The sequence below is a fragment of the Coregonus lavaretus genome (genome assembly GCF_964263955.1).
Source record: "Coregonus lavaretus genome assembly, chromosome: 17".
Lineage (NCBI taxonomy): Eukaryota > Metazoa > Chordata > Actinopteri > Salmoniformes > Salmonidae > Coregonus > Coregonus lavaretus.
The window spans coordinates 31,853,070-31,997,248 of NC_140004.1; the positions used below are offsets into that span (position 1 = coordinate 31,853,070).

Genomic DNA, 144,179 nt, shown 5'->3' on the forward strand with positions numbered 1-144,179 from the left:
CAAACCGGTCATGCTGGAGGATGTTGCAGGCAGCAGAACGTTCTCCACGGCGTCTCCAGACTCTGTCACGTCTGTCACATGTGCTCAGTGTGAACCTGCTTTCATCTGTGAAGAGCACAGGGCGCCAGTGGCGAATTTGCCAATCTTGGTGTTCTCTGGCAAATGCCAAACGTCCTGCACGGTGTTGGGCTGTAAGCACAACCCCCACCTGTGGACGTCGGGCCCTCATACCACCCTCATGGAGTCTGTTTTTGACCGTTTGAGCAGACACATGCACATTTGTGGCCTGCTGGTGGTCATTTTGCAGGGCTCTGGCAGTGCTCCTCCTGCTCCTCCTTGCACAAAGGCGGAGGTACCAGTCCTGCTGCTGGGTTGTTGCCCTCCTACGGCCTCCTCCACGTCTCCTGATGTACTGGCCTGTCTCCTGGTAACGCCTCCATGCTCTGGACACTACGCTGACAGACACAGCAAACCTTCTTGCCACAGCTCGCATTGATGTGCCATCCTGGATGAGCTGCACTACCTGAGCCACTTGTGTGGGTTGTAGACTCCGTCTCATGCTACCACTAGAGTGAAAGCACCGCCAGCATTCAAAAGTGACCAAAACATCAGCCAGGAAGCATAGGAACTGAGAAGTGGTCTGTGGTCACCACCTGCAAAACCAGTCCTTTATTGGGGGTGTCTTGCTAATTGCCTATAATTTCCACCTGTTGTCTATTCTATTTGCACAACAGTATGTGAAATGTATTGTCAATCAGTGTTGCTTCCTAAGTGGACAGTTTGATTTCACAGAAGTGTGATTGACTTGGAGTTACATTGTGTTGTTTAAGTGTTCCCTTTATTTTTTTGAGCAGTGTATGTATATATATATACACTACCAGTCAAAAGTTTGGACACACCTACTCATTCAAGGGTTCTCCTATTTTTTACATTGTAGAATAATAGTGAAGACATCAAAACTATGAAATAACACATATGGAATCATGTAGTAACCAAAAAAGTGTTAAACAAATCATAATATATTTTATTTTTGAGATTCTTCAAATAGCCACCCTTTGCCTTGATGACAGCTTTGCACACTCTTGGCATTCTCTCAGCCAGCTTCACCTGGAATGCGTTTCCAACAGTCTTGAAGGAGTTCCCACATATGCTGAGCACTTGTTGGCTGCTTTTCCGTCACTCTGCCGTCCGACTCATCCCAAACCATCTCAATTGGTCTGAGGTCGGGGGATTGTGGAGGCCAGGTCATCTGATGCAGCACTCCATCACTCTCCTTCTTGGTAAAATAACCCTTACACAGCCTGGAGGTGTGTTGGGTCATTGTCCTGTTGAAAAACAAATGATAGTCCCACTAAGCCCAAACCAGATGGGATGGCGTATCGCTGCAGAATGCTGTGGTAGCCATGCTGGTTAAGTGTGTCTTGAATTCTAAATAAATCACAGACAGTGTCAACAGAAAAGCACCCCCACACCATAACACCTCCTCCTCCATGCTTTACGGTGGGAACTACACATGCAGAGATCATCAAATATAAAAAGAAAGAAAAACCCTTGAAAGAGTAGGTGTGTCCAAACGTTTGACTGGTAGTGTATATACTGAACAAAAATGTCAACTTAACCTGTAAAGTGTTGGGTCCATTTTTCATAAGCTGATAAAAAAGATCCCAGAAATTGTCCATACGCACACAAAAAATTGGTGCACAAATTTCTTTACATCCCTGTTAGTGAGCATTTCTCCTTTGCCAAGATAATCCATCCACCTGACAGTTTTGGCATATCAAGAAGCTGATTAAACAGCATAATCATTACACAGGTGCACCTTGTGCTGGGGACAATAAAAGGCCACTCTAAAATGTGCAGTTTTGTCACACAACACAATGCCACAGATGTCTCAAGTTTTGAGGGCGCGTGCAATTGCCATGCTGACTGCAGGAATCTCCAACAGAGCTGTTGCCAGAGATTTGAATGTTCATTTCTCTACCATAAGTCGTTTTAGAGAATTTGGCAGTACATACAACCGGCCTCACAACCGCAGGCCACGTGTAACCACACCAGCCCAGGACCTCCACATCCGGCTTCTTCACTTACGGGATCATCTGAGGAAGGGGAGGCGGGGTGCTGAGGAGTATTTTTGTCTGTAATAAAGCCCTTTTGTGGGGAAAAACTCATTCTGATTGGCTGGACCTGGCTCCCCAGTGGGTGGGCCTTGCTCCCAAGTGGGTGGCGCTATGCCCAGTCATGTGAAATCCATTGATTAGGGCCTAATTTATTTATTTAAATTGACTGATGACCTTCTATGATCTGTAACTCAGTAAAATCGTAGAAATTGTTGCATGTTGCGTTTTTGTTCAGTATACATGCGAGTTGACTATATTTTCAGATTTCTGAACCACTATGAGATAACACATTTATTCGGGTTGGTGTTCCCATCTTAAAAGGTATGGGGGTAGGAGCAGTGGGAATAATAATATGTGAAATAAGCTAATTAAGTATGCAGGATAATGAGTGTGTTGCTTCACAAGCACACTAATAATAAAAAGAAAATGAAGCATGCCAAATAACATAACAACCACACTAATGACCCTATGACATTGCTGTTTATGCTGTGTACATTGTGAGATATAGACTTGATATTAATTGATAGATATTTATGATGTTTAGAATGTGTAATATCATGTATAATGAGATGTAAAGAATGACTAGTCAGGATCGAGGGAAAGATGAAAGATAAACGGAGCAAAGTACAGAAAGCTCCATGATGAAAACCTGCTCCAGAGTGCTCAGGACCTCAGACTGGGGCGAAGGTTCACCTTCCAACAGGACAACGACCCTAAGCACACAGCCAAGACAACACAGGACTGGCTTCGGGACAAGTCTCTGAATGTCCTTGAGTGGCCCAGCCAGAGCCCGGACTTGTACCCGATCTAACATCTCTGGAGAGACCTGAAAATAGCTGTGCAGCAACGCTCCCCATCCAACCTGACAGAGCTTGAGAGGATCTGCTGAGAAGAATGAGAGAAACTCCCCAAATACAGATGTGCCAATCTTGTAGCGTCATACCCAAGAAGACGCGAGGCTGTAATCGCTGCCAAAGGTGCTTCAAAAAAGTACTGAGTAAAGGGTCTGAATACTTATGTAAATGTGACAATTCAGTTGTTTATTTGTAATAAATTTGCAAACATTTCTAAAAACCTGTTTTTGCTTTGTAATTATGGGGTATTGTGTTTAGATTGATGAAGAAAAACAACAATTTAATCAATTTTAGAATAAGGCTGTAACATAACAAAATGTGGAAAAAGTCAAGGGGTCAGAATACTTTCCGCATGCACTGTATATTATCATATATTTTACAATGTATGGCATGTTTATATATGGGTTTTAAATATATTATCATATATTTTTTAATATATGTCACGTTCTTCGATATGTACGGCCATATATGGCCATATATTACTTTTCTATATGGGGGGCTAAGGTGTGAATGCGCCTGACAGTGAGTGACCTGAAGTTTCAGCTAGAGCACTGAGAAGTCCCCCTCAGTCTGGCCCCATGTCAGGGTAGGTTCGCGTCCCAAGGCATTTGGACTTTTTTCCCGGCGTTTTGGGGGGCAGGCCTCTGAGGTGGAAACACAAAAAGGCAACATTTCTGGGCCAAACACTGCAGTTAAGTCTGATAGTGGAAATTCATGAGAGGATAAAGTGCTGTGAGTTGGTGCTTGCAGGCTTTATGCATTTCACCTGGGCAGATACCCATCACCATATGCCTCTGCCCATCAGCGCACAGATAATGATCTCTGTAGGTGTCCTATTATCCATCTAGAATTTCAGAGGAACGGGCTCACTCATATTTCACAATGACCATAATGACATAACGTAATAATGTATTCTGTCATGTTGCATTCTTCTGATACATTTTTAAGCTTATTCAATTAGTCTCAGGTTTTCCTTCATAGTCATTTCTTTAGTCAGTTTCCAGCCATGGCAACAGCATCTCTCTTCTTCTATGTGGTTCTCTCCAAGCCCAACAGTTCGTTTTCTTTTCAATAAGTTGTTTCTTGTTTTTTTCAGTCTTAGTAATGCTTTTTGAGTGGTCTTGTTATTTCAACAGGGGCTTTCAGCATATGACGATAGATATCACCTTTAGACAATGGTGTGTCTCAGACAGTGTCAACTACTGCTAATAGAATAGGAGAATCGGAACGCTCTATTCCATCACATAATACAATAGAACAGAAAACAAAGTCAGAACATTGGGATCTAACTCCAAACCGCAGCATAGCAGCTATTGTCCAGAAGAAATGCCACATCAACAGCCACTGTTGTCACATCAGAGCAATGCAAACCTACTGGCTGAAGTATGCCTATCTCTTTGTCAGTACCTACGCAGTGGTCAGGCAGTGTGCTGGCCGTTCTGCCAATTCTCATCCTCATTGTTTCTCTCTATCCATCTTAAACGTTTCCTCCTACAGTGTATGACTAATTGTCTGTGTCTGACATGGCACCAGACCATATACAGTATAGTGCACTTTTGACCAGAGCCCTATGGTAGTGCACTAGGGAGTGCCATGTCAGACGCGGCCCTTGTCAATATTGTGTTCCTTCCTGTCTTGGAAGCAGCAAACACACACAGTACCACATTAAATCATTATTAAATTTACAGAAGCAAAACCATTGTAAAAGGCCATCGATACTGATTATCCCTGTTCATATTGGTCACAATTCAGACAAAGCACTCTTTCAATAAAATGTGACTTTTTATATGAGCTAAAGGGAGTGTAGAAAAGGTCAGCAAATATGTAAAGGTTTTACCTTTGTATTTGCACATCAATTGACTCCATTTCTCTTTTCCTTCTACCTATGAAGCGTTGCTCATGCAACTCAGAAATAACAGCAATCGGTTTGGCGTAGACCTCTGTGGTTCCTGTATTGAGCACACAGATGTACCAGTAAACATGAATGCAAATAGATGTCACATTGTCACGTTCAGGTTTTGGATGAATCCTCTCCTCAGTATTCTGGTTGTATTCCCTGTCTACTGCTCAGCACAGGAGAGACTAAAGGTAGCAGCAGGATAAACTAGGTAATCCGTGACGCAGGTATTAAAGGATTCACTATTTATAACCCAAAGTTTAAAGCCAAGTGCAGTTGGACAGAGTGTGAAATGTTTAGCACAGGAAGAGATACCTTTGAATTTAATTTGTATACCATATATTTATAGTGTCATACATACACAGTAGCCTATTCCTCAGTCATGAGGTGACTTTTACTCTGATAATCTTAAATAGAGCTAACACTGAGACTCACATCAGTGTCAGGCCGGAAAGGGGTTATGTCATTCATTTAATGATCAGCGATCCACTCACCTATCTCCATTTGGATTGGGTCCTTGCTATCCAGGATTCTTGGGACATCCCAACTCTGATTTACCCCATTGAGGTTGAGGTGTGTAAGGGTTAAGATTAGGATTATGGTTATGATTATGGTTTAGTTCAAATTACATTTTACTTAAGTGCTTCATTGCAAAACACATGTATTTCATGCTCTGTTTTAACACACAAATGTTTTTTGTGGACCCTATTAAAGATGTAGATAAAGGAACGCACTCTAGTCCAGGTCATATTGAAAGTATGAACAATTTTTCTGATGTGGTAAACTGTAGCTTCTTTTTATTTTATTTTATATTTTTCTTTACATTTTATAGCACTCATGACCTCTAGTGGCTAACATTATAAGTACCGTTTTCGTCCACGAGCAATTGCTCATTTACGTTCCTGAACTATTTTGATACGACAAGGGGCTTAATAGCAAACACGTGACACTTTGCATAATTAAGTGGAGTGATAGTGAAAAACAACAAACCTCTGGTAAATCCAGCGACGATTTGGTTAGCTACACAGGTGTGCGCGGGATTAAATTAATTAATGATACACATGGTAATCTATCTTAAAAGTGCCTCATTGTAATGTAAATGGTTTGTGTTATCTACTGTAAAATATCGGATATGACCACACATGTAAAATACATCGCCATGAAAAGCTTTGAAGTTAGTGCTGCGGTGATGAGGGTCCCTGAGCGTGAGTTGATGGGTAACATTTTGGTGCGTGAAACAGGTGAGCCCTTGCTCCCAAGTCACTCCAACATAGCTAAATTCAAACGAGGGAACGATGGCCTTTATGTTCACACAGAGGACTGGAATGAAATTGTGAAAAGAAGACAATTGGTAAACGCCAAGGAACGAATGAGAGTAAGTGTAGCTGTAGGCACAGGCGCCATATCAACAAAAAACTGGCAAAAGGTCTGACATGGAAATTGACCCAAAATACTTCAGCTCTGTCACGTGGAAGTAGGCCTATAGTACAAAAAAATCATCACTTTGATTTGTTCAATTTGTATGTGCTCTGACTTGTGTAATTTGCTTTATTAGATCAAAAACATGAACAGCATGTTCTCCCGTTTGAAGCGCATGGTGCCACTGATGCGTCGTGACCGCAAACCCAGTAAAGTGGATACGCTGAAGGCTGCCACAGAATACATCAAGCTACTGGTGGCTGTACTGCAGGACTCTGACAGTGTAAGTGTAAAACAATAGGTTTAATATAATGGTGTTGTTGTTCAGACTAGCGGTACATGCCTCATACCAGCAATACTAGGAATAGGCCTATTTCTTCCACCAAACATTCGCCACAACATTTCAGGCCTAATTGCATTGCTCTAGTGACTCAATATATTAACATGTAATTTTTATGTTTGGTAGAATAATGGGAGCAAGACAGATTTCTTGAAGAATGCAATCAACTATGCAACTTCTGATGGGATGTGTGGTGATCTGTGGAGGGTGGATGAGGTAATTACTTTGTGCATTCATAGCTGCTTGTGTTTACATGTGAAGAGCTATTGTATTAGTGTACAGTTTGCCCCCTATGGGGTTTTAAAACAATCCATCAACAACCACTATGCTAACCTCACAACCGTCCGGAAGTCTCGCAAGTTTACATTCTGTTTTGCTGCACAGCGGTAATCAGTTTGGTAATACGAGGCTTGCTACCAAATGCAGGTCAGTGGTCACAATTCATGGCCTTGTAGACCACCTGAGTGTGCAGGTTTTTGTTCCAGTCCAGCACTACCCACCTGTTTCCACTTATCACGGTCTTGGTCAGATTAGTTGAATCAGGTATGGTAGATCTATTAGTTGGCACAAAACCCTACACAGTGACCACCACCACTACTTTAGAATTAGATGAAAAAGTTACAGTAGTTATTGAACTTCTCTGTATCTCACCCTCTCTTCTCCCACAGCTGCTGGACAGTGTGTCAGGAGTGTCCGGTAGTGAGTTGTCCGACGGGGTGACTATGACTGTTCCCTTGGTGACCACAGGGTTTGGAGCAGGAGATGGAGACATGAGTGGGCTGGTGCTGCACCACTGTGTGATGCCCACCTACCAGTACATCATCCAGGTGGCACCAGATCAGACTATGGTACTGAATGCGACACACCAAGACGGCGTCCCAAATGGCACCCGTATTTTGTGTTTATACCACTACTTTAACCTTAGTGAGCTCTATGGGCCCTGGTCAAAAGTAGTTAACTGAAAAGGGTGCCATTTGGAATGCAGACAATGTCTTTGACTAACTGTGAAGAGTTGTCCATCACAAGGCCTAAAATAATATCTGACAATGAATTTATTGAAAACGAATTTAATTGTAAAACTATGCAGAGTAGGTAAAACCATAACAGGAGGCTACCACAGTAGCCAACAAACACACAATAAAAAATGGAACTGGATGCTTATCAAGGCAACTATACTGAACAAAAATATAAACGCAACATGCAACAATTTCAACGATTTTACTGAGTTACAGTTCATATAAGGAAATCAGTCCCCCCCCCCACAAAAGGGCTTTATTACAGACATAAATAGTCCTCAGTTTCAACAGCTGGTAAAGAAGCCGGATGTGGGGGTCGTGGGCTGGCGTGGTTACACGAGGTCTGCGGTTGTGAGGCCGGTTGGACGTACTGGCAAATTCTCTAAAACGACGTTGGAAGCAGCTTATGTTAGAGAAATGAACATTCAATTCTCTGGCAACAGCTCTGGTGGACATTCCTGCAGTCAGCATGCCAATTGCACGCTCCCTCAACCTGAGACATCTCTGGCATTGTGTTGTGTGACAAAACTCTACATTTTAGAGTGGCCTTTTATTGTCCCCAGCACAAGTTGCACCTGTGTAATGATCATGCCGTTTAATCAGCTTCTTGATATGCCACACCTGTCAGGTGGATGGATGATCTTGGCAAAGGAGAAATGCTCACTAACAGGGATGTAAACAAATTTGTGCAAAAAAATGGAGAGAAATAAGCTTTTGTGCATATGGAAAATTTCTGGGATCTTTTATTTCAGCTCATAAAACCTGGGACCAACACTTTACATGTTGCGTTTATATTTTTGTTCAGTATAGATGCTAAGGTGTACAATTACCAATTTGCAAATCGGTGCAGACAATAGATTTGCTGAATGGAAATGGGAAGTGGGATACAAAGACACTTGCACAATACATTCCCATGCTCATCTCCACTGAACACATTCTCTGAATCTCTTGTCAAGGTGAAGGGGTCATCGCGTTCTTTGTATTTCTCTGTTCCTTGCTCTCCCTTTATCTCAGTTTCAGTAATCTATGTAGCTAACTCTAGCTCTCCTGTTCAATACTCAGTATTCTACCCACCAGGCTTTAACCTCATGTAACCTGTGATATTCTCTCAGGTCTCGACTGTGCTAGCAGGTAGCCCTGTATATAACCGGGGATATCGATCGTGTAGTCCCCTGCTCAGACGTTGCATGCATCAACCGATGGTTGCGTGCCACGTTATAGTCTGTGCCGTCGGGCACCAGGTTGCTATAGCATATGTGGTTAGCTGATAGGTAAAATACATATACAGGCATTGTAAGATCTGGCATGCATCAGCAACATCTGAGCAAAGGAACACGACCATACTCTCCGGTCTAGACTATGCTAGCAGGCAGCCCCATATAGACTGAGTATACAAAACATTAAGAACACCTGCTCTTTCCATGAGACTTACCAGGTGAATACAGGTGAAAGCTATGATCCCTTATTGATGTCACTTGTTAAATCCACTTCAATCTGTGTAGATGAAGGGGAGGAGACAGGTTAAATGTTTTTTTGTTTTTTTTGCCTTGAGACGCAGATTGTGTATGTGTGCCGTTCAGAGGGCAAGACAAAATATTTAAGTTCCTTTGAACGGGATATGGTAGTAGGTGCCAGGCGCACCGTTTTGTGTCAAGAACTGCAACGCTGCTGGGTTTTTCACGCTCAACAGTTTCCCGTGTGTATCAAGAATGATCCACCACCCAAAGGACATTCAGCCAACTTGACACAACTGTGGGAAGAATTGGAGTCAACATGGGCCAGCATCCCTGTGGAACGCTTTTGTGCAACTCAATATTAGGAACGTGTTCCTAATGTTTGGTATACTCGGTGTATAACCTGTGATATTCTCTCGGGTCTAGACTGCTAGCAGGCAGCCCTGTATGAACTGTTTCCTCTCTATAGATGTTCCAGCCCAGCTGAGAGGAATGGCAGAGAGACCAAGCCTGGACTCAACACACCTTCCAGGTAGGTTTACAAGAGTAATGTGAGCATCCTAAATGGCACCCTATTCCCTATATAGGGATTATGCTGCCATTTGGGACGGAGTCATAATTTGCTTGTTGTACACAAAGGTATTTTCACACTTTGATACAGAAGTTTGTTCAAAAATAATGTTTTTTTGTTTGTTTTTTAGGGGCTATGCTGCAGATGGGAGGACGTTCTCCTTCCGAGAACAGACGGAAGGATGTATTTGTTAAGTGATATTTTATGAATTTGGTTGGTACATATGAACATTTTTTGTTTAACTTTATTTATTTTTACAATATTCGGCAGCCCCTTATAATAAAATGGTAAGCATGGAGTGGTTTGTATGTTTTTATTTCTCACGAGATATACAGTGGGCTATTAGTAGCTTAGTGCCTTCAGAAAGTATTGACTTTTTCCACATTTTGTTGTTACAGCCTGAATTTAAAATGGATTGAATTTAGATTTTATTTTGTCACTGGCCTACACACAATGCCCCATAATGTCAAAGTTATGGCAAGCCTATATAAGTTCAGGAGTAAATTAGCTTAACAAGTCACACAATACTGTATGTTACATGGACTCACTCTGTATGCAATAATAGTGTTTAACGTGATTTTTGAATGACTACCTCATCTCTGTACCCCACACATACAATTATCTGTAAGGTCGACCAGTGAATTTCAAACACCGATTCAACCACAAAGACCAGGGAGGTTTTCAAATGCCTCGCAAAGAAGGGCACCTATTGGTAGATTGGTAAAAATAAATAAAAAAGCAGACATTGAATATCCCTTTGAGCATGGTGAAGTTATGAAATGCACATTGGACGGTGTATCAATACACCCAGTCACTACAAAGATACAGGTGTCCTTCCTAACTCAGTTGCCGAAGAGGAAGGAAACCGCTCAGGGATTTGACCATGAGGCCAATGGTGACTTTAAAAACAATTAGTTTAATGGCTGTGATAGAACTGAGGATGGATCAACAACATTGTAGTTACTCCACAATACTAACCTAATTGACAAAGTGAAAAGAAGGATGCCTGTACAGAATAAATATATTCCAAAACATGCATCCTGTTTGCAATAAGGCACTAAATTAATAAATTAATAATTGGCAAAGCAATTAACTTTTTGTCCTGAATACAAAGTGTTATGTTTGGGGCAAATCCAACACATTACTGAGTACCACTTTCCACATTTTCGAGCATCGTGGTGGCTGAATCATGTTATGGGTATGCTTGTAATTGTTAAGGACTGGGAAGTTTTTCAGGTAAAAAAAATAAACAGAATGGCGCTAAGCACAAGCAAAATCCTAGAGGAAAACCTGGTTCAGTGTGCTTTCCACCAGACACTGGGAGATGAATTCACCTTTCATCAGGACAATAACCTACCAAGAAGACAGTGAATGTGGCTGAATTACAGTTTTGACTTAAATTTGCTTAAATCCATGGCAAGAACTGAAAATGGTTGTCTAGTAAACATCAACAACCAATTTGAGAGCTTGAAGAATTTTGAAAATCAATCCAGGTGTGCAAAGCTCTTGGAGACTTACCCCGAAAGACTCACAGCTGTAATCGCTAACAAAGGTGCTTCTACAACGTATTGACTCTGGTGTGAATATTTATGTAAATTAATATATTTCTGTATTTCATTTTCAATACATTTGCTAAAATTTCTAAAAACATGTTTTCACTTTGTCATTATAGGGTATTGTGTGTAGATGGGTGAGAACAAAATCAATTTAATCCATTTTGAATTCAGGCTGTAACAAAAAAAATCTGGACTAAGTTTAGGGGAATGAATACCTGAATGCACTGTAGGTCAATGCAAAACATTACATGTCTTTTTTTACATTTTAGTCATTTAGCAGACGCCCTTATCCAGAGCGACTTACAGTTAGTGAGTGCATAAATTTTCGTACTGGCCCCCCGTGGGAATCGAACCCACAACCCTGGCGTTGCAAGCGCCATGCTCTACCAACTGAGCTACATGGGACATGTATACCATTACCTACCTAACAAACCCTCCAACAATGTTAAATAAATGCACGTTTAAATGTAATTTGACTAACATTTAATCATACTTTAATATTGCCATGCCTGTGAAGGGTAATGTGGCTTTGTTTGTTGTGCATTTTGTTTCCTTAGTCCTTATTCTGAGCACAAGGTGGCGCCAGTTTGATGTTATTCGTGGTCACAGCTTCAATGTTTTTGCAATATTACAATTCCAGGCTGCCATAGGAGAAAAATAAAAACACCATGCTGGTCTGCACCACATTTGCATTACATTCCAAGGTGAAAATTAAATTTAAAAAAAACAATGTGCCTAAGTGCTATTCAATCTTATAGAAAAATTTATTGCTGTAGAATTTTGGGAGTGCATGCGGTGTCGGAATCGTGCAGAAGACCCATACAGAGGTCAGGGTGTTGGAGTGTGGGCAGGCAGGCGTGGCAATGGGCTGGTCCAGGCGCGCTCAACGATGAAAAACAGCGGGGATTTACAGCAGGCGGCCGCGGTATAGGCAGACATAACGGAATAACCTAGGGCTATAAACATTAGCGTTGCATTTTAATTATAGCAGATTGTGTTGTTTGGGATTTAACTCCTAAGGCAGAGGGTGTGACGCGCATCCACAAAGGAAAAGCCGCGGAGAATGCACTGAGGTAAGAACAGAACATAACCCGCTACCTGAAGTTTTTTTTACTTTGATGTAAATTCGTTTTTTGTAATTTAACCTATCTACATATTCGTGACCATCCATTGGGCGATACACCATTGAAATGGAGTCCATTGATATTTTGCTAGTAGTGCCATAACAATGACCAGTATCAGATAAATAGAAAATAAAATAGTCTCCAACCGAAAATTTATAACATTTATAATTCCCTATAATAAACTAATTCTAAGAGTTAGCTGCTTCATCGTTTCCTCACAACTTTGCAGCCTGTGGTCTATACATTTTTATTGGTTTGTTAATCATCACCAGCAATCTGTTCTGCAGCAACAAACATGGAGGCAGCCTTATGGTTTATAGGCATTAGTCATCAGAATTCTATCATATGTATGTATTTCGATGGAAGAAATACGTTTCCCTTGGCACTATACGAATTACATGGTTATGTTTGCATTTGCTGATCAGCGCGGCACGGTGCTCTTATTTTCAAACGTAAAATCGCATAACGGGAATTAGATTATGTCACGAGGAGGACCGTTTTGCATGGATGCATTCTTTATTTTTTATCTTTGGTGATTGGTCACTCGCTTTTTATTATGCAGATTGGGGTTTGTGTAGGCAGGCTATAATGGATTCGTGATGAACATAAGTGGCACCGTCCGCCTCACAGGCACCGTCTGTGTACCACCATAACAGGCTCCTGCTCTATATCTCGGCATATTGCGTGTGCATGGCCATTAGTTTAGATCTGCCTGCCAGGCTAGGTCGAAACTGTACAGGTTAAGACAACGTCGACCGTCACAAATCTGGGACCAGCGCTGTTGCTAACTAGCATAGCTGGTCACATTGTTGTAAAGAGTTATCGGATATTAGAATACCGTTGTCTTAATCTTTGTCATCTTCAACCAAGCTGCCAGGCAGGGCTGAAAAATCAGTCGCGCAGTAGGTGCTGCCTTGGTGCTGATGTTGCAGCGCTGCTCGTCTGGTTGCTAGGCAGCCATTCAGGGGCCATGGGGCGGCGGCACCATGAGGGATGCTGTCATGAAGGAACGGGACAAAATAGGAAGGCTAGGCCTATTTTTTTCAGGAGATATTTGAATCGTAATTTACCATCCCAACAGCATTGTTTTGATTGGATGATAAGTCGTGTTGAATAGAAGCTTTAGTCATCCTAACAAAGTGGCTTCATGCATGTTTATGTTCATCAAGCATATCTTATAATTAGCTATTACTTGAATCAGCTATTATCGTCACATCATCGTTAGGGTAACTTGGGAGAAAACGCCACCTTTAAGGGAAATGTCTATTTACTGACAGAAAAAAGCCAAGTTTGGTAAGATATAGATATGTGCATACTGGCTATCATTGGGCAAACACATTTTGAAGGAAAATATATTTTTTGTTATTCAATAATAATTGAAACTTTAGAAAGAGGGCGTTTAGCAACTAGATGGAATCTGTTCAATTGTACAGGCACATACAGAGAAACTACACGCAAGGTAAGTGTCACGATCGTTACATGAAGCGGACCAAGGCGCAGCGTGATAAGCGTACATCTTTTATTGAAGTACACCACACGAACAAAACAACAAACGAAACGTGAAGTCCTAGGTTAACACAAACCTTCCGGAACAAGATCCCACAAAATAACCGTGCCAAACAGGCTGCCTAAGTATGGTCCCCAATCAGAGACAACAAGCTACAGCTGCCTCTGATTGGGAACCACCCTGGCCAACATAGATATACATGAACTAGAACACAAACCTAGAAAACTAAACAATAGAAAATCCACACCCTGGCTCAACATTTAATAGTCCCCAGAGCCAGGGCGTGACAGTAAGATGTGGAATATATTTTATGTTCCAGATACTGATATTTATCATAAACATTATCTGTATGAAGTTAGTCATAAAATCAATAATGTATAGAGACCTAATGGTTGAAGAGGAAGTGAGAGGGATGCTGGAGAGGAGGAGAGGGGAGACATTGCTGTCTGGAGAGTTGCACTATCTCCATTGACCAAATCCAGGAAAGTGCTTAAGGCAGACACACTGGCCGGCCCTGTCCTTGGTTCAACTCCAGCTTTATTTGTGTCTTCATGTCTTTTTAAACTGTATTTTATCTAGGCTCCTTGTTCTCTTTGAAAATGTCATGATGAAAATGCATTCTCAAGATCACAGTTTCTCAGTGGAACTTTCAAGCTGCTTATCTATTTCTCATAAATGTTTCTATTGTTGTGAAGATTGCAATTTCGTATTTCATTCCAGTTAACTTCCTTCATACAATGTGTTGTTCTCACCTAGATAATGCATGACAGCCAGTGGATCAGAAGTCTGCCCACTCATTTATTGTGTTCAGTTTATTGACGTCATTGTCGATAACTATAAATGAAAACCATAGCATCCTTTCAGAATAGCCTTTCTCCAATCCTGGGCCATGTTTCGCGTGTCTAGATGGTGATGGTTGGACAGATTCTATCCAATGAAAGGTTATTGAATGCAGCTTATACAGCAGAACATGAAACCATTTCACCCTGGTCACGATCATGTTACATAATATATTATCAGTCCGATCACAAATTAATGTGTCCCTTTGTCCCTCCTGTGCACCTGTTCCTTTACAACACACACAGGCTATTAAATGATCTGAATTAATCATGAGGACCAGAGCACAGAAGATGAGACTACTGAAATTATACAAGGGTTCATATAAAATGTTAACTGCCCTCCCATTACTGCCCAAGAGGGACTTTGATATAAAAAAATCTGTTCATGCAATTTGGCCTATTCATTTATTAAAGATTATCTCATTATTATTATGTCCATAAATATGCAAGAAGATATTAAGACTGAGTTTTCTGTTATTTTTAGAATTTGAGATGAGACGGTGGTTAGATCTAAAGTTCCAATGACGAAGATAATCTTCACCCAGATATCTTATTTTAAATTAGTTAGGTAGTGACAACTGGCTGAGTTAAAAGCGGGTTAGCATGGGTAAACAAGACAGAATCAATGCTGACTTTTTCCAAAATAGTTACATAATTAGTTTGTATCCATTAACTGCACTTTCCCTCATTAACCTAATGAAAGCCTGGCCAGAGAAATCAATTTGGGATTTCTTATGAAATTATACTCCTATTCAACCCCTATTTCCTCTAACTACATCTCCAGCTCTCAGTCAGGAGAAAGACCCGGCTGCCACATTTATAAAGGAGGATAAATGCATGTAATGCACATGGACATTTAATGTGGTTTCCACATGTCCAGCTCCTAATTTGGACTGGCAGAGAGGCTCATCATAAACAGCAGCAATGGGAAGTGAGTGAACTGAGGGCATAGGGTTTGCCTGTCAGAGCTCCCCTCTCTTTCCTCTGGGTTTTCCTGGAGCTCAGGTGAAGAGGCTTGCCCAGCTCTAATAGCAGTATCGAACTAGTGGATACTCTCACTGCTCTCAGGGCAGGTCTGCCGGTTTTGACTATCAGAAGATGCTTTTCGTAGCAGGTTAGAAAAACTTACGCAGCAGGTTAGGAAAATTAATGTGGCAGGTTAGGATAATTAACATGGCAGGTTAGATGAATTAGGTTAGGGTTAGCTAAAATGCTAAAATTGTTCACGACGCGACTTGAACATATCTAGCTACAACCTGCCCTGAGAACAGTCTTGGTTTCTACTAATGCGATGCTGTGCTCTAATAGTGGGGAGGAGGAAGTTGTAGTGGTGGAGAAGGAGGAGGAGGTAGAAATGGGTATAGACTACTAGAGCCCGACCTCTGTGACGTCACATTCATTATAGCCCTCCCTGGAGAGAGAGAGAGCTGCTCTCTGTCTGCTACTCTCCTCTCAGCAGCTGTGCCCCCTCGCAGTGACTCTCACACAAAGAACCAGACAGTTTTGACACACTCACAGTGTGAGTCCCAAATGTCACCCTTTTCCCTATATAGTATAGCCTTATGGGCCCTGGTCAAGTGTAGTGCACTATATAGGGAATATGGTGCCATTTGGTTTGCAGACACTCCAAACCACATCATCGCATGAACTGGGACCTGCCAGGGCAGGGGCAGCAGAAAGGAGACTGTTTATATCAAGACAGAAATAGGAATGGATGTAAAGCTTAGGCAAGTAAATAAGTAGCCTACATGTCTATTTGTGGAAAATCATCTCCCAAATATCACTATTTCTAAAACAAGCCATAGAAAATTGGTTGCAATTTCAATGTAATCCTCCAGAAACGACAGAACAAATAATGCAACAAATATTGTGGTTAAACTCAAATATACTAATTGATAAAAAAAACATTATTAAAAATAAAAATAAAAGTTTAAAAAAGGTATCATCTTCGTAAATGATATCATAGGTAGGACTGGTGGAGTTATGTCGCACATGCAGTTAACAAAAACATATGAAAATGTCTGCTCTACCCAAAATTACAACCAAATAATTGCAGCATTACCGCAAAAATGGAAGAGGAAAGTGGATGGGGGAAAAGTAAGGAACTTGTCTGTCGGCCCTGCATTAAAGAAAATAATTGGTTAAAGAAAATTGTGATAAATAAAAAAGTATACCAGTTTAATTTAAGGACCAAAGGATTGACAGCCGTCCCATATACAGTTGAAGTCGGAAGTTTACATACACTTAGGTCGGAGTCATTAAAACTCGTTTTTCAACCTCTCCACAAATGTCTTGTTAACAAACTATAGTTTTGGCAAGTTGGTTAGGACATCTACTTTGTGCATGACACAAGTAATTTTTCCAACAATTATTAACAGACAGATTATTTCACTTATAATTCACTGTATCACAATTCCAGTGGGTCAGAAGTTTACATACACTAGGTTGACTGTGCCTTTAAACAGCTTGGAAAATTCCAGAAAATGATGTCATGGCTTTAGAATCTTCTGATAGGCTAATTGACATAATTTGAGTCAATTGGAGGTGTACCTGTGGATGTATTTCAAGGCCTACCTTCAAACTCAGTGCCTCTTTGCTTGACATCATGGGAAAATCAAAAGAAATCAGCCAAGACCTCAGAAAAAAATTATAGACCTATATATATAGTCTGGTTCATCCTTGGGAGCAATTTCCAAACGCCTGAAGGTACAACGTTCATCTGTACAAACAATAATACGCAAGTATAAACACCATGGGACCACGCAGCCGTCATACCGCTCAGGAAGGAGACAATAATACGCAAGTATAAACACCATGGGACCACGCAGCCGTCATACCGCTCAGGAAGATGAACGTACTTTGATGCGAAAAGTGCAAATCAATCCCAGAACAACAGCAAAGGACCTTGTGAACATGCTGGAGGAAACAGGTACAAAAGTATCTATATCCCAAGTAAAACGAGTCCTATATTGACATAACCTGAAAGGCCGCTCAGCAAGGAAGAAGCCACTGCTCCAAAACGCCATAAAAAAGCCAGACTACGGTTTGCAACTGCACATGGGGACAAAGATCTTACTTTTTGGAGAAATGTCCGATGTCTGATGAAACAGAAATCGAACTGTTTGGCCATAATGACCATCGTTATGTTTGGAGGAAAAAGGGGAAGGCTTCCAAGCCGAAGAACACCATCCCAACCATGAAGCACGGGGGTGGCAGCATCATGCTGTGGGGGTGCTTTGCTGCAGGAGGGACTGGTGCACTTCACAAAATAGATGGCATCATGAGGAAGGAAAATTATGTGGATATATTGAAGCAACATCTCAAGACATCAGTCAGGAAGTTAAAGCTTGGTCACAAATGGGTCTTCCAAATGGACAATGACCCCAAGCATACTTCCAAAGTTGTGGCAAAATGGCTTACGGACAACAAAGTCAAGGTATTGGAGTGGCCATCACAAAGCCCTGACCTCAATCCTATAGAAAATCTGTTTGCAGAACTGAAAAAGCATGTGCGAGCAAGGAGGCCTACAAACATGACTCAGTTTACACCAGCTCTGTCAGGAGGAATGGGTCAAAATTCACCCAACTTATTGTGGGAAGCTTGTGGAAGGCTACCCGAAACGTCTGACCCAAGTTAAACTATTTAAAGGCAATGCTACCAAATACTAATTGAGTGCATGTAAACTTCTGACCCACTGGGAATGTGATGAAATAAATAAAAGCTGAACTAAATCATTCTCTCTACTATTATTCTGACATTTCACATTCTTAAAATAAAGTTGTGAGCCTAACTGACCTAAGACAGGGAGTTTTTACTAGGAATAAATGTCAGGAATTGTGAAAAACTGAGTTTAAATGTATTTGGCTAAGGTGTATGTAAACTTCCAACTTCAACTGTAGATTGCAAAATAGTTCTGAAGAGATTTTTGACGTACCGATTCCATGTCAAAAGGTTTATGAACTGATACACAAAACGACGCCGGATTCAAAACGTAGAATTTTTCCATTTAAATAATTATACAAAATTCTTGCTACCAAGAGAATGTTATTTATATGGAGGATACAATCTTCCCAGCTCTGCAGATGTTGCAGAATCATTAGATCATTTGTTTTGGTACTGTCCATTTGTAGCTTGTTTTTGGTCACAGGTCCAGGAATGACTGAAGGATTGCAATTTTTACCTGGAGCTAACCCTGCAGATAGGACTACTGGGTGATCTGAAAAGTCATAGTCAATGGATCAACAATATAATAATACTTTTAGCAAAAAAAAATATTTTCAATTTACAATCTGTAGAAACAATGAGAATAGAAGGGTTCAGAACTTTTGTGAAACATCACAGTACAGTTGAAAAAAATATGGCAAATAGAAATCCAATATGGATGGTGTTAAGAGATAGTTGGGAGGGGTTGAATGGAGCTGAAGGTTGGGACTAATAACAACAAGATAATTAATGTAAAACATACTGTGTCCACAATAAGTATATAGATTATAGGTTGAGAACTTTTGTGAAAGAGCACAGTTAGAAAGATATGGCATATAGAAGCAAACCGGATGGACATCATGAAAATGATCTGAGAGGTTGAGGGTAGAGGAAGTTCGGGAGTAAAAACAAACAAAATAGAGCTATTGTAAAATTCACTGTGTCCATAAAATGTATATAGTATGTATAAGCTGGAAGTAGAGGCCTAAGCGTTGTTGTTCACTAGTTTATTCCAAAAAGGGGAGGAGTGGTGGGGTTGGAAAGTAGTAAAGGATTATTTTTTTTTTTAATGGATATGTACTGTATATATATACACTACCGTTCAAAAGTTTGGGGTCACTTAGAAATGTCCTTGTTTTCCATGAAAACATACATGAAATTAGTTTGAATAGGAAATATAGCAAAATGCATAGGAAATGTAGTCATATAAATAATGATTTTTAATAGAAATAATAGTGTCCTTCAAACTTTGCTTTCGTCAAAGAATCCTACATTTGGAGCAATTACAGCCTTGCAGACCTTTGGCATTCTAGTTGTCAATTTTTTTAGGTAATCTGAAGAGATTTCACCTCATGCTTCCTGAAGCACCTCCCACAAGTTGGATTGGCTTGATGGGCACTTCTTACGTACCATACGGTCAAGCTGCTCCCACAACAGCTCAATAGGGTTGAGATCCGGTGACTGTGCTGGCCACTCCATTATAGACAGAATACCAGTTGACTGCTTCTTCCCTAAATAGTTATTGCATAGTTTGGAGCTGTGCTTTGGGTCATTGTCCTGTTGTAGGAGGAAATTGGCTCCAATCAAGCGCCATCCACAGGGTATGCCATGACGTTGCAAAATGGAGTGATAGCCTTCCTTCTTCAAGATCCCTTTTACCCTGTACAAACTCCCACATTACCACCCCCAAAGCACCCACAGACCATCATATTGCCTCCACCATGCTTGACAGATGGCATCAAGCACTCCTCCAGCATCTTTTCATTTGGCCTGCGTCTCACAAATGTTCTTCTTTGTGATCCGACCACCTCAAACTTCGATTCGTCTGTCCATAACACTTTTTTCCAATCTTCCTCTGTCCAGTGTCTGTGTTATTTTGCCCATCTTAATCTTTTATTTTTATTGGCCAGTCTGAGATATGGCTTTTTCTTTGCAACTCTGCCTAGAAGGTAAGCATCCCAGAGTCGTCTTTTCACTGTTGACATTGAGACTGGAGTTTTGCGGGTAATTTTTAATGAAGCTGCCAGTTGAGAACCTGTGAGGCGTCTGTTTCTCAAACTAGACACTCTAATGTATTTGTCCTCTTGCTCAGTTGTGCACCGGTGCCTCCCACTCCTCTTTCTATTCAGGTTAGAGCCAGTTTGCGCTGTTCTGTGAAGGGAGTAATACACAGCGTTGTACGAGATCTTCAGTTTCTTGGCAATTTCTCACATGGAATAGCCTTTATTTCTCAGAACAAGAATAGACTGACGGGTTTCAGAAGAAAGTTCTTTATTTCTGGCCATTTTGATCCTGTAATCGAACCCACAATTGCTGATGCTCCAGATACTCAACTAGTCTCAAGAAGGCCAGTTTTATTGCTTCTTTAATCAGCACAACAGTTTTCAGCTGTGCTAACATAATTGCAGAAGGGTTTTCTAATGATCAATTAGCCTTTTAAGATGATAAACTTGGATTAGCAAACACAACGTGCCATTGGCACACAGGACTGATGGTTGCTGATAATGGGCCTCTGTACGCCTATGTAGATATTCCATTAAAAACCAGCCGTTTCCAGCTACAATAGCCATTTACAACATTAACAATGTCTACACTGTATTTCTGATCAATTTGATGTTATTTTAATGGACAACAAAATTGATTTTCTTTCGAAAACAAGGACATTTCTAAGTGACCCCAAACATTTGAACTGTAGTGTATATACAGCTCTGGAAAAAATTAAGAGACCACTGTAAATTGTTCTTAAATCAGCATCTCTACATGTATGACAGCCATTCCATTCCATTGTCTGTTGAATTCCAACACAGGCACACCTTATTCTACTGAATTAGGTACTGATTAGGTGATCACCTGAACCAAATCTTATTTAACAAGGAAAAGTATAAAAACCACTGCTGTGGTCATCACTATCATTTTGCAATAGGACCAGCTGGATGGCAAAAACAGTGCTAATAGTACCTCAAAAGTAATATTAATCAAAAAATAACTATTGACCATGCCAAAAGAGTTGAAAAGGAATGTTTTGAGTGAGGAAAAGAAGGGTTCAATTCTGGCTTTACTGGCAGAGGGATACAGTGACGTCAGGTTGCTTCCATCCTTAAAATTTCAAAGACGGTGGTTCATAAGAACAAGGTCAAGCAGCAGACATTGGAGACAACAAAGCTACAGACCGGCAGAGGGCGAAAACGACTCTCTACTGACCGGATGACCGCCAACTCATTCGAATGTCACTCAACAACCGTAGGATGACATCAAGTGACCTACAAAAAGAATGGCAAATGGCAGCTGGGGTGAAGTGCACGGCGAGGACGGTTCGAAACAGGCTCCTAGGGGCAGGGCTGAAGTCGTGCAAAGCTAGAAAAAAGCACTTCATCAATGAGAAGCAAAGAAAAGCCAGGCTGAGGTTTGCAAAAGACCATAAGGATTGGACCGTAGAGGACTGGAGTAAGGTACTCTTCTCTGATGAGTCCAATTTTCAGCTTTGCCCAACACCTGGTCGTCTAATGGTTAGACGGAGACCTGGAGAGGCCTACAAGCCACAGTGTCTCGCACCCACTGTGAAATTTGGTGGAGGATCGGTGATGATCTGGGGGTGCTTCAGCAAGACTGGAATCGGGCAGATTTGTCTTTGTGAAGGACGCATGAATCAAGCCACGTACAAGGTTGTCCTGGAAAAAAAACTTGCTTCCTTTTGCTCTGACATTGTTCCCCAACTCTGAGGATTGATTTTTCCAGCAGGTCAATGCACCATGCCACACAGCCATGTCAATCAAGGTATACAGAAGATAGCCCTATTTGGTAAAAGACCAAGTCCATATTATGGCAAGACCAGCTCAAATAAGCAACAAGAAACAACAGCCCATCATTACTTTAAGACATGAAGGTCAGTCAATACGTAACATTTCAAGAACTTTGAACGTTTCTTCAAGTACAGCCGAAAACACCATCAAGCGCTATGATGAAACTGGCTCTCATGAGGACCGCCACAGGAATGGAAGACCCAGAGTTACCTCTTCTGCAGAGGATAAGTTCATTAGAGTTACCAGCCTCAGAAATTGCAGCCCAAATAAATGCTTCACAGAGTTCAAGTAACAGACACATCTCAACATCAACTGTTCAGAGGGGACTGTGTGAATCAGGCCTTCATGGTCGAATTGCTGGAAAGAACCCACTACTAAAGAGAAGAACCCACTACCAATAAGAAGAAGAGACTTGCTTGGGCCAAGAAACACGAGCAATGGACATTAGACCGGTGTAAATTTGTCCTTTGGTCTGGAGTCCAAATTGGAGATTTTTGGTTCCAACTGCGGTGTCTTTGTGAGACACGGTGTGGGTGAACGGATGATCTCCGCATGTGTAGTTCCCACCGTAAAGCATGGAGGGGGAGGTGTTATGGTGTGAGGGTGCTTTGCTGGTGACACTGTCTGTGATTTATTTACAATTTAAGGCACACTTAACCAGCATGGTTACCACAGCATTCTGCAGCGATACGACATCCCATCTGGTTTGGGCTTAGTGGGACTATCATTTGTTTTTCAACAGGACAATGACCCAACACACCTCCAGGCTGTGTAAGGGCTATTTTACCAAGAAGGAACATGCTGCATCAGATGATCTGGCCTCCACAATACCCCGACCTCAACCCAATTGGGATGGTTTGGGATGAGTCGGACCACAGAGTGAAGGAAAAGCAGCCAACAAGTGCTCAGCATATGTGGGAACTCCTTCAAGACTGTTGGAAAAGCATTCCAGGTGAAGCTGGTTGAGATAATGGCAAGAGTGTGCAAAGTTGTCATCAAGGCAAAGGGTGGCTACTTGAAGAATCTCAAATATAAAATAAATGTTGATTTGTTTACTACATGATTCCATGTGTGTTATTTCATAGTTTTGATGTCTTCACTATTATTCTACAATGTAGAAAATAGTAAAAATAAAGAAAAACCCTTGAATGAGTAGGTGTGTCCAAACTTCTGACTGGTACTGTATATATTTGCGAAACAAATGTATGGGGGATTGGAAGTGATGCAGACAATTACATTGATGGATGTTACAATCTATCTGCAATAATGAAGCTGATCTACCCCCTAAAAAAACAAAACAAAAAGATACAAAAATACAAGCTTAGGAAACCTTACCAACACAAAGTGCATCCTGAAATTCACCATTTAATATTTAAAGGATAGTTCATTTCGTAATTTGTAAATGCACATAGCCTACATTAGTTTGGTTAACTATACATTTACCATCACTGATGTCCCTGAAGTTGGTGTAGGCTAATGGTATATTTCATCACTATGTTTGCCTATTCTTCAGATGTTTACACTACCAGGGTGGGATATTTTCATGTGATGTTGTGAGCTATATGTGGCTAATCTGAGCAGTTCAGTCAGCACAGGAGAGAGGGCGTGGCATGTTAGGGGTCTTATCTGCTTTTAGAAGAAATGTGTGTGTGTGTGTGTGTGTGTGTGTGTGTGTGTGTGTGTGTGTGTGTGTGTGTGTGTGTGTGTGTGTGTGTGTGTGTGTGTGCGCGTGCCTGAGTGCGTGTAAGTGTGTGTGTTTACTGGTTGAGGGTTGGTTGGCTCTTTTTGAAAATCTTTCCGGTAACTCTTTACTGGGTCTCCAATTACTGGTCTTCTATGATTGAATTGACTTCCTGCTGGCAGGCGTTGTAATGCTGCTGTCTGAGCTCTTACTGCTGCATTTCTCCACTCCCCACTGGTTCCGCTAGCCGACAGCACATACTCTGTGGAATAGCTCACCCCTAGTGTGGGGGTGGGAGGAAGGCTTCTGTGTTTGTGTCTATGTTGACGTTTAAAGCTGGAATCCTTAATGTTCCATTATTTTCCCTCTCCTCTCTCCCTAGCTCTCCCCACCCATCGTCCTGTGGCACCCCCCTGTGAGCAGTAGAAGATGAGCACCTCGCCCACCCCTAAGGGCACGCCTGTGCAGCGGAGCCCCAGTGATGGGGCCCCTAGTGATGGGGTCCCCGAGGCCCTGGTGTCTCCACAACACTCCACACCCGGCTCCTCTGAGCCCCAACACAAGAAACGGGTATCCAGCCTCCTGCAGAGCCCGGTGAGTACAATCACTGTGTGTGTGTTCTTGTGTGTGCGTCCAGTCGGCTTGGGTCTATGTGTGAGCGTGCACACGCGTCTATGTGTGTGCTTATACACATACTGTATGTGTGTGGGAGACTTTTCAAGGAGTCTTAAGAGACCCTCTTGATACACACAGGAAACTGTTGAGCATGAAAAACCCAGCAGTGTTGCAGTTCTTGTCACAAACCGGTGCGCCTGGCACCTACTACCATACCCAGTTCAAAGACACTTAAAACTTTTGTCTTACCCTTTCACCCTCTGAATGATACACACACACACACAATACATGTCTCTGTTGTCTCAAAGCTTAAAAATCCTTCTTTAACCTGTCTCCTCTCCTTCATCTACACTAATTGAAGTGGATTTAACAAGTGACATCAATAAGGGATCATAGCTTTCACCTGGATTCACCTGGTCAGTCTATCTCAGGGCTCTCCAACCCTGTTCCTGGAGAGCTACTGTCCTGTAGCTTTTCACTCCAACCCTAACCTAGCACATCTGATTCTAATAATTAGCTGGTTGATAAACTGAACCAGGTTAGTTACAACTGGGGTAGGAGTGAACACCTACAGGAGGGTAGCTCTCCGGGAACAGGGTTGGAGACCCCTGGTCTATATCATGGAAAGAGCAGGTGTTCTTAATGTTTTGTATACTCAGTGTAGGTGACTCAGGTTTAAAAGCCTTTTATGTGGCTTTTTGATGTGTCTGTCTGCTCTAGGAACTAGCCTGCACAGTTCTGAGTGTTTTAGCACTCAGGCTAATTGTGGGTGTATTTTAACTACCATGCTAATAGCTTGTCCTGTGTGTGTGCGTGCTGCGTGCGTGTATATGTGTATATGTGTGTGTGTGTGTGTGTGTGTGTGTGTGTGTGTGTGTATGTGTGTGTGTGTGTGTGTGTGTGTGTGTGTATGTAGTCTTTCCGGGAGGAGCTGGATGTTCTGATCCAGGAACAGATGAAGAAGGGAGGCAGCAGCTCCAACCTCTGGGCTCTGAGGCAGATAGCTGACTACATGGCCTCTCACGGCTCCCCTGCCGCCTTGTCCACCTCCCCCTCCAGTACAGGTACACACACACATGCATGCGGACGCACATACACACACACATACACACACTCAGATATAAACACGCACACACAAACAAACATACTCACGGATGTACAGGTTCAAATACACGTCACACAGGCATTTAGCCAAAAAGGGCAATTTTGCAATTGATTTCTAACACCAAGACACAGACATGTAACTCCCGAAATCACCTCACCAAGAGCTAAACAAACAAACACACAAGATAATGTTCTCTGATCTGCTATTGACTCCTCTCTACTGTCTTATCTTTCCCTGTGTAGGCATGATGATGGTGACGCCCATCAACGACCTGCATGGCTTGGAGCCCAGCAGCATGGTGAAGGGAGAGAGGCTAATGCGCTGTAAACTGGCCAGTGTCCACCGCCTTCTGGACCTCTACGGCTGGGCCCAGCTCAGCCACACCTGCCTCACCGTAAGTAGACCTGCCTGGCTGACACCCTCTGTTGGTCTTTCTTTCATTATTTTGCTTTGTTCTTTTAGAGCCCTATTTTGACAATGCAAAAAAGCACTACTGTCAAAAGAGATGGTTTTAGTACCATAATTACCATTACAATATCCATGAGGGTAAAATTGTATGCAGGTTTTGAAAGTTTGAAGCAGATCCTTGACTATGCAGTTATGTAACTCATTTTGAAAGGACAACATCACAGCTTTTTTTGTCACTGCTGAACTTTCTCTCTCTCTTTGTACTTTCTATTTTTACATTTGGCCTCATTCTCTCTCTGTTTGTTTTTCTATCCATCCCTTCCTTATCTCTATCCCTCTCTCTGTTTGTAAAGTTTGGTATCTGACAGAGTTGTGTGTGTGTGTGTTGTCTCCTGTCAGCTGCGTGTCAGTAAGGAACAGGAGCACTTCCTGGTTCCGCCCGATGGCCTGGCCTATGGTGAGGTCACTGCCTCTAGCCTGGTAAGTTCACTACTAATGCCAAAGATTGTTATAACTAACCCAAGATAGACCAGAGCCTGTCGTTTCCAATGGGAGCAAATGAATCATAGTGGGCAGAACAAACAAGGAGGTGGGCAGAGCCAAGCACGAGCTAGTGAGATCCTATTGGCGCGTTCTAGCATTTATTTGCATATTTCCATTAAGGAACGCCTACTCTGTGAAGTGTGTGTGCAATAACTCAATTCACCCTTGAACTCCTTCTAAACAATGCAATTTTTAGAAACTTTGGCAAAGTGTAAAGTCAACAAAACGCAGTCCACTGTGTTTGTTACAGATTCTAGTTTTGGAAACAAAAAAATTGTATGGATATCAAATGTTTCATCAATGAGAAAATTAGCAGATTGTCAGCCAAAATCCATCTCACTCATCTTCTCCCACTGCCGGCCACTGGGCTTCCTCTCATAATCATATTTGGTGGTGAGTGGAAACGCCAACCGGATGCTTCACATTTATACATCTGGTGCAATATCTGTCTCATTGTTCTAACTGTGCTAATGCTGCTCCACAGTCACAAAGAAAACCTGCCTTATTGCAATGGCTAATGATGTCTACTTTATTGGAAAACAAATATTCTATAATAAGTGTGCTGCTTGTTAACCCTGAACCATATTTGATCTTGTATGATAAAACATAAGCTGCTTTTTTTCTGGTTGACACAGATAAGTACTAAGTATTCAGTCAACTTATTAAATAATGCTTTTGCTTGCCTCAGTCACAGAATGTCTTCATCAAGGGACCTTTTTTGGTTTGCTTTACAACATTATAATAAAAATGGTAATGTGCACTGTAATAGGACTGTAATATGACTGTAATAGGACTGTAATAGGACTGTAATAGGACTGTAATAGACATTACATAAATATATACAGGTGCCAGTTCTGTCAGGAACAACTAAGTATCCAAACGAGTGTAAAAACCAAATAGAACTGACCTCAGTACTGCTGCTGGTGGTGTTGATCTGTTGTTGTCTCCTCCCAGGTGAAGGTAAACATCCTGGGGGAGGTGGTGGAGAGGGGCAGCACCACCCTGGGGGTAGACCTGGGTTCCTTCAGCCTTCACTCAGCCATTTACTCCACCCGGCCAGACGTACGCTGTCTGCTGCACCTCCACACCCCCGCCACTGCTGCTGTGAGTCACACACACACACACACACACTGGGGCTGGGGCACTGCTAGGGGGACGGGGCACTGCCAAGGGGACAGGCACACAGACCAAGGGACAGACATGGCATACCCACAATAATCATTGCTTACATTGTTGCACATTTGTAATTAGTTTAGAATGTTTTTTCTAATGGAGTGGAGTCCTAGGACTCAGGCGGTAGTAGTACTCCTGCACTTGAGATATAGAGATATGTCTCGTGTGGCTCAGTTGGTAGAGCATGGCGCTTGCAACACCAGGGTTGTGGGTTCGATTCCCACAGGGGACATGTACAAAAAATGTATTCACTCACTACTGTAAGTTGCTCTGGATAAGAGTGTCTGCTAAATGAATAAAATGTAAAATGATATTAGGTATAATATAACAATGTATGAGATGACAATATAAGATTAGGAGCAGATGACAAAACGTGTCATGGAAGACCCTGCTAAATCCTTCATTACAGAATGTGACTTGTAGTTGTCTGTGTGTGCAGGTGTCAGCCATGAAGTGTGGCCTCCTGCCGCTGTCCCATGAGGCTTTGCTGGTGGGTGAGGTAGCGTACTACGACTACAACGGGCTGATGGAGGACGAGGAGGACAGGGTGGGGCTCCAGAAGAGCCTGGGGCCCACCTGTAAGGTGAGGACATTATGGCAGAGCAAGGGTGTTACGAACCCTGTGGCTTTAAACGTCTAGGGTGATGGACATGAGACCCGTAACATAATTCATGCAAATTCTAAGTGTGACATGGAACAGTGAGAACGAAAAACTACACGACAACCATAAACTACCGTCAAACATAAATGGTTTATTGCTGAACACACGGTAAAGATTTGGGAAAAAGGGCTGAGCAGGACCCAAGAAATGAAACAATAGTGTAAAACACCCCTAAACTGGTCTTGCCTGCCTCAAGAACCGCTAAGCTACTGCTAGTCATACAAAAGTACAGTGGGTGGTCCGCTCAGGTCTAACTAGTGTTTTTAGACAGATTTCTTCCTACGGGCAATGTACGCCCAAGGGCAACTAGCTTAAACTCCCCTTTTCCCAGAAACACACAAAGTTACCAAACAGAGTAATCAGCAAATTAGTGAGTACACAATACACAGGATACCACAGTATCCATACTCACATACGGAAATAGTCTCTAACAAAATTACCAAACAGAGTAACCAAACTTAGTGAGTACACAATACACAGGATACCACAGTATCCATACTCACATACGGAAACAGTCTTTTTCTTCCTACAAACACAACGGACTGGTTTTTATACAAAGGGATGTGTGATTGAAAAACCAGCAACAGGTGGTGCCATGCCGAGGAATGTTCACTGATTGGTCCACCTTAGCAATCAGCAGACATCTCAACGACCACCAATCAGGAACATACAGGACACCTGTGATTAGGGCAGAAGGAGAGGAAAAACACAGGACACAGGATACCTGTATCCGTAACACTCCCACCCTTAAAAGAGCAAACCACAATGGTTTGCGACACACGTACCATCACAACACCCAAAATTCAAAAATAATCCTAGGTGATAACAAAAAAACCTAGATCATTAAACACGAGACAAAGCATCTGCCAACACATTATCCAACCCCTTTTTGTGGCGGATCTCCAAATTATAATTTTGCACGACAAGTGCCCAACGCATAAGGCGTTGGTTCTGGTTGTACATCCGGTGGAGAAAAACTAAGGGGTTATGGTCAGTATACACTATCACTAGTAATGCACTGGAACCAACATAAACTTCAAAGTACTGCAGAGCTAACAACAAAGCTAGAGCTTCTTGTTCAATGGTGGAATAGTTTGTCTGACATTTGTTAAATTTCCGTGAAAAATAACAGACAGGATGGTCCACTCCACTCTGGTCCTGCTGCAGTAGAACAGCACCAGCACCTCTGGCACTTGCATCTACCTCCAGTTTAAACGGTCGTTCAAAATCTGGCGCAGCAAGAACAGGAGTACTACATAAGAGTGCTTTAGCAGTGTTGAAAGCAGTACGACAATCTTCAGACCATACAAATTTTCTCGCCGGACTGAGCAAATCCGTTAATGGAGCAACTACCGCAGAGACATTTTTACAGAAACTACGGTCGTAGCCAACCATCCCTAAAAAGCGGCGTAGCTCTCTTCTGGTGGTAGGTGCGGGAAATGCATTTATAGCTGAGACCTTGGCATCTAGAGGGCGCACCTGACCATGGCCGACCTGTTTACCGAGATAAGTAACAGTGGCCTTCCCAAACTCGCACTTTGCTAAGTTCAGGGTTAGAGAAGCGGCTGCTAGACGTTCACACACTACCCTTAGAGTGTTAACATGATCAGACCACTCAGTTGAATAAATTACCAGATCATCAAGGTAAGCACTACAATTAGGAACTCCAGCCAATACTGTGTTAACCAGGCGTTGGAAAGTGGCTGGTGCGTTCCGCATCCCAAATGCCATAACAGCATATTGTAGGAAGTGATCTGGGGTCACAAAGGCAGAGATGTCGGAGGCACGTGAGGTTAACGGCACCTGCCAGTAACCTTTTAGAAGATCTAGTTTGGTTACATAAGTAGCAGCACCAACAGTATCAATACAGTCATCCAGTCTGGGTAACGGGAACGAGTCGGGCACTGTGACAGCATTGACCTTCCGATAGTCCGTACATAATCTGGATGTCCCATCAGGTTTAGGAACCAGAATGCACGGAGAACTCCAAGGAGAACTCCAAGGACTTGAACTTGGCATAGCCAGGTTATTCTCCAGCAAATAACCGACCTCATCCCTCATTATCTTTCTTTTAGAGACGTTGACACGATAAGCATGTTGCTTGATAGGTGCAGCGTTTCCAACATTAATGTCATGTTCTAACACATTTGTGCATGTAGGAACATCATTAAAAAGACATGGAAAGCTGTGTAACAGTCTCACAATATCCTCTGACTGTCTGTCCGTTAAATGAATCAGGCTTGACGGGAGAGACAGCAGCATCTCTGAATTGGGCAATCTAGCACACTGCTGCTGAGTATTGCGCAACTCCAAACCATCTCCGTCCACATCATTAACATGACCTCCCACTACAGCCGTAGCAGCAATAGAGACAGCCGACTCGGCCAGTTTCTCTGGACTGTCTATCTGAGTGACGGGTCTGGTGTGGTATGTCTTCAACATGTTAACGTGGCACACACGAGATTGGCGTTTTCTATCAGGAGTCTGTATCACGTAGTCAGTTTCACTTAGTTTCTTTTCAATGACATAAGGACCAGAGAAACGTGCTGACAATGACGCTCCTGCCACAGGCAACAATACAAGAACTTGGTCACCTGGCTGCAGTGAACGAGAAACAGCCTGTGTGTCATAGTGTCGTTTCATCCGTTTCTGTGAGGAAGACAGCGCTTCCTTTGCTAGAGCACAGGCACCATGTAGGCGCTCACGAAAGCGACTAACGTAGTCCAACACATTTTCTTTCACACACAACTCTTGTGACAAAAACTGATCCTTAAGGACTTTCATAGGTCCTCTCATGGTGTGTCCAAACACCAGTTCAGCTGGGCTGAACCCTAGGGATTCCTGTACTGTCTCACGGACAGCAAACAAAACTAGAGGAACTCCCTCATCCCAATCTTTCTCAGATTCCAAGCAATATTTACGGAGCATAGACTTCAGTGTCTGATGCCAACGTTCAAGCGCACCCTGAGACTCTGGGTGATATGCGCTTGACACACGGTGTGTAACTGACAAGGATTTTAACACTTGTTTGAAAAGTTTAGAAAGGAAATTCGTACCCTGATCAGTTTGTATCACCTTAGGTAACCCAAAAGTTGAGAAGAATTTGATCAACGCTTTACTCACCACCGGAGCAGTAATCCTTCGCAGAGGAATGGCCTCTGGGTACCTGGTGGCCACACACATAATTGTCAACATAAACTGGTTACCAGATTTTGTTTTTGGTAATGGTCCAACACAATCAACCATCACATGTTCGAATGGTTCACCTATGGCCGGTATGGGACAAAGAGGCGCGGGGGAAATAACCTGGTTCGGTTTCCCAATTACTTGACAGGTGTGGCAAGTCCGACAGAACTGAGCCACATCTTGCTTTAAACCAGGCCAAAAGAAATGTCGCAAAACTCGATCATAAGTCTTGGTGACTCCCAGATGTCCGGACCACTGGTGATCATGAGCGAGGGATAAAACATTTTGTCGAAAGGCTGTAGGAATCACTATTTGGTAAACAGCATTCCAATCTCCGCCAGCGTCAACATGGGATGTCCATTTACGCATGAGGAGATTACCATCAATGAAGTATGCCATGTTTTTCTTCTTTAGCTCGTCCTCTGAGACAACACTAGAAAAACATTTAGCCAGGCTAATGTCAACCTTTTGGTTAGCGATCAGCTGCTCACGAGTGACTGGTAACTGTATTGCCTCAGCAACAAGTTCCACATCCTTCTTCCTTTCTCTGGGCTGTTGGTCAGACTGCACCAGCTTACCAGAGGTAGCACCCGAACTATCCTCTGGGTCACACTCTCTGAATAGAATCGTGTTCGACAAATCTATCACTGTGCTTGAGCACGTGTGACAGCACAAGCGGGGAACACATCTGGATAACCCTGTGCCAGCTCCTCGGAGAGAGACTGGTCACTTTTATCCAATACCTCCAATACGGGTATCACCTTTCCTCCGGCAATATCGTTGCCCATTATAAATGTCACACCTTTTACTGGCAACATAGGACGTACGCCCACTCTGAACAATCCACTGACTAACTCAGAGTGTACGTTCACAAAGTGCAATGGCACTGGGACAAATCCCATTTCAATTCCTTGTACTAACACACTGGAACCACAATATGTATTATTAGACAAGGGCAACACATCAGCTAGTATGAACGACTGCGCCGCACCAGTATCTCTGAGGATTCTAACTGGACGCTGAGACGCTTCGTCATCTGATATAGAAACAAACCCCTCAAAAATGAACGGTTCATAACTGTGATCTGGGACAGGGACTTTCAAACCACATTCACTATGAGGCTTCTGTCTTGATTCCGGCCTTACAACCGTACGAATCAGCCCAACACCCGTTGGCGGCCTGGCGTGCTGAGGCATCCCCTGTTTGCGTTTAAGCAAAAAGCAATCACTAACCAAATGTCCCACCTTATGACAATAGAAACAGTGACGCACATCTTTTGGGCGTGCTGGATGTACTGCTGGTCGACTAGGACTAAAAGTTAGCAACTCCGCAGCCCTGCTCTCCGTACGAGCCGAAAACACGCTCTTATGCGTCAACACAAACTCGTCTGCCAATACAGACGCTTCCGACAGTGAGGATACTTTCTGTTCGTTCAGATAAACTACAATGCGTTCTGGTAAGCAATTTTTAAACTCTTCTAACAAGATTAACTCCCGTAGAGAGTTAAAATCAGTTACTTTACTAGCACTGTGCCATTTGTCAAACAGATTTCCTTTGTCTCTAGCAAACTCCACATAAGTCTGAGTAGGAGACTTTTTATGAGACCTAAATCTCTGTCGATATGCCTCAGGAACAAGCTCATAGGCACGAAGAACAGTAGCTTTGACCACATCATAATTCACGCTGTCTTCAAGAGGTAGTGCTGACAGAACCTCTTGGGCTTTACCTGTTAATTTACACTGAAGTAATAGGCACCATACCTCTTCGGGCCATTTCAATGCTACCGCTATACGTTCAAACACACTGAAATAGGAATCAACCTCTGACTCCCTAAACACAGGTACCAAGGTGATCTGTCTACTAATATCAAAAGTAGCAGACGACACAGCTGGTGTGGATGGCTCACTAGCAGGCATAGTATGAGCAGAGACTAACCTCGCTGTTTCTGCCTCTAGTTCCATTTTACGCATCTCCAGTTCCATCTTACGCGTCTCCAGTTCTTGATCAAGCCTACGCGTCTCCAGTTCTGCCTCTAGCTTACGCGTCTCCTGTTCTGCCTCTAGCTTACGCGTCTCCTGTTCTGCCTCTAGCTTACGCGTCTCCTGTTCTGCCTCTAGCTCCATTTTACGCATCTCCAGCTTGTCTTGCCTGATTTGTGCCCGCTCTTCCGCCTCCATTTGGAGTCGTGTCGAGCAGACATCGATCCTGGCATCACTGTCAGTCAGTGGGGAGAGTGGGTCATAACGGGGCAATGTGGCTGGAGCCTTAGCCTCATCCTCAGACACTGATGGGCTTACAGGAACAGCAACCACATCCCCTACAGGAGCAGCAGACTCAGGCGGCGGTAACTCAAGCACTCGCTCGTTCAACAATATTTCTAACACTGCTTTCCTCACTTCGGCTTTCACTAAAACCCTTGATATCGGTACAGAAAAGTGGTCAGCCAAAGCCTGTAGATCCACTCTACGGCAATTCTCAAAAATCTCCCACGTAGGGTTTTCCAAAAATGCATCCAACTCAAAAGTAGCCATCCTAAACTAGCAACACGAGCCGTCGACTACTGAACACACACAAAAAAAACAGGTAGTTACAGCTGCCAAGCTCAACACTGAACCAGACACTAACTAATTTGCATGAGTATCAATGAGATATATCCCGGACGAACCCCCACTTTATGTTACGAACCCCGTGGCTTTAAACGTCTAGGGTGATGGACATGAGACCCGTAACATAATTCATGCAAATTATAAGTGTGACATGGAACAGTGAGAACGAAAAACTACACGACAACCATAAACTACCGTCAAACATAAATGGTTTATTGCTGAACACACGGTAAAGGTTTGGGAAAAAGGGCTGAGCAGGACCCAAGAAATGAAACAATAGTGTAAAACACCCCTAAACTGGTCTTGCCTGCCAACGGGACAGGTTTGTGATTTAGTTCTGATACTGTTCATTAGCTGCTTGAGACAAACATCTCCAATAATAGAGAAAACACAAGTTCAATTTACTTCTTTTTTTGTAAAACAATAGGAATTGCGATGACAGGGTCGACGAAAAATAAGAGTGTACTCTGAGGCAAAAGAGGGTTGCTCTATAAGTGTTTTTTCACTTGCTGAAGTCTATCTTTATTCCTAGGTGCTGGTGCTTCGAAACCATGGTATCGTGGCCCTGGGGGAGTCAGTGGAAGAGGCTTTCTACACCATCTACCACATCCAGGCTGCCTGTCAGATCCAGGTACAGAGACACACATACTGACATCCATCCAGCCTGCTCCATCCTGCCAAAGGCTTGGGGCACAACTCTGACTGCCCCATTGAGAGAGAGAGAGAGAGAGAGAGAGAGAGAGAGAGAGAGAGAGAGAGAGAGAGAGAGAGAGAGAGAGAGAGAGAGAGAGAGAGAGAGAGAGAGAGAGAGAGAGAGAGAGAGAGAGAGAGAGAGAGAGAGAGAGAGAGAGAGAGAGAGAGAGAGAGAGAGAGAGAGAGAGAGAGAGAGAGAGAGAGAGAGAGAGAGAGAGAGAGAGAGAGAGAGAGAGAGAGAGAGAGAGAGCTAGAGAAAGCAAGAGAGAGAGACAAAGAGAGCTAGAGAAAGCAAGAGAGAGAGAGAGAGAGAGACAGAGAGAGGACTGCCAGACTGTTAGCTCGTTGACCTTGTGTGTATGTAAGGGACAGAGAGAGAGTGAGAGCATGCACAGCTTTGGCAGTTTCACGCCTGAATGCTTGTCCTTGCATTAGTACCCTTGTACTGTGACTGTCGTATGTGCAGTAATGTAACTGTACCGCGTGTCAAACCCAAAGCATAACACACTGCTGCAATCTTGTGATGTGCTGACAGGTGTCAGCATTGTGCAGCGCTGGAGGGGAGCAGAACCTGATCATGCTGGACCGCTCCACCCACAAACCCAATGCTGCAGGCACTGTGGGCTGGGCCGGGTCCACCTTCGGCCCCTTGACCAAGAGTCGTCTCGGGGAGCACGAGTTTGAGGCTCTCATGAGGACGCTGGACAACCTGGTGAGATCACAACACAGAAGCACATTTACAATGCTGCAAGCATTCTCAATGTAGTGGAATGATTCAATGTAGTGTACTGATTTATAATGCTGCAAGCATTCTAAATGTAGTGTAATAGGGAAAGTCATTATGAATAGGGCAGGTAAAATGTTATTTAGGACGTGCACTAGCCTGGATCTTCTCACTCCCCCTACCCTAATGAATTAACATCCACCATAAACAATACCGGATAAACAGTACTTAGAAAATGTAGAAAATAAGAGTGCTCCAGACATAGGTCTTACCTACTTTAACCCTCCAGGGTGTGGATCATATGGATCACTTGTACCCCTGGACATTGGAAATACATCAAGCAGACACACAATACTAGACATGACAGGGGACATTACACATTTACATTTTAGTCATTTAGCAGACGCTCTTATCCAGAGCAACTTACAGTTAGTGCATACATTTTTCATACTGGCCCCCGTGGGAATCGAACCCACAACCCTGGCGTGCTCTACCATGCCATGCTCTACCAACTGAGCTACACGGGACTACCAACACATAAACCTTACTATAAACCTCCCTATCCCCACCGTCCAGGGTTACCGTACCGGCTACGCCTACCGCTTCCCCGTGCTGCTGGAGCGCTCTCGGACACGGAGAGAGGTAGAGGTCCCCGCCACGGTCCACTCCTTCCAGTTTGAGGAGGAGGGGGTGCACCCATTACCCCGGCAGCACCCCTACGCCCAGCGGCAGCAGCAGGAGAAGACACGCTGGCTCAACACCCCCAACTCCTACCTGAGGGTGAACCAGGACCAAGCCAGCCCCGGACACCAGCGCACCACAGTAAGTACCTGAGAGCCCAAGCCAGCCCCGGACACCAGCGCACCACAGTAAGTACCTGAGGGCCCAAGCCAGCCCCAGACACCAGCGCACCACAGTAAGTACCTGAGAGCCCAAGCCAGACCGGACACCAGCGCACCACAGTAAGGAGAGCCCTAGTAGAGAGGGAGACTAGGGTCCTGTCCAGGGGTTGTACTTGCACATCAAGATGCCTCTCAATACAGAAACAGGAGATCGGCTACTGCCCTATGGGCCGTCTAGCTCGGACAAGGCTTACTTTCTTACATAGTTTCATTGGGGCACTGGGGAGGAGCTTAGGAGGTAGTACATAGACTAGTACCACTACCTCCTTTGTGCTACACTGCTATAGAATAGGAGTGCCATTCTCAATCTCTCTTGTCATATCAATGTTAATTCCAGCATTTATGCTAACTGGTAATGGATACTACACTGAACAAAAATTTTAACGCAACACGTATAAATAAAATGAAAGATCCCAGAAATGTCTCTGAATTTTGTACACAAATTTGTTTACATCCCTGTTAATGAGCATTTCTCCTTTGCCAAGATAATCCATCCACCTGACAGGTGTGGCATATCAAGAAGCTGAGTAAACAGCATGATCATTACACAGGTGCACTTTGTGCTGGGGACAATAAAAGGCCACTCTAAAATGTGCAGTTTTGTCACACAACACAATGCCACAGATGTCTCAAGTTTTGAGGGAGTGTGCAATTGGCATGCTGACTGCACGAATGTCCACCTGTGCTGTTGCCAGAGAATTGAATGTTAATTTCTCTACCAACGTCGTTTTAGAGAATTTGGCAGTACGTCCAACCGGCCTCACAACCGCAGACCACGTGTAACCACGCCAGCCCAGGACCTCCACATCCGGCCTCTTCACCTGCGGTATTGTCTGAGACCAACCACCCGGACAGCTGATGAAACTGTGGGTTTGCGCAACCAAATATTTTCTGCACAAACTGTCAGAAACCGTCTCAGGGAAGCGCATCTGTGTGCTCGTCGTCCTCACCAGGGTCTTGACCTGACTGCAGTTCGGCGTCGTAACCGATTTCAGTGGGCAAATTCTCACCTTCGATGGCCACTGGCAGGCTGGAGAAGGGTGCTCTTCATGGATGAATCCTAGTTTCAACTGTACCGGACAGATGGCAGACAGCATGTATGATGTCGTGTGGGCGAGCAGTTTGCTGATGTCAACGTTGTGAACAGAGTGCCCCATGGTGGTGGTGGGGTTATGGTATGGGCAAGCATAAGCTACGGACAAGGAACGCAATTGCCTTTTATCGATGGAAATTTGAATGCAGATACCGTGACGAGATCCTGAGGCCCATTGTCGTGCCATTCATCTGCCGCCATCACCTCATATTTCAGCAAGATAATGCACGGCCCCATGTCGCAAGGATCTGTACACAATTCCTGGAAGCTGAAAATGTCCCAGTTCTTCCATGGCCTGCATACTCACCAGACATGTTTTCTGATCCACGCCCCAAAATATGTATTACTGTATTCCCAGTCATGTAAAGTCCATAGATTAGGGCCTAATGATTTTATTTCAACTGACTGATTACCTTATATGAACTGTAACTCAGTAAAATCTTTGAAATTGTTGCATGTTGCGTTTATATTTTTGTTCAGTGTAATCTAACAGATTTACATTGTTGTTTTTATTTCAAATATCTATTATAATAACATTTCCACAAAGGAAATTGAATAACAGCCGTAGCCTTTAACAGCAATTAAAAGCTATTTGTGTGTCACTAATTAATGTGTGCATGATAATGAGAGTTATTTAAAAACAGTCTGTTTGGTATAGTACCTCAGGGATAGAGATGGCTACAGAGAGCTCCAGCAATGGAGTCCTTTCAGACAGAACAATACCAGGCAGGCAGAGACCCTCTTGCATCAGGCAGGGGGAGGAGACTAGCTCTCCCTCTCTCCCCCTCTCTCTCTCTCTCTCTCTCTCTCTCTCTCTCTCTATCCTCTTCTGTACCTCCCACCCTCTCTTTCTCTTGTCCTCTGCATTGCAGGGGAAAGCCCAGTGCTGGTGTTGATTACTACAGTGCTGAGTCTGCCCTCTGGTGGTGGAAACCAAAAGGCACTACAGTGATGTTTCTGTCCATCTGTCTGAGAACAAACGTGATAATAATAACGCTGCATAAAGAATGACAACAACACTGTATTAAAATAATGTTTTAAAAGGATGGCTACGATTTTATTAAAACATGCATTTTGAGTCAAACGGCCAACGTCGTTTATACAATAGAATATCAGCAGGATGTCATTGAAGAAAGACACATTGCCCAGCCAAATGCCATTCTCTCTCTCTCATATAAGAGAAACTTTAAGAGAAATTTCCATTTGTTTTTGTAATTGAAAGCACAAATGTGTTGATGGGGCAAAAGCATTTGAAGCAATGTTTATGGGATGTTTATGGGATGGGTAATGCTGCAGAACTCCTGACCTGTAACACTGTCATCTCCCCTTCCTTAGTGGCTGAAGACAGAGGAGATGCAACAAGGTAGTGGAGCCATCAAGATTGAGAACTCAAATCAGTTTGTTCCTCTTTTTACCAACCCTCAAGAGGTGCTGGAAACACGAAATAAGGTATGTCTGCCTTACTGCTCTCAGTAAGCCATGATGTCACAGTATGGATGTACCACAGGGATCGCATGGTTTGGTTTCGGGTTTACAGCCTTTCAGGTTGTTGTTGTTGATGTTGATATTTATCTCCAGATCAGGCAGCAGAACCGGCAGGACATGAAAACAGCAGGACCCCAGTCCCAAGTACTAGCCGGTGTCATAACGGATGATAGTCCACCGGTAAGGCTCAAGTACTAGGCCAACGGTGCTGTGGCTAGTGCTGGAGTATGTGTGAATGCTTGTTTTTTATGTTTTAATTTGATGTACTGTATTTCTGCCTTTCATGTTAAACTGAGGCCATGTGTTGGGTTGGGGCCTTCAGGGCGGTGGACCCCTGGGGGCGACCAAGCTACAGTATATAGTGTGCAAGTAAAGAGAGCTCTACATTATTATAATAAAATGAATTCTATGGAGGCTGTGCTGTTGCTGTGTGTATATATACAGTATGTACTGTAGATGTACAGTTGATGTCGGAAGTTTACATACACCAAATACATTTAAACTCAGTTTTTCACAATTCCTGACATTTAATCCTAGTAAGAATTCCCTGTTTTAGGTCAGTTAGGATCACCACTTTATTTTAAAAATGTGAAATGTCAGAATAATAGTAGAGAGAATGATTTAGTTCAGCTTTTATTTATTTCATCACATTCCCAGTGGGTCAGAAGTTTACATACACTCAGTTAGTATTTGGTAGCATTGCCTTTAAATTGTTTAACCTGGGTCAAACGTTTCGGGTAGCCTTCCACAAGCTTCCCACAATAAGTTGGGTGAATTTTGGCCCATTCCTCCTGACAGAGATGGTGTAAACTGAGTCAGGTTTGTAGGCCTCCTTGCTCGCACATGCTTTTTCAGTTCTGCAAACAGATTTTCTATAGGATTGAGGTCAGGGCTTTGTGATGGCCACTCCAATACCTTGACTTTGTTGTCCTTAAGCCATTTTGCCACAACTTTGGAAGTATGCTTGGGGTCATTGTCCATTTGGAAGACCCATTTGCGACCAAGCTTTAACTTCCTGACTGATGTCTTGAGATGTTGCTTCAATATATCCACATCATTTTCCTTCCTCATGATGCCATCTACAGTGGGGTAAAAAAGTATTTAGTCAGCCACCAATTGTGCAAGTTCTCCCACTTAAAAAGATGAGAGAGGCCTGTAATGCTCATCATAGGTACACGTCAACTATGACAGACAAAATGAGAAAACAAAAATCCAGAAAATCACATTGTAGGATTTTTAATGAATTTATTTGCAAATTATGGTGGAAAATAAGTATTTGTTCAATAACAAAAGTTTCTCAATACTTTGTTATATACCCTTTGTTGGCAATGACACAGGTCAAACGTTTTCTGTAAGTCTTCACAAGGTTTTCACACACTGTTGCTGGTATTTTGGCCCATTCCTCCATGCAGATCTCCTCTAGAGCAGTGATGTTTTGGGGCTGTCGCTGGGCAACACAGACTTTCAACTCCCTCCAAAGATTTTCTATGGGGTTGAGATCTGGAGACTGGCTAGGCCACTCCAGGACCTTGAAATGCTTCTTACGAAGCCACTCCTTCGTTGCCCGGGCGGTGTGTTTGGGATCATTGTCATGCTGAAAGACCCAGCCACGTTTCATCTTCAATGCCCTTGCTGATGGAAGGAGGTTTTCACTCAAAATCTCACGATACATGGCCCCATTCATTCTTTCCTTTACACGGATGAGTCGTCCTGGTCCCTTTGCAGAAAAACAGCCCCAAAGCATGATGTTTCCACCCCCATGCTTCACAGTAGGTATGGTGTTCTTTGGATGCAACTCAGCATTCTTTGTCCTCCAAACACGACAAGTTGAGTTTTTACCAAAAAGTTCTATTTTGGTTTCATCTGACCATATGACATTCTCCCAATCCTCTTCTGGATCATCCAAATGCACTCTAGCAAACTTCAGACGGGCCTGGACATGTACTGGCTTAAGCAGGGGGACACGTCTGGCACTGCAGGATTTGAGTGTTACTGATGGTAGGCTTTGTTACTTTGGTCCCAGCTCTCTGCAGGTCATTCACTAGGTCCCCCCGTGTGGTTCTGGGATTTTTGCTCACCGTTCTTGTGATCATTTTGACCCCACGGGGTGAGATCTTGCGTGGAGCCCCAGATCGAGGGAGATTATCAGTGGTCTTGTATGTCTTCCATTTCCTAATAATTGCTCCCACAGTCGATTTCTTCAAACCAAGCTGCTTACCTATTGCAGATTCAGTCTTCCCAGCCTGGTGCAGGTCTACAATTTGGTTTCTGGTGTCCTTTGACAGCTCTTTGGTCTTGGCCATAGTGGAGTTTGGAGTGTGACTGTTTGAGGTTGTGGACAGGTGTCTTTTATACTGATAACAAGTTCAAACAGGTGCCATTAATACAGGTAACAAGTGGAGGACAGAGGAGCCTCTTAAAGAAGAAGTTACAGGTCTGTGAGAGCCAGAAATCTTGCTTGTTTGTAGGTGACCAAATACTTATTTTCCACCATAATTTGCAAGTAAATTCATTAAAAATCCTACAATGTGATTTTCTCAATTTGTCTGTCATAGTTGACGTGTACCCATGATGAAAATTACAGGCCTCTCTCATCTTTTTAAGTGGGAGAACTTGCACAATTGGTGGCTGACTAAATACTTTTTTTCCCCACTGTATTTTGTGAAGTGCACCAGTCCCTCCTGCAGCAAAGCACCCCCACAGCATGATGCTTCACGGTTGGGATGGTGTTCTTCGGCTTGCAAGCAACCCTCTTTTTCCTCCAAACATAACGATGGTCATTATGGCCAAACAGTTCTATTTTTGTTTAATCAGACCAGAGGACATTTCTTCAAAAAGTACGATCTCTGTCCCCATGTGCAGCTGAAAACCGTAGTCTGGCTTTTTTATGGCGGTTTTGGAGCAGTGGCTTATTCCTTGCTGAGCGGCCTTTCAGGTAATGTCGATATAGGACTCGTTTTACTGTGGATATATATACTTTTGTACCTGTTTCCTCCAGCATCTTCACAAGGTCCTTTGCTGTTGTTCTGGGATTGGTTTGCACTTTTCGCACCAAAGTACGTTCATCTCTAGGAGACAGAATGCGTCTCCTTCCTGAGTGGTATGACGGCTGCGTGGTCCCATGGTGTTTATACTTGCATACTATTGTTTGTACAGATGAACGTGGTACCTTCAGGCGTTTAGAAATTGCTCCCAAGGATGAACCAGACTTGTGGAGGTCTACACATTTTTTTCTGAGGTCTTGGCTGATTTCTTTTGATTTTCCCATGATGTCAAGCGAAGAGGCACTAAGTTTGAAGGTAGGCCTTGAAATACATCCACAGGTACACCTCCAATTGACTCAAATGGTGTCAATTAGCCTATCAGAAGATTCTAAAGCCATGACATCATTTTCTGGAATTTTCCAAGCTGTTTAAAGGCACAGTCAACTTCTGACCCACTGGAATTGTGATACAGTGAATTATAAGTGAAATAATCTGTCTGTAAACAATTACTTGTGTCATGCACAAAGTAGATGTCCTAACCGACTTGCCAAAACTTTAGTTTGTTAACAAGACATTTGTGGAGTGGTTGAAAAACGAGTATTAATGACTTCAACCTAAGTGTATGTAAACTTCCGACTTCAACTGTATGTGTTGTTTACGTTTTGTTTTTGTTTCCAAACCCTGTTGTCCTAGTTCAATAAAATTCCTAACCTAGCTGCAGAAGCTGCTTTGGCCACCTAACCATCCCCATTAATCATCCCCACTCCCCTGCTTCTCATTGTATCATTCATTCATTGATTCAACACCTTCCACCCTGCTACTCTTCCCCAGGTCCAGAAAAAACTGCATGTTGCTGTAAAAAAGTGTGCTCTCAGTCAACAATAACAAAATACAGGTAAACAAATAAATAAGATGGTCTGAGAGGGCATCATGAACCATGAAGAAAATTAAACCAATGAGCTCTTCTGGGAGCAAACACAAAGAAGACTTGGAAGATATAGCAACCTTCAACTTTTATGGGTAGTCATTATTTGAGTGTTGAAACTGAAATGAGATGGGGAAACCACTTGGGTTGACAATGATAAAAAATATATATATATATAATATCCTTTCCTTCTCCTTTTCATCCTAGTCTCCAGACCCAGCAGAACTTGCAAAACTTGAGCCAGAGACCCCCAACCCGTTTAACCAGCTGACAGACAAGGAGCTGGAGGAGTACCGCAAGGAGGTGCAGAGGAAAGCAGAAGGTCAAACAGATGGTAAGTGCACTGCTACAGATGTAGGATCTTAATTTGAACTATATTGTCACAGCAAAAATAATCCTGCAGCAATAGGATTTTAACATTTAGTCCATAATGTTGCTTGATCAGTGGTTAGGCTATTAGCTGGCCAAAAGTAAGCTACATGAAACGTGCAATGCTGTTAATATAAATGTGTGTTAGTGTGGGTTTTCTGTGAATTTATGTAAATCACGAAGCTCATATGCATTTGCTGCGGTGCAGGAAATTTCTCAGCAACAAAAGAGTGATCAAATTAAGATCCTATATCTGTACCAGAAGCTATCCCTCACTTACACTTTGCATGTGGCTTACACTATCCCTCTCTCCAAATGTTGCCTTAATTACCTACACCTGCTCCTATCTCTCTTGCTCGCTATACTTACAGCACTGTAACCTCAGACTGTACAGTTAATGTGTCTTTCTTTCTTTCACTTATTCCTAATTCATTCCTAACTCTGCCTCACAACTCTTGCACACGGCTAACTAGAATTAGCTCTATGCACTCCTCACCCGACACTGGCTGTTGCTCTATGTTCTCCTGTGTCTGTCTGTCTGTCTGTCTGTCTGTCTGTCTGTCTGTGCGTCAGTAGGGGACGAGGTGGAGAATGAGAACGAGTCTCCCCCAGCTACCTCCCCCACCAACAACCCTCACCCCTGCAATCCTCCACCCTCAGGTGAGACTCGGCCAGGAGTCCTGAACACACTCAGCTGTCTCTGCTTGCTTTGCATACAGGAGAGAAGGACTGCTCAAATTCCTACATGACAATATGTGGGACCCTGTACTGCTGTCTCCACTATGTGTCTCTTCAACTGCTCATTGACAACCCCTGTTGCGCTGACAGTCACTGAATGTAGGGCATCAGTATAGGTGATATGAAATATTTCAAAAAATATTTCAATCCTAACTTGAGATATGTACACTACCGTTCAAATGTTTGGGGTCACTTAGAAATGTCCTTTTTTTCGAAAGAAAAGCAAAAAAAATTACCATTAAAATAACAGCAAATTGATTGGAAATACAGTGTAGACATTGTTAATGTTGTAAATGGCTATTGTAGCTGGAAACGGCTGATTTTTTATGGAATATCTACATAGGCGTACAGAGGCCCATTATCAGCAACCATCAGTCCTGTGTTCCAATGGCACGTTGTGTTTGCTAATCCAAGTTTATCATTTTAAAAGGCTAATTGATCATTAGAAAACCCTTTTGCAATTATGTTAGCACAGCTGAAAACTGTTGTGCTGATTAAAGAAGCAATAAAACTGGCCTTCTTGAGACTAGTTGAGTATCTGGAGCATCTGCAATTAGTGGTTCGATTACAGCTTCCAAATGGCCAGAAACAAAGAACTTTCTTCTGAAACTCGTCAGTCTATTCTTGTTCTGAGAAATGAAGGCTATTCCATGCGAGAAATGGTCAAGAAACTGAAGATCTTGGACAACGCTGTGTACTACTCCCTTCACAGAACAGCGCAAACTGGCTCTAACCAGAATAGAAAGAGGAGTGGGAGGCCCAGTCTCAACGTCAACAGGGAAGAGGCGACTCCGGGATGCTGACCTTCTAGGCAGAGTTGCAAAGAAAAAGCCATATCTCAGACTGGCCAATAAAAAGAAAATATTAAGATGGGCAGTCTGAGATATGGCTTTTTCTTTGCAACTCTGCCTAGAAGGTCAACATCCCGGAGTCGCCTCTTCACTGTTGACGTTGAGACTGGTGTTTTGTGGGTACTATTTAATGAAGCTGCCAGTTGAGGACCTGTGAGGCGTCTGTTTTTCAAACTAGACACTCTAATGTATTTGTCCTCTTGCTCAGTTGTGCACCGGGGCCTCCCACTCCTCTTTCTATTCTGGTTAGAGCCAGTTTGCGCTGTTCTGTGAAGGGAGTAGTACACAGCGTTGTCCGGGATCTTCAGTTTCTTGGCAATTTCTCACATGGAATAGCCTTCATTTCTCAGAACAAGAATAGACTGACGAGTTTCAGAAGAAAGTTATTTGGTTCTGGCCATTTTGAGCCTGTAATCGAACCAAAATTGCTGATGCTCCAGATACTCAACTAGTCTCAAGAAGGCCAGTTTTATTGCTTCTTTAATCAGCACAACAGTTTTCAGCTGTGCTAACATAATTGCAAAAGGGTTTTCTAATGATCAATTAGCCTTTTAAAATGATAAACTTGGATTAGCAAACACAACGTGCCATTGGAACACAGGACTGATGGTTGCTGATAATGGGCCTCTGTACGCCTATGTAGATATTCCATTAAAAACCAGCCGTTTCCAGCTACAATAGCCATTTACAACATTAACAATGTCTACACTGTATTTCTGATCAATTTTATGTTATTTTAATGGACAAAAAAAGTGCTTTTCTTTCGAAAACAAGGACATTTCTAAGTGACCCCAAACTTTTGAACGGTAGTGTAACTTGGACTTTTGCATTAAACATGCATTGATATCAATGCATGGACTTACGTGCATGGATCTCAATTAGAAAAATATTGTATAAGAATCTCAATGGCTGAGTAACATGGGGTTTCAGTTCTGATGATGTGTGTGTGGTGGTGGTTGTTTTAGTAAATGTGTCACATTTCAGCGCTGTCTTGTGATGGCCATCTGTCTCCACACCTACTGTATGTACCCCTCTCCTTCTGTCCCTGTGTTCGTCTTTGTCTATGTTCCACTGTCTATACTGACTCATAGGGCAACACTCTGGTACTGAGATCTTGTCTCAATACTAAGTACTGAGAAACAAACTGTAAGACGTTGTTGCACTCTCATTAGCCAAGCATGTTGGGCACAACTGCAATGACAATGTCTGCCGTCTACTGTCCCATGCAGATAACACAAACAAATCCATTTAGTCTGACTGCATTTCTTTCTTTGTTTTACGCCAATAATCCAACAAGATGAGACAAAGACAGACTCCACAGCAGTGCAGAACGGGAAAGGAGAGGAGGAGAAGAAGACCACGGAGGAGCTGGAGAAAGGGATGAAGGCTTTGTCTACCAACAACACTTCTACACCCCCCGCTGCACCACCCACTAAACTTCCCGGCAACACCCCTGAGGGATCCCCCTCCAAGTCCCCCTCCAAGAAGAAAAAGAAGTTCAAGGCCCCCTCATTTCTAAAGAAGAGCAAGAAGAAAGAGCAGAAAGAGAAAGCTGAAACATGAGGGGACATGTAAAATGATTCTGACACACACCACTCCATATCTAGCCACATACACAGAAGCAAACACACTCACTCAAGTCTCCTTTATGTATGGCTCAGTCCCTCTCACGTCTTTGTGTCCACCCGCTTCTATCTATACTATCAAACCATTTGTTAAAACATTACTTGTTTTTGCGCATAGGATTTAGAAGTAATTCTAAATCTGTGTTTTTTTGCCATGTTGTTTCTGTACAACTCTCAAATGATTATGAAACAATCCACAATAATGCAAAATGAAATAGAATCCACAACACTCCACCTGAATTATGCACCCCTTATTTATGATAAGAAGTAATGCACTTGACACATGTATGTATATAAATCAATGTTGCATTGAAGCATCCTCATAGGCACCCCCTGGTCTTGTCATGTTTATTTGTTTTTAATAGTCAGATGAAGGTCACAGGTATGTACAGTAATGCGAGCACAGGTGCAGTACATGTGGAATTATGCAGGTATAATAATGTGCTCTTTTTGGCAGAAGTCTTGTTCCAATTAAACAAACTATTCAAGTCATAGACTTATAAGAAAATAAATGCTTAAAAAATAAAGTTCCCAACATTAAACTGAAAGTTATAAATGCCACTAATACCAAGTAAGGATATGATATAAGCATTATGGAATAAACTTGTTGCTTGATGTTGCAAACTGAAGCCCAACTAAAAGGCACTAAACATTCCACTTTTCCCCAACATTTTATTTGAAATATGTGTACAAAATACCTCTCTACAGCTGTAATTATTTTTTATGATCAGTAGCTGTTATGAAAATGCTGATGTGTGATATCTTTTGTTTTTTTAATGTATTATTTCATATTAGAATGTAAAGTGAAAAGTTCCAAGGTTAAAATGTACCAGTCATTAAATATTAACTTGATTTCAATCCAGTTTGGTTTGATCTGTTATTTGTTTTTTTAACCTAGCAACTGTACTTGATAATGTGAGTGTCAGGTACAGTAAAGTCCAGTTCTAGTTCTGATATTTAGGGAAAATAATATTCTTAAATGTTTGCATACCTTGCCGATGTATTTTTATTTTTTATAATGCATCTTGGTTAGATATGCCTTTATTTATCAAGGCATGGGGATCATCTCAATTGTATACTCATCGCGTCCTATTCTCTCTCCTCGCTTCCTTCTCAAAACCCATTGGAGGAGAAGGTCAGAAGGGCGGGACATTTGGCTTTATCATCCAATTGATTTTGAGAAGGAGGCGAAGAGAGAGGACGCGAGGTGCACAATTGAGATCCTTCAATGAACTCACGAATTCCACAGGTAATGTTAATTCATTTCCATTCCAGCCCGCTAGGGGGCAGTAAAGATAGCGTTCTGTGTTAAGAGCTTCCGTTTTCCTGTCTTTTTCATCTGCGGAGAGAACAGTAATGAGTTACTGAAATCAAACCGCAGAAATCTGTTAAATTATCGACTTTACTTATTGTTTGAAGAACTTAATAAGAAGGCCCTAAAAATGGGCAGAAGTAGAAGCCGATCCCCACCAAAACGAGGTTTGTATCAGCAATGAATAACCAACGATGATAATAATACTTAGCAATTCGCTAAAGTTAGCATCCTACGTTATTTACAAACAGGCCCATATTTGTTGTTCTAGCTAGCAAGTTGGCGATAACAATAACCACACTATTTCGGTCTCGCAACTAACATTTATGTGTAACCCTAAACATTGTAGATACACTATAGTAATCGGGTTAACGTTTGTTTGTGTACATGCTAGCCCAATAATGGAGTAAAGGAGCATAGCGACGTTAATCCGGACATTATAGGTCAAGGACCTTACATGTTCTGTTTAGAGACTGATTGGCTCTGGCAGCCAAAACAGCCAAATACTCCAACTAAACGTGAATCGATTCTCAATTGCGATACGGTTCTAGAAACATAAAGGCTTCTACTTTCATATCACACAAAAATAACGTTAATTTAACATATGCGAAATATACACTTACTGTACACTGTTTTAACCCAGTTGCAGCCCACATTATTTTTAACACGTTTGTGGCCTCCGTCTTCCGTTTACACAAACGTATTCGATAACGCAGATAGCTAACGTTAATTAGCACAGGTAGTCCACTCTGTCTACAGTCTGTTTTCATAAACAAGGTTGTAAAGCTGTCCACATAATTCCCATCCGAAAGAGTTCCTGCATATATTATGATGACATTTTGTGAGGTTTTGGTCTTCTGCAAGGTTTTTCGGCTTCTTTTTTTTTGCCGAAGTCTACGCCTTCTACTGTAGGGGTGAAGTAGACATATGGCAGTGTGTAAACCCTAAATCCCTTTAAAGCTGCAATATGTAACTTTTTGGACAACTCGACCAAATTATAGATCTGTCATTCTCATTGAAAGCAAGTCTAAGAAGCGGAAGATATGTTTTATGTGCTCTCTTTCTATGATTCCCAATCCCAAGTTTCGTTTTTGTGTATTTTACATTCGCTTTTGTACAGCAGCTGAAAATACAATATTTTTGGTTATGGAAAATGTATTTCACAGCGGTTTAGATGGTACAATGATTCTCTACACTATACTTGCTTGTTTTGTCACATAAACTGAAATTTGGCGAACTATTAGAATTTGAGCAACCAGGAAATGGTGGAGCATAGTGCGTCTTTAAAGGTGTGTAGGAATTTAACCTTTTAGTTTTTGGAAAATTATTTATCACTGATATGTTCCTTTATGTTTCCAAAACCGTACTGTAAGCGATGCATGTTAACGTTAGAGCAAGCGTCTGGGTTCTTAACAAAACACCCCTGGCCAGAAGATACTGTCGTCAAAAATATAACTAACCCAAAATAGTTAATCTGTGTCATTTATAGTGGGAGCAAGTGGAACATAGTGGGCAGAACAAGAAGAGAGGTGGGCAGAGCCAAGCACGAGCTAGCAAGATCCTATTGAAGCATGTATTTGCATATTTCCATTAGGGAACGCCTCCTCTGTGAAGTGCGTGTGCACAACCTCAATTCGACCTTGCACTCTTTCTAAATGCAAGGGGGGGAAAAATGTCTATACAATTTAGTGAACTGTGTAACAGGTTCTAGTTTTGGGAACATAAAAATGTACACTGCTCAAAAAAATAAAGGGAACACTAAAATAACACATCCTAGATCTGAATGAATGAAATAATCTTATTAAATACTTTTTTCTTTACATAGTTGAATGTGCTGACAACAAAATCACACAAAAATTATCAATGGAAATCAAATTTATCAACCCATGGAGGTCTGGATTTGGATTCACCCTCAAAATTAAAGTGGAAAACCACACTACAGGCTGATCCAACTTTGATGTAATGTCCTTAAAACAAGTCAAAATGAGGCTCAGTAGTGTGTGTGGCCTCCACGTGCCTGTATGACCTCCCTACAATGCCTGGGCATGCTCCTGATGAGGTGGCGGATGGTCTCCTGAGGGATCTCCTCCCAGACCTGGACTAAAGCATCCGCCAACTCCTGGACAGTCTGTGGTGCAACGTGGCGTTGGTGGATGGAGCGAGAAATGATGTCCCAGATGTGCTCAATTGGATTCAGGTCTTGGGAACGGGCGGGCCAGTCCATAGCATCAATGCCTTCTTCTTGCAGGAACTGCTGACACACTCCAGCCACATGAGGTCTAGCATTGTCTTGCATTAGGAAGAATCCAGGGCCAACCGCACCAGCATATGTTCTCACAAGGGGTCTGAGGATCTCATCTCGGTACCTAATGGCAGTCAGGCTACCTTTGGCGAGCACATGGAGGGCTGTGCGGCCCCCCAAAGAAATGCCACCCCACACCATGACGGACCCACCGCCAAACCGGTCATGCTGGAGGATGTTGCAGGCAGCAGAACGTTCTCCACGGCGTCTCCAGACTCTGTCACGTCTGTCACGTGCTCAGTGTGAACCTGCTTTCATCTGTGAAGAGCACAGGGCGCCAGTGGCGAATTTGCCAATCTTGGTGTTCTCTGGCAAATGCCAAACGTCCTGCACGGTGTTGGGCTGTAAGCACAACCCCCACCTGTGGACGTCGGGCCCTCATACCACCCTCATGGACATTTGTGGCCTGCTGGAGGTAATTTTGCAGGGCTCTGGCAGTGTTCCTCCTGCTCCTCCTTGCACAAAGGCGGAGGTAGCAGTCCTGCTGCTGGGTTGTTGCCTTCCTACGGCCTCCTCCACGTCTCCTGATGTACTGGCCTGTCTCCTGGTAGCGCCTCCATGCTCTGGACACTATGCTGACAGACACAGCAAACCTTCTTGCCACAGCTCGCATTGATGTGCCATGCTGGATGAGCTGCACTACCTGAGCCACTTGTGTGGGTTGTAGACTCCGTCTCATGCTACCACTAGAGTGAAAGCACTGCCAGCATTCAAAAGTGACCAAAACATCAGCCAGGAAGCATAGGAACTGAGAAGTGGTCTTGCTTTATTGGGGGTGTCTTGCTAATTGCCTATAATTTCCACCTGTTGTGTATTCCATTTGTACAACAGCATGTGACATTTATTGTCAATCAGTGTTGCTTCCTAAGTGGACAGTTTGATTTCACTGAAGTGTGATTGACTTGGAGTTACATTGTGTTGTTTAAGTGTTCCCTTTATTTTTTTGAGCAGTGTATTTAGATCAGATGTTTCATTGATGAGAAAATTAGAAGAATGTCGGCCAAGTATCATCTAGTTCCATTCTCTCCCACTGCCCGCGACTGGACTTCATCTCACTACTATTTGGTGGTGAAAAAACGTTCTAAACAAATGCTTCAGCTTTATAGCCCCTGTGATTGGGTCATCAATGGCACCGGAGGGGATGGCTGCCGTTTTACGGACTCCTAACCAAGTGTGCTATTGTGTTTTTTTCGCATTGTTTGTATCTTATTTTGTACATAATGTTGCTGCTACCATCTCTTATGACCGAAAAGAGCTTCTGGATATCAGAACAGCGATTACTCATCTCGAACTGGATGAAGATTTTTTGTTTAATGAGTCCGACGCGAAGGATATACTGTTTCTCTGAGATCAGGCCCAAATCCCCCTCATTCGCATGAAGGAAAGACGGTGAGTGGGTAACCCGCCTCTACCATCCGTTCTATTGGCCAACGTGCAATCACTGGAGAATAAACTGGATGAGCTCCGTTCGAGACTATCCTACCAACGGGACATTTAAAAACGGTTATTACCTTATGTTTCACAGAGTCGTGGCTCAACAACGACATGGATAATATACAGTTGGCGCATGTGACACATTTTAAAATGTTATTTGACGTGTCTGGGTTACCCCTTCTGTTGACTACCACAACTCAAAAACCTAACGGAAATTGGAGATGTTTTTACATCGCTGGTTAGAGGACAACCTGCAGAACAGTCAGCTACATTTTGGAATGTTGCATTTTGATACAGGGGTCACCAAAACAGAAAGAGAAACGCAACACTGTTTCATCAATCAGTCATCGATTATAACGTTGAAATCAATTGGTCTGTGTGTGTATCAGTGCCATTTGAAAAAATTATAGCTGCGTTCTAAATCCTGCAAACCCCAGCGCGTATGACAAAATCAATATTTCAAAACCAAATGTTTTTGATCTGTTTTAAGCACTTGATCTTGTCATAGATCTTGTCACCAATCTGAGGTAAAAATGTGATGACCCCAATTCGATGCGATCAAAACGTCAGCTTGTGTAATGTATTAACACATACTGTCCACATCATGGAAAGTAGCATAATGTATATATCAATAAGATATGGCAAAATAATGTAACATCTTAATTTATCATGATAGTAAATGAAGCAAACGCACAGATTTTTTTCAATAATCATACTGTACATTTATCACTAGTTTAACCATTTTGAGATTTAAATGCTCCTAAGCACAATTTAACCAGGGGCTCTAGACTAGAGCGTGAGCGTCCATAGGGTCTGTGCAGCAGGCTGAATATTTGACGTCCCTATAGTTAGCATCTATGACATTGGAGACTGCTGAGGGGAGGACGGCTCATAATAATGTCTGGAATGGAGTTCATGGAATGGTATCAAACACATCAAAGATGTGGTTTCCATGTGGTTGATACCACTCCATTGACTCCATTCCAACCATTATTATAAGCTGTCCTCTCCTCAGCAGCCTCTACTGGTCTATGAATGGGCTATGAGCACGTTTCTTTTCTCTGGTCCATCACGCGACAAGGAGTTTCCCCTACTCTGGAACGTTCCTTCCATTGATTCTTTCAGTTTTCCCAAAAAATGTATTTAGCGAGTCTTTTTAATATGCTTTTGTAACTCACCAAAGTGTCGATGTTGCTAGAGTGTTAGATATATCTTCTCTGTATGCGCAGGGTGTCATTTAAAAAAATACAAAATAATTGACCAGACTAGCTCTGGTCCATGTGCATGCGTTGGATCTGCATTACGACCTGCCTCCGTCACATGCACCTGGACCAGAGATTGTATTTTGGAGAAATGACACTCTACACATACAGAGAAAAGTTATTCAACACTTTAACAACATCTTTACTTTGGGGAGTTAGTACGAAAGTTTATTGAACCCATTCACTAAACAAAATTCAATGAATGGAAGGATTCATAACATGAATGCTGGTCATAACATGCTGTTCTTGGTCCTCTGCCATACTAAGTAATGTCTTGGTCTGTTTGTTCTTCATTGTCTGCAGAGAGACGACGCTCTCTCTCGGGTTCAAGGGACCGCGAACGAAAGCGCAGGGAGAGGGAACGCTCCCGTTCTCGGGACAGGGAAAGGCGTAGGAGCCGGTCGCGCTCTCCAGCCCGCAGACGACGCTCAAGGTGAGAGAAAATACCCCCTTTGAGTCATCTCAACTGAAAGGGTGTTGACAGTGGACTCACACAGGGTCATTGGTTACTACTGTAGGCATATGTGGTGTAACCTCAGTCTACACACCCATTGACATAAACATATCTGGCCTGTGATACCTTGTGCTCTAAGTTTGACCATTTCTGTACTGCAAAAGTATCACACGGGCTGTATTCCGATTCCACACCCTTCTCCCCAAATGTGCACTTCCTCACCTCATCCTCAATAATTTAAAAGCATTGGATTGGTGTAAGAATGGAGTGTAGTGGGGGGGTTTCCAGTTTCCACCATATTTCTAAAACCAGTCCATAAGGGGAAATTATTTGTGCGCACTTCAAGAAGAAGATAATAGAATGGGACCTCTGCCTAGATAACCCGTCCTCCAGCTATCTCTGTGTCTTGTCTTTAGGTCTCCTCGTCGGCTACGCTCTTCCTCCGGCTCCCCCTCCAGGCAGAAGGACAGGCGTGATGAGGAGGATGATAGAAAGGATTCCAAGGATAAGCCGATAAAGGAGCATCAGATCTCAGGTGGTTTATCTGCTATGAACTTGTATGTGTCTCAAATGGCACCCTATTCCCTACATGGTGCAGTACTTTTGACCAGAGCTGTGTGTGCGCGCGCCATTTGGGATGCACCCCTTCTGTGAGGATATGGAGAAATACTACTGTTGCATGTCAGTGTCTAAAAGTGTGTATTGTTTATAGAGGAAGACATGCAGGGCAAGACAGAAGAGGAGATTGAGATGATGAAGATTATGGGATTCGGCAACTTTGACACCACAAAGGTAAGGATTCTGTCAACTCGTCTCAAACCTAGAGGTTACTGGTTAGGCTTGCCAAAGATATCTGTAGATATTAGATGATTTTTTATTTAGTCTGGAGTCTGCAGAATAATTATCCTGTAGGCAGGTAATTGCTGAAATTGTCAACTCACCACAAGGGGCCATAGTTTGGACAGGTTCCTAAACCAAACTGATTGTACAGTGCACTTCACTAACAAGAATTACAAATCTCACAATCATTATAATAGTGATTATAAAGAACTTGACACTTCACTTTTGGTAAACAGTTTGTTATAAGACTAAGATCATCTGAGATGGGTGTGATTATTTTCAAAGGAGTTCAAGTAGGTCTCTCCATTTCTGTCTGGCAGTTTTTATTGCAGGAAGATGTTTTAATTTGATACAATTTAAGTGTTTATTGCCACAGGTGAACGAATAGTAAACAACCAATTGTTTTTGGATGTGTGATGTATTAATGTGGTTGTCTTTGCCAACAGGGGAAGAAGACCAATGGAGCAGTCAATGCGCATGCTATCAATGTGTCTCAGAAGAGGAAATACAGGTCTGTTGATTCATTGTCATTAACCCCAAGAGTTGGCTTATGTGGCTTTTTATTTCACAAATAACATTTAAATTACAAAATTGGGTGGAACTGCCCACATGTAGTCGTGAAAATACTGTAATATAGACTGCATTTAGTATTCATAATATCGCAAATGTGTGGGACTACCAATAGTCCTTCTTGTTAGGATAATATTTATTTTCCTTCACATTCAGTTCACCTGTTATTAAGTAGTGTATCTTGTTGATTTATGCACCAACTAGCTTCGTTTGTTTATAAATCAACAGTTCCAACTGCAAGGCACAAGGTCCTGACTGATATTGAGCAGTCTGAACAGTGACCATGCTCATTGCAGACAATCACCTCTGCAGGTGTTTCTATCCAGACAGATCGGCTCTCCTATTGGTGGGCGGTGATGTAATGTACAAGTGCTGCAATGGTAACAGTTTTGTATTGTTTATTTTTTTCCTTTTCAGGCAGTACATGAACAGAAAAGGAGGATTCAACAGACCTCTGGATTTCATTGCTTGAAGTAGGATAAACAGAAGAGACTCATTGATGTTCCCTAAAATATACTATTTTAGCCTTGTAGTCTCTCTTGACTGTTTTGGTGATAGTTTCTTTTTTGTATTATGTATTTGTTTTCATTTTGACTCCATGCACTGCATATATAAGTTCTGCAAAGACCCATGCAACTGAATATTATGAAATGTTTCTGTAATATGTTTTGCTTATTTTAAGAATGAGCCTTGGGTCAATTTGCTTTTCAGGGTGCATTTTAAGGTGTTTTTGAGTCCGATTAAAAATGTTGAAATTCAGATTATGACCTCTTCTCATTTTTACGATTTATGTAAATTGCCAAATTGTTAAAATGTAAAGCTCTAAGTGGGATAGTTAAGTACTTTTGATTGCTGAAAGGTCTGAGAATAATATATTTGAAGGCAAGCGTTGTACCGGGGGGATTTGAGCACAAACCCCTCTTCAGTTGTGTTCAAATTCCCTCATTTCTCATGTGATCTTCTGTATATGGTTTTAAGGACAGAAATGGTTGAAAGCAGTGGTTAGCCTTCCTAACGCCTTTGACCACAGAACGTCAGCTGTCATTTCTATTAGTTTCCCAATGATTCTACTTGTTAAATCTCCACCATTTGTCATCACCCAACAGGGGTGTATTAATTAGTTGCACACTGTTCCCGTTTCGTTCAGTGAGCTGTATTTGAAGTTTAATTCCGTTTGGTTCCCATAGTGAAAACATCCTATGTGATGTACTGTGCACCGCCGACGTTAGTGTTCTGTCTTGCCTCGCCTTGATCACACCTACAGTGTCATTGCGATTTGGTACACCAGAAGTACATTAATTTCCAATGGAACGCTGCGTTTGCCTTGCAGCGTTGCAGTTGCAGTGTGTTCTGTGTGGTGCATAGGTTGGATTTATTGAATGTATGCATCAAATTGTATGCGTAGCTGGCTTGACAGAAATGGTAGCAGAAGGTGAATGTTAAACTTTTGTTGCACACATCCAGATGATGCTGCATACCATTTTGCGCAATGACGCTTTAGGTGCGCTCAGTCAATATTTGCAGTGTTGACCCTTCTTTTTCAAGATCTCTGCAATCTGCCCTGTCATGCTGTCAATTAACGCATTACCTCGTAAATTCCACGTCACTAGACAGGACATACCAATAGAAAAGTTAGTTTTGCATGAACCGGTGCCTCTGTCAGTCGGAGTATGTACAATTTAGACCACTCCATCGGTCCTTAATTGAAATCGCCACTCACCCGGGGCACAAGGCAATGCTAAATGAAGTTGCCCAATGGTGGCGCAGCATGTGAATTCGACCAACCACTGAACTCGAAATAAGGCAAACAACACTGAAAAACCAATCACCAATGTACACAGCGAAAGCAGCATGTCCACGGGGCGTGGTCTTTCACGCGCGAGTTGTTGACGAACAACCAATGGCAAGCCAAAACACTCATTGGTGCCAACAACAGTAGAGAAACAAGACTCCATTGTGGCTCTTTACATGTAATAACAGTTAGACTAATGTGATACGATTGCGCCAAAATGGCGAAAATGTTAACCAGTTGCACATGACTCGGTATGTGACAGCCCTGTTGGTGTTACTTTTTAGGGTACCCAATCGCATCACAGCTCACATAAACTCTCTGGCAAACATACAGTAGTTTACCAACACAACTGCTGTCGTTCAGATAAACACTGTTGCAAGGTAGCAGTTTATGTAGCTGCTCTTTTGACCTAGTCTTTTTTTATAAACATTTTAGTGTCAGCCTTTGCAGCTCGAGACGACCCACACGTGATCGACCAGGATAACTAGGCAGATTGTTAGATACAGTATTTGAATTTGACGAGGCTGTTTTGACGTTGGATAGCTAACTACATTCGCTGGTTCGAAATTTCGAATAGACCTCACATTAATTGTTTATATGGTTATATCACAAGCGTACCAAATTTTGATAGGTAAAGCAGACTAATTTGTTAACCGGGTCGACGTTCGTTTTTCATGCCAGTTTGTGCAGCTGTACATTTTCTGTGCGGCTAATAAATTATAACGTCATTTGTTTTTGAGAGCCCTCTGCGGATTGTCATTTTTACTTTTTCAAGAACAAGGCTTTCTGCCTGAAATATTTTTGTTAGTGATTTCCACAAACATTGTAGCTAGCATTTAGCTTGCCCGCACCCGTATCAGCGATTGTAACCGCGAGCCAGCATCAGCCAAGCGAATTTGACAAAAACATTTAGTAAATAAATAAGTCATCAAGAGCAGTATCACACACACCGATAACTGACTTCTGTTGTCGAGAAATTGCCTTAATCTCTTGCTTATTTTCCATTACCGAAAACCGACATCGAAAGTGAAGTAACCTAGCTAGCTACAGTCAGAAGCAGTTGAGTAGCTAGGTATCCAAATTCTGAATCTGACCCGGATTGTCATTTTATTAGTGTTATTGTTGAAAATGGCGGCGATCGAAATGGTGCAGATGTTGATCGAAGCAGCAGAATACCTTGATCGCAGAGAAAGAGGTATAGTGTAAACATATTTTGTTTCTCATATTTAAAAAATAAAACATAATTAGTGAGCTACCCTGCCTCAATTGCATTGCTGGGGAGTGCACCTGTCATAATCCATTTATATCAGGTTAATTATAAATGATTGATTGATTATTGATGCAGACCAGATGTTAAAAACATGTATTAATAATTGCATTGTACATCGAATAATGGGGCCAGCTGGCAGTAATATGCTCACAGCAACAACAAATGTCAGCAGCAAAAACAGTCGACCATACAGGGGATGTTTTATATTACAAACACTTTGAAGTATAGTGTTGCAATTTTACAGACATTCAGAAATGACCTCGTTTGATCGAAAAATACATTATTTGTCACATTCACACGGGAAGGATTCATGCTTGCTCCAATGGATTTGATCTTGATGTTCTGTCCAAGCGATTTCCCCACTCTCCATTCTCTATGTTGTGGTTCGGCTGGGTAGCCAGCAGGGTTTACTCCAGTTCAGATGACATCATTGGCTGAAAGGGGGGGAAATTATCATAAATCAAGATTTTTGTATGTTTATACTCAAGCTATATAACTACAAACGTGATACAAATGATAGGTCACTTCTTACCTAGCCACAAAATACAGTATTCCCTCATCTCACATTTATGGCCCTCATCAGTTTTCATTGGAATGTCTATGGTTGCATTGAATGCATTCATTGCACTGTGTTGTGAATTACAGTGCTGGATTGATTTATATCCTGCTCATTTATTTCCAGAAGCTGAACATGGCTATGCCTCCATGTTACCGTTCACCAGCAGCAAAGAGAAGGACAGCTTGAAACAGAAAAATAAAAGCAAGAAGAACTCCAGTAGCAGGTATAGTCATTTGACCTAGTTCTGTCTATACTCCCCTGTGTAAAGTAGACCCCCTCAAGGGAATACCCATTCAACTGTAAATGCAAGATCCGTTTATCAGAGAACAAGACATTTGTGTTGTCCAGTTTTAGCCCCAACAGTGACCCAGATGGGAAAAATATCAATCCGATTCAGACGGAGTTTAGCAAGTAGCTACATACAATAGTGGGAAATCCAAGCCTTTTGAGGTCGATCAAGGTGTCCAAGGACAAACTGCAGCAGTCAGGCAGTTCACCCTGACCGGCGTTCCTCCAGGAAGGACGGGACAACCTCACCTGGCCTGGCCAGTTGTCTGTCTGTCTTTCTGATGTTATCCAGCTTACCTAGACACCTAGGTGTGAAAGCCTCCTACAGTAGTCCTACCTAGCCCTATCTGTGTCAGGGTGTCTGTCTGGGTGGCCGGGCGAGGCAGGAACTGTAGATAACTAGACATTAAAGCTAAACAGGGATAAAGGAAGGGTTGTACGTGTCTATTTATACCTAAGCCTCAGTCCGTTGTAATAGGAACCTGATGTTATTACAATATTTGGTTTGGAGTGTTGGGTCGCTTAGTTCTCCAGCTTGGGCTGACAGAGACACCAGTACATACATGTACAGTAACACATTCATTTAGGTGATTGTTAGTTCTCAAAGATTATATAATTTAAAAAATATATAGCTCCATTATCTTTTCTACATACTTTATATCTGGTTTTCGTCATTTAAGTTTATGCTAAAAGTGTTTTTCCATCCCAAAAATGTATGTAAAAAATAAATAAAATAATATACAGTTCCAGTCAAAAGTTTGGACACACCTACTCATTCCAGGGTTTTTCTTTATTTTTACTATTTTCTACATTGTAGAATAATAGTGAAGACATCAAAACTATGCAATAACACATATGCAATCATGTAGTAACCAAAAAAGTTTTCAACAAATCTAAATATATTTTATATTTGAGATTCTTCAAAGTAGCCACCCTTTGCCTTGATGACAGCTTTGCACACTCTTGGCATTCTCTCAACCAGCTTCATGAGGTAGAATGCATTTCAATTAACAGGTGTGCCTTGTTAAATGTTAATTTGTGGAATTTCTTTCCTTCTTAATGCGTTTGAGCCAATCAGTTGTGTTCTGACAAGGTAGGGGTGGTATACAGAAGATAGCCCTATTTGGTAAAAGACCAAGTCCATATTATGGCAAGAACAGCTCAAATAAGCAAAGAGAAATTACAGTCCATCATTACTTTAAGACATGAAGGTCAGTCAATCTGGAACATTTCAAGAACTTTTAAAGTTTCCCGTGGAAATGTGTCCTTTGGTCTGGAGTCCAAATTTGCGATTTTTGGTTCCAACCGCTGTGTCTTTGTGAGACGCAGAGTAGGTGAACGGATGATCTCCGCATGTGTGGTTCCCACTGTGAAGCATGGAGGAGGAGGTGTGGGGGTGCTTTGCTGGTGACACTTGGTGATTTTATTTAGAATTCAAGGCACACTTAAGGCACCACCATTTGCCTCATGCAGCGCGACACATGTCCTTCGCATAGAGTTGATTAGGCTGTTGATTGTGACCTCTGGAATGTTGTCCCACTCCTCTTCAATGGCTGTGTGAAGTTGCTGTATATTGGCGGGAACTGTAACACCCTGCCGTACACGTCGAACCAGAGCATCCCAAACATGCTCAATGGGTGGTGACATGTCTGGTGAGTATGCAGGCCATGGAAGAACTGGGACATGTTCAGCTTCCAGGAATTGTGTACAGATCCTTGCGACATGGGGCCGTGCATTATCATGCTGAAAAATGAGGTGATGGCAGCGGATTAATGGCACAACAATGGGCCTCAGGATCCCGTCACGGTATCTCTGTGAATTCAAATTGCCATCAATAAAATGCAATTATGTTTATTGTACGTAGCTTATGCCTGCCCATACCATAAGCCCACCGCCACTATGGGGCACTCTGTTCAAAACGTTGACATCAGCAAACCGCTCGCCCACGTCTGCCATCTGCACGGTACAGTTGGAACCGGGGTTCATCTGTGAAGAGCACACTCCTCCAGCGTGCCAGTGGTCATTCGAAGGTGAGCATTTTTCCACTGAAGTCGGTTACAACGCCAAACTACAGTCAGGTCAAGACCCTGGTGAGGACGACGAGCACGCAGATTAGCTTCCTTGAGACGGTTTCTGACAGTTTGTGCAGAAATTATTTGGTTGTGCAAACCCACAATTTCATCAGCTGTCTGGGTGGCTCGGATGTGGAGGTCCTGGGCTGGCGTGGTTACACGTGGTCTGCAGTTGTGAGGCCGGTTGGACGTACTGCCAAATTCTCTATAATGACCTTGGATATGGCTTATGGTAGAGAAATTAACATTACATTCTCTGGCAACAGCTCTGGTGGACATTCCTGCAGTCAGCATGACAATTGCACGCTCCCTCAACTTGAGACATCTGTCATTGTGTTGTGTGACAAAACTGTACATTTTAGAGTGGCCTTTTATTGTCCCCAGCACAAGGTGCACCTGTGTAATGAACATGCTGTTTAATTAGCTTCTTGATATGCCACACCTGTCGGGTTGATGGAATATCTTGGCAAAGGAAAAAAACGCTCACTAACAGGGATGTAAACAAATTTGTGCACAAAATTTGAGAGAAATACGTTTTTTGTGCGAATGGAACATTTCTGGGATCTTTCATTTCAGCTCATGAAACATGGGACCAACACTTTACATGTTGCGTTTATATTTTTGCTCAGTATAATTTTAATTGGTAGTTGCAGAAAGGATACACTGAGTAGACCAAACATTATCAACACCTTTCTAATATTGAGTTGTACCCCATCCCCCCTTTTTTGCCCTCGGAACAGCATCAATTCATCATGGCATGGACTCTACAAGGTGTCGAAAGCATTCCACAGAGATGCTGGCCCATGTTGACTCCAATGCTTCCCACAGTTGTCAAGTTGGCTGGATGTCCTTTGGGTGGTGGACCATTCTTGATACACATGGGAAACTGTTGAGTGTGAAAAACCCAGCAGCGTTGCAGTTCTTGACAGAACTGGTGTACCTGGCACCTATTAGCATACCCTGTTCAAAGGCACTTAAATATTTTGTCTTGCCCATTCACCCTCTGAATAGCACACATAGACAATCCATGTCTCAAGGCTTAAAAATCCTTCTTTAACTTGACTCCTCCCCTTTATCTACACTGATTGAAGTGGATTTAACAAGTGACATCAATAAGGTATCATAGATTTCACCTGGTCAGTCTGTGTCATGGAAGGAGCAGGTGTTCTTAATGTTTTGTACACTCAGTGTATGTTCCCCCATGGATAGGGGCGGCAGGTAGCTTAGTGGGTAAGAGCGTTGTGCCAGTAACCGAAAGGTCGCTGGTTCTAATCCCCGAGCCGACTAGGTGAAAAATCTGTCGATGTGCCCTTAAGCAAGGCACTTAACCCTAATTGCTCCTGTAAGTCGCTCTGGATAAGAGCGTCTGCTAAATGACTAAAATGTAAATGTAAATGTAAATGGATAGGAAAAGCATTTCAGTGTTAGCACCAGTCATAAATGTTCATGTTAAATACTAATGACTGAGGATTATGTACCAGTTCAGAGGATGTGACACAAGTGTAAACAATGCTTTGCTTTTAAAAACACGTTAGACTAGCCTATGTCCCATCTGACCATAGCACCCTGCCTCTCTGTGATACTCTATATTCAGCTGATTGTGGCATGAGGCTGCTTTTGCATTTAGTTTAATCAAATTTTTGCTAAACTTTATGTTTTTGCACATGTGAGTGGGGCCTGCTCTAGGCGCTATAGATGACTGACTGAACTAGCCTGATGAAAAGGGGGGAATTTGTTTCCGAACCTTTGTGTAATGTAGGGCAAGCCTTTCAAGTCAGCCGACCAGTATATCTACACTGGAGCAGCCCCGAACCCAACCCTGTCTCCACCAGTTTCCTTATGGTGTGTGTGTATGTGCGGTGGGGGAAGGTAGTCGGTGTGTTTGGTGTGTCAGTAGTACTACCGCCCCCCCTCATTCGCACTCTCTCTCTCCTTTCTTCTCTCTCCTCCCTCCTCTCTCTCCTCCCACTCTCCTCTACATTTTCAATTCAATTTGCTTTATTGGCATGACGTACATATTGCCAATGCGTTCTCTGGAGATTAAGTGATTCATTTACAATATTAAAATAATAATAATCAATTTTGTCAACTTGAATAAGGGTTTCAAATTTGGGGAAATTACACAATCTAATTGTTTATATTTTTTACATTTAGTCAGGAAATGCAGCTCTGTCTCAGGTTATGCTGTGGTGCAGTGGTTGCACAGTCTTTCCTCTACAGGGAGCCAGGTTATCCTGTGTCTACCCTTCTCAATGGCAAGGCTGTGCTCACTGAGCATGTACTTTGTCAAGGTTTTCTTGGTTTTGATCAGTAACCGTCAACAGTCCACATTGGCAAACTATTTAACGATTTAGAGCCAGATATCCCTGCATTTTGCTTTGTGTATGTGTTTCCCAATAGGTAATGTAGTTTTGTTTTGACTGTTATAATTTGGTTTATTCTGATTGATTGGATGTTCTGGTCCTGAGGCTTCAGTGTGTTAGTAGAATAGGTTTGTGAACTCAGCCCCAGGACCAGCTGGATGAGGGGACTCTTTTCTTTGCTCAGCTCTTGGCATTGCAGGGCTTGGTAATGATATGAGAGGGGGTCACCGTATAGTTTCCAAAACATAATTGCTATTTTTTGAGTTTTTATTATTAGTGGATATTGGCCTAATTCTGCCCTGCATGCATTGTTTGTAGTTTTCCTCTGGACATGTAGGAGAATCTTACAGAACTCTGCATGCAGGGTTTCAATGGGGTGTTTATCCCAATGGGTGAAATCTTGTTTTACAAGTGGACCCCACACCTTGCTGCCATAAAGTGCAATTGGTTCAATGACACATTCAATTTGTTTTAGTCTATTTCTAATAGGTATTTCAATTTGAATTGGTTTTTTAATGGTGTAGAATGCCCAGCGTGCATTCTCTCTCAGTTCATTCACTGCCTCATTTAGGTGTCCAGCTGAGCTTAGATTTAAACCTAAGTAATTGTAGTGGGTGCAGTACTCTATATATTTTGTACCAATTGCTAACTTTGGTATAATTCCCTGAGATCTGGATCTTCTCTGGAAATCATTATTTTAGTATTTTGGGGGGTTACTGCAAGGGCTACTGCTCTAGCAGGTCCAGGCTCTGCTGTAGGCCATGTGCTGTGGGTGACAGCAGGCACAGGTCATCTGCGAAGAGCAGGGATTTAACCTCTGAATTGTGAAAACTAACTCTCTCTCTCCCCCCTCGCGCTCTCTCTCTCCCCCGCTCTCTCTCCCCCGCGCTCTCTCCCCCTCTCCCCCCACTCTCTCTCTCTCCCCCCTCTCTCTCCCCCCTCTTTCTCTCGCTCTCTCTCTCCCCCTCTCTCTCTCACCCTCTCTCTCTCTCTCCTCGCTCTGCTTTGCTCTTACTCTCAGCTTCGGCTCCTCCATTACAGACATGGAGTCCTCCACATCTCTCTCTCTCTCTCTTTTTCTCCTCCTCTCCCACCTCTCTCTCTCTTAAAGGTATTTTATGTCTCTGTGTCCAGTATGAAGGAGGTTATAGGTAGTTTCACGAGCCAATGCTAACTAGCGTTAGCGCAATGACTGGAAGTCTAGGGATTCTTCTAGCATGCTAGCATGTGTGTAGGGCCTAGTAGTACTACATAGCTTCAATACATTGTAGCCTTAATCACTGGTTATTGCATTGGTCACTTGACAACTGTACTTTATATAATATAATATAATATGCCATTTAGCAGACGCTTTTATCCAAAGCGACTTACAGTCATGCGTGCATACATTTTTGTGTATGGGTGGTCCCAGGAATCGAACCCACTACCTTGGCGTTACAAGCGCCGTGCTCTACCAGCTGAGCTACAGAGGACCACATGGTACATGAATGGTATATGAATGGTACATGAATGGTATATGAATGGTACATGAATGGTACATGAATGGTATATGAATGGTATATGAATGGTATATGAATGGTATATGCATGGTGGACTGTGTGGAGGGAACCATGAGTACTTTACAGAGAGTACTGTACACATATAACTATAATCACTAGAACAGTAATCACCATTCAAGTCAATAGGTCTGTAATGATTGGTTCTATTTCTATGATAGTAAAGTAATGCATGGGCTCCCCATGTACAGCAGGCCAGGCAGAATGTAAAGTAGAGGGGGGAGGTGGCCCTGTCCTGTACAGTAATACGGCCTGGGAGAGGTGTTATAGTAATGTCATCAATGACTGAGAGCCCTTCAGGAATGTGTCTTGCTGGAGATCCAATGAGTCCAAAGGACTGAGACGATCCTCTGGCAATGGCATGCCTGCCCCACCCCCATCCCCCTCACATGGGAAATGGGTTACACTAGTAGCTGTATTCATATCCCAACCCTAGTCATCTCTCTACCAGTCAGCTGTACTTTACTGTGCTGATCTGTCATATGAACTGTGCTCTCTGTCTGGAGTCATCAAGCACTCATATGTGTAGTGTAGTGCAGGGGATGGACATTTCGGTCAATTTTGTTGATGACTAACCAACCCCCATTAACCGGTTAACGAACGGTTAAATGTGTTCCAAACAGTTAAATGTGACCAACAGAAAATACACTGCTCAAAAAAATAAAGGGAACACTTAAACAACACAATGTAACTCCAAGTCAATCACACTTCTGTGAAATCAAACTGTCCACTTAGGAAGCAACACTGATTGACAATACATTTCACATGCTGTTGTGCAAATGGAATAGACAACAGGTGGAAATTATAGGCAATTAGCAAGACACCCCCAATAAAGGACTGGTTTTGCAGGTGGTGACCACAGACCACTTCTCAGTTCCTATGCTTCCTGGCTGATGTTTTGGTCACTTTTGAATGCTGGCCCGACGTCCACAGGTGGGGGTTGTGCTTACAGCCCAACACCGTGCAGGACGTTTGCCATTTGCCAGAGAACACCAAGATTGGCAAATTCGCCACTGGCGCCCTGTGCTCTTCACAGATGAAAGCAGGTTCACACTGAGCACGTGACAGACGTGACAGAGTCTGGAGACGCCGTGGAGAACGTTCTGCTGCCTGCAACATCCTCCAGCATGAGCGGTTTGGCGGTGGGTCAGTCATGGTGTGGGGTGGCATTTCTTTGGGGGGCCGCACAGCCCTCCATGTGCTCGCCAGAGGTAGCCTGACTGCCATTAGGTACCGAGATGAAATCCTCAGACCCCTTGTGAGACCATATGCTGGTGCGGTTGGCCCTGGGTTCCTCCTAATGCAAGACAATGCTAGACCTCATGTGGCTGGAGTGTGTCAGCAGTTCCTGCAAGAGGAAGGCATTGATGCTATGGACTGACCGTTCCCCAGACCTGAATCCAATTGAGCACATCTGGGACATCATGTCTCACTCCATCCACCAACGCCACGTTGCACCACAGACTGTCCAGGAGTTGGCGGATGCTTTAGTCCAGGTCTGGGAGGAGATCCCTCAGGAGACCATCCGCCACCTCATCAGGAGCATGCCCAGGCGTTGTAGGGAGGTCATACAGGCACATGGAGGCCACACACACTACTGAGCCTCATTTTGACTTGTTTTAAGGACATTACATCAAAGTTGGATCAGCCTGTAGTGTGGTTTTCCACTTTAATTTTGAGGGTGACTCCAAATCCAGACCTCCATGGGTTGATAAATTTGATTTCCATTGATAAGTTTTGTGTGATTTTGTTGTCAGCACATTCAACTATATATAGAAAAAAGTATTTAATAAGATTATTTTATTCATTCAGATCTAGCATGTGTTATTTTAGTGTTCCCTTTATTTTTTTGAGCAGTGTAGTATGCATGGAGGTTGGTGGCACCTTAATTGGGGTGGATTGGCTAGTGGTAATGGCTGGAGCGGAATTGGTGGAATGGTATCAAATACATCAAACACATGGTTTGCTCCGTTCCAGCCATTATTATGAACCCGTCCTCCCACCAGCAGCCTCCACTGGCATGGAACGAATGGACATTTTTCATTAAGAGCTTAAAAAACCATACGACAATAGGAAGCCTATCCTCTCATATTATTGAACAACTACTCCAATGAAGCAGACAATGTAAAACATCATTTTCAAACATTTGCCAAAATGTAATTTGTTCTAAAAGAAGCACCTGCTGCGAGCCGTTTCACGTGACAGAGATTAAACATCTCCCTTAGAAAGAGGAAAACTGTAAATAAATATGCTAGGATGGGTTGTTAATATGACAAGGATTGTGTCTTTGGCTTCTGGAAAATGAAAGAAAGTTGATATGAAAACCAGTAGTTACAGTCTTGTCCCATCGCTGCAACTCCTGCTTCGTGCTGCTCCTTTCTCTAGACTCCCAATGCTCCCTGCAGCCTGTGTCTGTGAGTTGCCTAGCAACGAGTCTCCGCTCTGGCTTGCTCAGGCTTACTCTGACTAGAGTCGCTCTGGATAGGAGCGTCTGCTAAATGACTAAAAATGTAAATGTAAATGTAGAGATAGACATTAGTTGATGCAAGAAAGCTACTTTCTAACTCTAAACTCACTGTACATTAGCTGCTATTTTCGGCAAAATAATCATTCCGGTCGACAAAGACACTTCCAGTTTTATAACTGACGAGATTTGTTAAATTCTGACACCAATTTCATTCCACAAAATTATGCAAATTAACCTATAGACTGATAAGCATGACAGGCCAAGTTTATTTTATTTATTTTAATTTTAACGGTTAACTGTTAACATCCCTTGCAGGGATATTCAACCTGGGTCCGCAACCAGGTACTGAAGGGGGTCCGCATTTTTTTTTTTAATAAATAAAAAAAGTGGGAATTTTTTCTTTTTCTGTGTTTTATGAATATTGCTAGCAACAACAGAATAAAATTATTTTAGAGTAGACAAAAGTAGAAAAGAGGAGAATATCCTAATATTGAGCAAATTACACTCAATGGAGCAATTCTGAATTGAGTTGCGAATTGCTTTTTAATTCCAATTCAACTCTTGAACTTGATTTAAATTGGCCACACCCCACAGGAAGAAGAATCTGAATTTAATTTGAATTAAAGGAAGTATAATTTAAATTAAATGAAATCCAAATGAATTAATTATTCTAAACATCATCATAGAACATTTTATTTTGACATGTATGGTTACCAATACCATATAGCATAAGGTTGAAAACGTATTCTCCTAAAACAATTAAAAATAATTACAGTAGTCTGGAAATATTATAGGATCATGTTTTGAGTTGTCTTTAATAATTCATAATTCTCTTAATGTTTTTTTTTAATATATAAAACAATTTTTTTCCCAGAATGGATAAGATCAAACACTGCAGTATGGAAGGGGACAATCTAACATCTCATGACAAAGAAAAATAATGTTTGACATCTGAGTTATAATTAAACTAATATTTGAAATGTTATGTGTATTCTTTGCATTAATAAGTGGCATATCCTTTTGATGATAAAATATTTGTCAAATTAATGAGACTCATGTTTCACCTCTTGGTTGAATTGTTTTGTTTTTCTATTCAAATTCTGCTTCCTGTGGGGTGTGGCCAATTCTAATTCATTGTTTTGAATTGAATTCAATTCAGAAATTCCGAATTGACCTCAATCCTGCTCTGCAGATTCTCTCACCAAAAAAAAACTTGACCGGCTTCCTGGCGCTGTGTGGATTCTGAAGAGAGAGAGCTGTGTGTCTGTGTGCCCTTGTTGGTAGAGCTGGTAGGACCTTAGGCTGTTGGTGAACGATGCAGTATACTGCAATGCAGGAGGCCTTTAAATCATTTCTCTGTCTATCTATATCACCATCGCGCTCTCTCTCTCTCACATCCCACCCCCTTATCTCACTGTCTCTTTCGCTCACTCTCTCTCTGCCACCCTACACCCCTTCTCTCACCCTCTCTTTCACTATCTCTCTCTGTCACCCCTCCCCCTTCTTTCACTCTCTGTTTTGCGCTCTCTCTCTCTCTCTCTGAGGGGGCGGTATCAGCTAAGGTGAACTGGGAGAAGAGTGAGGGTCTGATTTTATGGGGAGATGGGCCAGAGAAGGATTTAATATCTTCCTGGGGAGCTACATGAAGAATGAAGTTCCTAGGGGTGTTCTTGGGGACCTCAGAATTTCAGGAGAGAAATTGGGAGGGGCTGGCGGACAAGGTTGCGGGGTTGTCTAAATAGTGTAAATGGCGGGGTTGTTGCCTCTGATATCTTTCAGGGGAAGGGTCCTGGTCACTAACAACATGGGTGATTCAATTCTCTGGCACAGGCTGATGGTGTTGGACCCCCCACAGACTCTCATCAAAAACCTGAGTAAGCATGAGGGGGACCAAGGCCTGGTGGACATTGGGTGCAGGGTGAAGGCTTTCTGTGTACAAGCTGCACAGAGACTTCTGTACCAGCAGGGGGTGTGCTGGAGAGACACTGCATGGGCTGTTCTTAGGAGAGCAGGGGGCCTTGGATATGACAGGCACTTGTTCCTGTTGGATCTTGTGCAGGTCATTATGTTAACCAATACTCTGTTCTACCACGCTGTGCTTAGGGCATGGAAAGAGACTCTTAACTGTTCACAGAGATGTTTCACGGCCTGGAGCTTGGATTATGGGGGAGCCACCGTTCCACAATCCCTCATCCGGACCAGAGTGCTGACCTCTGCTAACTTGTGGGCCAAACTTGTGAGAGCGGGGTTCCCAAGGTTAGGTGACCTGAGAGAGGAGGCTGGATGGAAATCTGCTAGTGACATAAGGGAGGCTAACCACCTAAAAGTCCTCCAGGCTGCTGCAGCAGGTGGTGGAAGGGGGTCCATGGTACTGGGCTCCTTCAGAGAGCTGCTGGGAAACGGGCAGAGACTGGGCCAAACACAAGCCTCTCTCTTGCTGCAATAAAAATGTCTGACTGCAGTGGTGGCAAACAGAGAGGAGAGGAATCTTTTTAAAGCACTTTACTGAAGCTGTGTGATGATTTGTAAGGACAGTTTCTAACCTCTGTGTCCCTCTGTTCACAGATCCACACACAACGAGATGGAGAAGAACAGGTAGGTCGATTCCCACATCATGATCTCTGTCTGTCTCTGTCGGTCTTTCCGTCTCTGTCTCTCTGTCTGTTTTTCTGTCTGTCTTTTTGTCTGTCTGTCTGATCACCCTATTAGACAGTGAATCTCTCCTCATTCCCACATGGATAGTTAGGAGCACCAGAGATAGTTATGACAGGGAAATGAACAGTGCAGAATGCAGCTTGGAGGATAATCCTACTGCTTATCCTACAAGGGACCACTGGTCTCTCTTTGGCCTCTCCCTGGCTGTCCCTTGTCTCTCTTTGGCCTCTCCCTGGCTATCCCTGGTCTCTCTTTGGCCTGTCCCTGGCTGTCCCTGGGTTCTCTTTGCCCTCTCCCTGGCTGTCCCTGGTCTCTGTTTGGCCTCTCCCTGGCTGTCCCTGAACTCTCTTTGGCCTCTCCCTGGCTGTCCCTGGACTCTCTTTGGCCTCTCCCTGGCTGTCCCTGGTCTCTGTTTGGCCTCTCCCTGGCTGTCCCTGAACTCTCTTTGGCCTCTCCCTGGCTGTCCCTGGACTCTCTTTGGCCTCTCCCTGGCTGTCCCTGGACTCTCTTTGGCCTCTCCCTGGCTGTCCCTGGTCTTTCTTTGGCCTCTCCCTGGACTCTCTTTGGCCACTCCCTGGCTGTCCCTGAACTGTCCTTAGCCTCCCTAGTCTCTCCCTGGCGGCATCCCTGTCCCTCTGGTGTTCTAGGCAGGGTCTGGGTGGCGTTCTGGTTTAACCAGGGCTAATGGCTCAGTGGACATGGACAGGCAGGTAGGCAGACTGAGTAATGCATGGCTCTGGAGCTTAGGCCTGGGAACATCAGCACAGCAGGTGTGTGTGTGTGGACTCCTCAGGCTTGATAAACCTACACACACTCGCCTAACTGTAAGGGAAGGCAGTCATCTCACTCCTGCTTCCTATTGTCTCTGTCAACGCATTACATTTACATTTAAGTCATTTTAAGTCATTTAGCAGACGCTCTTATCCAGAGCGACTTACAAATTGGTGCATTCAACTTAGGATAGCCAGTGGGACAACCACCACTGGGGGAGGGGGGGTGTAGAAGGATTACTGTTAGACTATTCCAGGTATTCCTTAAAGAGGTAGGGTTTCAAGTGTCTCCAGAAGGTGGTCAGTGACTCCGCTGTCGTGGGGGAGCTTTTTCCACCATTGGGGTGCCAGAGCAGCGAATAGCTTTGACTGGGCTCAGCGGGAACTGTGCTTCCGTAGAGATAGGGGGGCTAGCAGGCCAGAGGTGGATGAACGTAGTGCCCTCGTTTGGGTTTAGGGTCTGATCAGAGCCTGAAGGTAAGGAGGTGTCGTTCTCCTCACAGCTACATAGGCAAGCACCATGATTTTGTAGTAGATGCGAGCTTCAACTGGAAGCCAGTGGAGTGTGCGGAGGAGCGGTGTGACATGAGAGAACTTGGGAAGGTTGAACACCAGACGGGCTGCAGCATTCTGGATAAATTGTAGGGGTTTAATGCCACAGGCAGGGAGCCCAGCCAACAGCGAGTTGCAGTAATCCAGATGGGAGATGACAAGTGCCTGGATTAGGACCTGTGCCGCTTCCTGTGTAAGGTAGGGTCGTACTCTGCGAATGTTGTAGAGCATGAACCTGCAGGATCGGGTCACCGCTTTGATGTTAGCGGAGAACGACAGGGTGTTGTCCAGGGTCACGCCAAGGTTCTTTGCACTCTGGGAGGAGGACACAATGGAGTTGTCAACCGTGATGGCGAGATCATGGAGCGGGCAGTCCTTCCCCGGGAGGAAGAGCAGCTCCGTCTTGCCGAGGTTCAGCTTGAGGTGGTGATCCGACATCCACACTGATATGTCTGCCAGACATGCAGAGATGCGATTCGCCACCTGGTTATCAGAAGGGGGAAAGGAGAAAATTAATTGTGTGTCGTCTGCGTAGCAATGATAGGAGAGACCATGTGAGGATATGACAGAGCCAAGTGACTTGGTGTATAGAGAGAATAGGAGAGGGCCTAGAACTGAGCCCTGGGGGACACCAGTGGTGAGGGCACGTGGTGCGGAGACAGATTCTCGCCACGCCACCTGGTAGGAGAGACCTGTCAGGTAGGACGCAATCCAAGAGTGAGCAACGCCGGTGATGCCCGACTCGGAGAGGGTGTAGAGGAGGATCTGATGGTTCACAGTATCAAAGGCAGCAGATAGGTCTAGAAGGATAAGAGCAGAGGAGAGAGAGTTAGCTTTAGCAGTGCAGAGAGCCTCTGTGACACAGAGAAGAGCAGTCTCAGTTGAATGACCAGTCTTGAAACCTGACTGGTTTGGATCAAGAAGGTAATTCTGAGAGAGATAGCAGGAGAGTTAGCTAGAGACGGCACGCTCAAGAGTTTTGGAGAGAAAAGAAAGAAGGGATACTGGTCTGTAGTTGTTGACATTGGAGGGATTGAGTATAGGTTTTTTGAGGAGGGGTGCAACTCTCACTCTCTTGAAGACGGAAGGGACATAGCCAGCGGTCAAGGATGAGTTGATGAGCGAGGTGAGGTAAGGGAGAAGGTCTCTGGAAATGGTCTGGAGAAGAGAGGAGGGGATAGGGTCAAGCGGGCAGGTTGTTGGGCGGCCGGCCGTCACAAGTCGCAAGATTTCATCTGGAGAGAGAGGGGAGAAAGAAGTCAAAGCATAGGGTAGGGCAGTGTGAGCAGGACCATCGGTGTCATTTGACTTAATAAATGAGGATCAGATGTCGTTAACCTTCTTTTCAAAATGGTTGACGAAGTCATCCACAGAGAGGGAGGAGGGAGGGGGAGGAGGAGGAGGATTCAGATTCAGCAGGGAGGAGAAGGTGGCAAAGAGCTTCCTAGGGTTAGAGGCAGAGGCTTGAAATTTAGAGTGGTAGAAAGTGGCATTAGCAGCAGAAACAGAGGAAGAAAATGTAGAGAGGAGGGAGTGAAAAGATGACAGGTCCGCAGGGAGTCTAGTTTTCCTCCATTTCCGCTCGGCTGCCCGGAGCCCTGTTCTGTGAGCTCGCAATGAGTCGTCAAGCCACGGAGCAGGAGGGGAGGACCAAGCCGGCCGGGAGGATAGGGGACATAGAGGGTCAAAAGATGCAGAAAGGGAGGAGAGGAGGGTTGAGGAGGTAAAATCAGGAGATCGGAGTAAGAAGGATTTATCAGAGGGAAGAGATGATAGGATGGAAGAGGAGAGAGTAGCGGGAGAGAGAGAGCGAAGGTTGCGACGGCACATTACCATCTGAGTAGGGGCAGAGTGAGTAGTGTTGGAGGAGAGCGAGAGAGAAAAGGATACAAAGTAGTGGTCGGAGACTTGGAGGGGAGTTGCAGTGAGATTAGTAGAAGAACAGCATCTAGTAAAGATGAGGTCAAGCGTATTGCCTGCCTTGTGAGTAGGGGGGGACGGTGAGAGGGTGAGGTCAAAAGAGGAATGGAGTGGAAAGAAGGAGGCAGAGAGAAATGACAACAGGTATGACAAATATTCTGAAATGATTTACAGCATGGACCCTTAGACATATTATTCTGACACATAAGACTACATTTTTGCTTTGCCAATGATAAACACTAACATACTGCCAGAGGATAGGACAGTGAGACTCATTCCCTCTGTCAGCCTCTGTGTGTGTCTAGAGACTCAAACAATGGAGGCTCAGTGTTGATCTCCTAGCACACTCCTACAGTGCCTTCGGAAAGTATTCAGCGAAAACAGGTTTTTAGATTATTATTATTATTTATTTCTTTACCCAGAAATAACTTATTTACATAATTATTCAGACCCTTTGCTATGATACTTGAAATTGAGCTCAGGTGCATCCTGTTTCCATTGATCATCCTTGAGATGTTTCTACAACTTGATTGGAGTCCACCTGTGGTAAATTCAATTGATTGGACATGATTTGGAAAGGCACACACCTGTCTATATAAGGTTCAACAGTTGACAGTGCGTGTCAGAGCAAAAACCAAGCTATGAGGTCGAAGGAATTGTCCGTAGAGCTCCAAGACAGGATTGTGTCGAGGCACAGATCTGGGGAAGGGTACCAAAACATTTCTGCAGCATTGAAGGTCCTCAAGAACACAGTGGCCTCCATCAGTCTTAAATGGATTAAGTTTGGAACCACCAAGACTCTTCCTAGAGCTGGCCGCCCGGCCAAACTGAGCAATCGGGGAGAAAGGCCTTGGTCAGGGAGGTGACCAAGAACCCGATGGTTACTCTGACAAAGCTCTAGAGTTCCTCTGTGGAGATGGGAGAACCTTCCAGGAGGACAACCATCTCTGCAGCACTCCACCAATCAGGCCTTTACGGTAGAGTGGCCAGACGGAAGCCACTCATCATTAAAAGGCACATGACAGCCTGCTTGGAATTTGCCAACAGGCACCTATAGACTCTCAGACCATGAGAAACAAGATTCTCTGGTCTGAAGAAACCAAGATTAAACTCCTTGGCCTGAATGCCAAGCATCACTTCTGGAGGAAACCTGGCACCATCCCTACGGTGGTGGCAGCATCATGCTGTGGGGATGTTTTTCAGCGGCAGGGACTGGGACACTAGTCAGGATCGAGGCAAAGATGAACGGAGCAAAGTACAGAGAGATCCTTGATGAAAACCTGCTCCAGAGCACTTAGGACCTCAGACTGGGGAGAAGGTTCACCTTCCAACAGGACAACGGCTCTAAGCACACAGCCAAGACAATGCAGGAGTGAGTGGCTTCGGGACAAGTCTCTGAATGTCCTTGAGTGGCCCAGCCAGAGCCCGGACTTGAACCCGATCGAACATCTGTGGAGAGACCTGAAAATAGCTGTGCAGCAACGCTCCCCATCCAACCTGACAGAGCTTGAGAGGATCTGCAGAGAAGAATGGGAGAGACTCCCTAAATACAGGTTTGCCAAGCTTTTAGTGTCATACCCAAGAAGACTTGAGGCTGTAATCGCTGCTAAAGGTGCTTCAACAAAGTACTGAGTAAAGGTTCTGTAAACTTATGTAAATGTGATATTTCTTTATTTTATTTTATATAAATTAGCAAATATTTCTAAACTATTTTTGCTTTGTCATTATAGGGTATTGTGTGTAGATTGATGAGGGGGAAAAAAAACGATTTAATCAATTTTAGAATAAGGCTGTAACCTAACAAAATGTGGAAAAAGTCAAGGGGTCTGAATACTTTCCAGAGGCACTGTATTTTTGCTCGTATGAACCCACTTAAACGCCCACCACCCTGCCTCAGTCCAAGTCCTCTGTTATGTTGAGTCCCATAGAAGCGTAGCCTGCCTGGTGGAGCTGGCCAACTATGTAACCTGACTCTGTCACGTTATGTCATCCCAGTGTTCTGCCCTTTGGACTATTTCATACTAAGCTAAGCCTCTGAGGAACATCACCTGGATGTGTTCCACTCCATTGTGTATTTGTTTGCCTCTCCTGTGTGTTTATTGGAGAGCAAGAGGGGGTGTGTGTCGGTCTTCCACGTTGGCTCTCGGTGTCTCTCTCTTACCCAGGAGCATTAGAATAGTTATTACTCATTCATGCTGCAGTTGAAATGGATAAACACATGCTATGATCTCATATCCCTCTGGAGTACTCCCAGTACTAAGTATTCTCCATACTCCTAGCCTTGAGCTACAAATAACATCAACATTTTTCTCAACTAGCCCACATTTTGTGCAATCGTTGTGCAATTGAAGTTCACCCCACTCATGCACATGTGGCCTTTGGGGCACACACACACACACACACACACACACACACACACACACACGCAGTAAATATGGTTGTGCCTCCCCCCGCCTGCCTGTGTGTGCATGTAGCAGCCTCCAGTTGGAAGTGTATTATGTGTGTTGTGTAACAGGGTATTGTGGTCACCCACCGACACCTCTTTAGCTGCAAAGCACAGAGAGCGAGGGGGAAGTGAGGAGTGGAGATAAAGGTGTGATAAATAAAGGGATACAGAACAGCTTAATGTAAATCTAGTGATCATGTCAAGGCGTGCTGAAGGTGGGTGTGGTGTAGGAATCATGCGCAGGACGCAGAGGCTCAGTCCAAAGGCTTTAGTGCAATATATATTATATATATACAACAGAAGCACAATAAGCCCGAAGGCAAAATGCACGACGCACACAGGCGACAAAACGAATGACGCACAAACATGTGCAAACAACCCTCTCCAAAACACTGGAGGGAAAAATGTAGCTCCAAACACGAAACAGAAGCGCAATCACACACAACGACAAGCACACACAACGAGAACTAAATAGGACACTAACGAGGACTAACAAGACACAGGTGTACAACATCCAGACAAAACCAAACGAACATGAAACATAGATCGGTGGCAGCTAGTACTCCGGGGACGACGACCGCCGAAGCCTGCCCGAACCAGGAGGAGGAGCAGTCTCGGCCGAAACCGTGACAGATCACCACACCTCTCCTCTGTGTTTAATAACAATGTTGTTGAAATGTACATGGAACTACAGATGTCGGATCTTAATTTGATCGCTGAGAATTTTCCTGCTGCGTCAGGAAATTCAAATGAGCCTCGTGAATCCCTGAAAATGAGCAGTTCTTTCCATGTTGGGGCAGTCGAGTCATTGAGATCAGGACTTGCTATCATAATAATATTCTCTCTCGCACGCTCAAACGCTAGTCCTAGGTCCTATTACTGCAGCATTCAAATGTACAAAGATGTATCTGAAATTCAGCCATACACATCAACAACCATCTTTTTGTATAACACAAGATAGATATTGGTCTCCACTAGGCTATGACATACAAGTGTCAAGTCGTTCCTAAGGTTACGAATGAACTGTCAAAATAGAGTTAAATCGTGGCCTGGGGTGGTCTAGCGGTTAGGGCTGCTGCCTTCAGTGCACACGTAAAGGCCTACCGTGTGGGTTCGATTCCGGCCCACGCACATCTGGTACAAATAACGCAATCCCCCTGATTTGGCTTGAGTTAGTTTCACATTTCAAATATTTTACCCCCGATCTTGATAAGAAATTACCGTACCAGACACTTTTGGATAACATAAATAGGAAACAAATAAAATAATAACAGTAGGCTACACCAACATTAGTTTCCATTCATACCAAGTGTCGGGTAAATTGCCACAGTAGATTTGCTGTGGTAAACAAGGAAATTAGTTTTTCTATTGTCCGGAATGCTTGTCAATCGCCCTTAGTCTGTTCAAACAGGGCTACATTGTTCTGATGACAACACCAACCAGAGGGCGAACATACTTTTGGTCATGTAGTGTATGTGGACACCTGCTCGTCGAACATCTCATTCCAAAATCTTGGCCATTAATATGGAGTTGTTCCCCCCTTTGCTGCTATAACAGCCTCCACTCTTCTGGGAAGACTTTCCACTAGATGTTGGAACATTGCTGCGGGACTTGCTTCTATTCACCCACAAGAGCATTAGTAAGGTCGGGCACTGATGTTGGGCGATTAGGCCTGGCTCGCAGTCGGTGTTCCAATTCATCCCAAAGGTGTTCGATGGGGTTGAGGTCAGGGCTCTGTTCAGGCCAGTCAAGTTCTTCCACACCGATCTCGACAAACCATTTCTGTATGGACCTCGCTTTGTGCACGGGGGTATTGTCATGCTGAAACATAAAAGGGCCTTCCCCAAACTGTTGCCACAAAGTTGGAAGCATAGAAATGTCTAGAATGTCAAAGCGTTAAGATTTCCCTTCACTGGAACTAAGGGACCTAGTCCGAACCATGAAAAACAGCCCCAGACCATTATTCCTCCCACGGGAGCAACTAAATCTTAGACCATTTCAGACTCTTGGGCCGAGGGCAGACAATGGTTTTGAAGTTCGCAGGCAGGGCTTACCTCATCACGTGACCGTGACCATGACCAACTCATGTCCCCTACACAAGCAGGACTAGGTAACACCAACATATTTTAAGGAGTGGTAATGAGGTTACCAATAGTGGTTGTAATTGAGATCAGCAGTGTGGGTGAATTTTGTTTGTGTTGATGGTTTAACAAGACATCAGCTGGCGATAATCTAGTGCCATCGATGGTTGCAATAGGCCATTTGATAATATTTCAATAGGCTACATTCTGTTGGCTACCCATTAGCCTATCCATTGTCACATAATACAAGGTGTGAAAACCTATAGTTTTATAGTTAAGCTATGTATAATTTGTCAATTTAGTTATGGTCTGTAGTGTGGATTGAAAGCCTGTATTGTATGGCTTTAATATATGAATTTCGTAAAGCTGTCAAGATGTTTATGTATTTGAGCCTATCCAAAGACTATTTCTTTGAGCTGAGACACTTTTCTCTGATGTGACTATTAGTTTTACTTCATTGAAATAAAGGCAATTTACCCCCCCTAGTGTCGATGTCTGCGTATTGGGACAGTGACTTTTTGGGGGTTTGTTTTCGCTCTGTACTAGAGCACTTTGGATTTGGAATGACTATGAGGTTAAAGTGCAGACTGTCAGCTTTAATTTGAGGTTATTTTCATTCATATCGGGTGAACTGTTTAGAAATTAAAGCACTTTGTTTTTACATAGTCCCCCCATTTTAGGGGACCAAATTCACTTATGTGTATTAAAGTAGTCATTTGTAGCCAGCTTGTGAATCTACAAACTTGCATTTGCTGTTAGTTTTGGTTGTGTTTCAGATTATTTTGTGCCCAATAGAAATGAATGGTAGATAATGTATTGTGTCATTTTGGAGTCACTTTTATTGTAAATAAGAATATAATGTTTCTAAACACTTCTACATTCATTTGGATGCTACCAGAATGAATTGTGTATAATGATGAGTGAGAGTTACAGACGCACAAATATCATACCCCCCCAAAAAAAAAAAAAAAATGTTTTTGCTAACCTCTGACCATGACAATAAAAGGGGAGGTTAGCATTTTTGGGGGGGGAGGGTATGATATTTGTGCGTCCCCTATGAATACTGATGATACATAGGCATGTTGTTTTAAATTATTTCGTTTTAAGCCTTCCCCAAACCATAGCCCGCCCATAACTTTAACCACTCTGAATTAATGCCTAAACTGTTAACCTTTTGAGTTGTTTCTGTTTTAACCATGTAACCACACAGAATTCATGCATCAAAAATAGACATTCATCCTTGAGTCAAAGGGCAGTGTGCCGGATTCGAACCCATGCCGACTCTTGCATATGTGTGCCGGGGTAAGCGGCTGTAACCGCTGAACCACACAGGCACTGAGGAAAACAAAAATGTATTCTGCTTATTGCTTGCCTTCAACATATAGTAAAACAATTTATCTACAAAATGGTTTTTCCCTAACGAAAAATACATCTACCCCCTACAAATATGTCAGTTTATTATAACCCACATAAGAATTCCCATGAGATGTGCTGTATTCCACGCGTAGCCTACATAAGGTACTATGTAGGTACGGTACTGCATGGCATATAAACACCGCTTCTGGCTTCCCCCTGGCAGAGATTCTAAATATTTCTTCAGATATTCAAATCCTCCTGCTGCAGGATTATTTTCCTCCTGCAACGAAAGGGTTCAAATTAAGATACGACATCTGTATAGAAGATGATTCCACTGTAAATGTGACTTGGTTTACCATGGTTGAAAAGAAACATCCAATACATGCGTCTTCAAAATGGAACTTAAAAATGGACCTACATGTCTTCAAAAAGTGTTTGTTTTTTAGGCCTAATCACACTCATTCCCTTACCAGAACAGATTAAACATTTCTGGAAGACTGTTTGATGCAGTCCATTTCATTTATAGAGTCATGAGCAGGTGCAGGCCCTAGGTGAAATTACTGCAGAAGAGCTACAGGGAGCTAGAGAGCTGACTCCATATGAGTTGAACAATGACTGCTGAGAGGGTTTAAGGGAACTGATTAAATGATGCTTCTCTCTCTCTCTCTCTCTCTCTCTCTCTCTCTCTCTCTCTCTCTCTCTCTCTCTCTCTCTGCAGAAGAGCACACCTACGGCTGTGTTTAGAGCGATTGAAATCCCTCGTTCCATTGGGACCAGACTCCAACAGGCATACCACCCTCAGCCTGTTGATGAGAGCCAAGAAACACATTGGGGTGGGTGGGCGGGGAAGTAATTAGTTCCAAGTGTTTACTGTTTCAAGGGGGCAATTTGGTTGACCATTGTAGAGGTCAGAAGAGGGGGCTAGTCTGTTTCTGCCTTAGCTAACCCCTTGGCATGGTTACAGCAACAGGGTTGACTAAAACAAAAAGAGATCTGTTACCCTGGCTAGCTAGAGGGTAATTAGTATAGCACTAACTCTGGTGAGTGACTAGTGTACATCTGGGTTTGTTTTAGAGTACACAGCTCAGTTGGTGAGGTGATTTTAAGGTGGAGTAAAGTGGCAAAACTAAACCCTGCATCACTCAAGGACTAGGGTTACCTACCCTGTAGAGGAACATGTCCATGGTTAACTATGTGTGGATGAGGCCAGTACAGTATATTAAAGTTAACTGTCCAGTGTTTCCAGATTTCTAAAATTGTAATAAAGTATGTTATAGTGCTGAGCGATTAACCAAAATGTAGGTTATCTTTCTGTTTTTAAACAACTAATTGACCGATGTCGGTACAATTATTTGAATTCCATTTTGTGATTTTTTCTTCTTCTGTGAGCTCAATGCGCACATTGCACAGTTTCTCTAGAGATAAATCAGATCCAGCCTGAACTGTGCGATGTAGTAGGGACTTGTAGTTTTCAACAGGCCAATATTCTACATAGTTTAGCGCATAAAACGTGGTAATTAGCTAAAATGACCATAATCCATTGCGCACTTACGTGTCCGGTGTCTGTTTCTTTTATGCCTGCTACGGAAGAGGCAGAAGAATGCACGATCGTGAGGGGATATAGAGAGCAGCTGTTGCTTCGCAAGGTATCTCTACCTGAAAATACATGATCTAAGTGATTGGTAGTTGGTATTCAGCAGTCATAAAATATGCCTTATTTACTTTGAAGAACTACTAAAATAGTGATTTTGTCAGACAGCATAGGCAGCTGCTCTATATAGATGAGATGATGACTTGGAGTGAAACAAATGTAATATACACAACTGAAATATTTTATTAAAGTAATGTGAATAAATGATGGTTAATAAGTGATACGCAGTAATTGGCAGTCACTACCATCATGGGACTTTTATTAATTGTTTTATTCTGTGTTACAGCATCCAACCCAAATAATCGAAACCGAAATCGAAAACCGTGATAATTTATTTATAATCGAACCGAAACCGAACAGACCTCAAAAAGCGCTAATCACTCAGCACTAGTTTGTTAAAAAGCAGCTTTTCTTTTGGAATGGATGAGTCAAAAACATTATTTGAGTATGAGTTAACAGAATATGAACTTTTAAAAGTTAGATTTTCACTGGACAGTTACTTCACTGCATCACTGTTACATACACTACTGAGGTCAGAGGTTGCAGGAGGGCAAGAGGAGATATCAGCATGTCTTAGTGCAGTTGACACAATGCACACACACACACACGCCTCACATACACACACATATACTACACACACACACAAAGTGAGGATGCTGTCTGACTGTATGTGTGTGTGCTGTAGAGGTTGGAGGAGAGCGAACGGAGAGCCCAGCATACCTTAGACCAGCTGCAGAGGGAGCAGAGGCACCTGCAACGACGTCTGGAGCAGCTAGGGGTGGAGAGAACACGTATGGACAGCACAGGATCCACCGTCTCCTCCAACAATCCTGACTCAGACCAGGGTGAGCACACACATCACACATGACCAATATTAGCTGGCACTGTAAAGCTTTATTGTTGATGGCCATGGCTGTTATGTTCACCAAGGTATAGATACAGACACTGTTCAGTGATATGAAAAAAATTGTGCATTCCACATTGGTAATCCAAGGTAGTTGTGTTGTGGTCACAGTGGAGCAGATGTGTGTTTTAGGGTGAGTGCGTAGTATTCATCTGTGGTGTGTGTTACAGAGGAGGAGCTGGATGTGGACGTGGAGGGGACCGACTACCTGCTGGGGGATCTGGAGTGGAGCACCAGCAGTGTGAGTGACTCTGACGAGAGGGGAAGCCTGCGCAGCAGCTGCAGTGACGAGGGCTACTCCAGTGCCAGCCTGCGCCTGCAGAACCAAAACACTCAGGAGAAGGCCAAGCAGTTGGGCTGCAGCCTATAAGAGCACAGCCCTCGACCTCTGGCCCCCGTGCAACTGCATCCCTCTATCGTCAAGTTAACTCGCGCCACCAACCAGTCTCTGCCAATCAGACCTCACTCCCAGCAGGACTGGCCTTCTGACCAAGACCTCTCCTCCAGCTATATTCCACCTCTCTTTCCCCCTCAGACCGCCAACACCTGAGACACCCATCATGCCATTTCAACCGTCCATCGGCCAACCAGAATGGAGGATCAGTCTCTGGCACTGCCCATTCAGAGCCTCTGGTCCAATAAGATGAGTAGGATTTGGAAGACACTCCTCCGTCCATCCCTTTCTGTGTCCACCACCTCCCCACCCCACCCCCTCCCTCCCTTCCTGCTCTGCTGTCTGTTTCAGTGTAAGAGCAGAGCATAGAGGTTTTCACTTATCCATGCTGTTTCCCCCTTCCAGCTCCCAGCGTCCGAGAACAAAGACTTCAGCTAGAGAATGTGATTACAACACTACACCTCACTGCCCCCCCCCCCCCCCCCCCCCCCCCCCCCCACCCTTCGACCCCCAGCTCTAGCTCCCATCTCGCCCATTTCTCCAATGAGACTGGCCCCTCCATAGGTGGTGGTACAGACAACAGGGCTATGTCACCTGACTAACCAGGTGACCAATCGGAGCATGGTATTTAGCACTTAGAGACAGTATAGGAAGGGTCTGGGTCAAAGAGTTGTGGTCATTTTAATCAATATACTGTATGTCTCCTTAAAAGACATTTCAGCTATTGTAGTAATGTTATCAGGTGTAGTCTATTAGTAAGTCTTTATGGTAAATAATTGTCTACCTGCACGGTCTACATGTAAAGTCCTCACTGGGAGTTCTACAACACTAAGCACGGGTGTGATGTCATCCATGTTCCACAACCACGTCATTGTTGTGATCAGCAGCAATACATCCATCCCTCTCTCCTCTACCTGGCTTAGCGGTTGGATACATACCTCCATGTTTTTGGCTCTTATAATTGGGGGTTATTACATTTTATTTTTTATTTTGGCATACCCTGTACTTTTAAGTCCACACCTGCCATTCTGAAGTTTTATGATGGAAAATAAGTTGGGGAAAAAAACGTGTTATGAAGAACAGTGTGCAGCATGAGATTGTTATGGGATGGGGGGATGGGAATCTCTCTGATTACGGTGGCGTCTAACTCATCTTTTAATGTGTGTGTCTGTGTTGCTGCTAGTCATGTACTGTAGCCAGTGGTAGTCACTTGAATATGTGTTGAAGTTAAACAGACAGACAGTAAGTTACTGGTAATTGTTGAAAGTAGACCAGTGGAGAGATTAAAGCACATTCCATGTTCGAGAGAAAGTAGGCCAGATAGAGCATTACCTTCATCCATATTTATGAGGGAGTGTTTTCAGATTTTAAAGCCAGGAAGGATCTAGTTATCTGCTTCAGTTTACCCACAAGCAGAACACAACAGATTTGCTGACTTGCTTTGCCTTTCAGTCAGAGCACATTACAAGGAAGGTCAATGTCTTGTGAGTTAGTTCACCTCTGAAAAGAAAAGAGCAGAAAGGTTACTGTACACTAAAGATACTCTCCTCTGCCTTGTCTATATAGTTAGATATAATTTATGCAAAATGTTGTCATGTTTATGTAAATAGTTTACACAGAAAGATCTGTTTATCAAAACAAAAAAAAGTAGTTATATTAGATGTAAATATATAGATATATCTATTTAATTCATTAATGCTTTAGTTGTTTTTGTTGTGAGGGTTTCTATGTATAGTTGGTTTGCACAGCATAGTCAATCCAGAGCTTTTTTAGAACCGTCATTGTGCCTATAGGCTTTTGTGTCCTTTCAAAATTGGCACGGTGCTCCTAGAATTGAAATTGTTTTATTTGTGGTTGATTATATTTATCTATTTTAAAGTCTATCCTCTTTATCAACAGGAAAATAAGGAAAATAAATGTATATAATATAAAAAAAATTGAATATAAAAATGTATAAAATGTAAAAGTGGAGCTGGTGTGTTTGTACTTTGGCATTGCTGTGATGGTGGGAAGCTACAGTGGGCTTTCTCCCTTTGTGCCTGAGGGCCTGAAACAAAATGGCTTCTCCACCCAAGAGATTATAACACATTGTAGAGAGAGGAGGACATGGTGGGTTCAATAACCAGGGGATAAGATGGGGAGGATTGCAGCAGCTTTTGAATGTAGTCAACTAGCCTATAATATATCTCCCCTCCTGCACTGTTGCAGCACAATGCCAAAGGAACCTCAAACCTGTGTCCCTACAGAATCTCGTTAGAATGGGAAGACGGTCGGTACACACCAAAAAAATCTTTCAAAAATAGGAGTATGATTTGTTAGTCTATTTGTGTGGAATGCTGCACTTCTATGTCATTTTAAAACCTTATCCAAAAGGAGAACGATGTAGCCATGCTAAAAGGGGAATGTTGTGAATTGACACCCGACAGAGACTCTGGTGCTATGGGGCATGTGTATGTACGGTGTGTGTATGTCCCGTCACTGTCTTCAGAGAGAAACTATAATGGTTTGGGAGAGGGAGGGTTGTTTTTAATGGGAAAACACTGTCGCATTTGTATGGATGTTTTTATTGGTTTACTAGTAAAAAGGTGAAAAAAAACTGGCCATCACATTTCAAAGAAAACCTAATGTATTATTAAAGCTAACCATTAATGTCTGTTATTGGGGAGCCACACACTCCTCTCCTTCCCTCTGTCCATGGCCTGTTTTATACGTCTTCCACTCCTTCCTGTGTGTGAATGTGGCTCCCATAGAGAAGAGATCCTGATTCATTTCTATGGTGGTTCCCCCCCTGTCCTCCACATGCTGTGGGCCAGCCACCATGGTGCAGAGGGAGCCTGAGGGAGCAGACTGGGCTGTGTAGTATAGCTGCAGCTCTCCTCCCTCCCTGTAGAACACTCTGTTAACACCCTCGGTGCTTCAGCATCTGCCTTAAGAGCAGGTGTGGATTCTTAAAAAGAGCAAGAAGATCAATGCAGTTGGCTTCTGTGTAGTCCAGTGTAAGCTATATAGGATATCATCCTGGGAATTCTCTTTTTTGTTTTGTTGTGTATATTTGGGTTACGTTCATACAAAGTGGCTTAAGCCTTAAAACAGACAAATGTAAGAGAACCATAGTAAAGTATATATTATATACATTCATATATAATATAAGTGTAGACATGTTTTTATCGCAAAGGTCATTATTTTTATTGTCACTGTGTCTCAGGTGTGTTGCTCTCCCTCTCATACGCGCACACATATTGTCATACACACACATCAGAACAGACTCTGCCTTTTGAAGGCTTAAGAAGGGTTTATGTCTGTTAAACTATAAAAAGGTGGATGTTTTCTGCACACATTTTTTTGATTTGGGGAATTTAAACATTGACTTTAAAAGAAATCACTTAATTTGAAAACAATTTTTGGGAAGTGTGGAGCAGTAATTTATATTTGCCAGTGATATGAAAGGAATAAAAACATTTGAAACCCTTGTTTACCTAGCTACTTTCCTTGTCTTTGTATTTATGGCTCATTCTGATTATTTGAAATATGTATTTATCTATGCTTATGCTGATATGTGGCTGTCTTGCTTACCTTAATTGAATGCACTGACTGTAAGTTGCTCTGGAAAATTGTGTTTTCTAAATGACCCTAATGTAAATCTATTGCAGAACACATGCCTCTAGTGCCTATATACTATAGTAGTAATAATCCAAATAGCCAATATAGGGGATCTTCAGCTTTGCTTGGAGACCTTGTCAATGTGGAGGGACGCCAGACAGGAAAACAAAGGAACCATCTTGGGAGGTAATCAAAGCTAGCTCTCTGGCAAGCAGAATAACTCTCTTTTCTGACAGCAATCGGTTGCCTAAACCCCTGGTTTGACTAGATTAATCTGCTGCTGTTCAATAACCAGTGGATGGAGGGAAGGAGGGAGTGATGGAAGGGGCAGGACGAGGATGGGCACTTTGAGCATCCTTCCTTAGAACAGTGTCGTCACCGGTACACCAGTACGCACACATAGTCACGAATAACACAGCAATACAATTTCATTATCTTGGCACCTTTGTGACAGTCCATCCTTGTCTAGTTGCCCACAGAGGGACAGAGATAGAGGAGAGTGCGGTGTGGATATTCTAGTGTGGATTGCTGTTCTTACACTATGATAGGATTCCAGCAGGCCTCTGACCCTTCTCTTCCCTGGTGACCGAGATTAGTTATTCTTCCTGTATCTAATTCCGACTGGAATAATATGTGTCCAGATCAGCGCTTCTAGCCTTCTGGCCAAAGGAAATCTGAAGCCTTTTTCGGTTCTGAACTAGTGTTTAGATAGACTCCAGCAGGGCAGAAAAACCATTGGCGCTTTACAGTATTTTGACCTCACCTGTTGGATCCCCCAGCACTTTCCTCAAGAGATATTCTTAAAGAGGTCATGTGAGTGAGTCTGTCTACTCTCCCAGGTGGTGGTAGGTGGGGTAGGGGAGCAACAACTGTCAACACAAAATACATGAATGGACAGTCTCAATGCCATCAGTGCCATTGTCACATGGGGCTTAAATGTTTTGCATTGCAGTGCCGACCCTAAATCCTTTCCCACAACCCTACACTACCTAATATAGTATTGTCTTTGTCATTGCTACTGTCTACTTGCGTCTGTCTACTTGATGGCGAGTGTACAAAGGTGGCTTTTTCAATTACATCTATTTATTTTTCATGTGTGCATCTATGCCATAATGTGTGTGTTTACATTCCGTCAGTGGGGTCAGAGACACATCTCTCCCCCCTGACTGTCAGATTAGGCAAATTCATCAATTTATTCCAACCCTGCAGACCCAATTTACCACAACCTTTGCCTCATACCACTACACTGACCACGCACACAGGCATGACATGCAGGCAGCGCACACACACACACACACACACACACACTTCTGCTTGAATGACACATTGAAACAATTACAACATACACCATGCCCTTGGGAAATAAACATTGAGTACACAACTAAATCATTTATGGGCATTGACTCAACTCGGAAAGCCAATAACAGGGTTAAGAGGGTTTGCGCTCAGGCTAGAAAGAACGGTGGCTGGTTCATAGGAGAAAACATATAGAGTTCAAATCGTTGACCACTGCACATGCTTGCTATTGATATTCTACCTAATACAGTGAGGGAAAAAAGTATTTGATCCCCTGCTGATTTTGTACGTTTGCCCACTGACAAAGACATTATCAGTCTATAATTTTAATGGTAGGTTTATTTGAACAGTGAGAGACAGAATAACAACAAAAAAATCCAGAAAAACGCATGTCAAAAATGTTATAAATTGATTTGCATTTTAATTAGGGAAATAAGTATTTGACCCCTCTGCAAAACATGACTTAGTACTTGGTGGCAAAACCCTTGTTGGCAATCACAGAGGTCAGACGTTTCTTGTAGTTGGCCACCAGGTTTGCACACATCTCAGGAGGGATTTTGTCCCACTCCTCTTTGCAGATCTTCTCCAAGTCATTAAGGTTTCGAGGCTGACTTTTGGCAACTCGAACCTTCAGCTCCCTCCACAGATTTTCTATGGGATTAAGGTCTGGAGACTGGCTAGGCCACTCCAGGACCTTAATGTGCTTCTTCTTGAGCCACTCCTTTGTTGCCTTGGCCGTGTGTTTTGGGTCATTGTCATGCAGGAATACACATCCACGACCCATTTTCAATGCCCTGGCTGAGGGAAGGAGGTTCTCACCCAAGATTTGACGGTACATGGCCCCGTCCATCGTCCCTTTGATGCAGTGAAGTTGTCCTGTCCCCTTAGCAGAAAAACACCCCCAAAGCATAATGTTTCCACCTCCATGTTTGATGGTGGGGATGGTGTCCTTGGGGTCATAGGCAGCATTCCTCCTCCTCCAAACACAGCGAGTTGAGTTGATGCCAAAGAGCTCGATTTTGGTCTCATCTGACCACAACACTTTCACCCAGTTCTCCTCTGAATCATTCAGATGTTCATTGGCAAACTTCAGACGGCCCTGTATATGTGCTTTCTTGAGCAGGGGGACCATGCGGGCGCTGCAGGATTTCAGTCCTTCACGGCATAGTGTGTTACCAATTGTTTTCTTGGTGACTATGGTCCCAGCTGCCTTGAGATCATTGACAAGATCCTCCCGTGTAGTTCTGGGCTGATTTCTCACCGTTCTCATGATCATTGCAACTCCACGAGGTGAGATCTTGCATGGAGCCCCAGGCCGAGGGAGATTGACAGGTCTTTTGTGTTTCTTCCATTTGAGAATAATCGCACCAACTGTTGTCACCTTCTCACCAAGCTGCTTGGCGATGGTCTTGTAGCCCATTCCATCCTTGTGTAGGTCTACAATCTTGTCCCTGACATCCTTGGAGAGCTCTTTGGTCTTGGCCATGGTGGAGAGTTTGGAATCTGATTGATTGATTGCTTCTGTGGACAGGTGTCTTTTATACAGGTAACAAACTGAGATTAGGAGCACTCCCTTTAAGAGTGTGCTCCTAATCTCAGCTCGTTACCTGTATAAAAGACCCCTGGGAGCCAGAAATCTTTCTGATTGAGAGGGGGTCAAATACTTATTTCCCTCATTAAAATGCAAATCAATGTATAACATTTTTGACATGCGTTTTTCTGGATTTTTGTTGTTGTTATTCTGTCTCTCACTCTTCAAATAAACCTACCATTAAAATTATAGACTGGTAATTTCTTTGTCAGTGGGCAAACGTACAAAATCAGCAGGGGATCAAATAATGTTTTCCCTCACTGTATGTTTAGAGACTCACATTCACAACAGTCACACTCTTATTAAAACATAAACACGGACATATGAAACAAAACGCATAGCTTCAGTAAGTATTCTCTCTGTAAGATTAATTAGCAATTTACAGCACAAAATACATACGGACAGAATTCTGTCTCATAGTGATTACATATAGTAGAATACTGTATAATGGATCTGTTAAGAGGGACATAACTGATCATCCCATCCCTCCACTGAGACAAAATGGAGGTACGGTTGGGGCCGTTCTGTGAGTGGGCTTGTTGACAGATGGAGCTGATAGTCTGCATGAGGAGGAGGAGGGTCTCAGGGGACCAGAGGGACACGGGAAGAAAAAAAGATGAACAGAATGGATACTGGCCAGCAACAGACAGCTGGTCTGGGTACAGCTACTTCAACATATGCACCTGGCAAATCAAAGCACCTGGGATAGGAACGTTAAAAACAGGCCCACTGAGTGAGAGCCTAAGCATGGTATCCTATAGACATTGTAGATCAGTAGTGCAGCATTCAAAGGAAATTGCTCTCAAAGTAGTACTGCTTTTCATACAAAGAAGGCATTTATCCCAACAGAAAATGAACTGCTACAGACCGCAAAGTGAATGTTTGTGAATCAAAAATGTCATTTCCCAATAGAAAAAATCCTCTACACATTCAAAGCAGTGAGTTGTTTTCAGTATCTCTCTTTCAGTACAACAAAGTTCCATTTAGAGGTTCAGCTACTTGCTGAACTGGAGAAAGGGAAAGGGCGGCCGTATGATACCAGTGTTGGCCTAGAAAGAGGTGACACCTCTACCTGCAATTTTCCTGCTTAGTCACTCCCAGCCATCTCCTGTCTCTTGTTTCTCAATGGGCCTTTTGTTTCTGCCTGCTGTTGGAGCTGCTGGATATGGCTGGCCTGAGCTTGCAGGTGGAGTGCTGCAGGGTGTGTATAGGTAAAGGTTTGTGGGATGTGTGTATGTCTCACACACTAATGATGAGGTGTTTTGGATAGAGGAGATGTAGGCTGTGACTATGGATAGAGGAGATGTAGGCTATGACTATGCAGGAATGCTGAAGGTGTGTATTTTCACTCTTTACATGTGGGTGAGACTCATGTTTGTGTTTTGAATGTCAAGGATAATTTGGTTGAAGTCTGGTGATGGTGTCTGACAGCATATGAGCAGAGAGTTATAGGTTGTCTAATCAGGGGCCTGTGATAAAACAGGAAGAGGTTTCAAATAAATGGCATAAGCAAACAATGCAATGTCTATGAGGAGAGAGTTGTGAGAGAATGAATGAATGGTATCAAGGAAATAAATAAAGACAACATTTTTTTCTCATGAGGATCTCTGGAATGACAGCCTGTCTGGCTGCTAATGGTGATGGATCAGTGTAGAACTAGAGAAGAGAAGGTTAACCCATTGTTTACTTGGCCTGTATCTCTCAAGGCAAAGTGGAGATGTTGGACATTACCGAGCATGTTCTGCCCCCTTATGGTTAAAACGGGAATCTGGGAAATGAATGGCATTAACTTACTTTACCGTTACTGTATTACATCATGGTAAACAAGGCATCTACAGCATACATTTTTTTCACTTTTTTCGATGGTATTTTATTTTCTGTTCAGATAATAACCGTGATTACACCTTGCTGGTGCATTTGTTGTGAATTTGTGGTTCCATTTGTGGATTGCAAGTTAAGCATTTCACTGTACTGTTTTACACCTGCTGTATCCTGTGCATGTGACAATACAACTTGAAACATATGTAAAGCCTCAGTGACACGGATAAAATGTGATTAGGGAATACCTTGACCATCATGAAATGCCCTTGGTCAGACACACCCCAAATTACAATCTGCTGCTATCTTAGAAAAGCACATAGGCATAGTTCAAGAGATCGATATCTCATGAATCTTCAAGGGCAAGGCTGACCCATCAACAGTAAAATTGACTAAACAACTAGTTTAGAATGTGTGAAATGTGAATATATATTTGGCTACCACTGCTATACACGAGTCCAAATGGTCTCAAATCGTGATGAGACGTTTCCTCGAGCAGAAAAAAATTCGACTGCAACACTTGGTGCCTGATCAAATTACAATTATCGGCTAGACTGCGGCTGTGTACAGAGCATAATGATGCTTGTTCTGATATACATCTACACTTGTGTTTAGAAGTGCTGATCGAACCGTAGAAAAGCTGCAGTCCCCTGACAGCTCTGTGCGCAGCAGCGCGCGTGGGTGTCCTCCATAGGGGCGTGGTCGGTGTCCTGGATCAGGACCAATGCCAGTTCCAGCTGCGCGAGGCGAGAGGAGAAGACAGCGCCGCACCACCAATAACCTTCTCTAATGTGCTGAATCATCACCCAAAAGCGGTCTGGGATCCTGAAAGATGTCTGCTGGGCCCATTTCACAGGCTTATGTTTTCATTGAAGGCTAAACTTGTTTATAGGTGTTAGGCTAGTAAGTGAAAGGCATTGATTTTATGTGATACGTGCGCATGTGGGGTCATGTAAACAGCCTTTGCGTCTGTGTGCCTCATCCTGTACTCAGACACTGCGGTGGTCGGGCGTGAGGGGTGCATGGCTGCAGACTGCAAAATAGCAGTACCGTTTAGACACACTCACTCCTGACTATTGGCACACACTTCACATGCATCGATCCCATGCTACCTGAACTGCTGCGACAGCAGTGCAAAACTGCAATGACATTGTTTAGTGGGATCGGATAACCTGCACATGTGACTAGTTTCACAAAACGACATAAAAAAGAGGCTAGGCTATGTTAATTAGGCAAATTATATGTTAGCCTCAATATAAGCATATAATAGTGAAGTCGTTTTTCACTTCGATCCCTATATATCATCATTATCATTAGGATATTAGTAGGCCTACTATTGTTGTTAGTATTCTTATTTATTGGCCTCATTATTATTGACTATTTAGACGTCCCTATATGTGCTCTCCTTGACCATTGGTCTATCTTGTCTTATCTGTACAGCACGGATTACATTTTATTCAAGAAAATAATGAGTTGCCAAAATACAAGGCAAGGAGCAGCATGAGTGAATTCGTGTTCCCCTGAGAATAGCTATTTTTGCAGGAGCTTGCAGGTTTCCCTGTCTCTACTGCCGCGCTTGCGTCAAATGATGCTGGAGTTCCATCTCTATAAAAGCACCTGTCTTGGCCAGACATCAATTGCGTCTCACTTTCTCTCTTTCTTTCTCTCACACTCCCACACTCCACACACTCTCACAAGCAGCAAAGGTCTAACTAGCATTCCACTTCTCCAACTGCAAACATGAGTTACTCCGGCGATGTCTACTCCAGTAGTTCCTATCGGAAGATCTTCGGGGATGCGCCCCGGAGCTCCGGCCGCATGACCGTAGGCAGCAGCCCCTCTCGCCTGTCCAGCGGATTCCGCTCCAGCGGCGCACACCGCAACTATGGCTCCCCATCCATGCTCACATCCTCCGGCTACCGCAAGGTGGGCGCCGGGCGCAACTTCCACTCCTCCATGTCCGACTCCATGGACCTGAACCAGTCCACGGCCGTCACCAACGAGATGAAAATCATCCGCACCAACGAGAAGGAGCAGCTCCAGGGCCTGAACGACCGCTTCGTCTCCTTCATCGAGAAGGTCCACAACTTGGAACAGCAGAACAAGGTGCTCGAAGCCGAGGTGACCATGCTGCGCCAGCGCCACACCGAGCCCTCCCGACTGCACGACCTGTACGAGCAGGAGATCCGCGAGCTGAGGGCGCGCGTCGAGGAACTGACTCACGAGAAGAGCCAGATGCACCTGGACTGCGTGCAGATGAACGAGACGCTGGACCGCGTTAGGCAGAAGCTGGACGAGGAGACGAGGCTCCGCGAGGAGGCGGAGGGCACCCTGATAAGCTACCGCAAGGACGTGGATGACGCCACGATGTCCCGGCTCGAGCTGGAGAAGAAAGTCGAGTCGCTGCTGGATGAGATCGCCTTCCTCAGGAAAGTGCACGAGGAGGAGCTGCAGGAGCTGCAGGCTTCCCTGCAAGCCACACAGGTGCGGACATCACATCACCCCTCATGACCTCCATCAGTTGTCACTCACATCTCCCCATCTCCGCACATATCACACCAAATATACACCAAGGGAAAACTTAGGCTATGTAGCCTATGAATTGCTGATAACCTTTATGTGACATGGTGATAACCAGTGCCAGATAGCTAATAATGTTCATAGAGTGTTATCATATGGCTATCTTATCATTCACATTCACTGTGGATCCACATTCACCGAGTCAAATAAGGCTTCATTTACACTGGCAGCCCAATTCTGACCATTTTTTCACTAATTGGTCTTTTGTCCAATCAGATCAGTTCTGAAAAAGATCTGATGTGAAAAGATCTGATGTGATTGGTCAAAAGACCAATTACTGGGACAAAAATATCAGAATTGGGCTGCCTGTTTAAACGCACATACGCTGTCCATGGTGCTGAAGCCAGTGAACATTGCGCACTGCGATTAGTGGCAGTAAAATGTACGGCACTGCGATTCTGCGTAAAACAGCACCATGCAGTACTCCCTCCCCTGTCTGCCAATTTATCTGCAGTGCCCCAAACCCAGCACTGACATAGGGCACTAACTATAGAAACTATGAGGGAAGTTTTATAACTATAAAATATAATTGAAATGGTTTAAATGGCTACTGAAAATGGAGTCTGTGCATATTGAGAAAGTATTATACAGTGTCAAGCGCAAGAGAGAGTGTGCTAAAAAGATAGAGAGGGAAAGGGAGGGAGATCGAGAGGGGGAGGGAGAGAGAGGGGGAGCATTGGGGTTGATAGCAGTGCTGGCGCTGTCACTGATGATGCAGAGAAATAGTAGCGCAATATCTAGGTGTGGTCGTCCTATCATGCAGGATAGGACAGGACAGGATGGGACAGGGTCAATTCAGAACATCAGAAAACTCGATACAGATCGATCAGTGCATGCCCTTGTTGCATTTTACCTAGACAATCTCATGATGATCAACTATCACACTTTGTAAATTAATTTTACAGGATTGGGAAAAAGTTTTTTTTCTTTCTATAGGTTACTACTGGCACATAGCGTAGATGTTGTCAACATGGTATTGATTCATGTTGTCCCACACAAGATTAGTTGGAATAATATAATCATTAATCAAGGTCACAATTAAACAACGTTATTGTAGCTTTATACAGTGTTTCAGAAGCCAGTGGCATTTTTGATGCGTCATTGGATAAGGTGATAGTACTCTAAAGACTTTTCTTTAAATAAAAATAAGTATGATGTACAATTTAATGTCAATTGATACAACATAGAATCTTAATAATTGGAAAGAGCATTAATCGTTTGTTTCCTCCATGGGGCTTTTCATTTGCCATGCATGACATACAGTATAATTGCGATGTAAGCGATTGACAGCACCACCCATAGTGGTGCACAGAGAGAGCCCTGACTCAGTGCTAGATACATCAGCCCTCACCATTCTACCTCACTGGATAGATAATCAATTAAAATGTATTCAAATCAAATCAAATGTTATTTGTCGCATGCACCGAATACAACAGGTGTAGAATTTACTGTGAAATGCTTGCTTACGAGCCCTTTCCCAGCAATGCAGAGTAAAAAAAGTAAGAAAAGATTAGCAAGTAAAAAATCAAATAAAAAGGGAAATAGTAACACAATAAAATAACAGTAACGAGGCTATATACAAGGAGTACTGGTACCAGGTCAATGTGCAGGGGTACAAGGTAGTTGAGGTAATTGAGGTAATATGTAAAGGTAGGTAGGTAGGGGTAAAAGTGACTGTAAAAGTCACATTAGCCCAAGGCTCATAGCTCTCAGGTGTCTACTGTAAGCACATAGTGGTCTTTGTGGTTTGACAAAGATTTCACATTTTCAATAGTGATTATCACTTTTACCTATATTTTGGTTAAAGGACAACAAAAAGATTTGGAAAAACTAGATGTTGCAACAATTGTGGTTTTGATTTATTATGATTCTTCACATTTACATTTGGATTTTTACGAAAATAATAATATAATAACGAATAATCAAGCAAACATTCTCATATTCGAATCTCCACTACAACTTAGAGATGTATCTATTTAGCCAGTGAAGCATTCTCTTCACCGGTGCCAACACCTGGTAATCATGTCCAACCCTTTAACTTACCCGTCTGTCCCTCTGTGTCTATCTGGTCCCAGGTGTCAGTGGAGATGGACCTGAGGGAGGGTAAACCTGACCTGGCCGTGGCCCTGAAGGACATCCGTGCCCAGTACGAGGTCCTGTCAGCCAAGAACCAGAACCAGGCTGAGGAGTGGTACCGCTCCAAGTTCGCCAGTGTGAATGAGGCGGCCGCCCGCAACCAGGACCAGGTGAAGCATAGCAGGGAGGAGCTAAATGAGTACCGCAGGCAGGTGCAGGCCCGTACCCTGGAGATCGAGGCCCTCAGGGGCCACAATGAGGCCTTGGAGAGGCAGATGGCTGAGATGGAGGACCGCCACAGCAATGAGATGGGAGAGATGCAGGTATGTGGAGTAGGACAAGGTGACTATTTCTGTACACCACAGTAATTGCTACAGTACAGGGCTTTACCCTGTGGATTCTGTAGAATTATGTCCTTCTAAGTAACAGGTGCATATGACAGATGGTATGTGTGATGATGTTGAAATAGCACTATAGCACAACACATGTAAAAAGGTATTAGGTAATGTACATTGTGAGGTAGAATAGTGAGGTCTTTATCATTAGTAACACATCCTGATGTTAATCTGCCTGCAGGAGACCATCCAGCAGCTTGAGTCTGCCCTCCACAGCACCAAGGGTGAGATGTCCCGTCACTTGCGTGAGTACCAGGACCTGTTGAACGTCAAGATGGCCCTGGACATTGAGATCGCTGCTTACAGGTCAGTCATTCCCTGATCTGAGTCTAAAAGTTAGGTCTGATAATGTTAAATCAGCAGCATATCGTTGATCCAAACCACAGTGCCTTTCCTGTACACTGAACACCTTTTTCACATTTGAATTCCAAGTCAGCAGAGTGACTGACCACATTCACATGACTGCTTTGGCAATTATGAATGTTCAGAGTTTGGTACATTTGTAAACTGACTCTCTCTTTCTCTGATTTAGTCAGTAGTTTAGTCAGCTCAGCAGTCAAAACAATGTTGATGCACCACAGTGTGTCTTGGAAAGATTTATGAACACCTTTTCCCCCCTTAAAAAAAAAGTGAATACTTAGTCAGCACAGCAGTGGAATTTGATACATGTGTAAACTGACTCTCTCTTCCTCTATCTCTCCATCTCCATCCCCTCTTCAGGAAGCTGTTGGAAGGTGAAGAGTGCCGTCTGAGTACAGTGGGCGGAAATATCCTGCAGTCAGGCTACTCTGGCTTCTCCTATTCGTCCGGCCGCTCCTACGCCCTGGGTTCCTCCGCCCCCTACAGGATGAGGGGAGCCAAGCCTGAGGAACCAGAGGAGGAGGAGGATGAGGAAGAGAAGGAGGAAGAGGAAGAGGAAGAGGAGAATGAGGAGGAGGGAGAGGAGGGAGAGGAGGGAGATGAGAATGCAGAGGAGAATGGAAACGAAGATGAGGAGGAAGAGGAGGAAGAGGAGGAGGAAGATCAAAAGAAGAAGGATGAGAAGGATGAGAAGAAGGGAGAGAAAGGAAGTGCTCCCAGCAAGAGCACCAAGAGCTAAACTGCTTGTGTCATCGATCATCAATGCCTTTCGCACTACTACAGTCCACTCATTCACTCATATGGATCTTATCCCTTCCCCGTCACCTCATCTCTGTTTCACAAGGGGACACACACACAAATACACAGACACACATACACTTACCGTACTCACGCCAGATGCCTCACACACACATACCTTCTCCTCTGTTTCTCTGGGTCTCAACAATCAGCTGTGTGGTGGAAAACAGAAAGACACAACACAGAGAGGAACATGGTATTGGTGTATTACCCTGACAGAAGATAAACCTGTAGCTACATTTCCTGAATTGGGAGCTCAGGATCCTATGTCATGGTTTTACACCATAGATGATGGTTACCACAGAACAGAGAGCAGAGAGAAGGTGCTCAACATTACAATAGTAAGCCAGTCAGTGAGTAAGAGAATGCCTTAAAGCAAGTATGATGTCAGATTAAGAGGTCAGGAATAATATCGCCCAGTAACGTCCTGTCTTTATGTGCCATTAATGATATGAGATGTGGTGAAGAGCAGTTGTAATCTTGAAAGTAATAATAGGATCCTGGTAGTAGTACACAAACTACTATATGCACAGAGGTCTGGAGCTCACAACTTTATCAACCTTTACCAGTCCAACTTTTAAGGTGCTATTTGATTTCGACAAAAAAAAGTTGGAAACGTCTAGGGAAATTCATTGTAGAAAATGCTCTGTAAACTTTTTCATGAATGTTAGTGTATAATATTGGGGACACAGAAATCCAGATCCTTCCCGTGGGTGCAATAATGTATTTTGAGCTGCATACAAACTGGCACACTGAATGCTCCTCACTCCTCTTTTCTTCATTCACAGGAGAAATATATAGAATGTTCTGTCCATTGACCCACTTTCTTTTCCATCACTTTTCATCACCAGAAAAGTAAACATTTCACCATTCACCTTCCCCCCTCTCTCTGTCACTGCAACGGTCAGAGCTTGGCAAATGACAACATAGAATCTAGAAAAAAAGTATATAAAATCATAACTTTATTTGGGAGGGTTCTATTTTCAAAGGTAGGCGATAAGTGCATTGTGCAGTGACTCTTCTGTGTTCAGAAGGGCACCTTTCAGGAATGAAAAATGTAGAGTTTTAAAATGCTACTATTATCACATTATACCCTTATATTTGATGTAGAAATACCCCCTCTTGATTGATTCATTTGTCACTGAATGGATATGCCCTGCCCTGCCCTCTAAGTAAGATAACTCGCTCTAAACCCGAGGTAAAAGTATTTTCTAGTCCCTTCCTTTCCCCCAGAGTCTTGTTTGTTTCATACCTTCAGTCTTCTAGTGCTCTGTACCCTATGACCTTCTGGCTAGTGGTTTGTTTGAGTGGTGGAGTGTGTGTTGTTGCATCTCAAATGAAACCCTATTCCCTATATTGTGCAGTACTTTTGATCAGAGCCCATATGGCGCTGGTCAAAAGTAATGCATTACATAGGGAATAGAGTGCCATTTGAGATGCAGCCAGTGTGTCCTTTTAGCAGTGCACTCTGTTCCAGACAGTGAAGAGGCCTGTGGCTGCTCTAACAGGACAGCTGGGGGTGACGGTGAGTGACAGACAGCCCTCCACTCTGACTGCAGGACCAGGTGGCAGCCGGTGCAGACGCCACTGGGGTCATGATTGGTCACATGGTGCGGCGCCACAGATAAGGGCTATTATCACCATATACCCCCCCACCACCACCACCACTGCAGTCTAAGATGGACAGCAACAGTATGTATACCACAGGCAGACATGTCCTAGCTGCAGGAGAGGGACCATAATAGCATATTGTAAGTTAGCCCTGATATGGCTGGCTAGCCTCCATTATGGTGCCAAGCTATCCATATCAGGACAATCTGTGGGTCAGGGTACAGTGACTGTGTGGGTGGATATGTAAGGCTTAAAGAATAGGTGTAAATGTTAAAGACGGAGACATGTATGATGTGCAGTGATAAAATGAATAGTGTTGCAGGAAGTGTGTTTAGGGAAAGAATAATAAATGGATAAATAAAAATGGATGGAGAGCACAGGGAATATTTCCTAAGAATTTGGCCAATGTACTCTAGAATCCTATATAGCAGTAAAATGACCTGTCCTCTCCAACATTTTTGTAAACTTACTGTGGGCAAATGTATAGCTTGACAGAATGTGAAATGTTATTTTTTGAGACTGGCGCACACTGTGGAAGGCCTTCCTTAACCGTTTTAGATTTCACTATTTTTTCCCTTTTCTTGAGAAATGAATCAATCGACAAGCATTGACTGCATGGCCTGATTCTTGGAGCATTTAAACTGAGGATGGGATAGATTTTGCTTGTTGAGTGTAAAAAAAAAGAAGAAATTGCCTTAACCATGATCAAAACAATAAAAATAGTTTTCACTTGCATTTCACATGTTTCCGAGGTGGTTCAGGAGCGTTGAGTGTTCATTCTGCTATACTACTGTGACTGTATGTGCTGCTATCTCATGCAGTGGTATTCCTCCCTAAACCAAATAAAACAATTTATTAACCAAACACTCACAACCATCGGCAGTGTCTTCAATAATATCATAACATCAAAACCATTCTACATAAGCTACATTTTATGACTGGGCACAGGTTAGAGTGAGAAGGACAAACCGAAAAACAATGCTATAATATTTGAAGCATTTTGCATTGAAAATGCATACAGTACACAATACAAATGTTAAAGCCAGAATACTTAATTGGAACACTAACAAAGTGATGACTCCGCCTCAGTTTTGGTAAAAAAGCTGAGGGATGGGCCTGAAGAAATGTAATCACTCTCAAATTCATAGACAGAGCTATGGATACAAGGACTGACCATCATGATATCAACAGTATAATTTTAACCATGTTTTGTGGTAATATAGTGTTTGTTTATGTTTACTTTGTTTTTCAAACATTGGAATAAAACACATTTATATTTTGTGTTCTGATGGGGTACGATAGTTGAACTAAGCTCACGAGGTATTTATAAGTTATATTATTCAATAATCAATGGTATATATCATTAATTTAAAAGTAAAAACATTGATTGTCACGCCCTGGCTCTGGGGACTCTTATATGTTGAGCCAGAGTGTTAGTTTCTATGTTTAGTGTTCTATGTTCATGTTCTAGTTCATGTGTTTCTATGTTGGCCGGGGTGGTTCCCAATCAGAGGCAGCTGTGGCTTGTTGTCTCTGATTGGGAACCATACTTAGGCAGCCTGTTTTGCACTTGTCATTTGTGGGATCTTGTTCCGTAAGGTTTTGTGTATAACCTAGGACTTCACGTATCGTTTGGTTTATTGTTTTGGTTCGTGTTGTGTACGCAATAAAGTATGTACACTTATCACGCTGCGCCTTGGTCCGCTTCATCTGTCAACGATCGTGACAGAAGATCCCACCAAATAAGGACCAAGCAGCGTGTCCAGGAGCAAACGCCGGAGGTAACGCTAGTGGATGTCCTCCTCGGTTGGGGGAAGATCACCGAGGAGGAAGCCGTCCGCTACCGGAGGGCGATAAGGGAGGATGCCCAGGCAGGAGAGGAGAAGCGGCGCCAACCGGGTCGTCGTCGGACAGGCGAGAGGCAACCCCAAGAACATTTTTTGGGGGGGCACACGGCATGGATGACGGGGCTGCTGGAGGCAGCTACAGGGCGAGTTTGTGGATAAGAGGAGGCCACCGGGTTTGGGGGGCTGGAAGGGAGGTTGGCGGAGCCTAGAGGTAGAGCAGAGCCAACTCCCCGTACTCAGGCTAGGCAGCGTGAGACTGGGCAGGTTCCGAGGTATGCGGAGCTGCGTACTGTGCCGCGAGTGGTCCGGCACAGTCCTGTAGGTCCTGTGCTAGCACCACGCACGTGTCGTGCTAAGGTGGGCATGCAGCCAGGACGGAGTGTGCCGGCTCAACACTCGTGGCCTCCAGTACCCCTCCTCGGTCCCGAATATCCTGCGCCAGTGCCACGTGCTGTAGTGCCAGTACGAGTGCACAGCCCTGTACGTCCTGTGCTGATGCCTCACACAGAGTGTGTAGTAATAGGCATTCAGCCAGGACGGGTTGTGTCAGCTCTTCGCTCCAGACCTCCAGTCCATCTCCACAGCCCGGTCCGGCCTGTTCCTGCTCCCCGCACCAAGCCTGTGGTGCGCGTCGCCAGCCCGGCCCGGCCTGTTCCTGCCCCTCGCACCAAGCCAGTGGTGCGCGTCGCCAGCCCGGCCCGGCCTGTTCCTGCCCCTCGCACCAAGCCAGTGGTGCGCGTCGCCAGCCCGGACTGTTCCTGCCCCTCGCACCAAGCCTGTGGTGCGCGTCGCCAGCCCGGCCCGGCCTGTTCCTGCCCCTCGCACCAAGCCAGTGGTGCGCGTCGCCAGCCCGGCCCGGCCTGTTCCTGCTCCCCTCACCAAGCCAGTGGTGCGCGTCGTCAGCCCGGTCCGGCCTGTTCCTGCTCCCCGCACCAAGCCAGTGGTGCGCATCGTCAGCCCGGTCCGGCCTGTTCCTGCTCCCCGCACCAAGCCAGTGGTGCGCGTCGCCAGCCCGGTCCGGCCTGTTCCTGCTCCCCGCACCAAGCCAGTGGTGCGCGTCGCCAGCCCGGTCCGGCCTGTTCCTGCTCCCTGCACCAAGCCAGTGGTGCGCGTCGCCAGCCCGGTCCGGCCGGTTCCTGCTCCCCGCACCAAGCCTGTGGTGCGCGTCGCCAGCCCGGCCCGGCCTGTTCCTGCTCCCCGCACCAAGCCAGTGGTGCGCGTCGTCAGTCCGGCACAGCCCGTGCCTGTTCCACCGGTGCCTGGTCAGGTACCGGTCAGCTGCTCCACACCGGAGCCTAAGCAATCCACTCCACCGATGTCCAGTCCAGCTCCAGCCAGCGGGGCCAGACCAGACCAGGGGCGCTACGGGGGGGTAGCTAGAGAGTGGTGGTCACGCCCGGAGCCGGATCCGCCTCCGAGGCGGAATGCCCACCCGGCCCCTCCCCTGTTGGGTTTAGTTGGCGCGGTCGCAGTCCGCGCCTTTGGGGGGGGGGGGGTACTGTCACGCTCTGGGGACTCTTATATGTTGAGCCAGGGTGTTAGTTTCTATGTTTAGTGTTCTATGTTCATGTTCTAGTTCATGTGTTTCTATGTTGGCCGGGGTGGTTCCCAATCAGAGGCAGCTGTGGCTTGTTGTCTCTGATTGGGAACCATACTTAGGCAGCCTGTTTTGCACTTGTCATTTGTGGGATCTTGTTCCGTAAGGTTTTGTGTATAACCTAGGACTTCACGTATCGTTTGGTTTATTGTTTTGGTTCGTGTTGTGTACGCAATAAAGTATGTACGCTTATCACTCTGCGCCTTGGTCCGCTTCATCTGTCAACGATCGTGACATTGATGTAGCAACTAAGGTTTATAGATTTAAATAGAAACAAACCGTGATATCAAATCATTACTACACTAATAGACATGGTCAAAGAGATAAATAATAGTCCACAAAGGGAACAGATCAATAAATTGACTTTATTTGAACTGCCTGCCCATCCTACTATGTTGATCCATTAGCATGACACAGCAGATATTATTGTCAGTCATTTCACTACCAACTAATGCCATTCTTCAATAACTCACTGACCTAAGTGGAATAGGCAAACCTATAATAAACTATAAACTATCAATTTAGGTTAGCCAACCGGCAATGACTATACCACATAATAACACATCAAAGTTAAGTCCTATCACCTCACTGACAGGTTATGATAATGTGAAGTAGACATTATGCATTACTTTAGTGTAGTTAGTTGGAGGAAAGTTCTACAAACTGCTCCACCACACTGAAAGTGATGTATGAAGTCAGTTAGGCCTCTAGATGAGTTGGAGGCTTGCGTCCCAAATTACACCCTATTCCCTATTTAGTACACTAATTCTGACCAGGGCCCACAGAGAATAGGGTGCAATTTAGGTTGCAGACTATATCTCCCCACATCAGCACCCTCTCTCTCTGCTGCCTGCTTCAAAGGTAAAGGATGAGAGAAGGAGAAGGTAAGATGGATGACAGTAGCAGAGTGGCCACCAGCACTGCTGTCAGAAGCAAGTACCTTACCTTAGAGTGGGGATCTTTACTATCTGTACAGCCACTCAGTAATACTGTGTGGGCAAAAAGGCATCAGCGCATTGACAAAAGGCCATCATCAGCACTAAGGACAAATCAATGAAACACAGAAAACAAGTCAAAGCCTGCAAGAGGAAATGTAAGACATTGGTATCATATGAACTGCTACACTTTGAGAATATGGGAAGGCACTGGCAGTGACTGTCAAAATGTACTCTAAAACAACTCTCTATGTGTCTCTCTCTGTGTGTGTGTGTATACAGTGCATGTGTGGCCATGTGAACCTCAACCTTTGTATCGGTATGCAAGCCAAGGCACAGAATGACTGATTCCCTGTCGTCTGTGTGCAATGGAGAGAGTTATTTGTTGGCAGGGCCGGTGGGGTGAACGAGAAGAGTCAGGGATGTATCACTCTGCAGGGGGATTGCAATAGAAGAACACACACACACAGCAAGACGGAGCACAGTAACCAGACAGATTTATTGAAAATAGAGGAATGTGATCAATCCCTTTCTGTGGTCTGTGGCTGTGTCGTGGTTGAGCAGTCCTTGATTTGTCTGGCGGCCTCGCGGTTCGGCACGATGCGGGGAGATATGCCGTCAGCAGATTTGTTGTTCTGGAGATGCAGACATAATTGAATTGCATCTTCTTCTCAGTGCACTCCCGAGACCTGCTGCGATAAGGTCGTAAATCTTGGCCTCAGCAATCAGCAACCGCCTGCCTCTATCCATGTTGATGGCCCAATAATTACATTTCCACTAGAAACTGAATTAAAAGATGGTTACTGGCAGACAGACAATTCTCTGACCTTGCCCCTGCTTATCCCTCTATCTCTAGTATGGTCAACTGAGACTTTGGGAAAGGGTCAGTAGCCTAGTTATATAACATAGCCTACTATTACTATTATGTATGTCTACATTACATTAAGATAATGAGTTTACCCAGACATCCTGCTAATCAGAGAAAAGATTCCTTTGTGACCAGGATAAGTATTACATAATTCATTAGCACGTGGCAGAGGAAGCTGATTGTATCTAGGCGAAGTTACCAACTTATCACAGTCTTTCAGTCTGGGCCTCACGGCAGTTTTATCCAATGATCAGTCCTGTGTTTTCGCTTCTCAAGGGTCCAAGGGATTTATTCAGTTGTCAAAAAAGAAAATGGGCAAATTGAGGGTATAATTACTCAATTATTCTCTGTGGCATTGATACTCACTATCTCTCCCTATCTCTTCCCTTTCTCTAAATCAGTCTCATCCTGCTTTTTCTGTACAATAATAGTTTTCATTCATCCATCATTCAGCGGCTCCCCTTTCACACCCTCTTCTCAGCCTTTCTCCCACTCTCTCTCTCTCTCGCTCCCTCTCTCTCTCTGTCTGTCTAGCTCTCCCTCTCTCTCAGTCTTTCTCTCTCTCTCTCACCTCCCTCTCTCTCTCTCTCTCTTTCCATTTCTTGCCTTTCTCCACCTCTATAAATAGACTTCTGCATTGCAGATGTCCCAGAGCCCCGAGGAGCCCCAGCCAAATTCTGCCACTCTGACATACAGAACAGCAAGACACCACACCACCGAGCGCAGCAGTGGGGCACCCTGCCTCATGCATACACAATATAGCATGACTGGGCAAAGTCGGGTGCCGCAACCTGGTGAAGTATCGCTACATACCACAGATCACAGACACAACACTGCAGTCCAAGCATAAAATGTAACCATGTGAAATTGGTTATTAGATTGCTTTGTGTTAAAAATTTTAGAAAAGTACAGTAAACAAACAATTACGATTTTTACGAAAAAAGTTTTTCAACAGTTATCAACTGAGAAATGTATGGATCTTTACAACTCTCTCCCTAATATATACTTATTTTTTTATACATTCACCCAATAACAAGATGCAGTATGTGCAGCACCCTCAAAACGCCATGGATCTGATACTGTCAGGGAATGTGGAATCACAATGATTGTAAAGTAGATAGAGGATGGATATGTAGCTTATAGATCACCTCGAGGGAGTGATTGATGGAAGAAAAGTGCTGCATACATTAATTGTCATAGATTTATTTATCTCTTCCAGCACTACAGGGGTCTTTGACGAGTCATACATCTATGTGCTGTGCTCCAGCATTGGCTGCTGTGGTGAGGGCTCTCAATGGATATATGCAAGAATCAAAGGATGTAATTCAAAGGACTGATAAAGAATTTAAAAAACATCACTTCACAGTTAGACGTATTTTACATGAGCACTGATGTTTTTATAGAAATTGTAGTTATTTTTTAGCTTACTTTACTGATTTTAAAGCACTATTGATTACCCTTTAGTACGCTCTTATAAAAAATGTAATATTAAGAGGAGAAAAGAGTGGAAACACCCTGAGAAGCATAAAAACTTGGCTGTTGTGTTTGGTCTGCAATGATGCCTTAGCTTCACTCCGACTCTGCAGGAGGCTATTAAGTAGTTATACTGCTCCATACCCGTCACGCCACTTGGATGAACCACATCTCTGTGCTGCTGGGGAGGGAGCGGCACGCACACACACACACACACACTAATGCACGCACGATGCTACACACACATGCACGCATGCTGCACAAAGCATCTCAAACAGTCTTCATTCAATACATTTGTCAGCCTTTGCTGCCACATGGTGTCAAAAATGTAAATTGCAAAACAAAAACATCTCAACTTCACATTCATTTTAGCCCACTTCCAGTATCAGCAAGCCAACTGCATCATCTGGCATCGATCATCTGAAACACCAGTCTCCACCATGAGCGGGCACACTCCGTCATGAAGGAACTCTCTGAAGCTGGCTTCATCACCATTATCAATTTATTTGTTTTGCTAATCTACCTAATTGTTATGTCTACTTTATCTGTCGGCCTATACCGCAATTCAGCTTTTAGCTGTGAATGTGTAGCCTTCAAGATTAAATGAACCAATGAAACAATACATCCTTCATTTATATACAGTGAGGGAAAAAAGTATTTGATCCCCTGCTGATTTTGTACGTTTGCCCACTGACAAAGACATGATCAGTCTATAATTTTAATGGTAGGTTTATTTGAACAGTGAGAGACAGAATAACAACAAAAAAAATCCAGAAAGACGCATGTCAAAAATGTTATAAATTGATTTGCATTTTAATGAGGGAAATAAGTATTTGACCCCTCTGCAAAACATGACTTAGTACTTGGTGGCAAAACCCTTGTTGGCAATCACAGAGGTCAGACGTTTCTTGTAGTTGGCCACCAGGTTTGCACACATCTCAGGAGGGATTTTGTCCCACTCCTCTTTGCAGATCTTCTCCAAGTCATTAAGGTTTCGAGGCTGACGTTTGGCAACTCGAACCTTCAGCTCCCTCCACAGATTTTCTATGGGATTAAGGTCTGGAGACTGGCTAGGCCACTCCAGGACCTTAATGTGCTTCTTCTTGAGCCACTCCTTTGTTGCCTTGGCCGTGTGTTTTGGGTCATTGTCATGCAGGAATACCCATCCATGACCCATGTTCAATGCCCTGGCTGAAGGAAGGAGGTTCTCACCCAAGATTTGACGGTCCATGGCCCCGTCCATCGTCCCTTTGATGCGGTGAAGTTGTCCTGTCCCTTTAGCAGAAAAACACTCCCAAAGCATAATGTCTCCACCTCCATGTTTGACGGTGGGGATGGTGTTCTTGGGGTCATAGGCAGCATTCCTCCTCCTCCAAACATGGCGAGTTGAGTTGATGCCAAAGACCTTCATTTTGGTCTCATCTGACCACAACACTTTCACCCAGTTCTCCTCTGAATCATTCAGATGTTAATTGGCAAACTTCAGACGGCCCTGTATATGTGCTTTCTTGAGCAGGGGGACCTTGCGGGCGCTGCAGGATTTCAGTCCTTCACGGCGTAGTGTGTTACCAATTGTTTTCTTGGTGACTATGGTCCCAGCTGCCTTGAGATCATTGACAAGATCCTCCCGTGTAGTTCTGGGCTGATTCCTCACTGTTCTCATGATCATTGCAACTCCACGAGGTGAGATCTTGCATGGAGCCCCAGGCCGAGGGAGATTGACAGGTCTTTTGTGTTTCTTCCATTTGCGAATAATCACACCAACTGTTGTCACCTTCTCACCAAGCTGCTTGGCGATGGTCTTGTAGCCCATTCCAGCCATGTGTAAGTCTACAATCTTGTCCCTGACATCCTTGGAGAGCTCTTTGGTCTTGGCCATGGTGGAGAGTTTGGAATCTGATTGATTGCTTCTGTGGACAGGTGTCTTTTATACAGGTAACAAGATGAGATTAGGAGCACTCCCTTTAAGAGTGTGCTCCTAATCTCAGCTCGTTACCTGTATAAAAGACCCCTGGGAGCCAGAAATCTTTCTGATTGAGAGGGGGTCAAATACTTATTTCCCTCATTAAAATGCAAATCAATTTATAACATTTTTGACATGCGTTTTTCTGGATTTTTTTGTTGTTATTCTGTCTCTCACTGTTCAAATAAACCTACCATTAAAATTATAGACTGATAATTTCTTTGTCAGTGGGCAAACATACAAAATCAGCAGGGGATCAAATACTTTTTTCCCTTACTGTACATATATATATATATATATATATATATATATATATATATATATATATATATATATATATACACACACACACACAGTACCAGTCAAAAGTTTGGACACACCTACTCATTCAAGGGTTTTTCTTTATTTTTACTATTTTCTACATTGTAGAATAATAGTGAAGACATCAAAACTATGAAATAACACATATGGAATCATGTAGTAAACAAATCAAAATATGTTTTATATTTGAGATTCTTCAAATAGCCACCCTTTGCCATGATGACAGCTTTGCACACTCTTGGCATTTTCTCAACCAGCTTCACCTGGAATGCTTTTCCAACAGTCTTGAAGGAGTTCCCACATTTGCTTAGCACTTGTTGGTTGCTTTTCCTTCACTCTGCAGTCTGACTCATCCCAAACCATCTCAATTGGGTTGAGGTTGGGGGATTGTGGAGGCCAGGTCATCTGATGCAGCACACCATCACTCTACTTCTTGGTAAAATAGCCCTTACACAGCCTGGAGGTGTGTTGGGTCATTGTCCTGTTGAAAAACAAATGATAGTCCCACTAAGCCCAAACCAGATGGGATGGCGTATCGCTGCAGAATGCTGTGGTAGCCATGCTGGTTAAGTGTGCCTTGAATTCTAAATAAATCACTGACAGTGTCACCAGCAACGTACCTCCACACCATAACACCTCCATGCTTTACGGTGGGAACTACACATGTGTCTCACAAAGACATGGCGGTTGGAACCAAACATCTCAAATTTGGACTCCAGACCAAAGGTCAAATTTCCAACAGTCTAATGTCCATTGCTCGTGTTTCTTGGCCCAAGCAGGTCTCTTCTTATTATTGGTGTCCTTTAGTAGTGGTTTCTTTGCAGCAATTCGACCATGAAGGCCTGATTCACACAGTCCCCTCTGAACAGTTGATGTTGAGATGTGTCTGTGACTTCAACTCTGTGAAGCATTCATTTGGGCTGCAATTTCAGAGGCGGTAACTCTAACAAACGTATCCTCTGCAGAAGAGGTAACTCTGGGTCTTCCATTCCTGTGGTGGTCTTAATGAGAGCCAGTTTCATCATAGCGCTTGATGGTTTTCAAAGTTCTAGAAATGTTCCGTATTGACTGACCTTCATGTCTTAAAGTAATGATGGACTGTCATTTCTCTTTGCTTATTTGAGCTGTTCTTGCCATAATATGGACGGTCTTTTACCAACACAACTGATTGTCTCAAACGTATTAAGAAGGAAAGAAATTCCACAAATTAACTTTTAACAAGAAACACCTGTTAATTGAAATGCATTCCAGGTGACTACCTCATGAAGCTGGTTGAGAGAATGCCAAGCGTGTGCAAAGCTGTCATCAAGGCAAAGGGTGGCTACTTTGAAGAATCTCAAATATAAAATATATTTTGATTTGTTTAACACTTGCTTACTACATGATTCCATGTGTTATTTCATAGTTTTGATGTCTTCACTATTATTCTACAATGTAGAAAATAGTAAAAATAAAGAAAAACCCTTGAATGAGTAGGTGTGTCAAAACTTTTGACTGGTACTGTATATACAAATATAATATATGTACACACTGTATATGTACACACATATATTATTTTATATGAAATCCACAACCCAAAAACCACAACCAGCAGTTACCACTATGGAACGCATCAACTTTTTATAAATCTAGACTAGAGAAAGTTGATTTTCGAGAGTGTTCCCCACCCATTGCAAGCCAACGTTACAAACCATTAGCAACGTCGTGACTCAACTCTGAGGGTCGTCACATACACATATTTAGCAGATGTTATTGCGGGTGTAGCGAAATGCTTGTGTTCATAGCTCCAACAGTGCAATAGTATCTAACAATTCACACAAATCTAAAAGTAAAAGAACGGAATTAAGAAATATATAAATATTACGACGAGCAATGTCGGAGTGGCTTTGACAAAAATGCAGAAGAATAGAATACAGTATATACATATGAAATGAGTAAAGCATTATGTAAACATTATTAAAGTGACTAGTGTTCCATTATTAAAGTGACCAGTGATTCCATGTCTATGTATACGAGGCAACAGCCTGTAAGGTGCAGGGTTGAGTAACCGGTTGCTAAATTGCTCTTCTTAAAGTTTTATTTTAAACCTAAGCTTAACCACACTGCTAACAGTATGCGTAAACCTAACCGTCCTTAGATTTAGACCAAACCGCAAATGTTTGTTTTCATGACTTTTTACGATATAGCCAATATAATTGACTTTGTGGCTGCAATATCTCGTGGAAACCCAGTGAGAGGGACGTGCATCATCTGGGGCAAACAAGAAAGGATAATTTATGTCGAACGAAACCGTCGTAGTTTGTTGTTTAGCAAGCTAGCAAAGGTTGATAGCTGGCAAGCTGTAACAACCCTGTCACAGACACTCACTCTTCTGTAGTAGCTGGGACGCGAGTTGCAGAAATGACAGAGCTACGGCACCGCGGAACAACGGAAAACGACCTACTATATCAACAATCCGAAGACAAGGTAGCTAGCTAACCTACTACGGTACTACGGAGTGTTTATGGACTACCATTTGGAATAAACCTGTTAGCTAGTCAAGGCAAGCAAGACCCGCTAGATGGGAGATCATGCCACAAATTATGATTGTGACTATAATAATGATAAGAATTAGTTAGCTAGCTTTAATAGCGTACAAGGCAAGCTAGTTAGCCAGCCACGTCTAACGTTACCATTTAATTAGCGCTAGTTTGCTTACTAGCAAAACATAGCTAGCACGCTAACAAATGGTATGCTGATTTGCTGCTAACATTAGGTCTGGCTTGAATGGCACACCTTAACAAGATACCGTGAGTGGTTAACTAGCTATCTATATATCTAACGTTTGTCTCTAGCGTGTCATTGAAAGTAACAAGAAGTATAGCTATTCCTCTCTGCCTACTCCCCAGTCCACTGAACCGAAAAGAGGCGTGGTGCATTTACTGTGTGGACAGGGCAGCTAACGTTGGGTAGACTTCTTCTTCTTCAATGAGGTTTAACGGCGGTTGGCATCCAATTTGTTGCATTACCGCCACCTACTAGACTGGAGTTCAACTCCCTTATATTTCCTTGAAAAATAAAAGAAACAAAGAAACCAAAGCAAAGAAATATCCTACCATCTAACACTACACTCACACCTTCAACACTACAACTAATAATTAACCCCACCCTTCTCCACTGTTTAAATACACTCACTCCTACCTCATGCCCTCAACCTGAATTGATGGGATATCACCACTTAACACTCCCGGTAACTCTTCTGCTGTCAAGCCTCGCACACCCAAATATCTCTCTGCAGCTGCCACCACCACCTCAATTTTCTTCGATTTGCGTTCCATCCCTGCAGCACAATTAATAACCATTGCTATAAACGCTAAAAATCCAATCTTGCTGAACCATATATCACTTTTAGCTTTATCCCTCTGTACTGGTACATCTCTACTACTCACACAATTTCTCTCAGGATCCCTCCCCCTTGACCCATCTTCCTCTTCTTTCTTCACTGCCTCCGCATATGACAACTTCTTCTCTACTCTTACCCTGGATACCTCAACCTGCTTCTCTCGCACTGGACATGTCTGATCCCCAGCCCCATGGCCACCCCTACAATTAGCACATACCACCACTTTCCCCACTGCTTCACACTCCTTTGTCTCATGCCCTTCTGCACACTTCTCACACCTTGGAATCTCCCTCCTACACACTGCTGCCACATGCCCATAAGTTTGACACCTGTAACATCTTAAGGTATTCGGCACATATGCTCGCACTGGATAACTTATATATCCTAACCTCACTTTCTCAGGCAAAGACTCAACTTCAAAACTCAAAAGAACAGACAATGACTCTTCTGTTTCCCCACTCTCGCCACCCTGTTTACGTCGCACCAAACGACGAGCATCACACACACCGGGAATCATCTCCTTCAGTTGGTCAACTTTTACATTCACTGCTACTCCAGTAATCACTCCTCTCAATGGCGCCCTTTTCTTAAGAGCGAAACAATTCACAATTCTTTCTCCCATTTGTTTAACTCTGAGCGCCGTCTCCCTCTGCCCAACAGAAACACAAACAATTATCACTAGACCACTTCTGGTTACCCTCACCGATTCCACTTTACCCAACGCTCTTTTCACCCATCTTGAAACCACAATTGGATCAGCCAAAAGGAAAGGATCTATTTTTTCCACAAACTTCACTCCTACTGTCACAGACTCATCTTTATCCTGATCCGCTGTGCAATCCTCGGGCTCCAAGTACGTCACCACACCTTCCACCTCCGATACATCACCCTCATTCACTTCCATTTCTACTCCTGTCTTCAGCTCACTTTGCTTACATTTCCTACCACACTTCTTTAACAAACCTTCTCCATTTTTCCCGCCATTTTTAACTGACTCAAACTCACAATCTTCCTCCATCTCTTTCTTAGACCTCCTCTGCCTCTCTTTTCCCCTCCATTTCTCCAAGTATACATCTCCTTATGATAATACTGCATTTCTCCAAACCTATATCTGTTTCTTGCCTTCTCTAAGGACTCCATTTTCCCCCTCCTTTCCCTTCCGGCGTCTATTCTATCCTCGGCCTTGACCTCTTCATTGCTCTCCTCTTCTGATCCGCTGTCCTCCTCTCCTGAATCACCATCGTCTTCCGATCCCTCATCCGAGCTGTTATCCTCACTATCATCGGGACTTACTCCCTTTCCAACTGCTCGTCTTTTCGCTGAAGACGCCATGCTCCACCCCTCAGTCGGTCAAGCCGTCTCACGTTAGGTAGACGTATCTATTCAATTAACTAAATCAATTTATTAGTCATAAACTCTGCCTACTTTTCCAATGTATGGTTTGGACTTCAACTCATGAGGTAGGCTGAATTGAAATGGCCATGGCCAATCAACTCTGCAGTCCCGTGTAGCTCAGTTGGTAGAGCATGGCGCTTGCAACACCAGGGTTGTAGGTTCGATTCCCACAGGGGGCCAGTATGAAAATGTATGCACTCACTAACTGTAAGTCGCTCTGGATAAGAGCATCTGCTAAATGACTAAAATGTAAATGTAAAATGAAGGACAACCCACATACACATTTCAAGCCACAGACAGATCACCATCACTGCCTCAATTTATAGCTAGTATGTATGATGCCAGTTGTGGGCTGTTTTGAAGAAATAAACCTAGTTACTATACATTAAAGTAGGGCTGGGAAATATGGCCAAAATATTATATCACAGTATTTTCCAAATGAAGGTATTTTATGTTTTTGGATAATAAAAGTTATACATTTGCTTTATGAGTAGTGCGTGACCCTAGGGTGGCAACACATAAGTGATTTAAGTGATTTAATGGGTCTCTCTCCATTCTGATTGTTTTATACTGTTCAATTAAACTAAAACCCAAAATATTTTTCTGCATTTGCTGCACTCATTTGAGATCATTTCCACACTGCCATATAGGGCTGCACGATATGGGCAAAAAAATCGAGGCCTTATTTGTAACCAAATGTTAATTGTGATTTGACTTGCAATTTAGATCAAAACACTTGGGTGAACTCTTGGAATCAAGGAGAAATAATGATTATTCTAATTCTATAGTTAGAAGGTAATAGTGGGCACTTTGAATACAGTGTTGTTTGATATGACAACGAATGAAAATGCCAGGGAGGAGTTATTGTGACAGGGTAGGAACCAAAGTGTTGGTCAGTGTTTCCTAGGGGACCCTAAAATCTTTGGTGACATTAAATGTTTTCGCTTAGCTACTTCATGTAGCTAACATATTCATGCAGGTTGGCAGGGCTTGGAGGATAAAAATAGATTTCGGCTTGGAAAAGTTGAATATTTTCAGAAGGAGTCGGGTAATTGGTTAAGGGAGGAGGATTGGCGGGAAAGAGCGAGGAGGTTGAAAAGACTGAGGGAGGCACAGGATGGGTTTGAATCTGTTGAAGCTAGCAATAACAAGGGAGAGGGTACACTATATATACAAAGTATGTAGCCACCCGTTCAAATTAGTGGATTCGGCTATTTCAGCTGGTGAATAAAATCGAGCACACAGCTATGCAATCTCCATAGACAAACATTGGATGTAGAATGGCCTTACTGAAGAGCTCAGTGATGTTCAACGTGGCACCGTCATAGGATGCCACCTTTCCAACAAGTCAGTTTGTCAAATTGTTGCCCTGCTAGAGCTGCCCCGGTCATCGTGAAGTGGAAACGTCTGGGAGCAACAACGGCTCAGCCTCGAAGTGGTAGGCCACACAAGCTCACCGAACGGGACCGCCAAGTGCTGAAGCGCGTAAAAATCGTCTGTCCTCGGTTGCAACACTATCTACCAATTTCCAAACTGCAGCTGGAAGCAACGTCAGCACAAGAACTGTTCGTCGGGAGCTTCATGAAATGGGTTTCCATGGCCGAGCAGTCGCACACAAGCCTAATATCACCATGCGCAATGCCAAGCGTCGGCTGGAGTGGTGTAAAGCTCGCTGCCATTGGACTCTGGAGCAGTGGAAATGTGTTCTCTGAGGTGATTAATCACGCTTCACCATCTGGCAGTGTGACAGACAAATCTGGATTCGGTGGATGCCAGGAGATCACTACCTTCCCGAATGCATAGTGCCAACTGTAAAGTTTGGTGGAGGAGGAATAATGGTCTGGGGCTGTGTTACGCACGCCTCTCGGAAGAGGGAACGCAACACCCTGCTACAACTAAACTCTCCGTGGGGTGAAAGAGGTATGGGACTGTAGGTGTGAGTAAGGATGACAAAAGGCAGAGAATACCGTTAACAGGGAATTTTATTCCTTCGCACGGTAAGTTTGGGGAAAAGGGGCTGGACGGAACCAAAGCAAATAAAGTAAATATCAAAGCCCCCTCTCCTACCTTACCTGCCTACCCACTACTTACTTAACTAGCACCACCTGGTGCACTAACCAAAATACAAGGGATGGTCCGCCCAGGTCTTTCCTAGTGTGCATAGACAGTCAACTTCTACGGGTAATGTATGCCCGCGGGCCTCTTGCCTAAGCACTCCCTAGGTGCCTTCCCCTTCCCCCCTTGGGAACAAATGAAACAAAAATAGCACAAACTGGTTCACAACAAAAACCTGAGAAAAAAACTAACTCAGGACATTAAAGAAACTCTGAGCCACAAACTAACACAAAACATTACAATTGGTTCTCAGAGCAACAACAACACAGTACATACCAAACTCTTAGCATACAACCAACATGCTGTAACTCTCAGCAATTCTGGTTCCCCTTTCCCTGCCTTTTCTGAGCAACTGGGGCTTATATAGCTTCAGGAGGAGTTGGTAAATTGGAGACAGCTGCGTCCTGACGAGGGCGCGGTGTCAGCTCTCCAATCATCAATGTTTTTCAAATCAATCAGCTGCTTGTTGGGGAATTTCAGGAACCCATTTCCTGAAATACCTACATGAAAATACACAAACCACAACATAGAGACTGGGGAACGTAACAGGCTGTTTTTCATGGTTCGAGTGAAGGGATATCTTAGCGCTACAGCATACAATGACATTCTAGATGATCCTGTGCTTCCAACTTTGTGGCAATATTTTTGGGAAGGCCCTTTCTTGTTTCAGCATGACAATGCCCCTGTCGGGATCAGTGTGGAAAAACTTGACTGGCCTGCACAGAGCCCTGACCTCAACCCCATCGAACACCTTTGGGATGAATTGGAATGCCGACTGCGAGCCAGGCCTAATTGCCCAACATCAGTGCCTGACCACACTAATGCTCTTGTGGCTGAATGGAAGTAAGAGTTAGGAGGGAGTGGAGGAAGACTCGGATGGTTGAGGGGCAGCTCTCAGGGAACTGTGGGCTGATCTTGGATGGTTGGTGGCCTGGCGGTTGGGAGCATGGGCCGGTGGCCGGTAGGTCACTGGTTCGGGTCCCTGATTTGACTTGGTGGGAGATCTGTCGACGTGCCCTTGGGAGGGCGCTTGATCCTGGTTGCTCCTGTGGGTTGCTCTGGATGGGAGGCTGCTAGATGATAATGTAAATGTTGAGCAGTTTCACTGTAGGTAGATTGTATGTTTTAATATTCAATACAAATAAAAAACAAATGTATGCTAATTACCTATAGACCGATAAGCATTACCTGTCAAATTTATTTTCTGCGGTTAACCGATAACATCCCTAGCCTACACCATCACTGGTCTCCGGCTGTATAGCTAGCTACGTTTACTCTGACTCAGTACATTTATTAGATAGCTAGTTAGCCAGCTAGAAAAGACAAACTAGCTGTTTGCAGATGTAAGAAACACAAACTAATAGTTTAATTATGCAACGCTTGTGGATGTATATTAAGAAGCAAAGTGGAAACAGTATCGTAGTCATCAACATTGTTGCATGTACTGCATTTACCATGCAGACTGAACGCAAGTGTCTTGTGGTTAAGCAACAATAAATGCGCTCCTTGAGTGACAGGGTGAGGGGCTAGGTTTGTGTGGAAAGCAGCATGGAGAGAGAGCTGAGAGAGATGACTCAAGTAGCGGAGTAAATTATAAAAATGGACGTTACACATGGCGTATCACATTTAACAAACCAAACATTCAAATACTGTTATAGAAGATAAAGTAAAAACCCAAACCGGTCCATGCATCAATACCGGTATATTGTAAAATACGGTATACCGCCCAGCCCTAAATTGAAGTCAAGTGCCTTTCATGAGCTCAAATAAAAATAGTGTCCAGCTGCTTTGTTGTGTTGCCTGTTCTCTCCTCATCCATCACACAGGCTCCACTGTGGGGCTTTACTAGTTTCAGGGTCCTTAAAAGACATGCTGTGTTCCCCCCTCCAAGTCCAATTTGACTTGCTTTTCCGCCTCAGTAGAATGTAGGCCTTGCGTCTTGGTTTTTGATCAGTGATTGTCTGGCAGGCGCCACCCTTAGCGACGTTGGCAGAAGCGGTTGTTTCTGTTTGGGGACTCCGCTCAGGCATCTGTCTACGCCTGCTACGTTCGGTTAGGCAGGTGTCATCATGCAGCTGTGTTGTGCTGGTGGTATAGGGCCGTGGCGCTCTGTGGTTTGGTTAAGAGTCAGACATGACTGTAGAAGGATCCTGCCTGCAGATGCATCATCAGTTCTCCATGGAGAACTTGGTGTCTCTGTCATGTGCCTACAAAATGTTTTTGAGAGTTTAAATCATATGAGCCAAAGTTGACTCAGTTTGCTCTCAGAAAGTTTGAAGAATAGATCTTGGACTGCATGATTGGCGGGGAATGAGTATATCTGTCAAATTGTGACAGCCTAAGGACACTGGAAAATAGATCCAGCCTATTTATACCCAGAGGAAATGGCTTGTTTGTTGGTCAGTGCTATACGGATTCCTTGGGACGTCCCAACTCTGACGTTACCCCATTCAAATGTAAAAAGGTTAGGGATGTCCCAAGGATCCCGGATAGCACTTACCCTTGTTTGTTGTGTACAGTATGTATGAGTGCATGTGCATGTCTATTATTGTGGTAGCTGTCGTGACGTGACTTTCATTAATATGATGACTGTTATTTATCGAATCAACTAACTATGTTTAATTGTTACTCGATTAAATTAGTCATGTAACAATTAACTCATTAGGATTTGGGGCACCACGGAATAAGTTGTTTATGGAGTTACCATCTCCCAAATTAAACTCTAAAAGGTCTTTACCTATCAATATGTATAAAACAGTCAACGTATTAGTCATTACCTCTTATCAGTCTCATTCTGAACGGTCGTAGACTTCTTGGATCTGCACGAACCCCAGCTTTACTTATGATTCAGCACTACACAAATTGGCTTAATTATTTATTTACTAGCTAACTAAATAATAATACAGAATAACATACACACTTAATGCATGAGAAAAAGTCCCTAGCGGACTAACAACATTTATCGTTGATACGTTTGGAAACTACCCTAAAAGTAATCATAATACTTTGCTCCTGAACCACCGCCCATTTGGAGTAAGAAATCATGAATGTATTTACGTGTGGATGTCTTTGTTCGTCGTCTATCTCTGTTGAAACCAAGCCTTCTTAAAAGGGTTTTTAGTGGTGTCCTGTGTCGGTGTAAGGCTCTGGTTGTCCACCAGAGGTCACAATGTCCTTCTTCTTAGTTGTCTTGGTTTGGATTGGGGTCTCTCCAGAACAGCTACTTAGCCGTCCCAGTAATTGTCTGAGAGGGGATTTTCTCCTTTCCACCTCGTGTGGTTAGTCAGAGTTTGAGCCACTTTACACGCACAGCTGCAGCCTGGCAATATTCGGTTCTAGTCTGGGAGTTGATCTTCTTCACCTCGTGTTGAGGTTCAATGTTCCAACCATTTTCAGACGTGTAGCGACTGCCTCACGTCTTTCTGGTCTGATGTTAATTTGTCTTTCAAGCCTTTATGCACTCTTGGTAAAAGGAGGCGTTCCATCATGCTGACACGATCTCTGAGCTCACTCGGGGCGTGGCTACTTACTAGTGCAAAGCTTATATGAAAAACAATTATCTCATTAGAAAACTAAAATCACATTCCTATCTTAACAAAAATAATTTCATCAGTTTTCATATCTCCTATACAACGTAAAGGATGAAGCACACTGTATGTCAGGTTATACTTTCCAAGATACAATATTTTCTTGATACCATACTTAATGACATCACAAAATACTAAACAATATGACATGATTGTTATTTAGATCCCCACTGACCGTTTTCCACATTCTTATGTTAGAAATATTGTTCCAGTATTCACTTTTTAATGTGTTTAGAGTTTCGGCGGGAAGACTGTCTGTTAACAAAGACATTCCTTTGGTTAATACTGGAGAGGGAGACCCTAGATCTCCTCTCCTTTAATTTACGACAGGGTGTGAGCTGTCAAACTGGCCCAGTCCCCTCCTCCCCTCTTCTGTGGGTGAGAGAGGCCTGGTTACTGTCAACCATTGCCAAGCTGATCTGACCCATTGGATCCTCACAGGACAGTCATGACATAGTTTAGGTCAAAAGATAAAGTAGAAAGAAATCGCATAGGCCTACATTACTTACTTAACATGGTTGAATGAATCTCTTGATTCTGATGATGTGACCAGAGACAAAAACAAAACGGAGGTGTGGGTAGTGTAGTGCTACTCCTTGCCTCCCAGGATACATGAAAGGGGTCTCTTCAGCAGCAGGAGTGTGGAAGGAGGGGCTATTTTTATCCAGTCCATCCTGACTGATGGGAAATGGGTACCGTGGAAACCAGCAAGCCTTGGGGTTCCATCAGCTTGATAGCTAGGCCTACTGCTCAGTGGCGGCTCCTGAAAAAATTCTCAGGAGGGGCAATTTTTCTGATGATTTAGGTGACCTACACATATTTTAAAAAAGATATGTCCAGCAACAACATGAAGACAGGGGCAGCATATAAGTCAATACCAGAAGCATTTATTGACTGATCTGGGGAGATGGATTCCAGTTTCTGTGACAGATTATAAATAATCTCTGATGCCTTTGTTATATTAGCTTTTGGTTGAATGTACTGTCGTAGTAAATATATAATGTTATAGCTTGGTCTGACTAAAATCTTGTGCATGACCCATTTTGTGTTGGGCGTTTGTTTTCAATCAATGCTGTTCCTATCCTATAACAATGGACAAAACAGTCCTATCTTGTCAGCCTTGTCAGCAGGTGGCCAAGGACAACACCCACGCCATAGGTCTCTCAGTTCTTCCAACTCACGAGTTCTTGCTCTGAGGACACACACACACACACACACACACACACACACACACACATCATCACTGATAACACACACACACACACACATCATCACTGTTAAACACACACACACACACACACACAAAAATCCCCTCTCTTTAGGCTGAACATTTGAAGACAGAGAACCCGACTCAGAGCCAATGCAACAGTGGAGGGGACCTCGCCCAACTCATCAGGACCAATCAGAAGATCAGAACTACTAGATTCAACCTACATCATTTATTGTATAAAATGTCTGCACACAATGTTTTCGGGGCTCTCTTCAGATAGCTCCCTAAGAGTTTGACGAACGAGTCCGTGCACGCGATTCCAGATATCTTTACCTCTGAATAAACTGCCTTTATTATACCATATCCACCCTGTCCAAAGTCTCTACTTGGTCTCAGTTCTCCAGTAAACGTGTGATTATCAACAGTACACAACGGTAACAAACAATTGGGGGAACTCACGGGGCAGATAGTAAGGTCGCAGTGACACAGAAAGCAGTTCAATGTCGGGGGTACAGAGTCGCTCTCTTACCAGGATCGATTTTCCCTGTGACTGTGTCAGATCGCGGTCCGCTCTGACCAGGGTGAAGCCGGCCGGCTCCACTTCTCTGTCCGGGACTCTGTCATCCAGCCAAGTCTCCCAGCTGTATTGGATTCCGCTGCCAGCAGCGTTTTCATTATTTAGTCCGTTCGTAGCGGGTATGTACACGATCAACAAGATCAGTCCAAAACCCACCACTGGAAATCCATGGTTGGCAGAATGTTTGTAAACTAAGTGTACAAATTAAAAACATAAAATAACGCCACTAAGTGTACAAATTAAAAACATAAGATAATGCCACACTGCAGGTCGCAACAGAGACGCTGCTAGCCGCTATTTTCTTAGTTACGTTCATGGTTACGTCACGTATGACGAAAGCGCGTAAGTGCAAGCCCACAGACACCCATAGAGATTGTATTGAAAGCTTTGAAATTTGAAAAAAATAGATTTTACATGGGAGTCTATGACAGACTTCTGGGCGATTTTCAACATGACTGAAATCGCCCCAAAAACGGGCGGGGCCATTTGAAGCACGACTTTAGCCTGATTTGACATTTAGTGGCAGTCAGATCAGATTAGAACACTGATAACTACTGTTGCCGTGATATAATTGATTAGAAAAAAAATCCCTTCCTTTTCCCGTTTGGCAGTGCGTCGCCCATATCGCCCTATTGAACACACCGCCCCTGCTACTGCTATATGTGTGTGTACTGTGTGTGTGTTGACAACCAAGACAGGCAGAGTGTAGGCTAACAGCTATCTGTTGTGTTAATAGGAGGTTAGGTGACACAACAGTGTAATTTTGGTAGCGCTATGGAGGAGAGGGCAGAGGGGAGAGACAACGATGACATCACAGCAGTCTGCAATGTCTAATGACACGTTTTGTTGCCATGGAAAAGCAGAGGGTCATCCGGATTAATGCAGTTTCACGGCAACAAGCTTTCAGAGAGGATCAAGGGGGCAAACACTGTGAAATATATTGATTACTCTGTCACCATCAGCCATATATTTATCAGACAGAATATCCTAACGCCAAAGCAGAAAAGCACTACAAGCTTGCTCTCACAATGTTGTTGTTCACTGACATAAAATAGACCCGGAAAGGAAGTGGGGGAGCATTCCTCATAGGAGGCTAGCTGTGTTTGTTTACATTGTATGACTCACTCTCTCTCTGTCTCTCTGTCTCTCTATCTCTATCTCTATCTCTATCTCTCTCTCTCTCTTCTCCTCTCTCTCTCTCTCTCTCTCTCTCTCTCTCTCTCTCTCTCTCTCTCTCTCTCTCTCAAGGGATCTGAGAATGAGGGGAAAGCAGAGAAGGATGGGGTGTCTGACAGTGAGACCAAGCCTGATACAGGGCTCCTGGAGGTGCCTGTCCCTGCTGATGACACCCCCGAGGTCCTCAACAAAGCCCTATCTGGACTGTCCTCACGGTAAACACTACCAACATATATAGATTTTTTCATTGACTATTTTCTTATGGTAATCACAACCTCCGGTTTGGCCATTGTTTGGAACAAGGGAAATATCACCTATTCACAAAACGTAATATCTGTGTCCCATAGGTCTCTGGTCAAAAGGAGTGCCACTGGGCTTATAGGGACTAGAGTGCCATTTGGGACACAACCAACATCTAGATTTTTTCATTTACTATCTTCGGTTTGCTCCTCCATCCTAACAACATCCTGTTATTCAGACATGGATAATTGAATGCTAATGAAACACCATCTGCTATGCTCAATATAACTCATATTGATTTTACATTTTAGTCATTTAGCAGACGCTCTTATCCAGAGCGACTTACAGTTAGTGAGTGCATACATTTTCATACTGGCCCCCCGTGGGAAACGAACCCACAACCCTGGCGTTGCAAGCGCCATGCTCTACCAACTGAGCTACAGGGGACTAGTGTGTAGGCCTATATTGACATTCTTCAGGAATGTATTGAGCAGCAATTGATTTGTGCACACAAACAACTGATATGGATGCTTATTGTTCACCTTTTCATTTCACTGTTGTTCATTACACCGTTCATTACACACTGCATCTGGGGATTAACTGTGTGTGTGTGTATTCTCAGATGGAAGAACTGGTGGGTGCGCGGGATCCTGACTCTGGCCATGATCTCCTTCTTCTTCATCATCATCTACCTGGGCCCCATGGTGCTCATGCTGATTGTGAGTGATCCTCCTCCTCCTTTCCCTAAGCCTTCTGTCAGTCAGTTTGTTAGCCGATCCCAAATCGCTCCCTACCCGTCCCCCTTGGCCCTAACCCCTCAATGTTGCCGGATCTGCAGGCTCAGGATAGGTATACGCAGTCCAGTGATGGAGCTTCCACCATATTGCATACACACCTTACAGATCTGCAGAAACAAAAGGTTAGGACTAAAGAGAGGGTAAGGGATTGAATTGGGGCCAGCTGTTTGTCTGTCTGTATCCTTAATGGATTAAGGCTCAGAGTGTAGCGCAGTGGAAATAACAGGCTCTTCTCTGCTTTGCTGCTCTGCTGGACTACCTGCTGGGAGGGAGAAAGCATACAGTGAGGGGAAAAAAGGATTTGATCCCCTGCTGATTTTGTACGTTTGCCCACTGACAAAGAAATGATCAGTCTATAATTTTAATGGTAGGTTTATTTGAACAGTGAGAGACAGAATAACAAAAAAAAAATCCACTCCAATAATCGCACCAACTGTTGTCACCTCACCAAGCTGCTTGGCGATGGTCTTGTAGCCCATTCCAGCCTTGTGTAGGTCTACAATCTTGTCCCTGGCATCCTTGGGGAGCTCTTTGGTCTTGGCTATGGTGGAGAGTTTGGAATCTGATTGATTGATTGCTTCTGTGGACAGGTGTGTTTTATACAGGTAACAAACTGAGATTAGGAGCACTCCCTTTAAGAGTGTGCTCCTAATCTCAGCTCGTTACCTGTATAAAAGACCCCTGGGAGCCAGAAATCTTTCTGATTGAGAGGGGGTCAAATACTTATTTCCCTCATTAAAATGCAAATCAATTTAACATTTTTGACATGCGTTTTTCTGGATTTTTTTGTTGTTATTCTGTCTCTCACTGTTCAAATAAACCTACCATTAAAATTATAGACTGATCATTTCTTTGTCAGTGGGCAAACGTACAAAATCAGCAGGGGATCAAATACTTTTTTCCCTCACTGTACATTTACATTTTAGTCATTTAGCAGACGCTCTTATCCAGAGCGACTTACAGTTAGTGAGTGCATACATTTTCATACTGGCCCCCTGTGGGAAACGAACCCACAACCCTGGCGTTGCAAGCGCCATGCTCTACAGGGGACTATCCAGAGCATGCTGCAGGAACTGAACAGAGAACACAGAAACTATAAATAGAGTCACAGCACAAGAACATTTGACCAAAATGTCTATGATTAAATGAGATGGTATTGAGCAGCGAGGAATCATACAGACTGATCCAGATACTGTTGTCAGGGTGATATCAAATGTGAAGTGTGGTAGGGGAATACCATTTTTTTTAAATTACCTTTATTTAACTAGGCAAGTCAGTTAAGAACAAATTCTTATTTACAATGACGGCCTACACCGGCCAAACCCGGACAACGCTGGGCCAATTCTGCCGCCCTATGGGACTCCCAATCACGGCCGGTTGTGATTCAGCCTGGAATCGAACCAGGGGGTCTGTAGTGACGCCTCAAGCACTGAGATGCAGTGCCTTAGACCGCTGCGCCACTCGGGAGCCCAAACTACCATGTAGTTGATATCAAAACTCAGACAGTCAATGGCACACCACAGTAATTTATTACAGACCTGTTCAAAGTAATAATGGAGCATCTTTCTCTACAGGTGTTGTGTGTGCAGATCAAATGCTTCCAAGAGATCATCCACATCGGTTACAGTGTGTACCACTCCTACCACCTGCCCTGGTTCAGAACGTTGAGTTGGTGAGATGCGTGCGCACACACTGTTTGTTGACCCGAGATAATGAATTGCATGTTTTATTTCATTGCAGACTTCCTGAGGTTTGTTGGTATGCTGATGTTAATGTGGTCCTCTGTAGCTCAGCTGGTAGAGCACGGCGCTTGTAACGCCAAGGTAGTGGGTTCGACCCCCAGGACCACCCATACACAAAAATGTATGCACGCATGACTGTAAGTCGCTTTGGATAAAAGCGTCTGCTAAATGGCATATTATTATTATTATTAATCTAGATTATTAAACCAATCAGCAGAGAGAAACTACATCATGTTACATGTAGTGGTGATGGTATTTGTAGTATGTTAGCTCTGGTGGAAAAACTCTTTAGTTATTATAAAACATCATAACTTGAACATTGCATCTCCCAAAGTTCACCATTACTCCAGGTTTTCCAGAAAAGAGTGCATAGTGAATGTTCAGTCTGTATTGTAACAGTTCTGACCTCACCCATTGCCCCTCTCCTCTTCCTCCTCTCCCTCCTTCTCTCCCTCCCCTCCTCCTCCTCACCCTCCCCTCCTCTCCTCCTCCCTCCCCTCCTCTCCTCCTCCCTTGTCAGGTACTTCCTGCTCTGTGTAAACTACTTCTTCTACGGAGAGACGGTGACAGACTACTTCTTTAATCTGGTGCAGAGGGAGGAGCCGCTGCGCATCCTCAGCAAATACCACCGCCTCATCTCCTTCGCTCTGTACCTCACAGGTGAGATGCCGGCTGTCTCAAAAGTTCTAACTTCCTTCCTTTTTTCATGTCTTTTCCTTCATGATCACTGATCTGGCAAGGACAGATGGAAACCGATCTAGTTATTTTCCCTGTTGGTGATAAAGAAGACATTTTAGAGTATTGAGAGTGAGACAGAGCCAGGGAGAGCGAGTGAGTGAGTGAGGGCGAAAGGGGAGTCCTCTTTTGAACGTTTAGTATTGCTGTTGGAGCTTCTTCATTTTTAATCAGTTTTTACCTGACTATGGGTTTGGTACAAGTTTAAAAAATGATAAAAGCTTCAGAGGGAAACTCCACTCTGCCCCACTTCCCTCCCTCTTTCAGTCAGCCAGTGCAGCAGTGGCAGTTAATGGCAGCAGGATGTGGTGAAGTTAGCGCTCGCTAACGTCTGCTTTTTCTGTGTGACTGCATGATCACACCTCGACTCTGTGGCTCAAGGTGGAAGAGGAAAGTTAATACCCGTCCACACCTCCCTTTGGATATATTTAAAAACACGGCCAGGTTGTTTACTGTAGAAGTGTTGGCAGGGAAAGGCTTTTAAGGTAATAGGGCCATCTCTTTTAAGGTAATAGGGCCATCACTTTTAAGGTAATAGGGCCATCTCTTTTAAGGTAATAGGGCCATCTCTTTTAAGGTAATAAGGCCATCTCTTTTAAGGTAATAGGGCCATCTCTTTTAAGGTAATAGGGCCATCTCTTTTAAGGTAATAAGGCCATCTCTTTTAAGGTAATAAGGCCATCTCTTTTAAGGTAATAGGGCCATCTCCCCACTGACAGATATGTAGAAGGAGCTGAGTTTCACAGAATCTATAAGTAGTCAGAACACTGTGTGCTTTGTTCTAGCCTTGTTCTAGCCTGGTTCCAGATCTGTTTGTCACGCCAAGTTTCAAGTTTTATTAGTCGTACACTACCGTTAGTCGTACACAGGCCTCCCAAGTGGCGCAGTGGTCTAAGGCACTGCATCGCAGTGTTAGCTGTGCCACTAGAGATCCTGGTTCGAATCCAGGCTCTGTCGTAGCCGGCCGCGACTGGGAGACCCATGTGGCGGTGCACAGTTGGCCCAGCGTCGTCCAGGGTAGGGGAGGGAATGGCCGGCAGGGATATAGTGGTGCAGTGGTCTAAGGCACTGCATCGCAGAGGTAACTGTGCCACTAGAGATCCTGGTTCGAATCCAGGCTCTGTCGCAGCCGGCCGCGACCGGGAGACTCATGGGCGGCGCACAATTGGCCCAGGGTAGGGGAGGGAATGGCCGGCAGGGATGTAGCTCAGTTGATAGAGCATGGCGTTTGCAACGCCAGGGTTGTGGGTTCGATTCCCACGGGGGGCCAGTATAAAAAAAAAAAAAATGTATTCACTAACTGTAAGTCGCTCTGGATAAGAGCGTCTGCTAAATGACTAAAATGTAAATGTAAATGTAGCTCAGTTGGTAGAGCATGGCGTTTGCAACGCCAGGGTTGTGGGTTCGATTCCCACGGGGGGTATGAAAAATAAAAAAATAATGTATGCACTCACTAACTGTAAGTCACTCTGGATAAGCGCGTCTGCTAAAATGTAAATGTTCAAAAGTTTTAGAACACCTACTCATTCAAGGGTTTTTCTTTATTTTTACTATTTTCTACATTGTAGAATAATAGTGAAGACAACAAAACTATGAAATAACACATATGGAATCATGTAGTAACCAAAAGTGTTAAACAAGTCAAAATATATTTTATATTTGAGATTCTTCAAATAGCCACCCTTTGCCTTGATGACTGCTTTGCACACTCTTTTCATTCTCTCAACCAGCTTCATGAGGTAGTCACCTGGAATGCATTTCAATTAACAGGTGTGCCTTGTTAAAAGTTAATTTGTGGAATTTCTTTCCTTCTTAATGCATTTGAGCCAATCAGTTGTGTTGTGACAAGGTAGGGGGGTATACAGAAGATAGCCCTATTCCATATTATAGCCCTATTCCAAGTCCATATTATGGCAAGAACAGCTCAAATAAGCAAAGAGAAACGACAGACCATCATTACTTTAAGACATGAAGGTCAGTCAATACGTAACATTTCAAGAACTTTGAACGTTCCTTCAAGTGCAGTAGCAAAAACCATCAAGCACTATGATGAAACTGGCTCTCATGAGGACTGCCACAGGAATGGAAGACCCAGAGTTACCTCTTCTGCAGAGGATAAGTTCATTAGAGTTACCAGCCTCAGAAATTGCAGCCCAAATAAATGCTTCACAGAGTTCAAGTAACAGACACATCTCAACATCAACTGTTCAGAGGAGACTGTGTCAATCAGGCCTTCATGGTCGAATTGCTGCAAAGAAACCACTACTAAAGGACACCAATAAGAAGAAGAGACCTGCTTGGGCCAAGAAACACGAGCAATGGACATTAGACCGGTGGAAATTTGTCCTTTGGTCTGGAGTCCAAATTTGAGATTTTTGGTTCCAACAGTCATGTCTTTGTGAGACGCGGTGTGGGTGAACGGATGATCTCTGCATGTGTATTTCCCACTGTAAAGCATGGAGGAGGAGGTGTTATGGTGTGGGGGTGCTTTGCTGGTGACACTGTCTGTGATTTATTTAGAATTCAAGGCACACTTAACCAGCATGGCTACCACAGCATTCTGCAGCGATACGCCATCCCATCTGGTTTGAGCTTAGTGGGACTATCATTTGTTTTTCAACAGGACAATGACCCAACACACCTCCAGGCTGTGTAAGGGCTATTTTACCAAGAAGGAGAGTGATGGAGTGCTGCATCAGATGACCTGGCCTCCACAATCTCCCAATAATCAAACCAAATTGAGATGGTTTGGGATGAGTCGGACCGCAGAGTGAAGGAAAAGCAGCCAACAAGTGCTCAGCATATGTGGGAACTCCTTCAACTGTTGGAAAAACATTCCAGGTGAAGCTGGTTGAGAGAATTCCAAGAGTGTGCAAAGCTGTCATCAAGGCAAAGGGTGGCTATTTGAAAATATATTTTGATTTGTTTAACACTTTTTTGGTTAATACATGATTCCATATGTGTTATTTCATAGTTTTGATGTCTTCACTATTATTCTACAATGTAGAAAATAGTAAAAAAAATAAAGAAAAACCCTTGAATGAGTAGGTGTTCTAAAACCTTTGACCGGTACTGTATGTGCGGGATGCACATGGTATACACCGTCCAACGAAATGTTCAATTGCAGGTTCCTTCTCGACAATGCAACAACAATAAGAAATATTAAAAGATAAGAATAGGAACATTTAAAAAAATGGCTCAGTAGAATATAATAAAAAATTTAGCATAAGTATAATACAGTGACTACAATGACCATAGAAGTTGGCAAGACAGCACAAACTAATCTGGTACCAGGCTAGCATTGTTCTGCTCAGATAAAGCCTATGTAACAAATTGATGTGAATTGGATGGATATGGAAATGTTCCAGTGTCCAAATTGTCCTAACTGAATTATGGTCACATTGGCCTGACTGCTCAATCTAATTTGTTAGATTCGATAAAAGCATCTTAATCAGAAGGGTGTCTTCTTACTCTGCTTTGATACAGCCTTGGGGATTGATATAATTCTTGGAAGTGTAAGAAATCAAGAGATACATGCAGCACATTCATGTGAATGTGTTTTTATCTGTTACTGACTTTAGCAGGCTTTTAACCTCGGAACCCAGAACCAAATCGGCATTTATGTGTCACTAGAGATTGAACACAACACAGTTGCTGGTCCTCAGTTTGAAAACAAAGAATGACAATAATAGCTACTCAAAACAGTCTGACCCAAAAATGCTTTTGGGTAAATCCATTTGAATTCAATCACTTTTTGACAGCATCCCTTTTGATTTAAATTGAAGTTTTCATACATGTTTACCCATGGAAGAAGTGGTCAGAAAGTGACTTTCACTTTCTGACCACTTCTACAATGGGCAGATATGCATGGAAGGTTTCGTTCAAATCAAAAGGGGTGCTGTGAAAAAGGGATTGAATTGAAATGGATTTACTCTTTGTTGACTTGTTTCCTCTGTTCTGTGTTATGCAGGTTTCTGCATGTTCGTGCTGAGCCTGTTGAAGAAACACTATCGCCTGCAGTTCTATATGGTATGTGTGTGTGTGTGTGTGTGTGTGTGTGTGTGTGTGTGTGTGTGTGTGTTGCATAGCATAGTGTGTGTGTACTGTATTATATGAGCCCTCTGGGCTGCTACTACATTATTGGTGGGGCCTGGCCCAGAAACATGGAATCCCTCCAGCAGTGATCTGGGTCCGCTCCAGGATATAGGGCCAGGGGCTTCATCCATCTGCTGCTGCTGCCTCTGTCACACACACACACACACACACACACACACACACACACACACACACACACACACACACACACACACACACACACACACACACACACACATACACACATACACACATACACACACACACACACACACACACACACACACACACACACACACACACACACACACACACACACACACACACACACACACACAGACCGTCTGTGGCTCTGTTCTGGGCTCCGGATTGACCATGTAGGGCAGTGACATTGCTGAGCGCTGCTAGGAAACATACTGCAGTAACACATCTATCACTGAGAGCTCTGCATACTGCAGTAACACATCTATCACTGTGAGCCCCGCATACTGCAGTAACACATCTATCACTGTGAGCCCCGCATACTGCAGTAACACATCTATCACTGAGAGCTCTGCATACTGCAGTAACACATCTATCACTGAGAGCTCTGCATACTGCAGTAACACATCTATCACTGAGAGCTCTGCATACTGCAGTAACACATCTATCACTGAGAGCTCTGCATACTGCAGTAACCCATCTATCACTGAGAGCTCTGCATACTGCAGTAACACATCTATCACTGTGAGCCCCGCATACTGCAGTAACACATCTATCACTGAGAGCTCTGCATACTGCAGTAACACATCTATCACTGAGAGCTCTGCATACTGCAGTAACACATCTATCACTGTGAGCCCTGCATACTGCAGTAACACATCTATCACTGAGAGCTCCGAATACTGCAGTAACCCATCTATCACTGAGAGCTCTGCATACTGCAGTAACACATCTATCACTGAGAGCTCTGCATACTGCAGTAACACATCTATCACTGAGAGCTCTGCATACTGCAGTAACACATCTATCACTGTGAGCCCCGCATACTGCAGTAACACATCTATCACTGAGAGCTCCGAATACTGCAGTAACCCATCTATCACTGAGAGCTCTGCATACTGCAGTAACACATCTATCACTGAGAGCACTGCATACTGCAGTATAACTCATCTACTCAGTGTTATGGACAAAATGTCACACTGACTGGGCTCAGCACTCCTCAAGGATATGTTTGTGTTGTTGCAAAGAAAACAGGGCAATGATGACCAAGTTATCCGTAAGGCTTGCTCTGTGCCAAATGCCATTTACAGCATTAATGCTAAAATATAAACAAATAGTGCTATGAGTAATTAAATAGTGCTAATGAGCCCTGAATGCTGATTGGCTAAAAGCTGTGTTATATCAGACTGTATACCACGGGTATGACAAAAAAATACTATTTACTTTTCTAATTACATTGGTAACCAGTTTATAATAGCAATAAGGCACCTCAAGGGTTTGTGGTGTATGGCCAATATTCCACGGCTAAAGGCTGTATCCAGGCACGCCGCGTTGCATTGGCCATATACCACACCCCCTTGGGACTTATTACTTAAATATACCACAGTTATTTAAGTGTTTTCTGTCCATTTTGGGGTAGCTATGTTCCTTGATATCACTTTTTTTAAACGTTGGGACAATTTAAGCTGTCTGAAAATGAATTTCCTTCCTTCCTGTCAGTTTGGCTGGACTCATGTAACTCTGCTGATCGTAGTGACCCAGTCCCACCTCATCATCCACAACCTGTTTGAGGGAATGATCTGGTAAGAAATGTCTGTCGCTGTCGCTCACTCACTTGCACGCACTCACTCACTCAAATTCAATCAGAGGGCAAATTCAGTCAGACATTGGTTGTGACCTAAATGACACTCTATTCCCTATATAGTGCACTACTTTTGACCAGTGCCCTATGGACCATGGTCAAAAGTAGTATACTATATAGGGAATAGGGTGTAATTTGGGACACACACAGTGGATCTATTCTGTCAGAGGTTAATGCATGGGAGTGTCTACTCACTCAGCCCACTGTTTCCATGCTGTACAATGGGAGGACTGACTGCAGGTTGAAAAGTCTATTATCTGATGTAATTACAACCTGCCCTACAACCATGTGATGCAAATTATGAGTGCATTAGGGTGGTCTACATCAGGGGCTTATTCAGGAGTCAACAACATTACAGAACGTTCAGATAGAAATGGACTGTGCTGAAGAGACATGCTCTGTCTCTTGTAGAGTAAATGCTAATGTCTGCTCTATGCACAACATATCTATGTACAACACCCCACTGAATACAGCCCAGGTGTTGATACCAGTTCCTCTCTCCTTCTCTGTCTAGGTTCATCGTGCCCATCTCCTGTGTGATCTGCAATGACATCATGGCCTACATGTTTGGCTTCTTCTTTGGACGTACGCCACTCATTAAGGTTAGGAAGACTGTTACACAACTACTGTATGTAGCATTTTCTGAAGTTTGGATCATTCATTTGATATTTGGTACAAGGGATACCATTAGTAACACCCTGTACTGTGTCAACGTCCTGATTGTGTTCTCTACAGCTGTCTCCTAAGAAGACCTGGGAAGGCTTCATCGGCGGATTCTTTTCTACTGTTGTGTTTGGGATCCTGGTAAGACATGACCATTGCCATAACTAACTGCAAAAGTTTCTATTCAAATTCCCCACAAGTCCTATTATCTTATTATCTGCCTCTCTCCCTCTCTCCCTCTCTCTCTCTCTCTCTCTCTCTCTCTCTCTCTCTCTCTCTCTCTCTCTCCAGTTGTCCTATGTGATGGCGGGCTACAGCTTCTTTGTGTGTCCAGTGGAGTTCAACAGCGACCATAACAGTTTTGAGGTGGACTGTGTACCCTCTGATCTGTTCCAGCTGCAGGACTATGCCCTGCCGGCCTCCCTCGAGTCCTTCACTGGATGGGTGAGCCTGACCTGTCCCCTCTGTTTGATTGTGTGGCTGGCTGGCGGGTCTCTGTATCTGATGTCTGTCTTTCTGGCTGGCTGGCGGGTCTGTTTCTGATTGATCGCTGGCTGGCTGTTCTCTGATCTCTCTCTGGCTGGCGGGTCTCTGTTTCTGATCGCTGGCTGGCAGGTTTCTGATCAGTCTTTCTGGCTGGCTGGATGGCAGGTGTGTTTCTGATCGCTTGCTGGCTGGCTGACGGGTCTCTGCCTCTGGCTGGCAGGTCTCTGTTTCTGATCTCTGGCTGGCGGGTCTCTGTTTCTGATCGCTGGCTGGCGGGTTTGTGATCTCTGTCTGGCTGGCGGGTCTCTGTTTCTGATCTCTGGCTGGAGGGTCTCTGTTTCTGATCTCAGTCTGGTTGGCGGGTCTCTGTTTCTGATCTCTGACAATATTTTCCACTAGCGCCGGTTGTGGAAAATATACAGCTGATTACAGAGTAATTTTCAGCTGAGTACTTTTTCCACTTAAATTAACTACGCACGTTTTCAATTCTCTAGTTAGAAAAAAGCCTACCGAGTGGCGCAACGGTCTAAGGCACTGCATCGCAGTGCTTGAGGCGTCACTACAGACCCGGGTTAGATCCCAGGCTGTCACAACCGGCCGTGACCGGGAGTCCCATAGGGCGGCGCACAATTGGCCCAGCGTCGTCCGGGTTAGGGGAGGGTTTGGCCGGGGGGGGCTTTACTTGGCTCATCGCGCTCTAGCGACTTCTTGTGGTGGGCCGGGCGCCTGCAGACTGGTCGTCAGTTGAACAGTGTTTTGTCCGACACATTGGTGCGGCTGGCTTCCGGTTTAAGAGGCGCGGTTTGGCGGGTCATGTTTCGGAGGACGCATGACTCGACCTTCGCCTCTCCCGAGCCCGTTGGGGAGTTGCAGTGATGAGACAAGATCGTAATTGGATCACAATTGGATATCACGGAAAAATAACGTCTGCTGAGCCCTCTCCTTCTAAAATAAACTAAATGCATCTTCTAGCGATCTATTGATAGGACAGGCATCCTGTCAGTCACAAAGTGAGCGATGACAGGGAAACATTGCTGGTTTGACCGTCTGCTGTATGTCCCGCCTCTCGGTACCGGTGCGTATGTTTCTCTACACGGAGGGAGAGAGCATGAATTTGCACGTCCCATATAATGTGGGTGAATTTGTGCATCACATATAATGTGGTAACGATGAGTCGAAATCCCATTTAGCCTATTGTTTTCTGGCACATTCATTTATTTATTTTCCCGTGCAGGGTCCGACATTAACACATCTTTGCCTTCCTGTTCAACATTTACCTGCTCAGTCGCAGTCTACCTTTGAAAACCATTGAAGACTACACACATAATTGTCATGCTATTTGTATTTGAGCAATCCGATTTTGTTTTATTATTGGCGAGCTACAGATGGCTATATCGAACAGTTGACAGTGCATGTCAGAACATAAACCAAGCCATGAGGTCGAAGGAACTGTCCGTAGAGCTCGGAGACAGGATTGTTTCGAGGCACAGATCTGGGGAAGGGTACCAAAACATTTCTGCTGCATTGAAGGTCCCCAACAACACAGTGGCCTCCATCATTCTTAAATGGAAGAAGTTTGGAACCACCAAGACTCTTCCTAGAGCTGGCTGCCCAGCCAAACTTAGCAATCAGGGGAGAAGGGCCTTGGTCAGGGAGGTGACCAAGAACCCGATGGTCACTCTGACAGAGCTCCAGAGTTCCTCTGTGGAGATGGGAGAACCTTCCAGAAGGACAACCATCTCTGCAGCGCTCCACCAATCAGGCCTTTATGGTAGAGTGGTCAGATGGAAACCACTCCTCAGTAAAAGGCACATGAAAGCCCGCTTGGAGTTTGCCAAAATGCAAAAGGCACTAGTCAGGATTGAGGGAAAGATGAATGGAGCAAAGTACAGAGAGATCCTTGATGAAAACCTGCTCCAGAGTGCTCAGGACCTCAGACTGGGGTGAAGATTCACCTTCCAATAGGACAATGACCCTAAGCACACAGCCAAGACAATGCAGGAGTGGCTTCGGGACAAGTCTCTGAATGTCCTTGAGTGGCCCAGCCAGAGCCCGGACCTGAAACCGATCTAACATCTCTGGAGAGACCTGAAGATAACTGTGCAGCGACACTTCCCATCAAACCTGAGAGAGCTTGATAGGATCTGCAGAGAAGAATGTGAGAAACTCCCCAAATACAGGTGTGCCAAGCTTGTAGCGTCATACCCAAGAAGACTCGAGGCTGTAATCCCTGCCAAAGGTGCTTCAACAAAGTATTGAGTAAAGGGTCTGAATACTTATGTAAATGTGATATTTCCGTTTTTTTTTTTTTATACATTTGTAAAAAATTATAAAAACCTGTTTTTGCTTTGTCATTATGGGGTATTGTGTGTAGATTGATGAGGAACGAAAACAATTTGATCAATTTTAGAATAAGGCTGTAACGTAACAAAATGTGGAAAAAGTCATGGGGTCTGAATACTTTCCAAATGCACTGTACATTTCCTAATGTTTTGCATTTTAACTTGCTACTGGAGAAGAACTACACCTGTGGAAAGTACTGTAGAAACGTAGCCTACACATCGGTCAGAGCGCTGTCTCGTGAGCCAATGATTCTAGCAAATATACACTACATGACCAAAAGTCTGCTCGTCAAACATCTCATTCCAAAATCATGGTCCCCCCTTTGCTGCTATAACAGCCTCCACTCTTCTGCGATGGCTTTCCGCTAGATGTTGGAACATTGCTGTAGGGACTTGCTTCCATTCAGCCACGAGCATTAGTGAGGTTGGGCACTGATGTTGGGCGAGAAGGCCTGGCTCGCAGTCGGCGTTCCAATTCATCCCAAAGGTGTTCGATGGGGTTGAGGTCCGGGCTCTGTGCAGGCCAGTCAAGTTCTTCCACACCGATATCCAAAACAATTTCCGTATGGACCTCGCTTTGTGCTCGGGTGCATTGTCATGCTGAAACAAGAAAGGGCCTTCCCCAAACTGGTGCCACAAAGTTGGAAGCACATGTAGAATGTCATTGTATTCTGTAGCGTTAAGATTTCCTTTCACTGGAACTAAGGGGCCTAGCCCGAACCATGAAAAACAGCCCCAGACCATTATTCCTCCTCACCCAAACTTTACACTATGCACTATGCATTCGGGCAGGTAGCTTTCTCCTGGCATCCTCCAAACCCAGATTAGTCCGTCAGACTGCCAGAAGCGTGATTCATCACTCCAGAGAACGCATTTCCACTGCTCCAGAGTCCAATGGCGGTGAGCTTTACACCACTCCAGCCGACGCTTGGCATTGCACATGGCTGCTCGGCCATGGAAACCCATTTCATGAAGTTCCCGTGGAACAGTTCTTGTGCTGACGTTGCTTCCAGAGGCAGTTTGGAACTCAATAGTGAGTGTTGTAACCGAGGACAGACAATTTTTTGCGCTATGCGCTTCAGCACTCGGCGGTCCCGTTCTGTGAGCTTGTTTGGCCTACCATTTCACAGGTGAGTTACTGATGCTCCTAGACGTTTCCACTTCACAATAACAGCATTTACAGTTAACCGGGGCAGCTCTAGCAGGGCAGAAATTTGACAAACTGACTTGTTGGAAAGGTGGCATCCTATGATGGTGCCACTTTGAAAGTCACTGAGCTCTTCAGTAAGGCCATTCTACTGCCAATGTTTTTGTATGTCGATTGCATGGCTGTGTGCTCAATTTTATACACCTGTCAGCAACCGGTGTGGTTGAAATAACCAAATCCACTAATTTGAAGGCGTGTCCACAGACTTTTGTATATATAGTGTATTTAATCAGAGTGGAGAAGTGCAACTGAAGCACGAAATTATTCATTTTACGTTCGTGATTTTGAGCGAACCTTAACTGAAGCCGAGCCAAGCTGATCGCAGGCTGGCTGGCGGGTCTCTGTTTCTGATCTCTGGCTGGCTGGCGGGTCTCTGTTTCTGATCTCTGGCTAGCTGACGGATTTCTGATCTCTGACTGTCGAGTCTCTGTTTTTGATTTCTGGCTGGCTGGTCTCTGTTTCTGAACTCTGGCTGGCTGGCTGGTTTCTGATCTCTGGCTGGCTGGTCTCTGTTTCTGATCTCTGGCTGGCTGGCTGGTCTCTGTTTCTGATCTCTGGCTGGCTGGCTGGTCTCTGTTTCTGATCTCTGGCTGGCTGGCTGGTCTCTGTTTCTGATCTCTGGCTGGCTGGTCTCTGTTTCTGATCTCTGGCTGGCTGGCTGGTCTCTGTTTCTGATCTCTGGCTGGTTGGCTGGTCTCTGTTTCTGATCTCTGGCTGGTTGGCTGGTCTCTCTTTCTGATCTCTGGCTGGCTGGCTGGTCTCTGTTTCTGATCTCTGGCTGGTCTATGTCTGGACATCTGCTTTGATGTCCTAAATCCTTGTGTCATTGTTTCTCCTCTTTGTGAAGAAACTGTTTGACCGTATGTGAGACTGTAGTCATCCTCTCTCTCTCTCTCTCGCTCCCTCTCCTTCCCCTTCACTCTCTCTCTCTTTCTCTCTCTCTCTCCAGCCCACGGTGCGCCTCTACCCATTCCAGATTCACAGCATCTCCCTGTCTGCCTTTGCCTCCCTCATGGGACCCTTCGGAGGTTTCTTTGCCAGCGGCTTCAAGAGGGCCTTTAAGATCAAGGTGGGTGTGAGGAGAAAATACTAATGTTATCACTGGGCCCGGTGGACTCACTAGAATTGAGTGGCCTCTCAGTTGGCAGTGCTCATTATCAATGTTCCCTCTAAGCTGCACGGCAGTCCAGGGGAGCAGAAATATCAGCCCACGGAGAGAAGCACGAGATTTATATTTTTGTTGTCGTTCCAGGACTTTGCCAACACCATCCCCGGTCACGGTGGCATCATGGACCGCTTCGACTGCCAGTACCTCATGGCCACGTTCGTCAATGTCTACATCGCCAGCTTCATCAGGTAACTAACTAGAACGCCCCGTCGTTTATAGAGAGAGTAGTCAGTGGTGCATAGAGAGAGAGGAGCCACAGTCTTAACTGCTTTTGGCTGACAATCATGTGTTGATTTATGAAAATAACGTATTATTAAAGAGGAAGTGATTATAGAGAAGGTTGTTACTGTATGGGATTCATTTAACTTTTTAAATATTGTTATTCTAGTCATTTAGCAGACACTCTTATCCAGAGTGACTTAAAGTTAGTAATCTTCTCTCTCCCATGGGCCCAAACGCCAGCAATGTTCCACCTATTGCATAAAGACATGAGCTACAGCCTCAACCAAATTGACTAACCAGGCATTTTGTGGAGGTGTCTTTGTGCTGTCAGAATGTCACCCTGTATGTGTATCTGTAATCCATTGTGTAATCTTCTCTCTCTCCAGGGGCCCTAACCCTGCCAAGGTGGTCCAGCAGCTTTTAGCCCTGCGCCTGGACCAGCAGCTCAACATCTTCAACTCCCTAAAGAGCCACCTGACAGAGAGGGGTCTGCTGGTGGAGGCAGCCTAGGGCCACCATGGCGAGCCGCCCAGGGCCAGGTCAACTTACTGGGGACACAGAGAGGAGGGCAGCCCCCGGCACCAGAAAGCCCTGGAGGTGTGGGAGAAGAAGTGTGGTGCTCGTATGAGCAAGAACACATCAGAGAGAAAGTAACTCAATCCTTTGGGTTATTCCATTTTCTGTGTGTGACTGTGAGATAGTATATGTGTGTGTGTGTCTCTGTGTGTGTGTGACTGAGAGAGAGTGAGTGTGTAACTGAGAGAGAGAGAGTGAGTGTGTGACTGAGAAATTGAGAGAGTAAGTGTGTAACTGAGAGAGAGAGAGTGAGTGTGTGACTGAGAAAGAGAGAGAGTGAGTGTTTGACTGAGAGGGAGTGAGTGTGTGACAGACAGTGTGTGTGTATATAGTATGCAAGAAAGTGTGTCCTAAACCTTTGTCAGTGTTTCAGGTTGAATCTGTGAGTAAATGTACCAAAGGTTGTTTTTTTCTCATGTCAGCCATAGTATTTACAACACAGTGATGCCACTTTATCTGTGTACCACGATGAGGTCAGGTGTACATGTGTGTGAATATTTTATGGTACATATATTTTATTTGTGTTTTAATGCACTGCTGTATCGTCCTCATCATCCACCACCATGCCTCTGTTTTATTTGCTTCATTCATTGTAATAATTGTTTTTATTTATAATATTTGTGGTTGAGTTTTTACATTGAAATCTTCCATTGTATCCCTGTGTTGTATTGTCAATGTGCATTTTACCCGGTAGAGGTTCACTCTGCTATTGGCACGTCATGCTGCATACCTGTGTGTTTCTGGCTTTGTTTTTGTTACCATGTTGTGCGTCCCAAATGGTACCCTATGGGCCCTGGCATCATCACCAAGATTCAGTCACGGCCCTATATTTCTTGAGCGGATGGTCAGGGGGCCTGAAGATAATTACAAATAATTTGTAGACTGCAAATTGACCGCAGGAAACCCAAGCAGATATAATATTTGACTAAAACGTAATAACATAAAACCTTGCTTACTTTTGTATACGCTCACATATATTTCCTAAATTAAAATCACAGATTTGCTGGTGTATTTAGTCTTATCCCTCCCCCCCAAAAAAATATAATATTTTTTGCTATAACCTTTTTATGGGGGGAGCAAATAAAATAGCCCGTGGGACAAATTCGGCCCGCGAGCCGCCAGTTGGGGAATAGGGTGCCATTGTAGACACTCATGCTTCACCTGTAGCTTAATTCACATCCTGCAACACCATTCTAGGAAGTGGATTGCCTAAATTGGGATCAAAACACCACTATGGATTTGACAGGATTATTGAATGTCATTAGTGTTACAAAATGGAGGTTAAGGGTAAAACATTCCCTAGAGAGAAATAGAATACATGTTTAAAAGTGTAAAATGGAATGTATTTCACAATATATTTGATTGCCATTTCAGATATTCTACTACACAATTGTCTGCCTTAATGTTAAACTTAATGCAAGAAGTTAATGTAAAACTATTGCGATCTCCTTTTTGTGTGGGAGTTGGACGTTAGGGTTTTAGCGGTGGTTATTTGGGTTATTTATTTGCCAATCAAGTTCCGTTATCATAGATGTCGATCTGTGAACGGTCCTTTCAGTTCACGGTGGATAACTGCCACCAGAGTTATATACAGTGGGGGGAAAAAGTATTTAGTCAGCCACCAATTGTGCAAGTTCTCCCACTTAAAAAGATGAGAGAGGCCTGTAATTTTCATCATAGGTACACGTCAACTATGACAGACAAATTGAGGGAAAAAAATCCAGAAAATCACATTGTAGGATTTTTTAGGAATTTATTTGCAAATTATGGTGGAAAATAAGTATTTGGTCAATAACAAGTTTCTCAATACTTTGTTATATACCCTTTGTTGGCAATGACACAGGTCAAACGTTTTCTGTAAGTCTTCACAAGGTTTTCACACACTGTTGCTGGTATTTTGGCCCATTCCTCCATGCAGATCTCCTCTAGAGCAGTGATGTTTTGGGGCTGTCGCTGGGCAACACGGACTTTCAACTCCCTCCAAAGATTTTCTATGGGGTTGAGATCTGGAGACTGGCTAGGCCACTCCAGGATCTTGAAATGCTTCTTACGAAGCCACTCCTTCATTGCCCGGGCGGTGTGTTTGGAATCATTGTCATGCTGAAAGACCCAGCCACATTTCATCTTCAATGCCCTTGCTGATGGAAGGAGGTTTTCACTCAGCCCCAAAACATCACTGCTCTAGAGGAGATCTGCATGGAGGAATGTGCCAAAATACCAGCAACAGTGTGTGAAAACCTTGTGAAGACTTACAGAAAACGTTTGACCTGTGTCATTGCCAACAAAGGGTATATAACAAAGTATTGAGAAACTTTTGTTATTGACCAAATACTTATTTTCCACCATAATTTGCAAATAAATTCATTAAAAATCCTACAATGTGATTTTCTGGATTTTTTTTTCTCATTTTGTCTGTCATAGTTGACGTGTACCTATGATGAAAATTACAGGCCTCTCTCATCTTTTTAAGTGGGAGAACTTGCACAATTGGTGGCTGACTAAATACTTTTTTCCCCCACTGTATATACAGTGCTATGAAAAAGTATTTGCCCCCTTTCTAATTTTCTCTACTTTTGCATATTTGTGATACTGAATGTTATCAGATCTTCAACCAAAACCTAATATTAGATAAAGGGAACATAAGTGAACAAATAACACAACAATTACATATTTATTTCATAAACAAAGTTATGCAACACCCAATTCCCCTGTGTGAAAAAGTAATTGCCCCCTTACACTCTAACTGGTTGTGCCACCTTTAGCTGCAATGACGCCAACCAAATGCTTCCTGTAGTTGTTGATCAGTCTCTCACGTCACTGTGGAGGAATTTTGGCCCACTCTTCCATGCAGAACTGCTTTAACTCAGTGACGTGTGGGTTTTCAAGCAAGTCCTGCCACAACATCTCAATTGGGATTAGGTCTGGACTTTGACTAGGCCATTAAAGGTGAAATAAAATAAAATAATAAAATAAAAACGTGGTACATTATTGAAATTAGATTTTTGGAGTAGCTTACGTCTTATTTTATCAATCGAAATACAATTTTATTGGTCGCATACACATATTTAGCAGATGTTATTGCGGGTGTAGTGAAATGCTTGAAATCCAAGGCTCATGCACCTGGATCCTGAACAATAATTAGCTACAACGATAATGAAAAGATACCTCAGTTTCTGCCAATAATGTTTTTAATGTAGGATGAAGTATCATAGCTAACCCATCTATTCTGTGAATGTAACAGTAGAAAATGAAGCAATATGAAGTATCAATGTAGGATTTGAAATGTCCATGCAGGATCCTATACTTACAGTGAGTAGAGTTAATACGGAATCTGTTCACTAAAAAGCCATAGAGGTATGTTTGGGATTGGGTAATCTGCACTGTCTGCACCTCCATTATCATCATAAAAAAAATAATAAAAAAAATCTCTCTGTTCTTCACATCCTCACCATCCATCCCATGTAGCTCCACTAACATGGGGTTTTGTCTAGACGGGATACAGCTTTTGTCAAAATTGATTTCGTAGCAGATTAGAAGAATTTACGCAGCAGATTAGGAGAATTAACATAGCAGGTTAGGTTAAGGTTAGGAAAAGGGCAGGGTTAGGGTTAGCTAAAAATAATTAATTATAATTTTGATGTCAAATTGACAAAAAGCATGACCCTAATATGGAAGGCCACATAACAGAGCGAAACATCTGTACAGTCCTAAAACCATGCAGCTCTACTCCTTGAAATGCCTACTTCCATAAGCACATACAGCACATACATGTTATGAATTTTTCCTATAGTTTTTTGTGTGATCATTATTTGAGATCCTGTCAGTCTTTAACTTACCTTGCTTATTTTTATTACTGTGCAACTAGAGAACCTGGTTCGAATCCAGGCTCTGTCGCAACCGGCCGCGACCGGGAGACTCATGGGCGGCGCACAATTGGCCCAGCGTCGTCCAGGGTAGGGGAGGGAATGGCCGGCAGGGATGTAGCTCAGTTGATAGAGCATGGTGTTTGCAACGCCAGGGTTGTGGGTTCGATTCCCACGGGGGGCCAGTATAAAAAAAATATATGTGTATTCACTAACTGTAAGTCGCTCTGGATAATAGCGTCTGCTAAATGACTAAAATGTATGTAAATGTAATATTATTATATCATACTAATCCAGCTGTTTAGAAATTATATCTATATATTCTTCAGTTTTCACATTTACATAACTCACAGATTTACTTAGCTAATGTTCAGAGAAATATTCAGGCAATGTAGGACTGGAGGAGAGACTTTGTTCAAAATATACAGTACCGGTCAAAAGTTTGGACACACCTACTCATTCAAGGGTTTTTTCATTATTTTTACTATTTTCTACATTGTAGAATAATAGTGAAGACATCAAAACTTTGAAATAACACATATGGAATCATGTAGTAACCAAAAAAGTATTAAACAAGTGCTAAGCAAATGTGGGAACTGCTTCAAGACTGTTGGAAAAGTATTCCAGGTGAAGCTTGTTAAGAGAATGGCCAAGCGTGTGCAAAGCTGTCATCAAGGCAAAGGGTGGCTATTTGAAGAATCTCAAATATAAAATATATTTTAATTTGTTTAACACTTTTTTGGTTACTACATGATTCCATATGTGTTATTTCATAGTTTTGATGTCTTCACTATTATTCTACAATGAAGAAAATAGTAAAAATAAAGAAAAACCCTTGAATGACTAGGTGTGTCCAAACTTTTGACTAGTAGTGTATGTGTGTCACTATTTTCTCTCTTATTGCTGTGGTATCTAGTGCATTAGCTAGTCTTGAATTTCCTGATATTGGCTGTTATTGTCGGTGTATAGAAACTATCTGTGGTATCTGTGTGCTGCGTTCAAGAGAGGGAACCTATTGTGAAGTCTCATAATGAGTAGAGGATAGAGGCATTGATAGAAGTTGTCGGAAGCCAACCAGGGGAATATTGGAAACCAACCAGTGAGAATGGAGGTACATTTTCCTTGGACTTCATTGGTGGTAATAACAGTATTGTGCCAGTTCCGTGTCAGTATTATGGATAGCTGCCACTAGAGTGAGCTAAAGACTAAAATAACTTATTTTTTGTTGTTGTCCTCCTTGGTCTTATATTGAGCCTCTTCCAGTATTGTTCTTTCATGTAAAAGCAGCAAGATTATTCCTTCTGCATCACTGCTGTTCGATAACATTCCATCTTCTAAGGTTAACTTGAAACTACTTATGGGGGAAATGGGGATCATTATTCCTCCTTAGCTATTTGCTTTTACAGAAATTAGAATTTCCCTCACCAATAGGTTAATCATAATATTGAGCAGACCTATTTTCTGCATAATAGGCTACCACTGTGCAATTTCCTATTACACAGTTCTATTTTAGTATGTTAGGAATCTTATCAAGCTAGCCAGGACATTATGGAATGTATGGAGATTTGCTATGTTTGGCTGTTCACGCAATACGGTCATCCTGTGGGTCTACTCTTGTTGTTGTGCTTTTGCTATTATATATATTGCTATTTTATGATTTATATGTTGTTTATTATCGTATATTGTGCAATGATTTGTCTTAAATTGTATTTGATTTAGGAAACATTTTTAATTTGTACATTTTTGATAATGCCAGAAAATGTGCTTCGCCTTTCCGTAAATACCCTGTTCATATGTTAGATGACAATAAAAGGAAAATATAAATGTGGGTCTGTGAATTCATTGGCTGCATGTTGCCTGTAAGCATCATTGCCACAGCTTGAAAAGACTGCAACCAAGAAACGAACCCACTTCCTCCTGAGAGAGAATGCAAGGAGATCAATGGTTTAGTGACACTTGTGAATTGTATGGCATTCGAAACCTTCCATCATAGAGCACTTAATGCTATACCTACGTGGAGATGGGAGTACATACAGTGCAGTGGACTATTAGAATAGCAGAACATATATCTACAGAGAAGTAGAAGGGGACAAGAAGAAAGATTAATAGCTATACAGGAAGTAGGAAGTCAGATACCGAAAGGTTTTAGTGTGACAGACAGACTGGAGATCTACAGCAAAACCCTTAATGGATGTGTGTGTGCTGTGTGTATGTGAGTGCGTGTGTGCGTTTGTGTTGTGAAGTGAGATACTGACATTTCCTATGAAGGAGGGAGAATGTCTCTCAAGCTACCTCGGAACTGGGACTTCAGCACCCTCAAAGCTGAAACCGCCAGAATAGGTAAGTTACTGGTTGTTAAACTGAACATAAAGCTATTCTTAGAAGTCATTGCATTTGTGTAAGTAGGTTTGTTCTATGATCAGTTGCATTGTACACTAGTGTATAGTATGTGTGTGTAACAGGCCTCTAGGTAAAGAGACTGGACCTGTGGGTGTGACATGAGGTTGACTGTGGCTCTGTTTTTCTTATACTTGGTTATATTAGCAGTGTTTGTGGTCCAGGGCATTGGCTTCCAGTAGGATCATACACCTGATCACAAATGGGGTGGTGCACCTATAACGCAGTTGTCATCAACATGAGTCAGTGAAAACAGTGTGGATGCTTCTATTTGCAATGAACAGTTTTATGTAGTAGGCTTTACTGGATGCACATCAGCATTGCTGGGAAGCAGTGGTTTAGCGCAGATTTGCAAGCCACCCCCCCCCCCCCCCCCCCCCCCCCATATAATAAATTGCCAATACTTTATTCAGTAAATTAAGACATTATGAAGTGGGTATAAACAGTATCCTGAATAGTGTAATAACTTGAACCAATAATGTAATAACAACCCATAAAAAAATAAAACAACTAAATTCACTGTCTTTTTTTTCATGCATATCAACTGTCATGCTTCAGTAATCGCCTGACTACACACCAAACCAATTTATGAATCCTTATTTGATGTTACTAAGGGACTATAACTGGACAGTTAATTAAGTGGACTAATGTTGGAGGGGCTATACTCATCTTTCCCAGCAGACATAAACGAGGAGACCGTGGCATTTGAATTCCGACACACATAGATATTACAGATAATACAGTCCCAACATGTTGTCATATCTACAGAACATATGTCAAATGGAGCCATGAAGTACTGTTTGACCTGCCAAAGAAAAGGTGTAACACTTCCATATGTGAGGCTCATAAGAGGACTGTAAAGGCAGATAAATCAAAGTAGTGGAAAAAAACACAGGTTTTGGCCTTGGACCGATAGATGCGGTAAATGAGTCAATGGCAGATGGTCCATTGACCAGATTGGCGCACGTTCAACAAATAAGTAGATATTTGTCAAATCCGTCATGATTTGTGTTTTGTAACAGGCCCACAATGTGGTTACTTAAGTCTGATTTTGATATATTTGGCTGTTTTCGCTTCATAACATGTAGTCCCTTTTCAGGTTTAGAAGAAGTGACTGCCTAATGCTAACTCCCATTCGTATAAACTGGTTAGCATAGCTAGCATACAGAAATTGGTGGTGGTAGTCAGTCATTTTGAACTGTAATGCAGTTGATTGGTAACGATGACAGAAACATGTGTTGGGGTTGACATCCATATAAGCATTATACTGCGATCTTTACCTCAACAATATTTCCCCCAAGGCCCTTTCCCCAATGCGTTTCCATGGCAAATCCATTGTTTAGGTCGAGTTCGATTGACCTCTTTACCACATCTACGGGTTAAGTGTGAGTGAGTGAGT

General features: G+C 43.5%; 7 protein-coding genes across 7 annotated transcripts in view; all 7 read left to right on the plus strand.

The window, feature by feature from the left end:
- Positions 1–6,057: 6,057 nt before the first annotated feature.
- figla (folliculogenesis specific bHLH transcription factor) lies at positions 6,058–8,666 on the plus strand (the record flags this gene model as incomplete). Its single annotated transcript, XM_084180394.1, has 5 exons — positions 6,058–6,243; positions 6,424–6,570; positions 6,754–6,843; positions 7,296–7,475; positions 8,658–8,666. 5 exons carry the CDS (start codon positions 6,058–6,060, stop codon positions 8,664–8,666), a joined length of 612 nt encoding a protein of 203 aa, XP_084036520.1.
- Positions 8,667–24,306: 15,640 nt separating this feature from the next.
- Positions 24,307–47,424, plus strand: add2 (adducin 2 (beta); the record flags this gene model as incomplete). Its single annotated transcript, XM_084180646.1, has 14 exons — positions 24,307–24,471; positions 25,409–25,556; positions 25,840–25,991; positions 26,405–26,485; positions 27,503–27,652; positions 28,161–28,304; positions 34,707–34,805; positions 35,403–35,579; positions 36,168–36,413; positions 38,922–39,035; positions 39,165–39,251; positions 43,188–43,314; positions 43,923–44,009; positions 46,236–47,424. 14 exons carry the CDS (start codon positions 24,307–24,309, stop codon positions 46,499–46,501), a joined length of 2,043 nt encoding a protein of 680 aa, XP_084036772.1. The 3' UTR covers positions 46,502–47,424.
- Positions 47,425–47,888: 464 nt separating this feature from the next.
- Positions 47,889–55,496, plus strand: snrnp27 (small nuclear ribonucleoprotein 27 (U4/U6.U5)). The gene is made up of 6 exons (XM_084180748.1): positions 47,889–48,042; positions 53,177–53,306; positions 53,744–53,862; positions 54,040–54,119; positions 54,614–54,678; positions 55,155–55,496. Exons 1-6 carry the CDS (start codon positions 48,006–48,008, stop codon positions 55,207–55,209), a joined length of 486 nt encoding a protein of 161 aa, XP_084036874.1. The 5' UTR covers positions 47,889–48,005; the 3' UTR covers positions 55,210–55,496.
- Positions 55,497–56,867: 1,371 nt separating this feature from the next.
- On the plus strand, positions 56,868–82,299 carry mxd1 (MAX dimerization protein 1). The gene is made up of 6 exons (XM_084180969.1): positions 56,868–57,724; positions 58,482–58,581; positions 69,670–69,699; positions 79,603–79,717; positions 81,221–81,380; positions 81,610–82,299. Exons 1-6 carry the CDS (start codon positions 57,658–57,660, stop codon positions 81,807–81,809), a joined length of 672 nt encoding a protein of 223 aa, XP_084037095.1. The 5' UTR covers positions 56,868–57,657; the 3' UTR covers positions 81,810–82,299.
- A 9,579-nt stretch (positions 82,300–91,878) lies between these two features.
- neff1 (neuronal intermediate filament family member 1) lies at positions 91,879–96,288 on the plus strand (the record flags this gene model as incomplete). The annotated part of the gene is made up of 4 exons (XM_084181329.1): positions 91,879–92,622; positions 94,794–95,117; positions 95,371–95,495; positions 95,910–96,288. 4 exons carry the CDS (start codon positions 91,879–91,881, stop codon positions 96,286–96,288), a joined length of 1,572 nt encoding a protein of 523 aa, XP_084037455.1.
- A 13,074-nt stretch (positions 96,289–109,362) lies between these two features.
- Positions 109,363–136,454, plus strand: LOC311145137 (phosphatidate cytidylyltransferase 2-like; the record flags this gene model as incomplete). Its single annotated transcript, XM_084181330.1, has 13 exons — positions 109,363–109,428; positions 120,477–120,619; positions 121,267–121,363; positions 123,016–123,113; positions 123,704–123,843; positions 127,889–127,947; positions 129,715–129,797; positions 130,371–130,458; positions 130,592–130,660; positions 130,811–130,963; positions 135,504–135,623; positions 135,807–135,910; positions 136,331–136,454. The coding sequence occupies 13 exons, from the start codon at positions 109,363–109,365 to the stop codon at positions 136,452–136,454; spliced, it is 1,344 nt and encodes a 447-aa protein (XP_084037456.1).
- Positions 136,455–142,337: 5,883 nt separating this feature from the next.
- LOC311145132 (rho GTPase-activating protein 25-like) overlaps positions 142,338–144,179 on the plus strand; it is a 16,643-nt gene continuing 14,801 nt past the window's right edge. The window contains exon 1 of the mRNA XM_084181325.1: positions 142,338–142,723. Coding sequence (XP_084037451.1) covers positions 142,660–142,723 — 64 coding nt within the window. The 5' untranslated portion in view covers positions 142,338–142,659. The remainder of the gene's footprint in view (positions 142,724–144,179) is intronic.

Excerpts from the sequence above, each read along its gene's own strand:
- snrnp27 (XM_084180748.1), top strand. The coding sequence starts at position 48,006 with ATGGGCAGAAGTAGAAGCCGATCCCCACCAAAACGAG. Across the intron at positions 53,863-54,039 it reads AAAGGAGCATCAGATCTCAG|AGGAAGACATGCAGGGCAAG; the intron begins GTGGTTTATCTG and ends TATTGTTTATAG. Across the intron at positions 54,120-54,613 it reads GCAACTTTGACACCACAAAG|GGGAAGAAGACCAATGGAGC; the intron begins GTAAGGATTCTG and ends CTTTGCCAACAG.
- mxd1 (XM_084180969.1), top strand. The coding sequence starts at position 57,658 with ATGGCGGCGATCGAAATGGTGCAGATGTTGATCGAAGCAGCAGAATAC. Across the intron at positions 57,725-58,481 it reads CCTTGATCGCAGAGAAAGAG|AAGCTGAACATGGCTATGCC; the intron begins GTATAGTGTAAA and ends ATTTATTTCCAG. Across the intron at positions 79,718-81,220 it reads GAGCCAAGAAACACATTGGG|AGGTTGGAGGAGAGCGAACG; the intron begins GTGGGTGGGCGG and ends TGTGTGCTGTAG.